Source organism: Patella vulgata, chromosome 6, assembly GCF_932274485.2.
Source record: "Patella vulgata chromosome 6, xgPatVulg1.2, whole genome shotgun sequence".
Classification (NCBI taxonomy): domain Eukaryota; kingdom Metazoa; phylum Mollusca; class Gastropoda; family Patellidae; genus Patella; species Patella vulgata.
The window spans coordinates 6027097-6155512 of record NC_065884.2 but is presented as its reverse complement, the minus strand read 5'-3'; the positions used below and the strand labels follow the sequence as shown (position 1 = coordinate 6155512).

Genomic DNA, 128416 nt, shown 5'->3' with positions numbered 1-128416 from the left:
TACGTCCACATAAAAATGTGGGCGTATAGAAACAATACATAGTGCATTTGATGTCACAATTTTAACTTATTCCAAACTGTACATATAACCTGAATAAAGTTTGATGCACTCAAAACATTAAGCTACGAAATAGTAATACTTGCCTGGATTTAGTCCAGTGGAACATTCGGCACATTTTGGCAAAGTGAAAGTCATAACAGTCACCACGGTAATCATCCACAAAACGTCCATTTGATGAATCATAAACTCACAACCAATCGCTAGTGAAGAATATACAATGTTTGCTGTGTCTTTTTAAAACAAACGGACGACAAAAAACAGTTTTTATGTGAGGAAAATGTATATGTCTGTTTATGATCCATTGTAAAGTAAGCTCTGGAATAAATATCGACTTGTAAATAAAACGACAATTAAATATTAATATTATGATAATAATTCAACTGAATAAAGAAACAGACAAATTATTAACGATATGTTATTGTTAATCGTGAAATGAACTTGAAAAGGCGTCATCTCGACCATAACACGTGGTGCCCCCTCAAATACATTGTTACACAATAGAAGAAGAATATCTAAAGGATATCATGCCATCTTTGACACGTGGTGTGATTAATTAAACATTTTATCGCATCAGCTGTCACTTATGACAATATAGTTGATTCTGTTTGTTTACGCAAATTCTAATGTAAATATTCTATCGTGATAAAAACTGTGTTCCGCTTGCTAATTTGATTAACCAATTGAGTTCACTCCGTTTCTGGGGTTTTACGTCTTCCACCAAGGGTGATATCGCAGATATATATTAAACGTAGTCACGGGAGACTGTTATAATATTATTCATAGCACATGTCATATACACCGCGGAGAAAGACTATACCCGAAAAAAAAACCCAGTAAAGAAGAGAAGGACGAGAAATTTGGAAGGAGGAGAAATATCTCAGGCGTCTTCATCTCGTGTGTGACGGTATCATAACCGTTATGAGAGTTTGTATTATATGTGATTTACATAACTTGCGTGTGTGACGGTATCATAAACGTTATAAGAGTTTGTATTATATGTGATTTACATAACTTGCGTGTGTGACGGTATCATAACCGTTATAAGAGTTTATATTATATGTGATTTAAATACCTTGCGTGTGTGACGGTATCATAACCGTTAGAAAAGTTTGTATTATATGTGATTTACATAACTTGCGTGTGTGACGGTATCATAACCGTTATAAGAGTTTATATTATATGTGATTTAAATACCTTGCGTGTGTGACGGTATCATAACCGTTATAAGAGTTTATATTATATGTGATTTAAATACCTTGCGTGTGTGACGGTATCATAACCGTTATAAGAGTTTATATTATATGTGATTTAAATACCTTGCGTGTGTGATGGTATCATAACCGTTATAAGAGTTTATATTATATGTGATTTAAATACCTTGCGTGTGTGATGGTATCATAACCGTTATAAGAGTTTATATTGCATGTGATTTAAATACCTTGCGTGTGTGACGGTATCATAACCGTTATAAGAGTTTATATTATATGTGATTTAAATACCTTGCGTGTGTGACGGTATCATAACCGTTATAAGAGTTTATATTATATGTGATTTAAATACCTTGCGTGTGTGACGGTATCATAACCGTTATAAGAGTTTATATTATATGTGATTTAAATACCTTGCGTGTGTGATGGTATCATAACCGTTATAAGAGTTTATATTGTATGTGATTTACATACCTTGCGTGTGTGATGGTATCATAAACGTTATACGAATTTGTATTATATGTGATTTACATACCTTGCGTGTGGGATGGTATCATAAACGTTATAAGAATTTGTATTATATGTGAATTACATACCTTGCGTGTGTGATGGTATCATAAACGTTATAAGAATTTGTATTATATGTGATTTACATAAATTGCGTGTGCGTAAAACATCCTTAAATTACTTACAACGTGTGCAAAAATTGGCTTTTAAATTAATTAATGATAAACGACTACCGAAAAATTCAACCTTATCTACTTATGAAACCCTAGCTAAATCACTAAATATTTTAACCATTTAAAATCGGTTCACCTTCAATAAATACATCTTACTTTTCAAATTAGTTCATGAAAAATGCCCAAACTACTTAACTAATATTCTCGTTTTTAAAAATACACATTATACCAATATTAATCGTCGATTTAATATTCCTCAACCTAATAAATCAATATATAAAAATAGTTTGAAATACATTGGACCTTGTCTCTGGAATAATCTACCTACCTCACTTAAAAACACAACTGTACTATCAGACTTTAAAGCGATTTTTACAGATTTTAAAGATTTACCTACTTCACTTCCGGTGTATTTTGACTTGTTAGTGTTACCATGGTACGGTCCATTGTATTACTCTATAATGTTGATAGATGACTCCTATTGACAAAAATTTTTAAATAAGGCAAAATTAAAAAAGTTGAATTTTTTCCTCGTTTTCAGTATAAGGCGGGGGGTGGGGGGGGCGGAAATTTTTGTTGACATATCTGGCTTAATCTACCCATTTCTATTTAATATATTGTGAACAAAGCAATTCCGATGGATCAGATCTGAATTGATCAATATGGCGTTGATGACGTCACCAAAATATGGCCATGCCGCCTCCACGACATTAAATTTCTCTTGGTTGTTATACAATTATTGTGGAAAAAGCACGCGAGGTCCAGTTCTCAACCCCCACTTTCTGTTAGAATCAATCAATCCAGCCCGCAGGGCCTTTATACGCCATATAGGGTGCTAGTAGCAGGGGAACATAAACATATTTTCCCACCGGGTGTGCGCCATCAAAAAATCGGCCCATTCAGCACTAGAAAATCAAATATTACCCCCATTTAGGTCGAAAACAAGTTAATAAGTATAGCATTATATAATATTTAAATGACTCGGTTGAATATAGATTTGAAGGCCTCGTATGGGTTTTATTGGATGTGGAGGAAAAACGGCAAGCGCCCAGTCTCAGGTTTGTGCGTGTGTGTGCGTGTGTGTGGGGGGAGGGGGGCATCCCTCCCAAACAAAAAACCCTCAACCACCTGATGTGCGACCCTGGCTATGAGGGTAATTGTGGCAGGACGACGGTATTACGATCTACTCCTATTTCGAATTCCAAATGTCACGGTTTGTTTTTATGTGCCTACCAATGCGTATTCCTACACAGGACCTAGTTTTTTGGTTCCGTTCGAACAACTAGTCGTCGTCCAAAGAATTGTACTCTGTGTAAAAACTCTATTTCTTTAATATGTGTTGCCTTACGCCTTATGCAAGTTATCATTAGAGACTTTTAGCAAGCATAAATTCCTGGTCCGTAGCCCGTATCCGTATCGATTTTGCGTGTGACATCATCAATGTGTGTGTATTTCCCATACGTGATACGGCACGCGGATACGACAGCACATATCGAACAGCTTTCATATGGAAGAGGTCCGTAAAACATCGTCGTCTTTTTATCGTCTTTAATTCCTTTAAGAAGCTGAAACGTTGTGGGGGGTTGGATGGCCGAATGGTTAGCACGTGCGTGCTGTATTATACGACCTGTCATTGAGTCAACTGGCGTGGTTTCGAATCCCCGGTTGTACGTGACAAGGAGTAGGGGTGCCTGTCCAATCTCGTGGGTTTTCTCCGGGTCCTCCGGTTTCCTCCCACTGCTAAAGACCCCTACGCGCAAGCGAATTATTGAAATAAAATTAAACCATATGTTAGTCCCGAAATGACCTAGTTTGAGTCGAGTGGACGTTAAACCCTATTTCTCTCTCTCTCTCTCTCTCTCTGAAACGTTGTGCCATAGCGTATTTATGAATCTATGTGTATCCTAGAACACGAAGGTGTATATTTGATGTGGTTTTAACCATGATAAAGACTGGAATTTAATCATTATTTTTTTATGAGCTTTTCTCCCAATTTTCATATTTTTACTGTCTGACTGTCTGCATGCTGGTTGATCTACGTGCTAAATTTGGGGAGGTGGGACCTTGCAAATCTGCAAATGATGTGATTCTATGGCAAAGGGGTATAAACTTTCTGAAATGATACATTAGTGAAACCAAAAACTTCTGTCGAATCGAAGTCGAAGTTTTTAAATAAAATTCCATATTAAATTTGTTTTAATAGCTCAATGACTGTCGACAGTAATTTGTAGGCTAGACATTCGACTAGTACTGGTGGTGATCTTGGTAGATAACTGGCATCATGCTGTAATAAAACTATCTCAGCTCAGCTACTCATACGTACGTGGCGCGAAAATCTGCCACAACTCTAAAACTACAATATATAACGCAATGTATCACGTATGATACGGATACTTCGTACGAGATACCTATTGGGAAGATTTTGCTTGCCAAAAGACTCTATTGTATGCGTTTTCGGTCGTCATAGAAACGTCGGTCTTATGCCAAGGACAAGGTAATGGGACTGTTTTCATGTAATCGGCGAAAATGCATACGTGGCCACATTAGCCGGACGTCAGCATATTTAAAAGAAATAGAATTTGGAAAACAGGCCCACAGATATGTGTAGGCTTAATTCTAAGGATATTTATTCATGACAAACGCTTGAATAAAACAACAAAAACCATGTAATGTTTTATTATTCATTTATGTCGGTCAAACATGCTAACTGTCAGAAATTTCGTCACAGGGTCCCGCATGTTTAACTCTTACTGTAATTCCAGACCTGTAAAAGATTTAAAAACAATGTCTATGATTTTTACATAATGATACGTCATTTCGGAACTAACATGGTGCAATTTATTTCAGTAATTCGCTTGCGCGTAGGGTTCTTGAGCAATGGGGGGTAATTTTGGGGATCCTAAGGAAACCAACGAGGTTGCGTAGGCGACCCTAATCCTTGTCACGTACATGCTTGGGATCGAAACCACACCACTTGGCTCATTTACAGATCTTATATGTGATAAAGCACACGTATTTGATCCCTGGCCATTGTCCGTGATCTTTACATTATCATTTTGGGAGCAACATATAGTATAATTTGGTTTCAATAATTAGCAGTGAGAGCTAATCGAGGGACCCGAAAGGGAAATCTACAAGGTTGCGCAGACGATCGTTCTCCGTATCACGTACAAGCTTAGGAACGAAATATCACCACTTGATTGAATGACAGACATTATGATTTAAAGGACACGAATTAGAACCCCTCCCCCACCTTACTACCCCCCCCCACCGCCCCCTCGTACACAATGAGATGTGTTGTTCATGAGTTCAGTGCATGGATTATTCTGGAACTAATCTGGCTATATGGTTTATGTTAAACTGACCTGCACTGGTTATTCAAGAATTGGGAATATTCTTGAAAAATGGTCACTTTCAAGCTGAGGTGTGAAATGAAATGAAATGAAATGAAATAGGGTTTAACGTCCTACTGTTCCGCTCCGAACTAAGCTAATGAAGACGAGCATACGCCATATAGTGTGCTATGAGGGACAATTAGTCCGGGCACCGGCGCAATGGCTTACTCTTACTTGGAATATCGAATTCCAACTGCCAAGGGATCTTTTATGTGCACGCCAATGTGTACGACTAGACAGCTGTCCTTGTCAGGCCCTTCGTCCTGCATCACTGACAAGGGGGAACTCGCCGGAAAATATGGATGAACTTTCTCGGCCAATGTAGGGATCGAACACGCGACCTCCAGGCTAGCTAGTCGGCGTCTTACCCACTTAGCTACCGTGACACCAAACAGAGGTGTGATGTAGGTGATCAAATCTGACCCCTCATGTATTAAAGGGACAATAACACTCTTGCTGGCTTGACAGCTCCAGAAAATAAAAAAATAACCTTATTCTAAGTACTAGATGTTTTAGTGTCTTACCTGTTGTGTACATTATCCATTAAATCCTATTTTACTTGTCCACAGGGTTCAAAAATATGTTTAAATTCAAGTCACATTTGGAAACGTTTACGTCAGGCTTTTCAAATCATTTAGTTGAATTTTTCCAATTTTTTAAATTAGGTGTGTTAAGATGAAATTTGTATCGTCAATTAATTGGAATATTGTAAAATAGTACAATTTGTTGACCAGAATAAAGATTGGGACATATTATTCAGTTACAACAAGAGTGGTATTGAGCCTTTAAAATTAAATTTGACAAATACTGTGATTCTGTGTTTAAGTTACTGGTTCGCTAATCTTGAGGTCTCGGGTTCGTTTCCGGGTTGTTCTCTGTGTCAGTGGGTGCAGAGTTCGGGGGGAGAGGGCGGAGGGGGGGGGGGCTGGCAGGAAACAACGTCTATTCTTTTGGGTAGAACTATAAAACCTGATGCCTATTTCACGAAATCTTAACTAAGATCAAATCCAAATTTTAGTAATTTGATTGGATAATATTAGATTGATTTTAGCGCTTAGCCAATCAAAATTGAAGTATCTACTAAAATTTGGATTGTATCTTTAGCTAAGATTTCGAGCAACAGGGCTCAGGTCCCGTGTATACGTTGGCGCGTGCGTAAAAGAACCTTGGCAGGTTGGAATTTGATATAAGACAGAGAGAGAGAGAGATAGGGTTTAACGTCCACTCGACACAAACCAGGTCATTTCGCGACTAACATATGGTTCAATTTTATTTCAATTATTCGCTTGCGCGGAGGAGTCTTTAGCAGTGGGAGGAAACCAAAGGATCCGGAGAAAACCCACGACGTTGGACAGGTGACCCTATACCTTGTCACGTACAACCGGGGAATCGAAACCAGGCCAGTTGACTCAATGACAGGCTTATGATACACCGCACACGTGCTAACCATTCGGTCATCCAGTCCCTCGAATTCGATATAAGAGTAGACTGTATTGCCGTTGTACAGGCAAAATTTCCCGCAGAGTACATTGTACGTCGTATATCCTTCTACGTTATCCGTGCGATAGCGTAGGACGCTAAACCCCATTTAAATTCTAATGTTATGCTACATAGACTTATTTGACCTTAAATCTGACCATCTCGATTAGAACTATATATAAATGTTACGTACACGCATGCCCGCGCCGCCATATGGCATCTGTTGTCATAGGTAACGCCGTCATCTCCACATATTGGGGAATACAACGTTATGCAACTAAATAAACATCGCCCAGGGGCTACAGTTGCACACCAACACCCTGAAAATATACATTCAATAATATCTTTCACTTCTTTTGTCTGATGCAAATTTTGACGCATTTATACACAGCGAATGTTGAAATATAGCCCAATCTGATTAAAACACAGATCCTATTTCGTTTCGTTTTTTATAGTTCAAAATTTCGTTGTACTTGTCTTTACTACCCGGAAAAGTTATTATATTACGTTATTACGTTTTGGTTGAAGTACGGGATAAGCCAATGAAACCTGTTACGGCGACTTCTTGGTGTAAAACACTAAAAACGTCAACGCTGATTGATTAATCAATGTCTGACGCCATATGTCAACAGCCGCTCATTTGACCGAAGACACGACCTTCGAGTACAACTTGTCAGATCTTCATATAGTGTAGGCCATCGAAAGTATAAAGAAAAACGGAACAAAATATAGATCTGTATTTTAATTTAAATATAATTTAAATATAGCCGCCGATTCTGTGTTCCATTGTCGTGCAACGGTAAGTCACAAATAAAACTAAAATAAGAAATGAAATGGGGTTTTACGTCCTACTGTGCTGCGGCCTATTGTTAAATCAAATACCATGTGCAAGGGAACTTTTACGTGCATGTCAATGTGTAAACGGGACCTCGGTTTGTCGTCCCATCCGAACGACGAGACAGCAGCTGTCCCCCTTCCTGCACCACTGAAATCCCATTGAATTGAACACCGGGATCGAACACGCAAACTTAGCCACCGTGGCCCGTCTTCATTAGCCCAGTTCGGAGCAGAACAGTAGGACGTTAAACCCCATTTCATTTCCAACTAAAATAAGTAAATGCTCCTTAGCAGATTGCCGGAAAATCGTTCGCACCACACGACATAACGCAACTAAGTTCTTAACGTTAGTTTAAGCTAAAAGGTCCATGGGTCGTAGCAACCTCCTACTGCCTATTATTAATAATTAATATAGATGCTGACGATTTATTTATTTGTTTATTTATTGTTGTTTCCTTCCTACTGTTTACTAAATTATGAAGACCCAGCATTACCATGTCAAACAGGAGCCGATATTTAGTGGGTTTAAGTTTGGCCTTTGCAAATAAAACGTTCAAATGTAATGACTATAGCTCGTCTTGAAACTTTTCCCTAAGCTGTTTGTTCAGAAATAGGGCGGTTGGGTGGCCGAATGGTTAACGCATGCGCGTGAAACCACAAGGTCTGTCATTGAGTCAAGTCGCTTGTCCAACCTCGTGGGTTTTCTCCGGGTCCTCCGGTTTCCTCCCACTGTTAATTATTGAAACAAAATTAACCATATGTTAGTCCCTAAACGACCAAGTGTGTGTAGAGTGGACGTTAAACCCCCTCTCTCTTATCTAACGTCTAATTAATTCAACCAATTATAAGATAAACGACTAATTAATTCAACCAATCATAAGATACACGTTTAATTAATTCAACCAATCATAAGATACACGTTTAATTAGTTCAACCAATTATAAGATAACGTCTAATTAATTCAACCAATTATAAGATAGACGACTAATTAATTCAACCAATCATAAGATACATGTTTAATTAGTTAAACCAATTATAAGATAACGTCTAATTAATTCAATCAATTATAAGATAAACGTCTAATTAATTCAACCAATTATAAGATAACGTCTAATAAATTCAACCAATAATAAGATAACGTCTAATTTATTCAATCAATTATAAGATAACGTCTAATTAATTCAACCAATTATAAGATAACGTCTAATTAATTCAACCAATTATAAGATAACGTCTAATTAATTCAGCCAATTATAAGATAACGTCTAATTAATTCAACCAATTATAAGATAACGTCTAATTAATTCAATCAATTATAAGATAATGTCTAATTAATTCAATCAATTATAAGATAACGTCTAATTAGTTCAACCAATTATAAGATAATGTCTAATTAGTTCAACCAATTATAAGATAACGTCTAATTAGTTCAACCAATTATAAGATAATGTCTAATTAGTTCAACCAATTATAAGATAACGTCTAATTAATTCAACCAATTATAAGATAACGTCTAATTAATTCAGCGAATTATAAGATAAACTTCTAATTAGTTCAACCAATTATAAGATAACGTCTAATTAGTTCAACCAATTATAAGATAATGTCTAATTAGTTCAACCAATTATAAGATAACGTCTAATTAATTCAACCAATTATATGATAAATATGTAGTATACCTGCAGTTAAAACTAACAGCAACAAACAAGTCTTCATGTTACGTCTTAAGACAGGTGATATAGTTGAGTGGAGTGGACAAGATGGCAAACTTGTACAGATCGTTTGGGTTTTGCTGTGTTTTTAAAGAGTTACATGAAAATGGTTGACAGATTAATTACCTATTATCACTATTACAACCGACATTTATATCTATCAGTAATCTATGGGCCATTCGACAATGGCGATAAACTTGTTTATCTGTGGAATAACAAAATAAAAGTTACATCATCCGCTTGATAATGTAAACATGTGTACGCCGGCGGTTATAATTAAAAAATACTTGGTTTTTTTTAAAAACTAAAAGGTCATATAAAGATTTGACACATTAATTATCTATTATTCTTAAAATTGCGTAATTAGAACGGATAAAAACCGACATTGGTATAATCGATACGTCATTAAAGTGGTTTCCGCTGCTTGATAACGGTTGGGTGGGGGTGGGGTGGTCACGGTGTCTAAGTGGTGTAATACTATTTGATGATTTATGCGAAATTGTATTAGACGAATATAACTGCATCATAGGACATGAGTTATAATTTGATAAATACATATGTTTTATTTATATTCTCCATTGTCAGTATATTAGCTATGGTATGGGTTTATTTAAAACGCAAATTAAATTGTTTATGAAATATTGTGAAAATAACAGGAACGGGGGTCCGTGCTGATATGATACATGAATTGAACTATAGGTTAATAAATACATTTGTCATGGTCAGAAATGAAAAAAGTTTGGCAATGAGTCCCTGTTGGTATGCAAGGCATGAAGTACGTAATCGGAAAGTTACCATTTCATATTTGGCATGAGTGATCAATCGCATGATTAATTACATCACAATTAGCCAATGGAATAATTAATGGCTGTGAATCTGAGAGTATATAATTTATAGAATGTGCGCTCTAGGGTAGACAGGCATGTAGTTGTCGTGGAGAGAAGATGTAGGAATTTCCATCAGCAGACTCGCCGATTCTGCGTGAGAGCGGGTTAGAAAGAATTACTTTATTATGCTTGTAACTTTGTAACCTATATTTAGCATTGCTTAATATAAAATATATTCGATTTGGTTGCAAAGCCTCAGGATCGAGTATCCTAGAAGAATTTGTCTAGAAGGAAACGTGTATAAACCAGAATTCTGGAGGAAAAAATTGGTGGAAAAAGAAATCTGGTGGACAAATTGGTGGAAATATTCTCAATTGGCTAAATGCATTTTCCGATAAATTGAACATGTTTAAATTTGTTTCACAGGCCAAATCCTACTCATTGAAATTTAAATTATTAAATAAGGGTTTTAACTTTAAGCATAGGAAATAGGATAGATAATCAAGCGTAACATGTAGGTTAATATACTATTCAAAAAAAGTAGGGGATATTTGATTTTTAAGTGTTATTAAAGTCACCTAATGAAACTGACGAAGAAACAAATGACAAAATGAAATGAAGTTCACATTCATCGATTTATTCCAAATGATCGTTAGACTAAGTAAGGCACATACTGACCATTATAAGGGTAAAATGATACCCGGGGTCAAACAGCAAAGTTACCACAGCATCACAACCAAGTCAGTAACGGGTAAATCCTCCTCTGTTTGCCAAACAAGCATTGATCCGACGTGGCATACTCCTAATGAGACGTCTAAGGTCATTTTGGTCCAGATTGTCCCATTCCTGTTGCAACGCAGCAGCAAGTTCTTGGACATTGGCAGGACGTTGTTGACGTTGACGTAACCTCTGTCCAAGCATGTCCCAGACATGCTCGATGGGGGAGAGGTCGGGACTCAGTGCTGCCCAAGGTAATGTGGTGATGTTCTGTTGTTGGAGGTAACCTGTAACGATCCTGGCCCTGTGACATCTTGCGTTGTCATCCTGGAAGATGAAACGGCGGCCATGACGTCGTGCGAACGGCACAACATGGACTGCCAAGATGTTGTCCCGGTAGTACTGGCCTGTAACACGCCCTGCAACAACATGTAAAGCCGTTCTTCCAACAACAGTGATGCCTCCCCACACCATAACAGAACCACCCCCAAATCGATCATGTCTGATGACGTTAACGTCTTGGAAGCGCTCGTTTCGACGACGCCACACCCTCCTACGTCTGTCCAAAAAATCAACAGTGAACCTTGACTCATCTGAAAACATCACATTGCTCCAGCGTCGATTATCCCAGTGTTGACGATCACTACACCAACGACGTCTTGCCTGAATGTGATGATCTCTCAAACAAGGGATCACGCGAGGACGTCGGGCGCGAAGGTGACCCCTATGCAGTCGATTCCGAATCGTCTGGCCACTCACTCTCACACCAGTGTCTGTTTGAAGACGAGCGCTGATCTGATTTGCTGTGATGACACGATTTCTCAAGGCCAAGGTACGGATAAATCGATCCTGGGCTTGAGTTGTCGCCCTTGGTCGACCTGAGCATGGTCTGTCCTGTACAGATTGTGTATCACGGTATCTGGACCATAGCCTGCTTATGACAGACTGAGAAACATTCATCGTCCGCGCCACAACCGCCTGTGTTGTGCCGATCTGTAGCATGCCAAGGGCACGTAACCTTTCATTTTGGGTAAGCCGACGCATATCAAAATTTGTTTTCTGGTCACTAAAACAATTAAACTGATGTTTCCACCCTGGAATTCAATGCCACAATGACTGTAACATTCAAAGTCAGAGTCGTGCAAATCTTGGGTTGGACCCCCATGATGATCCCAAGCATCACCTGCATTCCATGCGGTAGCTATTGGTGCGTTTGGGCGTCACATGTAACTGGAAATGTTTCTTCTGTTAGGTTCTATAGTGACTTTTTTCGTAGTCATTTCCATATTTTAGTATTATGCCCCCAAAATCAAATATCCCCTACTTTTTTTGAATAGTATATATTATTTAGGAATGTCAAACTGGAGTTATCTTAATTTAAAGTGAGCCTATAGAGAGTACGTTATTAAATTTTAGGTATCTCAGGAATAACAATAATGCAGAATAGGGAATAAAATACAGAATTAACGCTGTCTCCGAGTTAACAAGAACTGCAGAGCTAAACTGTAAAATTTGTGGGTGATTCCTCAAAATGTTTTAGTTGGCGTTCTGCTGGCTCGTTAAAATTCGTGTTTGTGTCATCCATTTAGCTAAGGGGAAATCCACAAGGTTGCGCAGACGATCCTACTCCGTGTCACGTCCAAGCTTAGGAACGATATCTCACCACTTGTTTCAATGACCAGTGACAGACTTTATGATTTAAAGCACACGAATTAGAACCCTCGAACGTAGGACGTTAAACCCCATTTCATTTCTAATGGTATGCTACATAGACTTATTTGATCCCAAATTTGAACACCTCGTTTCAATCTGATTAAAATACAGATCTACATTACGTTTCGTATTTTTATACTTGGTGTATTTTCTTCTTCTTATCGATCTCGGTTAATTAAGATGTTTGTCTTACCAGGAATAACGATGCAACATAGCTGCTTACATATGGTACAATGCATAATAGAATAAAGTCATTCTCATAAACCTCATCCAGCCAGACTCGCTGGGTGAGTCTACTGATGGAAACTGCTACATCATATGATCGAGGAACTCAGATGGTAATCTCTACGGAATCTAAAGAAAATATACCTTAAAAGTTTGCCATGATCTCTTTTATAGGACCCATAGACATCGAGCACAGACTAGGCTATTCATGACCCTGAACCTGTGCAAATACTGATATGATTGGTTACTTAAGCCAAATGATTCAATTACTAAATTTCCAATCACGTGTAATCTGGTGATATGTTGTTGACACATAGAACCAGTTTTGTTTTGGTTCTATAACTTTTTTTATATATAACAATATGTCATTCATTCGCTGATTTTGATTTAAGTACATATATGTGAATCTAATAATTTGCCAAAGATATACATTATTCAATGCTACTAATTTAAAAAGCAAAAATTCTAGCAAAAGTCTTACGTTCGTCCTTTTCTTTAAGATTTTTTGCGAGTACGAAGGGTGGCTTCTCCCAGAAGATTTCGAAAACTAGAAGCTTGAAAATGCCATTTCCATCGATGTGAAACAAGAATCTGGTGCGTCCCCCTTATTGTATATATGCTTGCTCGATTCTCCTTTATTGTATGGTGACTTATTGTATGCCAGGTTGATTTTCGCTCATGTCGTCATAATATTCCGGTTCGATGGATTTCGAGAAATATTTTTGTAGAAAGGTTATTGAAGAAATGTTTTTGGAGAAGTGTTTTGTAAGATGTGTATTTGGAGATTTGTATTTAGAAATTTGTTATTTCATATTTGTTTTTCGTTGTATTTCTCTGATGAAATGTAAATGTAGGCTAATTTTTGATTTTCTAAAATAAATTTTATCTTTATATACTCTTCAAAAAACAAAAAAAGTGGGAGATATTGAAATGCAAATACCTATGCAGGTTGTGATATGATAAATTGTCATGGACACTTGACATGCTTTGAGAGTATGTTCACAGATGAAGAACTTATAATCGCCCAACATATTTCATATTTGTTTTTCGTTGTATTTCTCTGATGAAATGTAAATGTAGGCTAATTTTTGATTTTCTAAAATAAATTTTATCTTTATATACTCTTCAAAAAACAAAAAAAAGTGGGAGATATTGAAATGCAAATACCTATGCAGGTTGTGATATGATAAATTGTCATGGACACTTGACATGCTTTGAGAGTATGTTCACAGATGAAGAACTTATAATCGCCCAACAGAACCACTGAGCTGCATGTGCGACACGCAATAGCGCCATACACGTGGGTGGGGTTGATTGTCATATTTGACACTTTAAGGAAGGGTTGATGAAAACTGGCGCTTGCTGGTTTATCCTGTAGCTACCCATTATTGCTTTTCTATCGGTTCTTGCATAAGATTTATGATTTAGCGTATCTTTGGTTTAGTGGGTTATGTTTAATTTAATCGAGAGACGTGTTCGTCGACGTCAACGTCAACCGACAACACTGCATGCCACGACGAATTGCTGAATGTATGAGGATTGGTGGAGCAATTACTCATTATTAAGACAGAAATAAAAAACGTTCATTTTGACTTTTGACAGTGTATCTCTTTGCGAGTAAAAAGGGGCCGTCAGATAAGCAGCCCATATGAGAGAGAGAGAGAGAGAGAAATGGTGTTTAACGTCCACACGACACAAACTAGGTCATTTCGGGACTATCAAATGGGTCAATTTTATTTCCATAATTCGCTTGCGCGTAGGGGTCTTTAGTAGTGGAAGGAAACCGGAGGACCCGGAGAAAACCCACGAGGTTGGACAGGCGACCCTACTCCTTGTCACGTACATCCGGGAATCGAAACCCCGCCAGTTGACTCAATGACAGACCTATAATACAGCGCGCGCGTGCTAACCATTCGGCCATTCACCCCCCCCCCCCCCAGCCCATATGAACTGTTTATGTTCATGTTATTAACATACACTGTTTACCTCTAATAAAAACAGCAGTGCATTTCCGCAGTTTTGTATTGTTTCTGAATATCCCCTACTTTTTAAGAAGAGTATATTAAAATACAATTAAAATTCATTTTACAAATCCGATATGACAAATGTCCGATTTGTAAAACAACTATTGATTGTAAGACACAAATGTTAATTTTAGTGTACAAATGTTAATTTTAGTGTACAAATGTTAATTTTAGTGTACAAATGAAGAAATAAGATTTAAGGACTATAAAATAAGAAATAAGGACCAAGAACAATGAATAAAGAGCTGTTTGGTCTTCCATAGGACTGTCTATAGAATGTCATTAATCATCTTGAATTAATCGTCTGGTAATCCAAGTCATTTCCGCTGATCTTATGTATTTATTTATTTGGGACAATACTGGCAATAGCGCCACATGCGGGGGATATCCCGGTGGTGACATCATGGAAAGCTACTCTTAGAACAGGAAGTCAATCAAATCTGGGACTTATTACCTCCCCTGACTCTCAAATGATTTGAAAAGCCTAACGTAAAGCTTTTCAAATGTGACTTGGATTTAAAAATATTTTCGAACCCTCTGGACAAGTAAAATAGAATTTAATGGATAATTTATACAACAGGTGGGACACGAACACATCAAAGATCAATGTATTGACACTATTAATTGGAAACCAATTAACCTGGGCCATAGATAAACAATAATGTGTGTGTGTTGGCGGGGAGGGGGGAGTATGAGTGAACAAGAGTGATCGCTGATGCAATGGAAACTGTAAATATATTAATTCAATAAACTGACAGTCATGAAAGATAAAACCTATCATTAGACTATAAAACTGGACAAGAGGAACCGTAAAAATATTATTTAAATAAACAGAAAATCTAGAAATGTGAAATATATTATCAGACTATAAACTGGATAAGTTCTGAAAATCAAGATATGTAAAATGTATTATTAGACTGTAAAACTGGATAAGAATTGAAATAGGGCAAAAGTATTGGAATCAATTTATAAGTTGGGTCATAAGCCCTTGATCAAGAGTGATCGCTGTTACAGTATTGGGTCTTTATATCAAGTTCTGGTTGACAAGACTAGTTTAACATCTGATAATATCTTTATTCTCTGCTTCTTCTAACATATTATATACAAAACTTAAGACTCCGTAATTAACTTGTGTTGAGAGAGCCATGTCCTAGCTCGGCTAGGCACGAGTGTGCCAACTCCCAACTAACTTACATTACATGACCGTTGTCCGGTCTTAACTCCAGACCTGCGTCGCCTGTCCTGGCCGGACCTGTCTGTCGATTCGTTTGTTAATCTGGGTTTATAAACCCTTCCAAACAAAGGATCTTATTAGGCATCTGGCTAATGTATCATGTATCATATCAGGTTTAACATTCGATACATGCTAATCAGACAATGAACGTTTAAATAATGAAACATGACAGCAAGTTAAGGTTTACATAATCGTTACATAATCACATAGACCAAGAACTCCAGGGATGTCGATAGCGAACAGGTGTCAAGTTGGCAGGAAGCGTCTATAACATCAGATAATCTGTGATTATGTAACATTGCTGATGCAAGAGAAACCGCCCAAAACACTCTATCAGAATTATTATAAGTCGAAGGTCTTGTGATGTGGTACCAAACAGGTATATAGAGAAGTCTGAGAAGAAATTTTGAAATAATTTTTTTTTTCTATTTTCAATATCTTGTGGAACTCTTATGGTGAAAAACATCACAGACCAAAATATTTTATCAAAATTATTCTAAGTCGAATATCTTGTGTAATGTATTTAATTTTCCAAGTCCAATACCTTGTGGAACTCTTATGGTGAAAAAATCCACATAAATCGTGCTATAAATAACCTTCAACGCGTCTAGAATTCTGCTGCCCTTCTCTTAACAAAACCCAGAAAAAAACGAAACATAACTTCGATATTGAAACATCGTCATTTGCTTCCAGTTAGGGAACGAATAAAATTCAAAATCCTACTCATAACCTTCACAGCCTTAAACGGCAAAGCACCAGAATACATAAAAGATCTTTTCATTATCCCTTTCCGGCTAATAGGTCACCGTTCATTTGCACACCCGTCCCTTGATGAATTCACTACCCTTGAGAGTTGGGCTTGCCAAGACTGTTGAAAGTTTCAAATTTCAGTTTTTAACTCATCTTTTCAACCAGGCATATGTCAGCAGTGAATGAATTTGACCAAACCTGAAAAGCGCAATAGAAACTGTCATAAAGTATTTTGCGCTATATCAATTAATAACGCCATTCTCACACAATTAGAGTCCAAGTTGTCGAGCTCTAAAGTCTTTCCCAATTAGATTGCTTTTCACTCTGCTTAACCAGAAACGAAAATGCTCATTATCGAACTTAGTCAAGGTATTGATGTAATGAATCTATACACCATGTTTCATCACAAATTGCGAATCGCTGCTTAGTGTAGTACCATGGATCTTTTGTCATACCGGGAGAGCGGAACACGCCAAACCGGTCGCCACATCCTACGTATGAACCATGTATCTTTTGTTACTACATATCATAGTAGTCTAGAATTTGTCTCTGGTTGTCTTTGCTTCCCCTTCACGTTGTGTATTTACTTCTTACTGTTTCTCAGTTAGTTAAGACGTTCGTCTTCTCAGTAGTTAAAACGTTTGGCTTACCATGAATAACAATGCAACAGTTCGTTTTTATATTTTATATATCTTAGCCGGATACATAGATACAAGCATAGTATAGAGACATTACTAAATTCTCAAACCATAGCCAGTCAGGCTCGCTGGGGCGAGCCTACTGATAGAAATCGCTACATCTTTTCCCTTCAAGAATCTGTCTGCTGCCTGACGAATTCTCACAAATATGATAGTTTTGTAGCTTTGGGTTTTGGACCTTCAATTATCTAATTGGTCAAATATGATGTAAATAATTAGAGAGATTGGTTAATTAAGCCAAATGACGTTGAAACCCACCGTTGTAGGTTAGTGAAAACCATAAAATCTCTGTTATCAACCTAGAATTGAATGTTTACCACATTATGACTCTTTTCTATGCAACAATCTGTCACTCATTCGCTAATTTGATTTTAAGTACAAATATGTCAATCTAATAATTTGCCAAAGATATTAAATAATTCAATGCTACTAATTTAAAGAGCAATTTTTTTTACAAAAGTCTTACATTATTGATTAGCCTACGCAGAAAAGGCTCATCATCGAACTTAGTCAAGGCATCCACCTAATAAACACCTACACCAACGAACAGGCAGGCGGACGGACGGCATACCAATTCAATAGTCCAATGCTTTCTTGGAAAACAGAAAGGGATAATTTGAAGGATCATGATGGAGGTTCTACGCCCTTCATTCTACCTCCCTGGCTGAAGGGGGGGGGGGGTCGCCACCCGAGCTGTGAATTTATGAGACCAAGTTTTTCTAGACCAGTTTTTGCTTAGATTCCGAATCTGGGTGGCGATCAGGCGTTTGAGGGGGCGTTTTCAAGATATCGGCGGTCCAATGTCTACAATTGGGGGAAAATGTGATTATGTTGACATACACATGTAAATGATGATCATTTTATATATTAATAAAACATAAAAACTTCTAGGACTGTCCATCTCTAAATAAGTGTTTATGATGCCCCTGGACAACTGTTTTGATTTGTGGCAAAGTGGGATGGGTGGTTGCAGGTGTACGTGTGTTTAAGTTGGAGGGGGGGGGGTAAATTGGCGGGAAATGAGTTCACGTCGATTTAAATGATGATTTTCTTAGAGCTTGATAAAAACATTACTTTTTAATTCTAAATAATGGCCGCTTTATACAAATGAGTATTTAGGGGAATACTAACCCGAACCCTAACCCTAACCCTTTTAAGAGAAGTAAAAACTAAATTAGACCCAAGTTCAGTCTTTTAAAAAGGGTTAGGGTTAGGGTTCGGGTTAGTTATCCCAAAAATTCTCATTTATATAAAGCGGCTATTTTGGACTCCGGAAGCACCCGAACCTCGATAAACTACTAGAAGGTTTTATTTGTACCGTGCGGTTAGGACGGCCAGCCCTCGATAAACTACTAGAAGTTTTTATTACTCAACAAATACCTTCTCGAAGTATGTAATAAAATCTAATCGGGTGACGAAATATAGATTTGTATTTTACAAATACAAATATTGTATTATTACAGTACTTTTCAAGAGATCTGGGAATGTAAAAAAAAACCACAGTAAACAAAAGAAATGAAATGAAATGAAATGGGGTTTAACGTCCTACTGTTCTGCTCCTATACTGGGCTAATGAAGACAGGCATACGCCATACAGTGTGCTATGAGGGAAATTTTGCCCGGGCAGCGGCACTATCGCTTACTCTTATATTGAATTCCAACTGCAAAGGGATCTTTTACGTGCATTCGAATGTATACACGGGACCTGTGCTTTTCGTCTCCTCCGAAGTACTAGACAGCTGTCCTTGTCAGGCCCTCCGTTCTGCACCACTGACAAGGGGGCAGGGATCGAACACCCGACGTCCAGGCTAGTGAGCTGTCCTTGTCAGGCCCTCCGTTCTGCACCACTGACAAGGGGACAGGGATCGAACACCCGACGTCCAGGCTAGTGAGCCACATATTTAGATGTTAGTTTATTCATATATTCTTCATCAGCAGATTCAAAATCAAAGTTCATAATAAAAGCGGAATGAATATCTTTTTTATGGCTGATCAACAGCTCGCATATATCCTTTGGATTTGCTTCAGATACCCATTCGCATAGTAAATCTTTATTCCAGCTTTGTATCGCAAGGTCATCTTGTTTGATCATCGGTTTTGCAGTCTGTCTGACAGTCTCCATATTATTGCAACATAATTGTTGCGTTGAATGTGCAGCAAAAGACTACCCAGGTAAGATCGCAATAAAGAAAGAAACAAGTCGTCTTTCGACGTACATGGTACAAACAATTATTTCGATTCCAGCAATTACGTCATCAGAAACATCATTTGTCTGTCCCAGCTCTTTAAAAATTGTTAGAAAGTTGGAATTATCTTGTAAAAGAAAGACAGATAGTCATTACCACTGAAAGCATGCAAGCCGATATATTCCTCGACACTTTCAATACTAATCTTGATTAGATCACAAAATATATCAGGATTAGTACTGAAAGTGTCGAGAATATCCTAGAACTGACAACAAACCACGAGGACACCAAAATAGCTTACCTACTCCTCTTCTCATTGCAAATTAATGGAGGCGCTGAAACAAATTGTATTTTGCGTTCTTTCTCGGGCGAAAGCGACATCCCAATCGTTCTTCCGCAAACGATGATCCAAAAATACGCATTTTGATCTATAATGAGAGAGAGAGAGGGGGGGGGTTAACGTCCACTAGACACAGACTAGGTCATTTCGGGACTAACATATGTGTTATGTTCAAAATCGGTAAATGAGAGTCTGGATGTTCGAGTGTGTTTGAGTGGAAGCGCGTGTTGCTAGGTGATTGACTATTATAGGATTTGAAAGCAGACGCAAGGTGACCGGTGAGCCAAGCCCTTGTGTGTGTGTGTGTAATGGGGGTTTTGATGTCGTTTTTCACGATGAAATTGATGTTGACACTCAACTTTCCTTTGTTATAACGGTGAATTGTGAACTCAATATATATTCTGTGTGAATGAATATGTATGGTGAATCTTTTATAAGGTGAATTTAGACTTTTTACTTGGTCATTTGTGTGATGTGATCAAACCGTGAACTGTACTTTTCTCTGTACTTTTTCCTGTTTTGTATGACATTTATTTAGTTTATAATATACTATAGTTGGAAAATAATATTGGTTTGTTATCGATGTCGAATCACCAGTGATACAGCAAAACTACGCCCTTAACACGACCCACGGCTCACCAGTACTATAATATGGTTTAATTTTATTTCGCTTCCGCGTATGTTCTTTAGCAGTGGGGGGAAACCGGAGGACCCGGAGAAAACCCACGAGGTTGGATGATCGATAATAAGACGGGCAAAGGTAGAAAATATCGCGGAAGGCGACTTACATCAGTAGATGACGCTAGAAGAAAGATTTTCTGAGTGAAAAAATAACAAGGCTTGAATGAAGATTTACAATGTGAATTGGTATCTAAAGCATATCCAAAGGATATATGCGAGTTGTTGATCAGCCGTAAAGAAGATATTTATCTCGCTCATATAATGAACTTTGATTTTGAATCATCTGGTGAAGACTAAGAATAAACTAATATCTAAACATGTCTCGTGTTTACTGTGTTTTTGATTTACATTTCCAGATCTCTTGAAAAGTACCATTATAATTTAATATTTTGAATGACAAAATAGGTACTGAACGAAAAAGCTAACGAGAAACTACTTTTAAGGTCAATTTTGAACCAAATAATTTCTGTCCACAAAAATACATGTTGCCCCCACCCCAATTTACCGTCCCCGCCCCCTTCCACACTGGCACACCTGCAACCACCCACTCCACCTCCCCACAAATCAAAACAGTTGTCCAGGGACATCATAAACACTTATTTAGAGTTGGACAGTCCTAGCAATTTATGTTTTATTTATGTATAACATGATCATCATTTATGTCAACATAATCACATTTCCTGCCAATTGTAGACATTGGACCCCCATATCTCCAAAAATGCCCCCTCAAACGCCTGATCCCCATCCAGATTCGGAATCTATGCAAAAAACTGGTCTAGAAAAACTTGGTCTCATAAATTCACAGCCTGGGTGGCGATTCTCTCCCTTCAGCCACCGGACTATTATAGAAATTATGGTGGATCTAATTTTGGTTTCAAATTGAATCATGATGAGATTAAATTTTATGGGCTGTACTAAATAGGACAAAATACCGAAACATTCCGAAATAAATCCGAAAAGTATCGACAAAAACACTGGAACACACCGAAAAAAACATTTTTGATATCAATTACAGAAAAAATTCGAAATACCTTAAATACAGAAATGTCACTAAATACCGAAAATCAACACTAATTACCGAATAAAAACATAGACCACACATATGAATTGTTAGGTGGGTCATGAGTCAGGCTCGGCCATGCATAAATAATCCCCCTTCACCTTGTATTTGGTTCCATGTAGATCCTTTTGTATAGCTTGACATAAAATCAAACCAAATATAAAAGCCCCTAATGTTAAGAACACACAAGCAAAAAATATCAAAAACTTGATACGATTCGAGTTCGGTTTGAATTTTGGAACTGCATCTTGTTGATCCAACATCGATTTCATCAAACACATACCTTAAAATATAAATAAAAATAAAATTTTATTTTAATATTTTGACGAATATCATTTTAGTGTTGAAAAAAACAAAGATCTTGGTTCCTTTCGATATTCGCACGTATCGGATTGTATCTTCCTGAATTATGGCCCTTGAATGTACAAAACATCGCGTTTTTAGCTTGTGGTCCCTCTAGAGGTCGCAATTATTATTTGATTTAAAAAAACGTTCGAATATATCACCGTTAAACCGTCGTATTTTCCTGGGTTATGGCTCCTGATTGTTCGAAAAATCCCACTTTTAGCATGCGGATTCTCTAGAGGTCACAATTTTTTGTTCCGATTTTAAAAACCGTTTAAATATAATCACCATTGCACCATAATGAAGGTTGAATTCGAATTTCGGGAAAATCGAAATGAAATTGCCGGACAAAATGCCGAACTGTGTATGCAAATTGTGTAAAAGTATGCTACGAAGGTTGTGGACCCTCTAGAGGTCACAATTTTTATCCGATTTTAATGTGGGCGTATCCTGCCTGGCAGCCGCTGGTTAAAATAAAAATAGGCCTTTTTAAATAGCGCGAGATTATCTGATACCCAGAATATATTTTTATACTCGCATGCTCACTTTATGTCAAACTCACTGACCTGGAAATAAAAAGATTAATAAGGCAGAAAGGGCTCCAAGAAACTGAATGACTACTCCTATATTTGGTATAAACATTGCCAAAACCACGGTGATCGTAAACCATATTAACGTTACAACAATCCGCATCTTTCTTTCGCGTTGTTCAATAACCTCTGGTGTTAATCCTAAAGCGATGTTCCACACGGAATCAAAAGCAGCTCTGAAAAAATGGAACATTTATTAAAGAGTTGAAATGAGATGAAAGCGGTATAACATCCCACAGCATAATAATATCTGATATGTCGTATAAGTTTAAATTTACCTGCCACAAAATAATAATATCTGACATGTTGTATATGTTTAAACTCCCACAAAATAATAATACCGGATAAGTTGTTTGTATATCTTTAAACTCACCTCCCGCAAAATAATAATATTCGATATGTTGTACATGATTTTACTGCTATTAATACTACGGCTATAACTATTGTGACATCGGGATCAAAGGATAATATAATATCGCTAGTTATTCCGTGTCCGAACTGCAAATATCCTAGAACACCTGTCACGGTATAAAATACTACACACAGTACCATCGCTACAGACACGGTTTTAGAAAACTCTTTTAAATTTCTTTTTTCCATACATGAATATATAGGAATAATGCTCACGTGGCACTGAAATTTAAACAAAATGTTCTTAAATTTATTTTTATCCATTCAGGAATAAATAAAACTAACGTTCGCGTGGTACTGCAATTCAAACAAACATAAAATATTAGGTTCTACTTCTTAATTTCTCATCAAAATACAAGTTAAAGAACATCTTATCTTTTTAATTCATAATAACACATAAAGTCTGTCAATGAGTCAACTGGCGTGGTTTCGATTCCCCGGTTGTACGTGACAAGGAGTAGGGTCGCCTGTCCAACCTCGTGGGTTTTCTCCGGGTCCCCCGGTTTCCTTCCACTACTAAAGACCCCTACGCGCAAGCGAATTATGGAAATAAAATTGACCCATATGATAGTCCCGAAATGACCTAGTTTGTGTCGAGTGGACGTTAAACCCCATTCCTCTCTCTCTCTCTCATAATAACACAACTTAATGGATTTAATACTTCTGAGTTTATCAAGCATTGATCAACAATTAATCATCCATTTACATTCATGACCAAAATAAATTATAACAATCAAAATATCAAAATTAAGTCCGAGATAATAACAACACTCTCTTTCCTATGACCGCGATTTTTAGCAAATTTTATAAAAATCGCTTGTTTGGTGCTGTTGAACGATTTGATTCGCAATCCATTAGGTATTAAATTATTGTTGTCCCGACCCCTTAGTAAAAATGTTAAATTGTTGTTCGTCTTGTATAGTTTATTATTGTTTCTCTACCACAAACCTTCACCTCAGAGCCAACAGAGAATCGTACCGACTTATTTATAGAGGGAACCAAATATAGAGAGAGTCGGGACAACTTATATATAGAGGGTTCCAAATATAGACAGAGTCGGGCCAACGTGTATACCGAGAGTCGGACCAACGTGTATACCGAGAGTAGTACCAACGAGAGTCAGACCAACTTATATATAGAGAGTCGGACCAACTTATATATAAGTTAGTCCGTCTATTCCAATTGCGATGTGTTCTTTAACATACACACCAACGTGTACACAGGACTTTAGTTGTTTGCCCCATAAGACGACCAGTTATTTTTCTGTGCCAGGACCCTCACCCCGAACAACCGACAAGAAGATACCATTCTGGAAAATCAGTGTAACTCTCTCGGAACCGAACCCAGGACATCCTAGTTAAAATAGGTAGAAAACAGGGAGTTATTTGCTTGAACCAACCTGATAAGCAAAACATATCTCTGGAATTACTAGAAATATATCCATCCAAGAGTTTGGTCTGAAAATAAATAATATACAAATCATTAAATTGTTTAGATTGCATTTTAGTAATCGGAATGGAAAAGAGAGAGAGAGAGAGAGAGAGAGAGAGAGAGAGAGAGAGAGATGGGGTTTAATTTCCACTCGACACACACTGCGTCATTTCGGGACTGACATTTGGTTCAATTTTATTCCAATGATTCGCTTGCGCGTAGGGGTCTTTATCAATGGAAGGCTGTCGGAGGACCCGGGAAGCCAAAAGGTTGGACAGGCGACTCTACTCCTTGTGACGTACAAGCGGAGAATCGAAACCACACCACTTGACTCAATGACAGACCTTATGATCCGCACACATTAATCATTTGACAACCCAACCGGCGAAATAGAAATACACAGGACAAGAGTCTATCGAATACACTGAATATTGTCCTTGGTTTATCACTTGTATCTTGTATAAAATATTTTACTTTGTTTTAACATAACTTGGTTTATCACTTGCATCTTGTATAAAATATCTTACTTTGTTTTAACATAAGCCGGTTTATCACTTGGATCTTGTGAAAAATATTTGACAGCCACTATAACCATTAAATATAAAATACCAGCCACGTCCACAAAACTGAAAGAAATATAGGACGACTATTTAAAACAAAGGTGAATTGAATATTTAGCAACATTCAGCATCCTCTCCACATAACATATAGAATATACATAGAGTATGGATATAAATAGAATATAAATAGAATATAAATATAAATAGAATATAAATAGAATAGAAATAGAATAGAATATAAATATAAAAAGAATATACATATAAAAAGAATATAAATGGAATATAAAGCATATAAATAGAATATAATATAAATGGAATATATAAAAAGAATATAAATAGAATGTAAATAAAATATGAATATAAATAGAATATATATAGAATATAAATAGAATATGGATATAAATAGAATAGAATATAAATGGAATATAAATAGAATGAATATAATAAAAATGGAATATAAAGCATATAAATGGAATATATATATATAGAAAATAAATGAAATATAAATAGAATATACATAGAAAATAAATGAAATATAAATAGAATATGATTAGCAAAAAAATGAATATAAATGTAGATTCTGATATTTTTTATTCCCGTCACGGCCAATCTATGGTTGTTGTAATTAAAAAGCTATGGCCGTTTTGCCCAAAATTTTAAGACATTTTGTCTATCGACAACTATAAGTTTAGCTAAAAATGTTTTGTTGAGCAATTTGTTAATCAATGTTAAAGAAACGTAATGTAAGAGTTAAATCTACCTATTGCAGATCTTTTTTCCTGTTATATAAATTAGTATTTAGACATTTATTCCCATGACAAGCCCATAATCATCCCTCTATGTCATTGGATGGCTTGGATAATAAATAGATTAGAACATGCTCGCCATTTAATAATTTAACAATAAAATAGATAACCAAGACTTTGTTTATTATGATAGCAATCAAAACTATTTGTCAAAACACTTGCTCAGAAATTTTTTATATTATAGCAAGTACGACCAGCTTTTTTTTTTATCTAAATCTTAATTAATCAATCTAAATCCATTTAAAAATTAGATATAAAAAACATAAAAAAATAATTACCTGGCATATGTTAAGGAATCAATCCTTTTAGAAAAACAGAGTGGTAAGATAAATAAGAGTGAAGTCACCACTATGGTAAAACGTCTATACATATAAACTGGTTTGTCATGACAATACGTTTCTTTACTTACAAACAAAAAAACTGAAATGAAAAGATCAACTACAGCTTACATCTTCGGGTTGTTGGCCGAATGGTTCAAAACTTGTGAGTTATAATTTAAAGTCATATGGGTATAGGTCTTTCAGTTCAGCTGGTCCTAGATTATGGAACGAACTTCCACAACAGATCAAGAATCAACAAACTTTTAATCAATTTAAATCCGTACTAAAGACTTTCCTGTTTCGACAGTTTTACCAGAAGAGCCATTACTAAAAGCGTTTTGAGCATGTGTCAACATGGAGAAGACGCTATATAAAATAAATGAAATGAAATGAAATGGAGTTTAACGTCCTACTGTTCTGCTCCTAACCTGGGCTAATGAAGACGGGCATACGCCATACAGTGTGCTATGAGGGAAATTTTGCCCGGACAGCGGCACTACGGCCTACTCTTATATCGAATTCCAACTGCCAAGGGATCTTCTACGTGCACGCCAATGTGTACACGGGACCTCGGTTTTTCGTCCCATCCGAACGACTAGACAGCTTTCCTTTTCAGCCCCTCCGTCCTGCATCAACGCTATATAAAAACCCATTATTATTATATTTTAATGTCTGTCATTGTGTCAAGTGGCGTTGTTGCAATTCCACTATTGTACCTGACATGGGGTAATGTCGTTTGTCCTATTTCGGGGATTTCCTCCAACAGCTAAAAACCCCTACGCGTAATGACCTAATTTGTGTTGGGTGGCTGTTATAAACACCATTCCTCTCTCTTGTAAAATGAAAATTTAAAATGAAATCAAATCAAAGTTATTTTGCAATTTGAGTATTAGGACATATGAACACAAATGGTGGAAATAGATTTGATTTAATGTGTCCACCACCGATTAAATATAAATTCAAATAGATATGGAATATGGACAACAGATTTTATTAGTTTGTGACGATGACATGTTATCTAAAAAAACCAACACAATTTATATGGAAAAGAATCACTGGTTTATACACATATAGCACGACGTTTAATTTGTACTTGATAACATAACATTAAGAGAATGCTTGTCGAAACGTCGTGCTATATGTGTATACACCAGTGATTCTTTTCCATATAAATTGTTCCGGCGTGGTTCCCCCTTGTCAGTGATGCAGGACGGAGGGCCTGACAAGGACAGCTGTCTAGTCCTTCGGATGAGACGAAACACCGAGGTCCCGTGTATACATTGGAATGCACGTAAAAGATTCCTTGGCAGTTGGAATTCGATTTAAGAGTAGGCGATAGTGCCGCTGCCCGGGCAAAATGTCCCCGTCAGTCTAATAACTACATTAAGAAATTGATTGACATAGTGAAATTAAGGTAACCGTATTAGAATCCGTGTAAAATCATTGCCGAAGAAACTCGTCAAAAAATATTGGATCAAATAAATACTAAAGATAGTGTTAGATGTGGAGTCGGGGCAGAACAGTAGCACGTTAAACCCCATTTCAGTTCATTTCATTTTGTTATATGTGGAACAAGTCACCACTCCAGTTGGAAAATATTAATTTAGTCCTATTAAATAATGGTGACCCAACATATATCGGTTCTGGCAACAAACTGGGCGAATCCCATCATGACCTTACCCTTACGTAGGGGGTTGGATGGCCGAATGATTAGCACGTGCGCGCTGTATTATAAGGCTTGTCATTGAGTCAACTGGCGTGGTTTCGAATCCCCCGTTGTACGTGACAAGGAGTAGGGTTGCCTGTCCAACCTCGTGGGTTTTCTCCGGGTTCTCCGGTTTCCTTCCACTGCTAATGACCAAGTGAATTATTGAAATAAAATTAAACCATATGTTAGTCCCGAAATGACCTACTCTGTGTCGAGTGGACGTTAAACCCCATCTCTCTCTCTCTCTCTCGCTCTCTCTCTCTCTCTCTCTCCCTCTCTCCCTTACGTTTCCCAGTATAGCTTTAAATTGTAAGTGGCAAGTCATGAATAATACACTGGACAGTGATCATCTAATAGTCATAACTTAAATAAACTCCATCGTAAATAAAGAACAAGTCACGCGCAAACAAGCAAATTGGACTCATACACGATAAAGATATCATACATGAGGATGCCTGAGCAGTGGATTCACATTAAAAATGTTCTTTCTTTTTGTTTTTTGATATTGGCGAATATCGAAAAACGAGTTCGTTTTATCGATATTCAAACTTGAATCTTAAAATAGCACATTTAATGGATGCATATCTGCAGAATATCTCCAAAACATATTTGATTAAATAAGTATTCTAAAACGAATTAAAGATATCATAAATGGGGATGTATGAGCAGTGGATTCATATATAAAAAGCTCTGATTAAACACAGATTCTATTTCGTTTCGTTTTTATAGTTCAAAATTTCGTTTTACTTGTCTTTACTACACCAGGATCTAGAAGAGTTGTTATCATTGATGTGTTCTAAATGGTGTGAGCGATAAGCCAATGAAACAGTATGTTACGGAGAGCTTTAGGCGTGTTTTAAACGGAACTGTGGGTAATCCACTAGTAACATCAATGCTGGTTGGTTAATCGAATGTCTGACGTCATAGCGTCAAAAGTCGCTCGCATAACCTATGACGTGACCTGTCGCAACAACCGGTCAGATCTTCATGCAGTGTAGGCCATCGAAAGTATAAAAAAACGAAACGAAATATAGATCTGTATTTTAATCAGATTGAATCAAATGTGTTTTTGAGACATTCTGTAGATGTATATCAATCAAATCTGCTTTTTTGAGATTCAAGTTTGAATATCAAAAAACGAGTAGCTCGTTTTTCGACATTCGCCAATATCAAAAAACAAGGAACAAGAGGATTTTTTATGTGAATCCACTGCTAAGGCATCCTCATTTATGATAACTTTAGTTCGTTTTAGAAAACTGATTTAATCAAATGTGTTTTGGAAACATTCTGTAGATATTCATCCAGCAGATCTGCTTTTTTGAGATTCAAGTCTGAATATCGAAAAACGAGTAGCTCGTTGTTTTTCGTTATTTGCCAATACTGTTTTCAATATTCACCAATATCGAAAAACGAAAATCGAGCTAACTTCACACTGTCTGAGATTAGACAGCTTCTAGGCGTGACCTTTGATCGCTAAATGGCTTTGATACCACTCATTGAAAATGTTGTTAACAGCGAATTAAAGTTAGTTGCGCAAAATAGAGAACTACACTACTGGTCACGAAAAAATAACTGGTTGTGTAGACCAGGTTGGTGGCTAAAATAAAATTAATTTAGGGAACTACCTATTTTGTTACAACTGGGAGAATCTCTTGTTGTAGGACAGTATGGCGGATCAGTTTTCTGAATGATTTCATATTATAAATATTAAAAAATACAAAAGAAACACAGGCCTACACAACCATTTATTAATATAACTGGTTGTGTAGACCAGACTGGCGGCTAAGCCACTTGGGAGCTTTAAGGCTATCACAATAAATTAACATTAATGTATAGTACTACATATCTTGTTACAGCAGGGGAAAGAACTCTAGTTGTAGGACAGTGTGGCGGGCCAGGTTGCTGAATGATTTTATATAATAATATATTAGGGAAATTAATGTAGGGAACTATACATGTATCTAGTTACTCAGGAAGTAACTATTGTTGTAGGAGAGTATAGTCGATCTTCTAATGAATGATTTGATATAATTATATTACGGGAAAAAAGACGAAAGCAATGAAATGAAGGGGGTTTAACGTCCTACTGTTCTGCTCCGACTGGCCTAAAAAAGACGGAATGACAAAAGAAACATGAACTTCCACAACCATTTTATTAATATTGAAAGAGCATATAAATCTATTTAATTTGTGTTCTAAAGTTTGATGTCATGTATTATTCTTATAGATGTTTAAATTGTTCTATTTTGTTTAGTTGCTGGCTAAGGTAACATTTATCTGGGAAGAGTCAACCAATACTTCAATGAACTACTGCCGATATTTGATTTTATACGTTGAACTAGGGAACTGTTTTAAAGGACTTGAAATTTTTAACTATATATCATACGAACAGGTATTAATTTGTGGGGGTTTTTTTACTGCAAGAACTTAGCTTTTTCAAATAAAGCAGGCGCATTCTTATTCCCCACGAGGTTTTGTCTAACCGCACTGTTGGCACCAAAAATCAGTCAGCTAGAACTCCTGTTTTAACTTCTTGTGGAGTTAACCCGTCCTTTCTTCTAACATGCGAATTTTAACACCGTGTTTTAAAGTGACATTTTGATATACATTATGCTTATACCCATTTGCTTTTTTTTAAAATTATTACTCCTTCATATGTAAATAACTGAATTAAATCAACCTGTCCATAATATCATATTATATTGTATTGGACGTTAAATTTATAATAAACAACAATAAGTTGTTACTGTACTTGCTTGAAAACACTCTTCAAAACTTCGGCCAAATAATTTACTAATTGATCTTCCATAATTATGTTTTATGTGTAGGATAGAGCACGAGACTGGGGTTTTGCTGGGGACAGAAAGACCTGAGAAAAAGGAAAACCAAGGCCGCAAGTGTTTTTTTTTTAAGTCTTTCTTCCACAGCATAACCAAAGTCGAGGACTTTATCTTGCTTACAAACCGTCTATGTTTACATGTACGTAAAATGAGAATATCTCAGAATTCCAGTAAGAAAAACCTTACATCATGTTTTCTTATGGAAAAAAAATACCCTAGAAGAATAACCCGACACAGGTTTAAAGAAAAACTTTCCGAAAAATAACCCCAAATTCCTCTCTATATATTCAGACCGCAAGTTATTCCAGGCAGGGAATATACCCCAAAGATCAGAGAGATTTACTGTTATAGGTTTATAAAGTTTATTAGAAACATTCTTGATAATTATCTTATAAACACACTTTGTGTGGAAACTTTTTAAAACTTGCAGGGAAGGAGTTATCGATATTGAACATGTTATATAACGGGACATGACAAGTTCTATTTATTTTTCAGATAGAATCTTAGCTGTGAATAATGTAATATTTACAATAACTTACATTCCTCCCATAGGTCACCAATAATAATTAGAAAGGTTATACACGCCCCAAAACAATACCAAAAAAGACAAATGGCCGCCCCTGTCTGAGCCTTCTTTCCACAAACTGATAAAACTACATCTTGATACGTTGTCGCTTGTTTTAAATCAGAACAGTAGACCAATATCATGATGGCCGCCACGATGAACACAAGCAATATCTGGAAAAAAATATAGAAATGATTTTAATGTCTTGTCAACAAAATACTTCAGTCATTTTGGTTCAAACCCCCGGGGGGTATGGGGGGGATGACCGAATGGTTAGCACATGCGCGCTGTATCACACGACCTGTCATTGAGTCAACTGGCGTGGTTTCGAATCCCCGGTTGTACGTGACAAGGAGTAGGGTTGCCTGTCCAACCTCGTGGGTTTTCTCCGGGTCCTCCGGTTTCCACCCACTGCTAAAGACCCCTACGCGCAAGCGAATTATTGAAATAAAATTAAACCATATGTTAGTCCCGAAATGGCCTAGTTTATGTCGAGTGGACGTTAAACACCATCTCTCTCTCTCTCTCAAACCAGCGGTTGGGGTGGTCTATAGTGTCGCGCTTCAAGCTCAATCTGGCCGGTCACCTCTGATTTGCGGTTTCGATCCCTGGTGTGATTCTATTTGGCTTGGAGATGGGGGGGGGGGGGGGGCTTCTCAACCCCGTGGGTTTACCCCAGGTACTCCGGTTTCATCCCACAGGAAATACGCAGCTGATGGGTTAACGTCTGCTTCAAGTAGAAACTTGCTTCTGTATACGGGCAGATAATTTGAATTCGTGAATACTCTCTGAACGGCCAAGGGGTTAGTGGAGTAGACCGGAGGGAAGCGAGGATGTTTGAATGTTAAAGGCAACAACCACGCTTCCAGCCTGATTATAACCAGCTGGAAAATTGTATCAGAAGAAGAAGAAATATGCTCTTGTCGTTCTCAATCCTTCGGAGCAAGATATTTTTATTTTATTTTAACAGCTATGAACTTACTGATTGTATGCTTATAGCAACCAACACACCTCCAGCCTGATCATACGCGGCTGGAAAATAGATCAATCCAGGACCAAGAGCTTCATTTACCATCAAAAACGACGAACTGAACCATGATGAACCTAAATGTGTGCGAAGTTTCAAATTGTAAATAATAGACAATGGTGGATAACTATCAAACTTAACACCAACTGAATCACAGAAAACATTTGACAGCAAAACAAATAAAATTTGCGTCCTTAGAAAGCAAGATTGAGAAAACCTTATACATTTCTACACCAAGCAGAAATGACGATCTATGTTGCCTTGAACATTAGTAATTGATTGAATGCTAAAATTAATTGAATCATGCCCAAATACATTTGTGATTAAAGATACATTAAAGATACATTTGTTATGCAAGATACATTAAAGATACATTTGTTATGCAAGATACATTAAAGATACATTTATTATGCAAGATACATTAAAGATACATTTGTTATGCAAGATACATTAAAGATACATTTGTGATTAAAGATACATTAAAGATACATTTGTGATTAAAGATACATTAAAGATACATTTGTTATGCAAGATACATTAAAGATACATTTGTTATGCAAGATACATTAAAGATACATTTGTTATGCAAGATGCATTAAAGATACATTTGTTATGCAAGATACATTAAAGATACATTTGTGATTAAAGATACATTAAAGATACATTTGTTATGCAAGATACATTAAAGATACATTTGTTATGCAAGATACATTAAATTAGGGAATTAGGGAAAGACTTGGCCATTCTGCCCACTGTCTAATTTTTGATTTTCAAGTATTATTGCCATGACGACAGTGATGATGATGATGATGATGGTGATACTTCTTCACGTTTCAGCCAATTCCTTCATTCGCTAAAAACAGAGAGAGAAATGTGGTTTAACGCCCACTCGCCACTAGGTCATTTCGGGACTAACACATGGTTCAATTTTATTTCAATAATTCGCTTGCGCGTAGGGGTCTTTAGCAGTGGGAGGAAACCGGAGGACCCGGAGAAAACCCACGAGGTTGTACAGGCGACCCTACTCCTTGTCAAGTACAACCGGGGAATCGAAACCCCGCCTGTTGACTCAATGACAGACCGTATGATACAGCGCAGCGCGCACGTGCTAACCATTCGGCCATCCAACCCCCCTCTCTAAAAACAATAAGGAAATTAATTGTCATGTGTTTGGTACTATAATATGAATTGTATTATTCTGAAGGAAAACGTGTTTGGTAGTATTACAAGAGCCATCAGTAGAAAGCACGTTCACTGTTCTTTTCAAATATATAAATAATTTTCTGGCACAATTATATTTACTTGCCTTGAAAAGTGAAAAGGTGGGGGGGATATGAAATAAAAATGCGGGGATTAATCCAAAATTCCTTCTGTCTATACTGAAAAGTAAAGTTAATCCTCTCTTGAAATGTATTTTTTATATTTTCGGCGGAATGCATATATACTTTTTAAAATTAAAATTGATACAAGTTTGGTAGCCTTTACTGGCTGAATTAAAGAGAGTGGTGGGGTGGGGCGAGTGTTTAATGTCAAAATACGTGTCTTAATACGAAATCCCAGTTATTGTGTCATACATTACCGGAAAGTAGGTTTCTATGGCTCTTTAAATCTGCTTATCATTTTCTTGCACATTCACGATTACATACTTTAGAAGAGATAAAAGCATTTTTATTTTGAGCAAAGAAATGGGTTACTAAAAATAGACTACTTTCAATTCATTTTATTTATCGAAGGCTCGAATTAGCCCATACCGAGCACGTGATTACACTCAAGTCATGGTCATCCAGCGAATTTGGTAGTGAGGGCCAGATTGATTCGCAGTTAGTGAAGGGTAAGTATTCTTAGTGAAGGATGAGATAGTGAGGGCTGACTTGATCTCGGCTATGGACAGCACTCTATTATACATGGCCGCTTCACCATTGATAAATAAAGTCGACAACCCGACAAACCGACATCACGACATTACGACATCACGACATTACGACATCACGACATTTTTATGCGACATTACGACATGTTTACGCGACAATACGACATTCCTAATGTCGTGGTGTCGGGTGAAAATGTCCTAGTGTCGGGTTAAAAATGTCGTGATGCCGTGTTGTCGTGGTGTCGGGTTATAAGGCGACAACCCGACAACCCGACATCACGACATGATACCAATCAGCCAACATATTATTCACAATTGCCTTAGTGGAGCTAATTGATAAATCAAATGATTAGATTTTCATTGTCATTTTAGCAGGAAACGGTTTCATTAAAAACCGAACAAGGGAAAAATACAGAAGATATGGTAGAAGTCGGGACAAAATACAAACCCAGATTTAAGTGGACGCAAGCCATCCTGTTTCTACAGAAAGAAATTACAAAGATTTTTCTGATACCATGGCAACTACATTCAGAAACTGATAGAAATGGATAAAACAGGCTTCTGTCAGAATAAATCATATTTGGTAAGAATTTGGATAGCCAAGAAAGTTCAATACAAGCTGCTAGGCAAAAGAAATTAAAATGAAACAATGCATTTATGAGAGGAGTAAGATTGTAGTCTTTGCTTGTAAGAGAACAAAAATAAATATGATGTTGCCGTGTGTATATTTTTACAGTAGATATAGCAGTTTAAAAATGATGGACAATAATTTTACTTTTCAAATAGATTTTAATAGATTTTAAAAGGTTATATTCAAATTGTGGAAAAAAATAGAGACTCAATATGTGGCAAAATAATTTGTTTATTTAAACATTCTGAACCATAGAGAGTATGTTTATTGCCTACGTTATTTATTTTTCAGGTTAGAAAATTCTTTGAAGAGTATTGATGTATGATAGCAACAACAAGAGAATCCAACCATACATTTTGGATATTAACCCATCTAATAATTTTATAATTCTGAAAAAGAATGCAGTGATTGTGAAAACTAATAAGTTATCTGTTGCATTTGAGGTGTTATTTAATTATATTTTTTTTTTTGTTTTTAATGTTAAGTACTCTTCCCAAACACAATTATATTTTAATTCGCTCCAGAAATTTGTGTAAAATATAGAATGTAAAGTGACCTATCAAAATCACTTAGAATTTGATCGGAAATCATAAAGTATTATATAGGCACTATCTAGAAACCAAATCTAGATCGAATATACAAAAACTTACAAAATAAACTTCAGGTACATTAAGGAGATTTTTCCTTGTTTATAATATGAAATATGGTTTTACATCCTACTTTTCTATGTTATGAAGGTAATTCTGCCCTGGCAGCATTGCTACAACTTACTCTTTTATTAAATATTTCAACTGTCATTCCATCCGAGCGACTATACATTGCCTCTTGGCATGTACTACACCACTGACACACCCGATTAGATTTTATTACATACTTCGAGAAGGTATTTGTTGAGTAATAAAACCTTTTAGTAGTTTATCGAGGGCTGGCCGTCCTTACCGCACGGTACAAATATTATCACCACTAGAAGCAACAAATTCCAGAACAAGCCAGACCTCATACCAAAATGGCCGCTTTATACAAATGAGTATTTAGGGGAATACTAACCCGAACCCTAACCCTAACCCTTTTAAGAGAAGTAAAAACTAAATTAGACCCAAGTTCAGTCTTTTAAAAAGGGTAAGGGTTCGGGTTAGTTATCCCCAAAATTCTCATTTATATAAAGCGGCCATTTTGGACTCCCGAACCTCGATAAACTACTAGAAGGTTTTATTTGTACCGTGCGGTAAGGACGGCCAGCCCTCGATAAACTACTAGAAGGTTTTATTACTCAACAAATACCTTCTCGAAGTACGTAATAAAATCTAATCGGGTGACTGACATGGGGTAACTATGCTGGAAAATCCAGATGCGCTTTCCGGGCCAACACCGGGATCAAAGAACGCCTAATACTCACTGAACCACCGTGGCCCCCTCTTGCGTATGACTTGTATATAAATATGTCTCTTATATTTCATTTATTTGAAGTTTTTCAGTTACTGAAAGTATTTCAGTTTAATGCATAATTAATGTATTTAGTGCTTGGTTTGGTTGTTATTATATTTAGATATTTTTTTATTGTATACCACAATTTTATTAGTATTGCATTTACTTTGTTTTTATTAATCTTCGAAATGTCTCTTTAGTATATGTCTCTTATATTTTATTTTTTTGAAGCTTTTCAGTTATTGAAAGTATTTCAGTTTAGTGTGTAATTAATGTCGTTTGTGCTTGGATTGGCTGTTATTAAATTTTTTATTGTATATCACAATTTTATTAGTATTGGATTTACCCTTCGAAATGTCTGTTTAGTATTGATTTTGCATTTATTTAATTTTTCATATCATTTAATGAATAAATAATATTTTAACAAATACACTTACTGTCATGTCATTTATCAAACATTACAGTTAAAACAGAACAAAAGGAGGGGACTGCGTGGGAAAAGATAGTATACCACAATTTTATTAGTATTGGATTTACCCTTCGAAATGTCTGTTTAGTATTGATTTGGCATTAATTAATTTTTCATATCATTTAATGAATAAATAATATTTTAACAAATACATTTATCAAACATTACAGTAAAAACCGAACAAAAGGAGGAGGCGGCATGGTAAAGGTTGCTATACTAGATATAAATTGGTTATAAACAAGTTTGTGTGAAATAACACAAGTTTCAGAAATTCTAACACAAGTTTCAGAAATTCCAACACAAGTTTCAGAAATTCCAACACAAATTTCAAAACAAGTTTGTGTTGTTTGATAAATTTTAACACAAGTTCTGTGTTTTTTGATAAATTTTAACACAAGTTTTGTGTTGTTTCAACATTTAACACAACTTTGTGTTGTTTCAACACAAGTTTGTGCTGTTAAATAGAGACGCCTAGCATGTGTAGAGGTCATCCTTAGGGCATGAGAAATAAGTGTGGAAAGCTTTCAGTGGGCTGCAGGCAACACACAAAAAGAAAATGGGCGTGGCTCTGCACCTGGGGGTTGTGCATGCACTACAAACAATAGGCATGCACCAAAAGCAATAGGGACGTATAGTAGATCGAGGCATTTGTCATCTAAGCTTAAAGTTGAAAAGTAAATGATAACAAAGAAAATTCCGAGTTGTTAAATTCCGTGTTTTCGTTTTTACACTATGTAAAAAACGAAAAGTCGGATTCCTTGGAATATATTTTTTTTTTTTCGATTTTTCCGGGTTTTTGGAAAAACATTGAGTCAAACCCTAAAACTCTAAACTGTTAAAACTGGAAAAAAAAATCCGATATTTCCGAGTTTTTGAAGACTTCCGAGTTTTTCAACAAAATGTGATAAAACTACACTGAACATGTCTCGTGCGTCCAAACTCAATATTTCTAAGCAAATAAACGGCAAAACAAATGGACATCGTACCCAAATACCGCATACAATGGAAAATCGACTTTGTTTGAAGCAGGACGAAATGCACAGTGTATACTTTCTTTTGGACATTAGTATACTTGATAGTACTAAAACATGGTCGAGATTGCAAGTAACATTGAAAACAAGAGCAAATAAAAAAACAATACATAGTACAGTTGTATCTCCAAATAAATGCAGTGCATTTGATGTCACATTTTTAATTTATTCCAAACAGAAAATATAATCTGAAAAAGTTGAATACACTCAAAACATTTAGCTAGGAAATAATAATACTTGCCTAGATTGTGTCCAGTGGAGCATCCGGCACATCTGGACAAAGTGAAAGCCATAACAACGGTCAAGCTAATCAACCACATAACGCCCATTTTGATAATCATAAACTTACAGTCAATCGCTTGTGGAGAATATGTTTTGAGTGAGAGTGATGAAACTGAGAGTATCGATTGATTCTAGAACATTGGCTGCTAAACGAGCAACTATTAGTATTACACAAATAAAATGAAATGAAATGGGGTTTAACGCCCTACTGTTCTGCTCCGTACTGGGCTAATGAAGACAAAAAAAAACGAGAATCAGATAATACTTTATTATCCCAGAGGAAATTTGTTTTACATGAAAGGCAACACATCTACAGATATAAATAATAAATTATTAAGTTATAATAAATGATGTCGGCCCTAATTTTCATAAAGTTATAAAATTAAATATATCATCTCAAACAGAGTAGCCTACATACAACAGATTGTAGAATATTGCATTTATTTCAATTAAAGACTTAGGCCCATATTTGCGAATGGTTAGCGCGTGCGCGCTGTATCACAAGATCTATCACAAGATCAACTGGCATGGTTTCGATTCCCCGGTTGTACGTGACAAGGAGTAGGGTCGCCTGTCGAACCTCGTGTTTTTCTTTCTGGATACTCCGGTTTCTCCCCACTGCTAAAGACCCCGACGCGTAAGCGAATTATAGAAATAAAATTAAACAATGTGTTAGTCCCGAAATAACCTAATTTGAGTCTAGTGGACGTTCAACCCCCCCCCCCCCTCTCTCTCTCTCTCTTTCTCTCTCTCTCTCTTTGAAGAAAGAGGCCAGTTACAGGAAGTAGATTACTAAAACGTGACATTTGGAACCGTGTTTCCCAATCTGGGGTTCAAAGGGATCAGTAGGGTGTAAGCAGGGAGAAGAAGACATCCAAGTAAATTAGAGTATGAAATTTTGTAAAAAAAATTAGTATTGGGACAGTGAATTTCAGTAGTTGTTATCCGTCACATTTCCCAGAAGCTACCTAGTTGAGTTTACAACGGGGAGGTGCGGTTGTGTAATTATCTTCACTACAATAGAAATTTCTCTCGGATTAACATCCGAATTTATCATTATTTGTCAATTTTGTATAAACTTGCAATATTTCTATTTAAGGGGAAGATTCCAGATCCTTAGAGAGTCTCAGAAACAAAAGTGTACGTATGAAATTGAAGGGCCAAAATAGAGAAGAATGGTCTATTTACCTTGTCTCAAAATTTCAATCGAAATATTGGTCAAAACCGCTTAGCCGGATACGTAAGCCTTTTAAGGGTTCGATTCAATTTTTTTCGTTGGGTGACCTGATAATCTATTACCGTTCCTTTAGAGATATATAGAGTGCATGACCCACGTGCTGTACTTGATAACGAAAGGTACATTTCACCTACACGTTATTTATATACTCTTCAAAAAAAAGTAGTGGATATTGAAATGCAAATACCTATACAGGTTGTGATATGATAAATAGTCATGGACACTTGATCGAGATAAAGACTTGGCTACTTTAAGACATATCTATGAAACCGGATCTGTGCTGTAACTACCTGTTTTATTTCCGTCACTGTAAGTTTTAAAAGCCCATTTTTCAGATCCTCCTTACTTTTCCAAAAAAAACCCCACCCCGACAATTTCTGTTGTTAGACACTTTTTGTTCCTAATCTCATGTTTCCTCCTGTTCTATTCATTCTTTTTCGCCAAAAGAACCGCCAGCTTTCAGTTCCTACCAAATTTTTGAGACCAGAATCGCGCCGACGCGGCGAAAAAAAACACTCCGAATTCTCTTAGATTTCACGGTGAAATTTTGCTTAATTCCGCGGCGATTTTTCTCTAAGATTCGCCGTGTTTCTCTAGGAATTCGCCGTGTTTCTCTAGGAATTCACCGTGTTTCTCTAGGAATTCACCGTGTTTTCTCTAGGAATTCACCGTGTTTCTCTAGGAATTCACCGTGTTTCGGTAAAAGTACATCGTGCTTTGCCGTGCTTCCCGCAAGGAATTTGCGAGCCTACCTTAAGCTAGGGTCGAACTAATATTGTCTATAATACATTTGTAAATTGAAGGGGTTGTAATATAGTAATGCTCCCGGGAATATGTTTAAAGTACAGGCCGATTTGAATAACAAATGAGTTAGGTAATCTCGGGGAGACATTTACCGGCATTCTGTATAGGTTAGGATTTTTTTCCCCAACGCACTGTATACATGTACATACATAACGCCGGCGAAAATGTATGCCAAAATAAACAACTTACAATTTTTTAAACGTATCATTACATCTTCGTCTATAACTTAGATGTAACCCACCAATTATTGGCTGCTATCAAATCCAAACTTTAAATTATATATTTGTACGATGAGATTTTACACACTACTTCATAACCCGCAGCTTCAGTTAAACTAAATCAACGCCCCATAAAGCACAGCGCCATAAATCACTTCCGCAATGCGTTAGTCACGTGGTCAGAAACGCGCGAAAACCTGAGCTGTTGGGTTCGACACGGGGACTATATTCTTAGCAAATCTTGACTGTCACCGGTATATGATAACAATGTATTATGACGTATTAAAACAATTCACCATGAAGCACATCAAAGACAATCAGTTAAAACAACGATAACTGAGTAGTGATTAATTCGTATTATCTGTACTCATCCGTGTTAATAGCTGCAATAATTCTTAATCACGGCTACAATTGATACTCTATTCGGGGCTTTGAGCAAGTAAAATTAGGTTTAATTACAAAATGATGACAGTTTGCGTGGAAATAAGTAATTATGTTACAGTTATTCTGTATTTTCTAGCAAAACGGAAGACATCAGTAGTGGACTACTCGAACCAATAATAAAGAGTTGTTTTAATAAATTGATAATTGTGTTTTAATATGTATCTGTTTTCTTTGAATTAATAAAGTGTTATGTATTACCCGTGGTATTTTGTCACAATGAAGCAAAACCAAGATGTTAGGGAGCCAGACTTTGTTTGTATATAGAAGAGCTTGAATCTGATGATTACATTGTATTAACCACCTGAATGGGTCAAATTTAAACAATGACATGGCTTCCTGTAGATTTGTCGAAAGCCTTTGTCTCTTAGCTTGGTGGTTGAGAAGTATTATCGTTTGTTTTATATAAAATTAATTGGAGTAAATAGAATCAAAGAACTTTTGCCGATACCTTGTACGTATAAATGGCAGGTTATAGTCGAATGGTTTATTTCGAGATTATTCAATACGACAGGTTATCATTAATTCAATACGGCATCATGTGGAGAAATCAAACCAAGGAGTACTCGCATTATCTGGTTAAGTTTGACGACGGTGGCTTACTGATTGTTCCCAGAAGTAGGATATTAGAAGAGGGTAGGATTGCGGAGAATGGGAAGTACAAGGTGCAATATAACAAACCCGAAGATGTGTCTGACGCTGTTATTATAAAGACTGGAGACTACTTGACATTGTCAAGGCTAAAGAGGGAGATGGGACAAAAGAAGAAAGATGAGCATCAAAAGAACCCCAGTACAATCCCGACACCAAAGCGTACCTTAACGACGAGTCGCTTACCCCAACCGAAAAGAAAGGTAAATAGTTTTCACAAAAACAACATAACAAAAATATACAACAATTTAATAATTTTATTGCAATCGTTTTCTGACTTTAGGGTCGTTTAGGAGTTTTTGATTAAAATGATTACTGTCCTTCCCGAATGAACGTTCGGACCCAAAAAGTCTTTTAGGCATATCAGCCGTGGCTTTCCCACCCACCACCACAACAACCGGAACAACCTTGTACATGTGATCAATAAAGCGATTACATATGTCACGCGTAAGCACGTTGTACCAAAAGTCTTGGCAGTAATTACAGAGTTCTTCTTTTGTGGTGGGGTTCTTTTTCGATACGTAGCGCTTCAGCATATTCCACACCATTTCGATTGGATTTAAGTCTGGGCTTTCGGGGGGGGGGGGGTGCACCACCAGTTAATGTTATTGTCCTCCATAAATGTTTTTGCAAGTCGGGATGTGTGCTTTGGATCATTATCCTGTTGGAAGCGATGTCCATCGTGAAATCTCTTATTTATGAATGGTAGTAAAGTTTTTTTTAAAATTTCCTCTGTATAGAAAACACTGTCCATAATACCATCAAATATAAGAAGTTGGCTTTTTCCTTTACGACTAATACCCCCCCACAAGTGAACTTTGTATGGGTGTTTTGGGCGACACTGTTGTGGTGCTCTCTGATCTTTTTGTCTATATGCAACTGTTTTGTTATCGTGTAGTTGTATTGAGCATTCGTCTGTAAATATCACATTATCAAACTGGTCATTGGTCTCTAATAAATGTCTACAGAATTCAACCCTTTTTTCTTTATTCTGGTCTCTGATTAGTTGACAATATCGTGGTTTCGTTGATGTATAACCGGCAAAATCAATGGCGCGTCTGACTGTACTAATCGAGGTGTCTGTGCCGTGTGCTGAAAGTGTTTTCTGGATATCCCTGGCAGACTGTGCTGGGTTCTGTTGAAATTCGTTATCAATAAATACTATGTCATCGGAACACAAGTTGTTAAAATGGTGGGTTTTTTCAGTCAATACGCACTTGTTGTCAAATCGTCCTTCAATATATGCGGTTACCGTATATTTTACACCGGACAAAGACACATTCACATTAGATTGGTTAAGGTATCTATGTATAGCAGAACACTTCCAGTCTTTCTTGTGGAGTTCAACAATTTTTAATTTATCCAAGTGTGGTATACGAGTAGCAGGCATTTTTATGAATTGAGCTACTGGTTTCTTGGGTTTTATGGAGGAATCGACTACGACAATACACATGAACAGATATGCAAAAAATATACATGCGCACACGTGTCATCATATTTATATATTCAAATGGTTTCAGTCTAATTAACAAGTGACATGTCAATGTGCCGTGTCTATTCCATGGTGTGACAAATTAAGAAATGGCTGAGGTCAGACACAAAGTTACTGCTAAGTGTTAGAGTTCTTATCAGTAAATTAATTAACCCAAGTCTCTTAATTTCATGTTCAGCTTAGAAAACAAGCGAGTACTTTGGAAAATATTTTAAAATTAAAACTCGCAGCCATTTTCCATAATAGCAATGTAGTACAGATTTATATAGTGCATCTGAGACAAGCAGTTCAAACTTATTTGTCTTTTTTTTCATCTGATGTCATTATTAAATATTAAAAGTCCAATTCTTTAACCCTCAAAATATTGAAGTGTTGTTGAATGAATAAAAATAAATATATTTTATTCTCTTGTCTTTTCAGAAAATGGCATCAGTTATCCGTCGAACGACGCTAGAAAGTTTCAGTTCCAATGACCCACGTGATCTGTCAATTTCTAATGTATCCTCGAGCTCCTATTCAACTAGCTCAACACCAGAATCAGTCTTCCAGGCATCATCAAGAATACCAGTGCCCGTACGTGTAACAGTACCCCGAGATGTCGAATCGCCCTCTACGTCTGAAGAACAGTCCCTCCTGCAAGCCCTGCCAGATTTACAAGATTGTGAAATTACATGTAGGCAGCTTTTTAGGACACCTAATAGGAACAGGCAGAAAACACTCTCAGCAGTAGAAAGGTACATGAAGACAATGAATAAAAAGCAGCATGAACTACAACTAGAAGTCAAGGGACTGCGACAAGAATTAAAGGATATGAATAATCTTGTTTTGTTGATACTACAGAGACTCCCCCCTCATGGCGAGGGACAAGATCAGCAGATACCACCAGTACCTAGTCCCCAGCCCGCCACACAGACGCTGCCAACGCCTGAAACTGACACATCAAAATTTGGTGATATCCCACCGGAATTTCGTATTTCTGCTGAAGATCTGAACGCCATGCACCTCCATGCTTTTAATGCCGGCCATTTCGCAACTAAAATAGTACAAAGACTTTTTCCGGAACTGACCGGACCCGACAACTTACGGCAGAAATATTCGTATTTCGGTGGGGGTAGATGCAATAAGCTAGAACTCGATACACGACGGAAATCATTCGTCGTAAGATATGTTTTACATCATTATCCTCAAGTGCAAGAAAAACATGCCTGGCAAGAGCGCGTGGTCGTAAAGATTAACGAATTTCTAAGACGAAAATGAATTTTATGTGTGTATAGACAAAATAATTTTTAAATAGAAAAAAACAAACATTTTATGTGTGTGTGTAGACAAAATATTTTTTAAAAAGAAGAAAAAAAAGGTGTTTGCGATGGATTTGAATACATTGTTTACCAAGTGTCAAGACTTTATGTGAGTAAATACATGTACTAACTGCAATAAAAAATGAATTCACTTTTAGTGCATGTATGATTATTAAATTTTGACTGTAAAATATTATGATTTGTATACATTGTGCATATGTATTACATGTACATGTTTAACCTAATTTCGATTTTCAATAAAAATCATGTCAATGGAACCAAAAGAATATATTGTATGATTATTTAATTTTGACTGTAAAATATTATGATTTGTATACGTTGTACATTTGTATTACATGATTAACTTACTTTCGATTTTCAATAAAAATCATGACAATGGAACCAAAAGAATAAAATGCTACCCAAAACATCTCTTTAATTGTCGGTTATGGATTTATTATGCAATATCGATGCAGGTTCAATCACGAAACTTGCGCTTACACCGTCTAGTATAGCTTTTGAGCTGCTGATATGTATATGCAGTAGAAAATCGGGAAGTTGAACGTACGAAGGAATGGAATCATTCAGAAGTGTACTCAAAATAAGTAAATTATAACGGGGTGATGACGAGAATTAACACACGTGTGGCCATTGTATAAATATATGCCATGTACGCGTCTGTGTGAAATGGCTTTATTTAATATCCGCTTCTACCGAAATGAAATGAGGGGCACCCAGTAGATGTATATTGTCACAGTACCCCTTCCCACCCATATTGTTTTAATGCGTCATAATACATTGTTATTATGTACCGGTGACAGTCAAGATTTGCTAAGAATATAGTCCCCGTGTCGAACCCAACATCTCATGTTTTCGCGCGTTTCAGACCACGTGACTAACGGTTAACCACATTGCGGAAGTGATTTATGGCGTTGTGCTTTATGGATTTAGTTTAACTAAAGCTGCGAGTAATGAAGTAGTGTGTAAAATCTCATCGTATATAATTCAAAGTTTGGATTTGGTAGCAGCCAATAAGATGAAATGATACGTTGTAAGTTATTCATTGTTTACATACGCCGTACACGGTGGCACCACGTTATACATGTACAGTGTGTTAGAAATAAAAAAATACGACCGTAGCTGCCTCGCCAACGGTTAACATATCTTGTATTCAACTTAAATAAATTACATTTTCCGTCAACATGCTTACATCGGGATGATATCGGCACTCAAGCGATTCACCGTGTTCCACCGCGAAACACTATAATTCACCGTGAAACACCCTATTTCGCGGTGATTTGGCAAGCTGCCGTTTCGCTAGCGATTCTCCGAGATTCCACCGTGAAATAGAGTGTTTTTCCACGGTGTTCGGTGTTTCTAGTCTCAAACTCCAGACACGTAGTGCTATATCTAGAAGGCTGGGGCCTATTTCACGAAATTTTAACTAAGATAAAATTCAAATTTTAGTTATTTGATTGGATAATATTAGATTGATTTTAGCACTTAACCAATCAAAATTGAAGTATCTACTAAAATTGGGATTTTATCTTTAGTTAAGATTTCGAGAAACAGGGCCCTGATTTTTAGTTATCGCTTGAGCATCCATTGAGGTCATATTAGGTTTATCAGGTAAGAGATTTTTAGGCGATTCGTCAGATTTATTCATCTGATATAAAATGAATGCATCGTTGCCGAAAGTAATTAATCTATCGAGAAGTCTGCACGCGGTTACCTGCAATTTGTTGTGAGGCATGGCAGACCTCTATAGCGAGGTCATTCTGAACATCAGAGACAGGTTACCTAAAAAAAGCCAGCTACCATTTAATTTCCGTACGTTAGTTACGTACGTAGCCAGGTGTCTGGTTCAAAATGCGATCTGGAGTAGAAAGTAGAAAATCACCATGCTGCATTTTATTCAATAATTTTAGATGTGCGTAGGGGTCTTTACGCAGTGGAAGGAAAACGGGGAAAACTTGCATACTTCAAAATTATTAACAAATAGCTTAAAAGAATTCCCTGTCTGCCAGAATTTTCGGTTTTTAATATATTTTATCTGACTGACATAGACACAGACAAATGAAAGTATTAGCTTACCCAATCTGATTAAAATACAGATCTATATTTCGTTTCATTTTTTTATATTTTCGATGGCCTACACTACATGAACCAAGTGTAGTATAGACAAGTAAAACGAAATTTTGAACTATAAAAACGAAACGAAATAGGATCTGTATTTTAATCAGATTGTAGCTTACCTATTGTAGAAACAATAAACATGCCATTATGACAAGTAGCATCATTTATTTGGCATTTAAAATTCGCTTTAAAATCTTTCCAGCTTGGTTCCCCCTCGTCAGTGATGCAGAACGGCGGGTCTGACAAGGAGAGCTGTCTAGTCGGTCGGATGGGACAAATGAAATGAAATGAAATGGTGTTTAACGTCCTACTGTTCTGCTCCGAACTGGGCTAATGAAGACGGACATATGCCATACAGTGTGCTATGAGGGAAATTTTACCCGGACAGCGGCACTACGGCCTACTCTTATATCGAATTCCAACTGTCAAGGGATCTTTTACGTGCACGCCATTGTGTACACGGGACCTCTGTTTTTTGTCCCATCCGAACGACTAGACAGCTTTCCTTGTCAGCCCCTCCGTCCTGCATCACTGACAAGGGAGAACCATGCCGGAAAATTCGGATGGGACGAAAGACCGAGATCCCGTGTACACATTGTAAGAGTAGTTTGCGTATATGGCATTGTTTTTTTTGAACACGCATTAGATTCTTTGGAGAGCAGGTGGCTAGTTGGTTAAGACGCTGGCTCGCTAGCCTGGAGGTCGGGTGTTCGATCCCTGCATTGGCCGAGAAAGTTCATCTGGATTTTCCGACGTGGTTTCCCCTTGTCAGTGGTGCAGAACGGAGGGCCTGACAATGACAGCTGTCTAGTCCTTCGGATGAGACGAAAAACCGAGGTCCCGTGTATACATTCGAATGCACGTAAAAGATCCCTTTGCAGTTGGAATTCAATATAAGAGTAGGCGATAGTGCAAAATTTCCCTCATAGCACACTGTATGGCGTATGCCCGTCTTCATTAGCCCAGTATAGGAGCAGAACAGTAGGACGTTAAACCCCATTTCATTTCATTTCATTTCAGATACCGTTAAGTTTGAAGAGACACCATCTGGATTCAGTAGACCCTGTTGATTCGCAGGAGAGCCATGATGTTGGGGATCAGTCAGTAAACTCGCATACGCCATACAGGTTGCTATAAGGGAACATGTTGCCCTGGTAGCGCCGCCACGACCTACTCTCATGTCGAAGGTTTTTTTTTAGGTGCATGCAAATGTGTACACGAGCCTTTCCCGAGAATTGTGATCTGTGTACAAACTCGATGACTTTAGTATGTGCTGGTTAACATCTAAGGATATGTATTCCTAACAAACGCTTGAATAAAACAACAAAATAGAACACACATATATAATTTCTTTGTTTTATTCACGTCAGTCAAACATTCTAACTGTCGTCACACGGTCCGGTGTGTTGAACCGCTATTGTAATTCCATTGCTGTAAAATATGTAAAAACCATGTCTATGATCTTTGAATAATTATTGGTCATTTTGGGACTAGCGAAAGAGAGAGAAATGTAAATTTTTTATACAAATATCGAAATACGACAACAAATGGAGAATTAATGAATGTGAATTAAGAACTAAGAATTGAATATTCAGTGTTCTTAATTCTTAGTTCTTGAAAGAACTAAGAAAAGAACTAAGAATTAAGAACACTGAATATTCAAGAATTAAGAACACTGAATATTCAAGAATTAAGAAAAATCCTGAAAACTTGCCACTTTCATTTGGGTGAAAAAAGAAAATTAAAAGGCGAGAGGTGGAGAGGTAATCAAAATTGACCCTTTGTTTAAAGTTAAATTTGGCATACTGCTACGTCATACTGGGTCTGTTGTCATAGGTGACACCGTTGGAGTACTTTGTCGTATTTGGCCCCGGGAGCCTCTGTGACTCGGTATTTAAGGCGCTGGCTCGCTAACTTTGAGGTCTCGGGTACGTTTCCGGGCTGTTCCCCTGTGTCGGTCGTGCAGAACGGAGGGCCTGACAGGAACCAACGTCTAGTCTTTGGAAGTGTGCGTACAATAACCCTTGACAATTGGCATAAGAGTAGGTCGTATTGCCGTTGTCCGGGCAAAATTTCCCGCATAGCCCACATTATGACGTAATCGTCATTAATCCGGGCCCGAGCGATAAAAAAAAGAGAGAGAAATAGGTCTTAACGTCCACTCGACACAATCTAGGTCATTTGAACACATGGTTCAATTTTATTTCAATAATTCGCTTGCGCGTAGGGGTTCGTTAGCTGTGGGACGAAACCAGAGGACCCGGAGAAAACCCACGAGGTTGGACAGGCGACCCTACTCCTTGTCACTCACAACCGGGGAATCGAAACCACGCTAGTTGACTCAATGACCGACCGTATGATACAGCGCGCGCGTGCTAACCATTCGGCCATCCAGCCCCCACCCCCACCCCAGCTATAAAAGAAATGAAATGAAATGGGGTTTAACGTCCTGCTGTTCTGCTCCTATACTGGGCTAATGAAGACGGGCATACGCCACACAGTGTGCTATGAGGGAAATTTTGCCCGGGCAGCGGCACTATCGCCTACTCTTATATCGAATTCCAACTGCCAAGGGATCTTTTACGTGCATTCCAATGTATACACGGGACCTCGGTTTTTCGTCTCATCCGAATCCCAGCTATAAAGTAGGACGTTAACCCAATGTCATTTCTAATGGTATTTTGTAAGGACCACCTCGAATAGAAATATTTATAAAAGTTCAATTTGACATACATGCATGCCTGAAACCTCATGTTGCATCTGTTGTCATAGGTAACACCATTATCTCCACATACTGGAGAATAGATCAGCGTGCAAGCAAATAAACATTGCTCCGGGATGTCTAATGGGACCGAACAACACCCTGAAAATATACATCCAAAAATATCTTTCATATGTAGCCTACAACCAAACAATTCTCAAAACAAAGGGTGTTATTAGGGTAAGAAATATAAGAAAAGATTATACGCCTTGACCGGAAGTCATCTAGATCGCGTCAATCTGATTAAAACACAGATCCTATTTCGTTTCGTTTTTTATAGTTCAAAATTTCGTTTTACTTGTCTTTACTACATGTAGTGTGGGCCATCGAAAGTATAAAAAACGAACCGAAATATAAATCTGTATGTTTATTAGATTGAGATCGTGTTCGCTTTGACTTCTAGGTCTACCGTTTGCTGATTTGTGTATTATGTTATAGGTCCGCCATTATTGTACTAGCAAAAAAAGGAGTGAATGAGCAAGTTATCAAACCAAACGGCATACTCCTCGCGGCGTTTCGTTTGATTATACCTAATCAAACTTAACACTGCTGTAAAGGAAGCAAATGACTGGTCAATAGTCCGATTAACAGCCAATAGCTAACGGCGTAACAATATCATTACGTTTTAAACAGAGCTCCAAATTGGACCAAATATGTTTACATAACGTTACGTCATGACTCACGATTTTATTGTGCCCAATTAACCAGTACATAGCAGAATATTGCAGAAAAACTAATTGCATGACAAACGAGGCTATCAAAACGAATACAATGTAAACAATACTGTTTGGAGACGAACAATACTTTCACCGTTTTTAATACCTTAAATCACTGTCCAAAGTTTTAGGGAAAACCCCTGATTAAACGAAGGGCTGTCATGTTGCTGTACTTGAAATAGATTTGATAGAACGGGAAGAATAGACACACTCCCTTAAAAACTCAAGTATCAGAAGTCAATCCAGCAATGGACAGAGGGGGATTTCTCGGGCCATTGCTTCAAAAAACCAAACAGGAACCTAATCATACCGGGACATAGATATACGTGGGTTTAAGTATGTCTTATATCGAAATAAAATGTTTTAATGTAAAGACCATAGCTTATTTACGTTGTCTCGTGCTTTTTAGCTAAGCTGTTTTGGCAATAATAAGTCAAAAATAAAAGAACTTCCTCTTTTGGAGTCGAATTGGCTCAGTGAGTAAGACGTTGGATCCAGGTGTTTGTCGAGAAAGTTCATAGGGATTTTCCGGCGTGGTTCCCTCTTGTCAGTGGGGCATTCATGTTTTTGGACAAATAAATTACATGATAAACCCTAATGCCACATCGAAGCAGGCTGGGGGCCACGGTGGCTAAGTAGGTATGACGCTGGATCGCTAGCCTGGCTGGAGGTCGGGTGTTCGATCCCAGCACTGGCCAAGAAAGTTTATCGGGATTTTCCGACGTGGTTTCCCCTTGTCAGTGATGCAGGATGGGGGGCCTGACAGGGACAGATGTCTAGTCGTTCGGATGTGAGGAAAAACCGAGGTCCCGTGTACACATTGGCGTGCACGTAAATGATCCCTTGACAGTTAGAAATCGAGTAGGCCATACATAGTGCCGCTGCCCGGGCAAAATTTCCCTCATAGCACACTGTATGGCGTATGCCCGTCTTCATTAGCCCAGTTAGGAGCAGAACAGTAGGGCGTTAAACCGCGTTTCATTTCATTTCATTTTCGTATCCAGATCTAACAACAATATATGCAGATTTAATTAATGGTCAGTGTGGGATCCATGTGCCCTCCACCCTGTAAAAAATAAATCAGTTATTATTAAATTACATTCATTACTGTAGTATAGTGAGATTGTTGTTGATGAAACTGAATGTTATATTTAGGGCTCAGATGTGCCAGAAATCACCATTGCCCCGCCCTATTATCTCGGCCCTCAACCAAATACCCTGCGCCCGCCAATTCTAATCATATTGGATAAAGTCAGCAACCAAATAAATGTCTAATTAATTAATTAGCGTTCAGATAAATGTCTAATTAATAATACCAACAGTAAGATAAATGGTTAATTAAAGATACGTTATGGGAGATTAGATAAAGAGCTGGCAGTTTTCACTATAATAGAGTTAAAAACTAGCTGAAAATTTCAATCAAATTGATTCACTATGAACCGAGATTTTAGCGATTGAATTTTCGACCTAGTCTCGATCATCATTACTAAAGTCGGTACTATAAAAACATAGTCTCGATTATTTATTTCTTGATTTAATCATGAATGAACGTAGAGCAGCAGATGGGATCCTAATCCAGTAAATATAGCAGGCTAGCGATGACATCTAGAGTTGGTTATGGTCTGGATATGTTAATTAATGTCTAATTAATAATTTAGATAACATTTCAGGCCTGAAGAAAGACCTGAAACAGGCAGATTTATCTCTTGCATAATGTATCTTTATTGATACCAATGGTAAGATAAATGTCTACTGTCTGAACCTTCCTATTTTATAAACGGATTTCTTCGATTATGAACAAACTATTTAACTTTTTTTTTCACTGCAACACGTGGTTGTCAAACTCTCTGTCAAAATTAAACACCCCCACAACAGCTTCATTGATTTCGCCCAACACGTGACGAAAGGCATGTTTTATTTCACTTTGTAGAAAATTTAAGTAAACACGTCAAATTTTTCAAGAGACAACGTTTTTATTTGTTGGGATATTTAATTGTGCAATGGATTTTATATAACCGGAGTTGATTTCAAACACACTGGTAAGTTTATAATAACCAAAGTTAAATAGTTTGTTCATAATCGAAGAAATTTGTTTATAAAATAGGAAGGTTCAGACAGTAATTAATTCAACCAACAATCAGATAAATGTCTAACTAATTAATTAATTCAACTATAATCAAATAAATGTCTAGTATACCTGCGATCACAAGCAACAGCAACAAACAAGTCTTCATATTTTGTCACAAGACACGTAATAGGATTGAGACCGAATCAGCTAGATGTAAACTTGTCCAGATCGTTTGGGTTTTGCTGTGTTTTTAAAGAGTTACATGAAAATGTTTGACAGATTAATTACCTATTATCACTATTATAACCGACATTTATATCTATCAGTAATCTATGGGCCATTCGACATTGGCGATAAACTTGTTTATCTGTGGAATAATTAAATAAAAATAAAAGTTATACCATCCGCTCGATAATGTCAACATGTGTGGACCGGTTTTAAATACAAATTACGTGGGTTTTTTTTGGGTTTTTTTATTTTCACTAAAAGGTCATATAAAGATTTGACACATTAATTATTTATTATTCTTAAAATTGCGTAATTAGAACGGATGAAAATAGACATTGGTATAATCGAGACGTCATTAAAGTGCTTCCATCGATTATACTTCTCACAAATAATCTAAACTGACACGATCAACCCTGTACTCTCAAGTACGACTCTGTTACAGTGTCACGGTCTCCTGGGATCTTTACTACCCTCCTCCCCAAGGCCCCCACACCCCATAATAATTTGCATTAGTTCAAAACATTGGCTCGATATGCTGACACCCCCCGCCCTCAACCTACTCAATCGATCAATATGAATTTCGTTCCGACAGGCGTCTGTACTATCTACAGTATTGTTTATACAAGGAAACATTCCGTCTACGATGATGGTACTCATAGAGACGTTTCACACTGATCCGCTAGGCCGCGACAATCACTGATAAAGGATGACATCGACGCGACTTAATGAGCAACAAATATTAACTTTTTTCATCCGACAAATTAAATTCTAAAACATTTTTTTTATGTATTAGAAAAATATCAGTGTGATATTTTGCCACTTAGACGCCTTAAATGAGAAATGACGTCATCGTGTACATCAAATAAGATAATAAAAAAGACCCAAAAGCCTATATAAGTACACAATTAAAAAAATATACCTAAAGGCATACAAGACAATTAAATAAAAAGACCCAAAAGCAAAACAAAAATAAAATAAAACAAAAAATAAATAAATAAAAAGACCCCAAAAAAATAACTTAGTGACCTTAAAAAGTCTACAGAAATTAGATAAAACGATCCATAAACCAAATAAATATAAAGAATAAAAAAAACATAATAAAACAAAATTAAATAAAAAAAAAGACCCAAAAGCAAAAAAAAAAAAAAAAATAATAATAGATAAATAAAAAGACCCCAAAGCATAAAAAAAATAATTTAGTGACCTAAAAAAGTCTGCAGAAATTAAATAAAAAGATCCATAAATCAAATATAAAGAATAAAAAAAAAAACATAATAAAACAAAATTAAATAAAAAAAAAGACCCTAAGCATAAAAACAAAATTAATTAAATGAACCAAAAGGCCGAGTACAAAATCAAATAAAATGGGTTCGATCTGATATTGACCCGGAAAGTTCCTCGTATTTTCCAGAATAGAGAGCCTGGAAAGGGACAGTGTCTAGTTTAGTCGACAGGACAAAAACCCGTGGTCTCATAGACACGTTTCCGTCCACACACTTTACAGTAGGAATTCTGTGAAGAGTAGGCGGAAACGCCGATGCCCGGGAAAATATCCCTCACATCATACTCCATGGCGTATCTCCGTGGCATATTATCCCGGTTGGCACAGCGAGAGAGAGAGAGAGAGGGAGAGAGAGAGATGAGGTTTAATGTCCACTCGACACAAATTAGGTCATTTCGGGATTAACATATGGTTCAATTTTATTTCAATAGTTCTCTTGCGCGTAGGGGTCTTTAGCAGAGGGAGTTAACTGGAGAACCCGGAGAAAACCCACGAGGTTGGACAGGGGACCCTACTCCTTTTCACGTACAACCGGGGATTCGAAACCACGCCAGTTGACTCAATGACAGGCCTTATGATGCAGCACGCACGTGCTAACCATTCAGCCATCCACCCCCCACCCCACTTGGTAAGAGGAAGTAGGTCGTTAAACCCTATTTCATTTCATTTATTACGGAGAATAGATGATCGGTATAGGCAACTTTAATCAATTGATTAATGAATGTGTCAATCGGTAGGCAATAAACTAACAGGTTGTTTCGGTTTTTTTGTTTTTATATTTAATGAACTGACACATTAAGTATCCTCATATTATCTATAAAATGTCATTACCCAATATTATCTTCATATTATCCATAACATTATATGACGTCAATGTTTGGGGTTTTGTTTCTTTTTTAATTTAAAGGTCGAAAAAAGATTTGGCACCTTTTAATTGCCTATTATTCTCATATAATCGAAAACATTTCATTAACAAATATGGTCATGGGGTGGCTGTGGAAATTACTCCATTTCCACTAATTATTAGGAAATGACCTGTAATTTGACACATATCGTTCGCTCGAATACACGGCGACTTTACTTTCAGCTCACCCATTTAACCTATTTCAAAACAAATATTTAGTTTTCATTTACTCTCCTGGTGTTCGACTCTCTCTCTCTCTCTCTCTCTCTCGTCTCATATTTCTGATTTTGACGTGTTACTCAAGCCACATAATATCTAGAATATATAAGATCGATTTAAATGTAATAGATGCCCGGTGACTGTTAAGGTCATTCCATTCATAGAGCAAAAAATAACATTACACGTAAAGCCAATCTGATTAAAACACAGGTCCTATTTCGTTTTTTTGTTTTTTTTTAATAGTTCAAAATTTTGTTTTACTTGTCTTTACTACACTGGGATCTGGAAGAGTTGTTACCAAAGACGTGTTCTGGATGATGTGAGGGATTAGCCAATGAGACGGTCTGTTACGGCGAGCTTTTGGTGTGAAGTGCACGGAACTGTGGGTAATCCACTACAAAAACATCAATGCTGATTGGTTAATCAAATGTCTGACGCCATAGGCCAAAAGCCGCTCGTATGACCTCTGACGCGACCTTTCAGTACATTTGTGCAGATCTTCATGTAGTGTAGGCCATCGAAAGTATAAAAAAAAGAAACGAAATATCTAGATATAATCCTTATAAGACATATAGAGGTAGATTTCACAAATTAAAAACACTTGCGACGTTTCGATACACATGCAGATATCGTTATCAAGCAAATAATGATATTTAAGAAAAATATGGTGCAATATATAGATAACTATTGGAAACCATATAACAGATTAATCATTAATTACAAATAATTAACGAGATGAAAGAAGTAATATATTGATAAACAAAGCTGTACAACAAAGCTATAGATGATATCAACAGAAATTTGGAAGCATGGTATAAAAAAGATCTATTAAATATAACTGCTAAAGACATTTTTAACCAAATGGTATTAGCTAAATACGGAAAAGCAAAATCAATGACTAAATGGGAGGAAGAACTAAATATACACCAATTTGAAGAAAATGATATAAAAATGATATTCAAATTAGCTCACCATGTAAATATTAACTCTAAATTACAGAACTTCCAATATAAGTACATCCATAGAATAATTTATACAAATAAATTACTGTAAATTAAGACTGACGGAATCAACTCTGTGTTCTTTCTGTCTTTCAGATATTGAAACTGTAAATCATTTGTTTATACACTGTAGTTACATGCAACGAATATGGAACGAAATGTATGAAATTCTTACAAAAGCAAATATAAACGTAAATATAACACAAAAGGAATTTCACCTTGGTTGCCTAGATAAATCAGTTTTTGACAATATTAACAAATGGACTTTTGTAAATCAAATAATATTTTTAACTAAGTATTACATATATAAATCAAAAATAGAAGCAAATATTCCTACCCGCGAAAGATACAGAGCATTTTTACAAAGTAAAAAATTCTTAGAACTGGAAATTTTTAAAACTAATAAGAAGATACTTAATACATGTAAATGAACATTTTTACCGCATACCCAAACAAAAAACAGAAATAAACAAAAATTATTGTTATTAAATTATATGAACAACACGGTAGCTAAACGTACTTAAGTCCTTTCAACTTTCGACTTTCATTTCGTGGAAAGGATCTGTACTTTAATCTACCGCTTAACAGCTTAAAATTTTCCCTTAAAATGTACAAAAAAGGTCGCTAATAATGTCAAGACTCTGGCCTCCTTAAGGGGAGATAACACATCTTGGGGGAAAACCAAGCTAAATATAATTACACATAATAAAACAGTACCCTTTGAGACTGATAGAAGTAACGTATTCCCTGCACACAATAGGTCGCTAATAATGTCAAAACTCTGGCCTCCTTAAGGGGAGATAACACATCTTGGGGGGAAAACCAAGCTAAATATAATTACACATAATAAAACAGTACCCTTTGAGACTAATAGAAGTAACGTATTCCCTGCACACAATACTAAAGATAAACATCTACTGGCAATAATAAACGAATGTTAAATAAATGATTTTGAAATTGTATAATATAATTATATGTAGAGATAATGTAATGATAAACCCTATAATGTATTAATACTGTATGATGTACCTGTTATTTGTTATGTAATAAGTTTTGAAAAAAAAAAAAGAAAAAAAAAGATAAACAATTACAACGGATTAACAAAATGAAAGACTGTAATATACTGATAACAATTAGAAACGAGATGGATTTAGCAGATCAAACTAATTATTATAAGAGATTAACGAGATGAGAGATATAGATACACGTAGAGTAAGTTGGGGGTGGAGGTATTTGGTGGTCTGCATCCCTATTACCGATGTGAGAGTTATCTTCCCACACACAAGTAGGGGCGCTCTTCTAAGATTCCACAACAAACCAAAACATTTTTGTTGTCTGCACAAAAATTAGAGTCCACAATGCTGAAAGCAAAGATTTTAATGTTAGGGCCATGTCAGGTTGGTATTTTTATTTTATCTGTGAAAGTGTTGATAATATGGCATTCATGTTTGATGTGACTCACATTTTTGTGTCTCAATATTTCATTGTTGTTCAACTTGTTGAAGATTTTGTCTTACAGTTACTTATTAAGAGTCATAATTACTGACTTACTCTAACTCATTAGTGGTTTTAATCTTAAACCCCTAACCCTGAATTTATAGGCTTTAATCTTAAATACCTGACCCAAACTCTAACCCTAATCCAAAAATGTAAAAGTGATGGAAATAGAAAAGGAAGTCGGATCAAACATGATCGCCGATACCTATGGGCTATTATTTCTAAATAAAATATGCTTTGCAGTGCAGTTTGCCCATATAATATGGAATCACAGGGTTTCCTTTTCACCGTTCATAGTATCCGACCACCACCTCCCCTTTTAGATATTCAAATTCTAAAATAAATTTACTAAATTTAGGCTACATGACATAGAAATTGAAAAGAATAGCCAACAGTAGTACAACTACAAACCCTACAAGTAAACCTAGATGCTAACCCATTCACGTATGTAATTGAACATCTCAGTGAGAAAATAAAACTTCGCCAGAGCCAGTATGTGAAACACAACACACTGGTTAAAACAGGCACCTTTCTGTCAAATAGCTTTTTCTCTGAGATTGCAGGCTAAAAATAGACAAATAATGTCAGCAAAACAAAGGCGAAATTTAGGTAACCAAGGGCGAAAGAATTTAAAATTTTAGTCATATTTTGCTTGTCCTACCCTGTACCTTTAAAAACTAAAACAGACTAATAAGATTACAATTTTTTTTACCTGGTTAGCTAAATTTCTTATCTTCTTCAAAACTCTGGGTCCTCCGGTTTCCTCCCACTGCTAAAGACCCCTACACGCAAGCAAATTATTGAAATAAAAATGAACCATGTGTTAGTCCCAAAATGACCTAGTTTGTGTTGAGTGGCCGTTAAACCCTCTCTCTCTATTTCTCTTTTTCTCTCGCTCTTATGGGTTGGTTTATTTTTAGACAATGTTTAAATAATGTTTGATATTTAATATTACAGAGTGGTAAGACCGTGTTAAGTAATTTTTTAAGTGATTCTACTGATTCTGCTGGTGGCGATTATCAACCAACGCAGGGTGTCAGGTACATTGTATATTTATTTTTATGAGGGACAGTAATAGTTGACATTTTTTCAAATTTACACGATTTGACCATTTAGGTGGAGCCGCGCTGGCTTAGTGAGTGGATTTTCCGTCGTGGTTCCCCCTTGTCAGTGTTGCACAACATCTAGTTGTTTGGATGGGACGAAAAACCGAGGTCCTGTCTACACAAAGGCGTGCATGTAAAATTTCCCTCATGGCATACATGGATGTCCATCTTCATTAGCCAGTCAGAGCAGAACTGTAGGACGTTACACCCCATTTCATTTCCTATACTTCCGTATGATTATAGTCATATTATTGAAGAATAGTCATATCCTGGATAGCGAGACTTGTGTAGAGAATTATATTATAACAGAAGTAGTACAGGGCACAATTGTTAGATAAAAACAAATAAGATTCTGTACCATCAATGTTATAGTTAGGCCTGATTCAGTCAACTTTTATGCATGTGTTGATTACCATGTTTAAAAATTGAATGATGATAAAGGCCTTCTTATACACTCCTAACTTATAATGCCCCTGCAATGAATGAACAGATGAAATGGAAGGGTACACATCCTTTAAATACCGTACAAATGTTCAGCCGTTTTGATAAGGTGGGCAAGATATGATAAAGTCTGCGAAAAATTTATGGCAGACTTCGTTCACCATTTCAGTTATCCCATCTTCATTAGCCCATTCAGAGCAGAAAAGTAGAATATTAAAGGAGCTAAATCACTATTCTTTGGCACCTAGAAATGGACACAAATGGGTCGCAACACATATAATAATAAATGGTAATATGAATGTATATATATACTGCTTTGCATTCAATCGCCTAGTCTTTTTCTGTGTGGGGGGTTGGATGGCTGAATGGTTAGCGTGCGCGCGCTGTATCATAAAGTCTGTCATTGAGTCGACTGGCGTGGTTTCGAATCCCTGGTTGTACGTGACAAGGAGTAGGGTCGCCTGTCCAACCTTGTGGGTTTTCTCCGGATCCTCCGGTTTCCTCCCACTGCTAAAGACCCCTATGCGCAAGCGAATTATTGAAATAAAATTAAACCATATTTTAGTCCCGAAATGAACTAGTTTGTGTCGAGTGGACGTTAAATCCCATTTCTCTCTCTCTCTTTCTGTGTCTGACACAAAGTACAAAATGTCCGGTACTAGATCATTACTGCCTGACATTTTATAAGGTACATGTGTACAACTGCAAGTACTATCTATAGTCCTCATTAATTTATTTATGTTTAATTTTTTTTTTGTGTAGAATTTTAGAATTCGAAGTTCCATCATCTGATGTGAAGTCGCGGACAAGTGTTGAAGTTGAATTGTGGGATGTTAGCGGTGATAAAAAGTAAGAATACAAATTATTATAGACAAACATTTAAAGATACATTATGTAAGATTTAGATAAAGAGCTGACAGTTCTCGCTATAATAGTTCAAAATAGATAATGAAAAAGGAGTACATGTATATTGAAAAATTCATTCAAATTACTTTATTCTGATTAATGTGTTTGAAGTTTTGACAAGAACAGCATAATCTCGATTTTCATTGCTACCATTGTTATGATAAACTATTGAATAGCAGCAGTGTTTCAATCCATTAAAAATCACAACCATAGGATGGTCTAGAGAGTTGATTGTGGAGCCAGAAAAAAGACCTGCAATAAGAAGATTTAGCTCTTACATAATGCATCTTTAATTATTGGTATGTGCGACGTGTTAATTTGTTAATTAAATATCTGTTGCCATCGTTATTTGTTAATTAAATATCTGTTGCCATCGTTTATTTGGTAATTAAATATCTGTTGCCATCGTTTATTTGGTAATTAATCTATTGCCATCCTTATTTGTTAACTAAATATCTGTTGCCATGGTTATTTGTTAATTAAATATCTGTTGCCATCGTTATTTGTTAATTAAATATCTGTTGCCATCGTTATTTGTAAATTAAATATCTGTTGCCATCGTTATTTGTTAATTAAATATCTGTTGCCATCATTATTTGCTAATTAAATATCTGTTGCCATCGTTCTTTGTTAATTAAATATTTGTTGCCATCGTTATTTGTTAATTAAATATCTGTTGCCATCGTTATTTGTTAATTAAATATCTGTTACCATCATTATTTGTTAATTAAATATGTGTTGCCATGGTTATTTGTTAATTAAATATCTGTTATCATGGTTATTTGCTAATTAAATATCTGTTACCATCGTTATTTGTTAATTAAATATGTGTTGCCATGGTTATTTGTTAATTAAATATCTGTTGCCATTGTTATTTGTTAATTAAGTATCTGGTGCCATGGTTATTTGTTAATTAAATATCTGTTATTTGAAGTCTGTGATTGTTGTTTTTCAGGTTTGAGACATGTTGGCCAGCAATAGCTCGAGATGTTAATGGTATAGTATTTGTATATAATCCAGATCAGTCCAATCATGATAAAGAATTAGAATATTTGTAAGTTGAATATTCAAATCTTTATTTAAAGAAAATAAGGTGTTACTCAGTCGAGTTTCTCCCTTAAAGTTGTATTATATAAGAGCTAAATCTAACAATTGCATTTCTTTTTTCTGACTTCAAATGTTGTTTGAATTATTAGATTTTTCACATAAACAACAGTGTAACAATCTGATTAAAACACAGATCCTATTTCGTTTTGTTTTTTTATAGTTCAAAATTTCGTTTTACTTGTCTTTACTACACTAGGATCTGGAAGAGTTGTTATCACTAAGGTGTTCTGGATGATGTGAGGGTTTAGGCATTGAAACAGTCTGTTTCAGCAAGCTTTTGACATGTGGTGCACGGAACTGTGCGTATTCCACTACGGCACTAGAAACATTAATGCTGATTGGTTAATCAAATGTCTGACATCATAGGGTCAAAAGCCACTTGTATGACCTCTGACACGACCTATCACTAAAAAAACTGGTCAGATCTTCATGTAGTGTAGACCATCGTAAGTATAAAAAAAAAAAAACGAAATATAGATCTGTATTTTAATTAGATTGACAGTGTAAATTCTCCAGATATTGTCGAATTGCTGATGGCAAGTGACTGGAATAAATGAAATTGGGCTTAAAGTCATACATTTCTACACTGACTTTGTCTTACAGTGGGGCATTTTGCGCGGACAGTGGCACTGCTCTTATTTCAAATTCAATCTTGTCAAGGGTTCTTTTACGTACACAGGACACCAATACTGTGTACCATAGGACCTCGGTTAATCCCTCCCGTCCAAACAACACGAAACTGTCTCCTTGCCAAGCGCTATGTCCTGCACCACTGACAAGGGAAACCACATCGACCGGATTAACGTTTATGATTTCGTTTGAAAAAGCAATTTTTCAAATAATGTAGTTGTCTCCCCGTATAGGTTAAATTATTTCTCATCATCGGGTATAAGACAGGAACAGTGTATCTGTTTCTCGAATACGAAACCTACAACAGCCGAACGAATTAAAAAACGTACTCGTAAGTATTACACGGCATGATGATTGTGTCTATTACATGTTGTTTGATCACCCAGTCACTGTAGCATGATTTGTTGTAAGTTATTTATGGAACCTTTTTTAATAATAACTAATAACAATTTTATTTTCCACCACTGTTTGATTAATGGTTATGTTTGGGGTGGGGTGGGGAATGGAGGGAGGGGGGGAATTCAGAATAATGTTTTGTTAGCACTACTTAGAATGTTGTATATATGAACACACACACACACACACAGAGAGAGAGAAAGAGAGAGAGAGACTGACAGACAGAGAGACAGAGGGAGGGAGAGGGAGATATTTTTAGAGTTTACTGTCCACTCAACACAAAGTAGGTCACTTCGAGACTAACATATGGTTCAATTTAATAGCAGTGGGAGGAAACCAAACAAGCCGGGGAATCGAAACCACACCACTTGACTCAACAACAGACCTTGTGATCTAACACACATGCATTAAACCATTCGACCACCCAACATAAGTTCTTGTATCCATTGGTTACAGCTTATTGAGTGAGTGACTCTATTTTCCGACTGGTTGTTGGATTTTCAAGTATTCTGTGATCAAATCTGGAATGTCCGACACAAGTCTGGAAATACAGCACCTGTTATACAATGTCTAACCCAAGTCTGGAAATACGGCACCTGTCACACAATGTCCAACACAAGTCTGGAAATACGGCACCTGTCAGACACAAGCTCTGGTTTCAGTCAGACACAATTCCTCTGTTTCCTTTACATTTTCCTCTCCAACCTCGTGGGTTTTCTCCGGGTCCTCCGGTTTCCTCCCACTGCTAAAGACCCGTATGCGCAAGCAAATTAATGAAATAAAATTAAACCATATGTTAGTCTCGAAATGACCTAGTTTGTGTCGAGTGGACGTTAAACCCAAGTTCTCTCTCTCTCACATTTACCTCGACACAGATTTGTCTTTCATCAGATTTTATAATTATATTTCTAATACATGTCTAGAATCAAGTTCAAAATAAGTGCCTAAAATTTTGTCAGATATGTTTAAAGGCATTGGGGGTGGCGGCGAATGGTTAACACATGTCATTGAGTCAAGTGGCGTGACAAGGAGCAAGGAGGGGGGTTGCCTTCCAGCCTCGTTGGTGGGGATTCTTTGGGTCCTCTGGTTTCCTCCCACTGCTAAAGACCCCTAGGTGCAAACGATTTACTGAAATAAAGTTGAACCATATGTTATTCCTGAATATACCAAGTTGTGTCTAGTTGATGTTAAACTCTCTCTCTCTCTCTCTCTATTTTTTATTAGAATGGATAATAAAAAAAATCATTCACAGCAAAATTTCGAATTCTGACTGTCAAGGGTTCTTTTCTGTGCATGTCGATATGTGTACACAGGAACTCGCTTTTTGTCCCATCCGAATGACTATACATTATGCCGTGCAAGACCCACCATCCTGCACAAAGGGGAACCAATCCAGAATACCCAGATGTACTTTCTTGTTCAACACCGGGAACGAACACGGGACCTCCAGGGTAGCGAGCTAGCATCCTACCCACTGAGCCACCACAGCTCCCCGCCTCTTTAAAACAATTTTTCATTTCACCATGGTTTCACATTCTTAATTTTATTTTTAACATGTTACTGTTTTATGTTGTATTATCACGTGTAAGCTGATACCGTGTAAGCTGATACCGTTGACTAATGACCTTTTAGTAATGACAATTTTTGTCATTAAATCATATAATTGATCAGTATTCTAATCTAATGTTTAGTATGTATAGAAAGTAGTTAGAAATTATACAGTTGTCATTAATTAGCAAGTGTGTAAATAGCTGTAAAAAATGTGACTATTAATAACCCCCATCACTATTGAATAGACAAACCTAACCAATATTGTTGTATATCATTCAATAGTCACAGTTTTAACACCTTAGTGACAAAACACCTACTTAATGACTACTGCCTGATTACTAACAATTTTAACTAATACACATACTGATGACTTTGATCTATTAGTGTCGTATATTTTCATTTATAACAGTTACTTGTTTCTTAGTCAACGATATCAACGTTACAGTGTATTTTGTTGCATGTTTTAAAGTGACCCAGACAATGGTTATTAAAGAAAAGGAAAATTTTTCAAATTCATGGATCAAGATTTTGTATTTCTCAGACAATTTCATGACCAAAATATACTCATTAATTATTTAAAGTTTATTCAAGAAAAAAAAATCAAAATATGAACAGTAGATAATCTCCAGGGAGGGATTTGGTTGGTTTAAAAAGAGGCCCATCATAAGTTTTTACCAAACCCTTATTTTGGAGGGGGGTTGGATGGCCGAATGGTTAGCACGCGCGCGCTGTATCATACGGTCTGTCATTGAGCCAACTGGCGTGGTTTCGATTCCCCAGTTGTACGTGACAAGGAGTAGGGTCGCCTGTCCAACCTCGTGGGTTTTCTCTGGGTCCTCTGGTTTCCTCCCACTGCTAAAGACCCCTACGCGCAAGCGAAGTATTGAAAAAAATTAAACCATATGTTAGTCCCGAAATGACCAAGTTTGTGTCGAGTGGACATTTAACCCTATCTAGTCGTCTAAAGTGTCGCGCTTCGAACTCTGGCTGACCAGTCACCTCTGGCTCGAGGTCTTGGTTTCTATCCCTGGTGTGAGTATATGTGGCTTGCAGATAGGTGCGCCTTCTCAATCTCGTGGGTTTACTCCGGGTACTCCGGTTTCCTCCAACAGACAACATCCCTGCACATGCACTAAGCATAGTAAAATAAGACAACTTGTCTGCGATATCACCCTTGGTGGAAGCGGTTGTAAAACACTAATAGTGGAAGAAGAATAACAAAGCTACCATAACAGATTGTCAGGCGAAATTACAATAGCTTGGCAAAAACATCAAGATTCTGGTGAGCCAAGTGGATATGTCATGTTCATCAAACTTCTGGATCCCTCCTTGTTATTTTAATCCATATGGAATTACTCTCAGAGCAAAAGAGAGGGGGAGGTTTAACATCTTTTCAACACAAACTAGGTCATTTCGGGACTAACAAATGGTTCAATTTTATTTCAATAATAAACTTGCATCTAGGGGACTTTAGTAGTGGGAGGAAACCAGAGGACCTGGAGAAAACCCACAAGGTTGGACAGGCAAACAGGGGGAAATCGAAACCACATGCGCTAACCATTCGGCCATCCAACCCCCTCTCAGTGCACAAAAGCTAAATTAACAAATTTGCATGTACATTTAATTGTCTGTACAGTGTCACTGTATTTTATTTAACTGAATGTTGTGTTGGATGTTTGCACGTTGTTTCATGTTGTTTTTAGATTTACTTATTTCGCGGAACAAGGAGCATTGAAAGAGAATCAGTGTATTGTATTTTCTCATGTTAAACCTCGATCTACTGGAGATATACAATCAGAATTACGTAAGTTTTACACAATCTTTGTCTTGTCAGTGGTAGAATGGATTCCGATAAATGTTTTATTTACTGACATATAAAACATTACAATCCTAGCATGAATCAAGCAATGGATCCAGAAGTGAGCAATGCAGAATTGGGTTTCTATTTATCAAGGACTGGCAGAGAAAGGGGATTTTGTGAGTCAAAAGAAACCCAACAAAACCAATCCCACCCACTTATCTTATAAGATACATTGGTTTTATGCATGGTTAACTCATTAACGTAGTAACTAGTTTTCCATATATAGACATCCCCTAACTTCCTGAGTCACTTAAATAGTCATCGAGTGCTAGCATGATATATTATTGAATCAACGTATTGTGATTCACCTCAGGATTGACATATTGAAATCGGTGAATCAATTATTCACGATTCTTTTTTTTATGTTTTTGTCACTTGTAATTATCCACGTCACCCACTAGTAATTATCCACGTCACCCACTTGTAATTATCCATGTCACAAACTTGTAATTATCCACGTCACACACTTGTCATTATCCACGTCTTTTCACAAACACCCTTAAATTGTTTGATCCTTTTTTTGATTGCAAGTTTCTTTCCATGTTTTAGTGGCTCTAATAAAAATATCAATTATTCATTTATCCTGTGGATTTCTTGGTAAATATTGACAGGGTTATGAATCGTTATATGAATCGTACCATGGCACCTGTATCGGAATACGTATTGTATCACAACTGCAGTCGCAATAACCAGCACTATACATAACTTGGGTGGTTTGAGGCGGTCTAAGAAACAGTAGTTTCAGGCATTTTCAGACTGTACAATCACAGGTATGACTGTCCCAAACCAGGTTGATAGCTGTGCGACCCCCAAGAACTGGTATACAATACAGAGATTTGTTCACAGCGCTCTGGTGGTTTGCAGCGGTGTCTGTCCAGATATTTTATTAACACATGTTCTTCTGCCTAACACAAACAGGGTAATTAAAGTCGTTACAAAAACGAAAACATTTGTCACTTCAACATTTGCTTCCAGACAATTTTAAACTTGCACATGGTCAATTAGATCTCAGCAATGGTCTATTTTTAAACAGGGACAAATGTTTTCAGCTTTTAACAAGAAATTGCTTTTTAAAGGAACAAAACATTTCAATCCCTGTTTGTGCAAGGTATTGGAATTATATTTTTGTTGAATGTTAAAGAAAAAGGTAACGTAATAATTTCATAAGAAATAGATGATGTTGATGATAAATAATTCTATTTATATACTATCAGCTGATGAGGAAACAGGTGATTACTGGATGTTGTCTTCTCTTTAATGCACATCCATTTCACATTCTTGAACCAGGAACTCATTGTAATACATTTGATAATCTTTGGTTGTGGTGACACTCTTTTAAAACGGGGGGTTGGATGGCCGAATGGCTAGAACGTGCGCACTGTATCATAAAGCCTGTCATTGAGTCAACTGACGTGGTTTCGAATCCCCGGTTGTACGTGACAAGGAGTAGGTTCGCCTGTCCAACCTCGTGGATTTTCTCCAGGTCCTCCGGTTTCCTCCCACTGCTAAAGACGCCTACGCGCAAGCGAATTATTGAAAAAAATTAAACCATATGTTAGTCCCGAAATGACCTAGTTTGTGTCGTGTGGACGTTAAACCACATTTTTTTCTCTCTCTTTTCCAAAACAGACCCCAATACCCTGCAAATTCAAGTAGAATCGAAATGAAATTGGCCATGTTTGTTCTTTGAATTCTGCATCATCAAAGGAAAAAATAAGTTGGGCGGCAAAGCTTTTTAAAAAAAAAAAGCCTGGGCCACTGCCACTTTGCGTACGATCGAACTTGGCATATTTGTACTTTGGACAATTGCGCATCGATTAATGGACCTCGATTTTTAATATGTTACTATTTGAGATACATGTAGCTGCGAAGGCGTGATGTTTGGTTCCTGGTTCATGTAGTACTATAATAATTGATCACCACATGAACTTAAAGAAATCACACACTTTGGAATTATTCTCTTAATACCATAGAACAAACCCTTTTCTTTGCTTTTCTCGTAATCCTGTAGAACAAATCATATCGTTCGCTTTTATCTTAATCCTGTAGAACAAATCATATCGTTCGCTTTTATCTTAATCCTGTAGAACAAATCATATCCTTCCTTTTTGAAACCCCATCCTTTCTTTTTCTTTTATTCCCATAGAACAAAACCCTATTCTTTGCTTTTTTCTTAATCGCATAGACCAAACCATATTTTTTTCTTTTTCTAAAGTCCATTCATATAGTTGGTTTTGTTCTTCGCTTTCCATCCCAAAATTTATCTCTTTAGCACTTTGCTAAAATTTTTAAAAAACAACATCGTCAATCCGTCATTAGGTTGTCGACACTCTAGAGGTCACAATTTTCATCTGAATTTAATGAAAATTAAAATGTATATTGTTTATATCCAAAGATACTGGTGGTTCCTTTTGATATTAACGCATGTCGGACTGTAACATCTTGGATTTTGACCGCTTATTGTATGCTTTTTTAGCTTGTTCTGTGTCCATCTCTTGCAATGTGGGCGTATCTCGCTGCAACCGCTTGTTTAACTAATATTCCTTTTATAGATTCGACTTTCATACTATTGTAGTTTGCAAGGGATTCAACATCTCTCGAATAAAGATCTGAAGCATGTGGCTTTGAACATACATTGTGTAAGAGCTAAATCTGCCTATTGCGGGTCTTTTATTAGGCCTGAAATGTTATCCAAATTATTAATAAGACATTTATTAACTTATCCAGACCCCATAATCAACTTTCGGTGTCATCGCTAGCCAGCGATAATTACTGGATTTGAATCAGATCTGCTGCTCAATGCTCATTGATGATTAAATCAAAAAATGGATATTCAAGACTATGTTTTTTTATGTACCGACTTTAGTAATGATGAGGCCTAAAATTTAATCGCTAAATTCCAGGTTCACAGTAGATCAATTTGACTGAAATTTTTCAGCAAATTCCCTTTACATTATCTAGTTTTTAACTATTATAGTGAGAACTGCCAGCTCTTTAGCAAATCTTCCATAATGTATCTTTAATATAGATATTTTATTTTTACAGCAAGTAGTTTTAGCAGGATAACGACAGTACAGACAAATTTAGATGAAGATGGTGAGGCTGTTCGTGACGCATTTAATAAATTCCTGGCAACTCTGGTCACAGCTCTCTCTGATAAACGGGAGGAGGAAGAACTAAGCATCATTAATCAAAGATAGGCATAGGAGAAATAAAATAAATTATTGTTAGTTTCTGATGTAAATTTATGTTTTATATTTGAAGATTTGAAGAGTCCAGAGGAAGAACGATCTAAGTCACATTTTTGTCTTTTCGCATAAAAGGCAAAACAGATTTTTGGACGAGAATGCTTGACGCGAACAGAACAACGAGTGGGTTTAATTACAACTTCAAAATGATGTTTAATACGAATCATAATTACCAGTACAACAACTGACTTTCACTTTTCAGCCAAATTAAGATCAAATAAAGGGTACGATGGACTTGTATTTGTCCGGGAGGCCATTTCACAAGGACCTTGGTTCGATGTGACTCTGATCGTTTTTACCTGAAATTGATTTGTTCCACAGAAAGCTTATACAATTTGCTACCAGATGGCGCCATTAACTGGGATACGTTGAAAAAGTGACTTAGATCGTTCTTCCCCAGAGCTCTTCATTTATGAGATGTGAAAGCTGTGGTCGTATATTGTCCTCACCTCTGTCTGATCGCTGCCCGTTTATCCGTTCCATTCCGTTCGTCGTCCACATGGCTTTAGGGGCAAAACGAAAAGATAGGTGAATAGATGAAATAAAATAACTGATTGTTAGGTTTTGATGTAATGTGATGTATTATATTTATTAATGAAATGCTGTATTGTCGTCACCTGTACATACGCTACCTGCTTCACTGTACAATCTGATTAAAATACACATCTATATTTTGTTTCGTTTTTGTATACTTTCGACGGCCTACACCACATGAAGATTTGACCAGTTGTACTGGGAGGTTGCGCCAGGAGATACGAGTGGCTTTTGACCCTATGACGTCAGATATAAGTTTCTAGGTGTTTACCCACAGTTCCGTGCATAAAAAGGCCAAGAACAGACCGTTTCATTGGCTAATTCCTCACATCAGAAGGCCTGTTATATAACAACTCTTCCAGATCCTAGTTTTGTGAAGACAAGTAAAACGAAATATTGAACTATAAAAAAAGAAACGAAATAGGACCCGTGTTTTAATCAGATTGGACTAGTTCGTCATGCACTATTGCTCCAGAGGCTAAATTTATTTACTTATATGCAAATCACATTTTATTGAATGTCCGTCCATTATTTTTGACTTTGTAATTGTTTGTATTGATATCAGTTTAACATAATGAACTCATTTGACAAAAGTATACAATACATAGACAATATCACCCAGTTCATATACTGTACTGCATGTATAGTAGACAATATCATCCAGTTGTAATCCGTCCTGACATTATTGTGTCACATTGTTAATTATCATTTTATATAATTAAAATATTCCATGTATATATATTTATATGCTTTTATCTCATTTATACTGGGGCCACGGTGGGTAAGGCGCTGGTTCGCTAGCCTGGAGGTCGGGTGTTTGATCCCTGCATTGGCCGAGAAAGTTCATCAGGATTTTCCGACATGGTTTCCCCATGTCCGTGGTGCCGGACAGGGACCTGACAAGGACACCTGTCCAGTCGTTCGGATGGCAGGAATTGCCATGCATGTAAAAGATCCCTATGCCCGTCTTCATTAGCCTAGAAGGAGCAGAACAGTGGGACGTTAATTAGATATCATTCCATTTTATTTCTATAAGTGCAACAGATAATTGTATAATATCAGGCAAATCTTTCAAATGTGGATACAAATAACAAAACCGGACAGGGGCGGCGACTTAATAACGCGGGCGTATGAAAATCTCGTCAATCTGATTAAAACAGGGGGGGGGGGTGGATGGCTGAATGGTTAGCGTGCCTGTCAAACCTCGTGGGTTTTCTCCGGGTCCTCCGGTTTCCTCCCACTGCTAAAGACCCCTACGCGCAAGCGAATTATTGAAATAAAATTAAACCATATGTTAGTCCCGAAATGACCTAGTTTGTGTCGAGCGGACGTGAAACCCTATTTCTCTCTCTCTCTCTGATTAAAACACAGATCCTATTTCTTTTCGTAATTAAAGAGTTGTTATCATTAACGTTTTCTGGATGGTGTTAGGTATTAGCCAATGAAACGGTCTGTTACGGCGAGCTTTAGGCGTGTTTTGCATGGAACTGTGGGTAATCCATTAGAAACATCAATGCTGATTGGTTAATCAAATGTCTGACATCATAGGGTCAAAAGCCGCTGGTATGACCTCTGACGCGACCTATCACTGCAATGGTCAGATCTTCATGTAATGTCGGCCATCGAAAGTATAAAAAAGCAAAACGAAATATATATCTGTATTTTAATCTGATTGCTCAATCGATCCAGCGGGTTCAATTCTAGGAAGAAATCAAAAGTCGAAAATTGACGCCATCTTGGAAAATGACGGCCATTTCAAAAGGTCAAGTGGCAGTCTCGGCTCCCAGAGATGCCAAATTGTTGAGAAACTGGGGGAGGAGCTTAGGAACTGAAATTGGACTGATTAATGGCCGAGAGAGAGAGATAAATGGGGTTTACCATCCACTCGACACAGACTTGGTCTTTTCGGGACTAACATATGGTGCAATTTTATTTCAATAATTCGCTTGCGCGCAGGGGTCTTTAACAGTGGGAGGACCGAGAGAAAACCCACGAGGTTGGACAGGCGACCCTACTCCTTGTCACGTACAACCGAGGATTCGAAACCCTGCCAGTTGACTCAATGACAGACCGTATGATACAGCGCACGTGCCACCCCTCCCCGCACACACATATAAATATTGGTTTTTGGGGGCCCGGACGGGATCTTGTTCCTCATGAAAAATCATGAGTCACTGGGGTGGGGTGAGTCAAGTGGGACCATGCATACAACCCATACCCCTCATCACCCCACTGTGCTCCCATGCCCCATCACCCCCCTGTGCTCCAATGCCCCCCATCACCTCAATGTGCTCTCATGTCCCCATCACCTCACTGTGCTCCCATGTCCCCATCACCTCACTGTGCTGCCATGCCCCCATCACCTTACTGTGCTCCCATGCCCCATCACCCCACTGTGCTCCCATGCCCCATCACCTCACTGTGCTCCCATGCCCCATCACCCCACTGTGCTCCCATGCCCCCATCACCTCACTGTGCTCCCATGCCCCATCACCTCACTGTGCTCCCGTGCCCCATCACCCCACTGTGCTCCCATGTCCCCATCACCCCAATGTGCTCCCATGTCCCCATCACTTCACTGTGCTCCCATGCCCCCATCACCCCACTGTGCTCCCATCTCTAGTAAAACAAGCCAACAGAGAGGCTGATGTCCCCCGCCGAAATCCCCAACTAAATAGATGACACATATTAATTAATCGCACATCTATTTTTTTCAAAAGTATCGAGCAATCAAACTGATTATCAACTAAAGCCTACACTAAGTTTCATCACTCTCTATCAGATAGAATCAAAGTTATCTTGTCCCAAAGCATCGACCAAGGAAATTGCTTATCTCTGCTTAGCTTTAGCTCGATAGGTTAATCATTGAACTCAGTCGAGATGAGCATCTACATAAAGTTTAAACATTCTACCTCAATTAGAAGGAGAGTTATGTTCGACAGTCTTGACCAATCAAAATGATTATTGCTCCTTAGCCTAAGCAGACAATTCTCATCATCGAACTTAGTCAAGGTATTGATGTAATGAAACTATACACCAAGTTTCTTCACTCTCACTTAATTAGAACTAAAGTTATCGTGTCCCAAAGCATCAACCAATCAAATTGCCTATCTCTACTTACCATAAGCAGAAAATGCTCATCTTCGCACTCTATCAAGGCATTGACCTCATAAACTCCTACACCAAGTTTGAACATTGAACTCAATTAGAAGGAGAGTTATTGTGTTCCAAAGCCTCGGCCAATCAAATTGCTTATCGCTCTTCTTACCCCGAGCAGAAAATGCTCAATATCGAACTTAGTCAAGGTATTGATGTAATGAAACTATACACCAAGTTTCATCACTCTCACTTAATTGGAACTAAAGTTATCGTGTCCCAAAGCATCAGCCAATCAAATTGCTTATCTCTGCTTACCCTAAGCAGAAAATGCTCATCTTCGAACTCCATCAATGCATTGACCTAATAAACACCTACACCAAGTTTGAACATTCTAGGTCAACTAGAAGGAGAGTTATTGTGTCCCAAAAAAGTGTGACGGACAGACAGACGGACGGACGGACGGACGGACAGACAGACGGACGAACCCATTTTAATAGTCCCCTGCTTTCTTCGAAAGGCGGGGGACAACAAAAATGTACCGTGGCTGCCATATTCCTGAAGCCCGAGAAATCCCTCTTTGGCCGATTACATCAAATCAAACGAAATGTTGCGAGGAGTAAGTGGGACTTGGCCTCACAGAACTCTCCACCATTAGCAGCCTTTCTCGCGACCTGTGGTATGTCACTAACCGGGCAGTACCCCATTTCAAAATCTGCTCCCCCACCTCATCTCCACACACCAGCTTAAGGAATTTGTGACGTGGTTTTACAGGAAAGAGAGAGAAATCCAATCGATTGATACAAACTAGGTCATTTCGGGACTAACATATGATTCAATTTTATGTCAATAATTTGCTTGCGCGTAGGGTTTTTTAGTAGTTGGAGGAAACCAAAGGACCCGGAGAAAACCCAGGCAACCCTACTCCTTGTCACCTACAAACTGGGAATCGAAACCATGCCAGTTGACTCAATAACAGACCTCATGATGCAACAGGAACACATTCAGGACGGATATGATTATGTTAAATGTTACAATAGCTGTACAGATCTGATTACGTCATTATAAACAATAGCCGTGGAGACATTGGCCAATAAACAAAGTTATAATTAACACCAGCACATGTATCCGCATACCAATGGTGAAGAGTTTCCCGGTAATACAATTTCACACTGATCACGATTCCATGCCCTCGGAGTAGGCCTATTAATAAAGGGAGTGGAAACTTTGATTAGAATTTGGATGTCGCGTTCTCCTCACAGAGAGAGAGAGAGAGAGAGGGGGGTTCTAGGCAAACTCGACACAAACTAGGTCATTTCGGGACTAACATGGATTAATTTGTATTTCAATAATTCGCTTCCGCGTAAGGGTCTTTAGTATGGCGGTATATTATATTCAAAATTCTAACATCCTATCGTCTAATTTCTAAATTCTATTCATGTAATTTTTAACTTCTATGTTTATGTTATTTCTAAATTAAGACAATATATAATCCAACTTCTTCATTTGTTCAGTGTAAATTTTAATTCTATTTCATCTTATTTCTATTATTATGACGAAAAATGTCTACTTTATTGTCACTTTACATGTTAATCATGAACGTCGAACAAATTTAGAATTTTGATACTTCTACGTAGCAACCATCATTATGACGTCGTTTGATGTCGCCACCGTGGGCTCAATTTGGCCATTGAGCGCCTGGTCTGGACCATTATATGTTGATACAAACGAGTCCTCTTCGTCAGGTTGAATAGTTTCGTGTAGTGTTAGAATTGAAAACAACATCGAACGTGATATGGTTTGCAGATACTATTTCAAATAATATTATAAGCTACAGCATTGTTCATTCATTTTTTTAAGACAAGTGCAGGATTTGGAGAATTTTATTTAATTTTTTTTACAGTTAAGCCAATTAATATTTATATACTGTTGGTCTATATTCTTTTACTGTTCTAAAAAAAATGTCTCTTTATACCGTCCGAACGACTAGTCATTGTGCGTTCCAGGCCCCCGTCCTGTATCCAGGGGGGGGGGGGGGGGTCATCCCCCCCCCATATATCTGGTCTGCCCTCTGTTTGCCCCCCCCCCACCCCAATAATTTTAGAAAATAAAAAAAAGTATTTGTGATACGTTTCGGTAATCAATACCTTCTACGGTGAATAAATCCCACAACCCCACTCAGTCATAAACTTGCATGTTGTAGAGCATTTCCAGCAGTCTATTTTTAAAATTTTCTGGCGGAGGACTCCCTACTTTGACGCTCGTGAGTGGGCTTCGTCGTGGTTCGCAAGTCCGTTCGTTTGACACTTTACCTCATTGATCAGTGCCTGAAATACTGCAAGGCTGCATTTCCGGCAACCTGTTTTTCAAAATTTTCTGGGGGAGGCCCCCTACCCCTAGTTGAAGCTCGTGCCTTGCCCCCTTAACCTTGGACTTTGCCCCAGCTCTTCCCCTCCAATCATCGACGGCTGGCGCCGCCACTGCCTGTATCAATAACAAGGAAGGGAGAACCATGCCAGAAGATATCGGTTATATCATAGAAATATATGGGTTATATAACATCGTCAGCTAGTAGGCCTATACACACGGGCAAAACTAATCTTTATAATATTTCTGACATTAGTTCCGTTCCTGTGATGAACTGGGGGCGTGGTGACCGCTAATATGGTATGAGGAACAAATTAGGCCTATCTCTTTCGCAGGGGTTGGGTAGAAAATAGGTCTATCTATGTAGTTAGGGTGGGGTGAAAATTGGGCCTATTTATGTCGTTAAATTATGTTCTTTAAATTATATTTCATCAATGTATTAACTATGTTTACACGCCCTCAGGGCTGAGAATGTTCAAACGGGTAAAGATTTCTGTTCGGTTAACATGTCAAAGTGTCCCAAATGCGTTCTTGTTTCTGGTGATCTGAGTCTCATTCTGATCTCACGGTGTTCACATGGTAACCGGTCAGAAGATCTTTTCTGCACCAGAATTTCAACATTTTTCTCGGTGAGAGAGAGAGAGAGAGAGAGAGAGAGAGAGAGAGAGAAATGGGGTTTAACGTCCACTCGACACAATTTTCTCGGTGAAGGATTACGACTGAGAGAACACCACTTACCCTGCCTCTCGGACGTTCAGGTACCAATCGTTGTTTCTAAGAACATCATTACTGTAAGAGAACACCCCCTATCCTGTCTCTCGGTCGTTAATGTACCAATTGTTTCTAAGAACATTCTCAACAAGGATGAAACTTTATTTGGCTGTGAATCGTTCATAACATCCCGCCCTTTCCATGGAAATCCTGTTTGGTGTTTTTCTCGTATGGCGGGAAACGTGGGTCAAACAATAGATAGACAGATAGCTGGGTATATAAAGACATACAGTTCCGCATATAGATATTCAGTTCATTTACAGATTGAATTAATAAATAACCAACGATGGATACAAGATTAATTCTCTTATTGGTTGTTATAGGTACGTACATCATTTAATATATATTGAACTCCTTCAATTTGGAGTCAGGGCTGTCTAGTCGTTCGGATGGGACGAAAAATCGAGGTCCCGTGTACACATTGGCGTGCACGTAAAAGATCCCTTAACAGTTGGAATTCGATATAAGAGTAGGCCGTAGCGCCGCTGCCCGGGCAAAATTTCCCTCATAGCACACTGTATGACGTATGCCCGTCTTCATTAGCCCAGTTTAGGGCCGAACAGTAGGACGTTAAACCCCATTTCATTTCATTTCAATTTGGAGTCGCGGTGGTTCAGTGTGTGAGGGAATTAAATGAAATGGGGTTTAACGTCCTACTCTTCTGCTCCGTTGGGCTAATGAAGTCCGACTTACGCCATAAAGTGTGCTTTGAAGGATATTTTGCCCTGATAGCGACGCTACGGCTTACTCTTATATTGAATTCCAACTGCCAAGGGACCTTTTACGTTCACACCAATGTTTACATGGGGCCTCGGTTTTTCGACCCATCCGAACGACTACACATTGTCCTTGCCAGACCCTCTGTCCTGCTCCTCTGACAAGGGGAGGCGGGGAGAGAGGTAGGGGATCCGGAAAGTTAGCGTGTAAAGAATTCCCGGTGTAAGATGATGAGTCCGACAAGGAATCGCGTTTAGTCGTTCAGATCGGACGGCAAAGCGAGACCCCCTACACACATGTTTTAAAACGAAGCCTTGAGAGAGGGAGAGAGAGAGGGGGGGGGGGGGGTAACGTCCACTCGACACAAACCCGGTCATTTCGGGAATAATATGTGGTTGAATTTTATTTTAATAATGCGCTTGCATGTAGGGGTTTTTAGTAGTGGGAGGAAACCGGGGGATCCGGAGAAAACCCACGAGGATGGACAGACGACCATACTCCTTGTCACGTACAACTGGGGAATCGAAACTACGCCAGTTGAATCAATGGCAAACCTTATGATACAACGCGTACGCGCTAACCATTTGGCCATCCAACCCCCCACGAAGCCTTGAAAGTTTACATTTGAATTAAGAGTAGGCTGTAGCGCAGGTATCAAGGCCCACTGCATGGCGTATGTCCGTCTTCAATATTCCACTTGGTGCATGACAAGGACAGCTGTCTAGTCATTCGGATGAGACGAAAAACCGAGGTCCCGTGTACACATTGGCGTGGACGTAAAAGATCCCCTGACAGTTGGAATTCGATATAAGAGTAGGCCGTAGTGCCGCTGTCCGGGCAAAATTTCCCTCATAGCACACTGTATGGCGTATACCCGTCTTCATTAGCCCAGTTCGGAGCAGAACAGTAGGACGTTAAACCCTATTTCATTTCATTTCCACTTGGTGCACCCCATAGCAATTCATGTTTAATTTCTGAGACTAACATATTGTTATGTCGTATCCGTTTATTAGGGTATTCGAGTGTGTTCTGTATCTGGGGCCTGTTTCACAAAATTTTAACTAAGATAAAATCCAAATTTTAGTAATTTGATTGGATAATATTACATTGATTTTAGTGCTTAGCCAATCAAAATTGAAGTATCTATACTAAAATTTGGATTTTATCTTTAGTTAAAATTTCGTGAAACGGGCCCCTGTTTATTAGAGTGTGTTTTGTATCTAGTGAAATTTTGTATCTGTTTCTTTAGTTTTAGAATTTTGCTAGAAATTTACACCATACATATAACAAACCAATAAATAATTGGAATTTGTTCGAATAACAAGTGAGTGTATGAATGATGAGTGAGTGTATGAATGACAAGTGAGTGTCTGAAGGGTTTTTGAGAGAGAGAAACTAGGTCATTTCGGGACTAATATATGGTTCAACGTTATTTCAATAATGAATAGGCGCAGGGGCCTTTAGGAGTGAGAGGAAACCGGAAAAGTTGGACAGGCGACCCTATTCCTCGTCACTTGCAAGCGGATCGTCACTTGACTCAATGACAAACCTTACAATCTCAAGCGCACGCGTCAAACCTCTTCCGCCCCACCCCCTATTCCACCCCGCCCCCTATTCCGCCCCCACCCCCTAACACACACACACGTCCCTGAATGTTCTTTGAGTTTATTGTTCTGACTGCAGTAGAATTCGCAAGCTAAAAGGTATTTTACATGGAACAAAAAAAGGAACCTTGGAAGTTATATATTATATAAAATAATATTTATTTCCGCGACAGTTGGAATCCGAAAAAAATTAAATGTTCTTAATTTTTAGGCTGTAGCACCCTTTTTGTTCTCTTACAGGGTTAAATGTTTCTGATGCAACATGGGCCAGGATGTCAAGCAGAAATAGATATTATCGTCCACTGTCAGACAGCAGACCAACATCGCTAAACAGTAGACCGACATCGTCAAACAGTAGACCTAATTTAATACATGGTACATCACTTGTGTCACATCGTAGACCTGCTTCATCACATACACCTACTTTATCACATCGTAGACCAATTTCGTCACATCGTAGACGAATCTTCATTACCAGGAAGCGGGTTTATGTGAATAAAATATGTAAGTCTAAGAGAGTACAGAAATGTGTTACTGCCAACGCCGAGTTTATACCATTAGTTTACGGTCGCGGTAAATATACATTTGTTAGACCTGCTAACAAAAACATTCCTTCCCGACATTTTTTAAATAAACTGAAGAAATTGTGTATTCGATGTCCTTACCTCTGCTATTCAGTCATGGTAAACAAGACTACTACACAAACAACGCTGCCTACTACGACAACAGCCCCAACAACGACAACATTGCGTACTACGTCAACAGAACCAACCACAACAACATTGCGTACTACAACAACAGAACCAACAACAACACTGCGTACTACGTCAACAGAACCAACCACAACAACATTGCGTACTACAACAACAGAACCAACAACAACACTGCGTACTACGTCAACAGAACCAACAACGACAACACTGCGTACTACGTCAACAGAACCAACGACAACACTGCGTACAACGCCAACTACAACAGAGCCATTCATGCCAATAGTTCCAGACGCTCAGTGATGTCATTTGTAATTTTGTTTAGGCTATATATAGCCTGTATGTTTGTTTGTTTTATTCATAAATAATTTTTGTTGCCATTTTTAGAACCCGTTACGTTGACATGGTAACCCTACGATAACAACATGAACAATTTATAATAAAAACATCATTTCTTATACAATGTAGTGATAAATAAACCCACTGGGTCATAATCCTGGACTGTATTTTTTTTTTTTTTTTTTAGTTACAGAACCGTCTTCAATCTGATTAAAATAATACAGATCTATATTTCGTTTCGTTTTTTTTATACTTTCGATGACCTACACCACATGAAGATCTGACCGATTGTAGTGATAGGTCGCGTCAGACGTCATACAAGCGGCTTTTGGCCCTATGACGTCAGACATTGATTAATCAACCAGCGTTGACGTTTCTAGTGGTTTACCCACTGCTCCATGCAGAGCACGCTAAGAACTCGCCGTAACAGACCGCTTCATTGGCTTTTCCCTCACATTAACCAGACCGCGGCTTATATAACAACTCTTCCAGATCCTAGTGTAGTGAAGACAAATAAAACGAAATTTTGTACTATAAAACACGAAACGAAATAGGATCTGTGTTTTAATGAGATTGACATTACTTTTCTGGAAAAAAACTTGGTCTCATAAATTCTCTTATTGGGTGGGGTGTGGCGGTGCACCTTTAGGCAAATTATAAGGCACTATATATTGTCGGTCAAAAGGAAATTGAAATTGCGTGGGGTTTGGGGTACCTTTATACAAAATATAAGATAAAATTTATTCTCGGTCATTTGTCATTGATAGTTCCGGGAGCAAATTTTACACCATCCTCTGTACCTACGCTACAGATTAAATCCAGATAGTATTGACACGTAGAAATGTGTTCTTAATTGGAACCTGATTTCTTGCAGAATAGAATGCGATACCAAAGATGACATTATAGCCCACATGTTACCAGCTGTTCTAGTGACGTGTATTTGTTCCGGGTTCATAGGGTTATTATGACGTCAGGGGTGGTATCGGACTTGGCCAGCATGTGTATAAGGTTATATAAATATAAAACATTTTAAAGGGGCTTTTGTTTTATTATTTTATCAAATAATAGAAAATTTTAGCTGTGTGTTAAACGTAGTGTGGTGACGAAATATCGAGGCCCCGGGTACACATTGGCTTGCACGTAAAAGATCCCCGGTTAGCTGAAATTCGATATAAGAGTAGTCCCTATGCCCGTCCTTATTAGCCCAGACGGAACAGAACACTCAGTGAGAAAGACACTGGCTCATTAAACTTGTTATCCAGGCCATGTCTAAATATTAAGGCCAGCAGCAGATTGTGCGTCAGGGTTTGGGTTAGGGCTAGCGCAGGCCCTGTTTATATCCAGGGACCATTAGTGAAATCTGCAGTTGGACTTGATATTTAGACCTAACCCATAAGTCATGCAATGAGTTATGGGACCCATTTTGTCCGGACAGTTGTTTTACGTTCACACCACGTCGGGGCCGGGTGATGCACATTAAACCCCATTTCATTTGATTTCTTTTCTCTGGTATTTCACCCTTCCAATTTATATTTGTGCCAGGAATCGTACCAGCCTAATTCATTTACAACGAGAGAGAGAGAGAGAGAGAGAGGGAGGGAGAGAAAGAAATGGGGTTTAACGTCCACTCGACACAAACTAGGTCATTTCGGGACCAACATATGGTTCAATTTTATTTCAAAAATTCGCTTGCGCACAGGGGTCTTTAACAGTGGAACGAAACCGGGGGACCCAGAGAAAACCCACAGAGTTGGACAGGCGATCTTACTCCTTGTCACGTATAACCGGGGAATCGAAACCACGCCAGCTGGCTCAATGACAGATCTTGAGATACAGGGCGCACACGCTATCCATTCGACCCCCACCCCATCCACATCCCCACCCTTTTCATTGACAACTAATAGAGTAATATGTGCCAATAATCGTGGGCAGCACATTACTGAAATTTAAAAGTTTAAAAAGAGGTTGATGTTTGTTTAATATTTACAGTCAGACGGAATGGCGCTTGTATTATTTGTATTATTACTGTGGTACTCTGTTATGTCGAATCTAGTTGCTTGGTAATTGTTAAAGGGGGTGTATCAACAAAAATGAATGAAATGAAATGTGGTTTAACGTCCAACTGTTCTGCTCCGATTGGGCCAATAAAGACCGGTGTATCTAAAAGTCGCATGTCCAACCTCGTGGGTTTTTTCCGGGTCCTTCGGTTTTCTCTCACTGCTAAAGACCCTACGCGCAAGCGAATTAATGCAATAAAATTGAACCATATGTTAGTTTCGAAATGACCTAGTTTGTGTCAAGGAGACGTTAAAACCCATTTCTCTCTCTTTCTCTCTCTGAATCTAAAAAGTAATACATATGTGGGTGGGGTAGGTGTGGGGGTATGAAAGGCGCGTGACGTAATGTAAAATGCCCTATATCCGTCAGCGCCATCTTTGAATGGGTTCACACAACACAACACAAATCAAATCATACCGAGACTAAGATATGGTGAAATTGTATTTCAATAATTCTATTATGACAGGACGATTTACTACCCAATACTAACACTATACTGTTAACAACCCTTTTTGTAGGATTCCGAGAATTAACCCATTAATTGAAGTATTCTGTCGGTTATCTATCAATCTGATTAAAACACTGATCCTATTTCGTTTCGTTTTTTATAGTTCAAAATTTCATTTTACTTGTCTTTACTACTCTAGGATCTGGAAGAGTTGTTATTTCCCCTGCGTTCTGGATAACGTGAGGGATTAGTCAATGAAACCATCTGTTACGGCGACTTCTTGGCGTGCGATGCACGTAACTGTGGGTAAACCACTAGAAACGTCAATGCTGATTGATTAATCAATGTCTGACGTTATAGGGTCAAAAGCCGTTCGTACGACGTCTGACGCGACCTTTTACTGCAACCGGTCAGTGTACGACATCGAAAGTATAAACAAAAAACGAAATGAAATATAGATTTGTATTTTAATCCGATTGGTTATCTATCTATACTCTTCAAAAAAAGTAGGAGATATTCATCAACCCTTGTTTGGATATTCATCAACCCTTGCTTGGAAGTGTCAAATTTGATAATGAACCCCTCTCACGTGTATGGCGCTATTGCGTGTCGCATGTGCAGCTCAGTGGTTCTGTTGGAGCGATATCTTCTTCATACTCTCAAAGCATGTCAAGTGTGCATGACTATTTATCATATCACAACCTGCAGAGGTATTTGCATTTCAATATCACCTACTATTTTTGAAGAGTATATATAAATAAAATCAAAGATGTCGTTGTGTATGTACATGTATGTTCGCCCATCAGGCTTCGTGGCCGCGATCCATCCCCACATACGTGGTATTAAATTAATCAGCATGGCCCTCGTGAATGTTTTGGGCCATGATTCTGTTCAATTTGGGACACGGGCGAAGGCGGGTATCCTACCTAATGCACAATAATAGGGTAGCATGTGAGAGTTTAACGTCCGTCGGAGGAAACCCACGATTTTGCATAGGTGACCCTTCTTCATGTCACGTACAAGTAGGGAATCAAAACCACAGCACTTGACTCAATGACAGGCGACCCTACTCCTTGACCCTAATCAAAACCACACCACTCGACTCAATAACAGACCGTATGATCTAACGCGCACACATTAACCCATTCGTCATCACCCACCCCCCAGTATTGGATCAATCGGCCTGTCCCAACTATTCTAATAAATCTAAAACACAATATACCATGATTTGATAGCGTGTTTCTTTAAACGTCCACGTGTTTGTTATCAGCAATATAATGTAGATCATACTAATGATGTAGGAGTAGGTGACCTTTACAATGTCTTTTGTAAAAACAAAACAAATTCAACACTCTTCAAAATACAAACTAGAAAATACTAGTACCACATACAAATGAAATGAAATGGGTTTAACGTCCTACTGTTCTGCTCCGACTGGGCTAATATGTTATACTGCGGTCTATTTTGATATAAAGACCAACAGTCATTACAAGTTATATTACGTTATAAAGACTAGCCATCATTACAAGTTATATTACAGTATATTTTAATATAAAGACCAACCATTATTAAAAGTTATATTATAAAGACCAACCATCATTACAAGTTATATTACCGTATATTTTAATATAAAGACCAACCATTATTACAAGTTATATTATAAAGACCAACCATCATTACAAGTTATATTACGATATATTATAATATGTTTGTATTCATTCTGTAAAATGGGGATCTGTCGGTGGCACACTAACCAAGTGGTCCATTCTGCACACAGACATATATCTACTTCGAGTATAGATCTCTGCCCTAAATGGCCGCCATATCCAAACATTAGTATACTATTTTGTTACGTGGTTCTACTCAGTTCATATCTGCCATAAACACCAAGACTAAATAAACTTAAATTAAATTGAAGCGGAATAAATATTTCTAAAAATTATCCAAGTCAACTTAGAGTTTTGGACTAAAATCGTCGATTTAGGACTTAAAATGTCGGTCAAATAGCTTAGTGTCTGTTCTCAAACGGAGCTAACTGTAGACAGAGAGTCTAAGTTTAGTATGCAGGAGGTCCCGGGAGTAGTCTAGTGGTTGGCTGAGCAAGTTCCCCTTCTCAAGGGAGGAGCTGGTAAGGAAGGGTGTCTAGTCGATAGAATGGGACGAGAAGAAAGCCGGAAACATCGTGTCACATTTTGGTCAAGAGAAATGAAATGAAATGAAATGGGGTTTAACGTCCTACTGTTCTGCTCCTAAACTGGGCTAATGAAGACGGGCATACGCCATACAGTGTGCTATGAGGGAAATTTTGCCCGGACAGCGGCGATACGGCCTACTCTTATATCGAATTCCAACTGCCAAGGGATCTTGTATCGAAACTTTGGCCGGTACTCCTGGTGTGGAGATGGGCCATTCGGGTTTTCTCCTAAACGACTAAGCCCATATCTATCAATCTTTCGGGCGTTACACAGGCGTTAGCCCTGACAAATCTTCTCGGCTCTCACCGTGTTTCGATTTCATTGGCTTAACCGAATCGAGGCCATGGTGGCTCGATGAGAAAGGCGTTGGCTCGCTAGCCCGGAGGTCCTATGTTCGATCTCTGCCTTAGCCGAGAAAGTTCAGCGGGATTTTCCGGCGTGGTTGCACATTCTCAGGACATAGGGCCTGGCACAGGACAACGTGTAGTCGGTCGAAAAACCGAGCTCCCGTGGACATATTTGGGTGCACGTTAAAGATCCCTTGGAAGTTGGAATTTGATGTAAGAGTAGGTCGTAGTGCCGCTGTCCTGGCAAAATTTCCCTCACGCTGTATGACGCATGCCCGTCTTCATTAGCACAGTTCGGAGCAGAACAATAGGACATTAAACCCTATTTTATTTCATTTCATTTCATTTCCGAACCTTCGACGTGGAAAACGGTCTTGATGTATCTCCCTGTCCTGGTCTGGCATTAAAAAGTCTTTGAAGAGTAGAACTTGTTTTTACCATAACGTGAAACACCATGTGTATACAATTATTATAATATTATTATTATTGTAAGACGGGATTGGCTTCAAGGACATTTTATCACGGAATGACATTCTCCCGCCCTTCGAATAAAACTTTACAAGTTGACATCACCAAGGCGGAATAAGTTGCATATAAAAGTAGAAAGATAACATTGTGGTTTGTCCGAGTTATGGTTTGTCAAGATGAGGAATAAAACTTAGCTCGAGTTAAGAGATAGGAAGATATTCATCGGCCTAAATAAGGATGGATTTAGGTTTTGTTACTTTAATTTTATTCGGAATCTTATTGAACGGTAAGCATTTAAATATTTATTCTGTTCCTCGTTAGTCTTGTCTATCTCCGAGAGAGAGAGAGAGAGAGAGAGGGGAGAGAGAGGGGCACAAACTAGTGTATTGATATTATAACGGGGAGATCGGAGTGACGTACAAATCTTGGATAGAAAACCAGACGATTGCATGTGATTGGACATCAAAATCTCTGGTATTTGAACAGTTGTTAATCTCTCGCAGAGTAGAATTAAAAAATTGGTACACAAATGGTTCATTACTGTTCGGTATTTTTGCTTTTGCTATCTTCATTAGATGAGTCGATTCACCTTACACTACAAAATCATTGAGCAATCTCATTTCGGGATTAACACATTGCAGTTGCCATTTCAAAACTTCGCTTGCGCGTGGTACGCGTGTAGGTGTGTGGTGTGTGTGTGTGGGGGGGGGGGAGAGGCATACTTTATGATATATAGCACACATGTTAAACCATTCGATATTACCCACCCGCACTGTTTGCATGATCCAGCTCTAAACTGGCCATTACAGGTCCGGGACCTACAGCGTAGTGAATCCATTCACTTGATCTGCTATTCCGTTTCTTGAAATCTTCATAACGCATATATCGTAGCAATGATTTCTGTCTTAAAATTATATTTTAACCAGTTCTATCACATATTGTCCTTTAATCTAAGAAATGAAATAAAATGAAAAATGAAATGGGGTTTAACGTCCTACTGTTTTGCTCCGAACTGGGCTAATGAAGACGGGCATACGCCATACAGTGTGCTATGAGGGAAATTTTTCCCGGAAAGTGGCACTACGGCTAACTCTTATATCGAATCCCAACTGTCAAGGGATCTTTTACGTGCACGCCAATGTGTACACGGGACCTCGGTTTTTTGTCCCATCCGAACGACTAGACAGCTGTCCTTGTCAGGCCCTCCGTCCTGCATCACTGACAAGAGGGAACCACGCCGAAAAATCTGGATGAACTTTTTTGGCCAATTCAGGGATCGAACATCTGACCTCCAGGCTAGCGAGCCAACGTCTTACCCACTTAGCCACCGTGCCCCCCTTTAGTAATTTAACTGATTATTACTGAGAGGGTGGGTTGGATGGCTGAATGGTTAGCGTGCGCGCGCTGTATCATAAAGTCTGTCATTGAGTCGACTGGCGTGGTTTCGAATCCCCGGTTGTACGTGACAAGGAGTAGGGTCGCTTGTCCAACCTCGTGGGTTTTCTCCGGGTCGTCCGGTTTCCTCCCACTGCTAAAAACCCCTATGCGCAAGCGAATTATTGAAATAAAATTAAACCATATGTTAGTCCCGAAATGACCTAGTTGTGTCGAGTGGACGTTAAACCCCATTTCTTTCTATCTCTCTATTACTGAGAGACTCGTCGACAAGAATTCTCTAGTCATAGCAAGCTATTATATTCTACATCCTGGTTAATATCGGGTGTGGTATGGAACGTGAGAGGCCATTTCAGGACTAACATATGATTCAATATTATTTCAATGATTCGATTGTGCATAGGTTTTTGTAGCAATGGGGGGGGGGGAATCGGGGAACCCGGCGACAAACCATGAGGTTGGACAGGCGACCCTTCTCCTTGTCACGTACAAGTGGGAGAATGGAAACCACGACACTTGACTCATTGGCAGAGCTTATGATTTCACGCGCCCATTTTATTTCTTTATTTCACCACTAGACACCCCCAACCCCCAGGGATGGGACGTAAATACGAAGTTTCGTGTATGCATTGGTAGCGCATTTAAAAATAAATTGGCAGTGGGACTTCTAACAACAGCAGGCGCCATATTGGCAAAATTCTCCCTGGCATGATTCACGTATCCATAGAAATAAAAATGTTATGATTCGCCACAAAATCTATAGAATAAAATATTTTCCTATAGTTTTCTATAGAATATCATATAAAAATATATGATTACTATGGTGGCTAATTGGTATCATGTCGTGATGTTGTGGTGTCGCCCTTCGTAAGGCGACAACCTGACAACCCAACGTCGCGATATTTTAACCCGACACCACGACACCCCCATAACCCGCCATCACGACATTTTAAGCCGACAATACGACATTTTCGCCCGACACCACGACGTGATGACGAGTTTATCCTGGTGTCGGTTTATCGGCCATATTCCTCTCAATACTATGATTATGTACACTGATTCTGGTGTTGATCAAGAAAGTTCCCATGGATTTTGCAGAGTGGTTTCTCCATATCGGTAGTGCAGGACAAAGGGACTGGCAAAAACAGTGTCTAGTTGTGTAGCTGGGACAAAAATCAAGCTCCTGTGTACACATTGGCAAGCACATAATAGAATCCTTCACAGTTTAATTTCGATGAAGAAATGCCATGGTTTATTGAAAATTTCCGATAGCATTCTGCTTAGCGTATGTATATCTTCAATAGCCCGAATGTCGAGTTGTCGGGTTGTTGTGGTGTCGAGTTAACATGTCGTGATGTCGGGTTGTCGGGTTGTTGCCTTTTTAATCTCGTGGTGTCGGGTAAAAATGTCGTATTGTCGGGTTAGAATGTCGTGATGTCGTGGTGTCGGGTTAAAATGTCGTGATGTCGGGTTGTCTGGTTGTCACCATATGAATGACGACACTACGACATCACGACATGATACCAATCAGCCGCCATAGATTACACAACTGACTTGAGAATACCACCAAATCTATAAAAAAAACTTGTTTTTACCACCAATTATATAGTAGCACTAATAATGAATCTATAGGTTAATTTTATTTTCTATAGTGACTTACAGTAATCTATAGAATCCTATACGAAATGACGGGGGGGGGGATGTATGGCCGAGTGGTTAGTACGTGCGCGCTGTATCATACGGTCTGTCATTGAGTCAATTGGCGGGGTTTTGATTCCCCGGTTGTACGTGACAAGGAGTGGGGTCGCATGTTCAACCTCGTGGGTTTTCTCCGGGTCGTCGGGTTTCCTCCCACTGTTAAAGACCCCTACGCGCAAGCGAATTATTGAAATAAAACTTAACCATGTGTTAGTGCCGAAATGACCTAGTTTGTGTCGAGTGGACGTTACACCCCATTTCTCTCTCTCTCTCTCTCTATAAGAAATTACACTTAGAAAAAAACCTCAACTACCGCCCTATACAAAACTGCAGTAAATTATTTCGATTCTAATTTCATGTGAAATAAAACTACAGATTAGTTTGTTTTCTTGTAGTATTCTACAGCCTTCTATATAATAGAATCCGAAAAAGTTCTATAGGGGCCAATATTTCATAAGGTGTGTGTGTGGGGGGGGGGGGCTGGCTCACTAACGACGAGATCTCGGGTTTAATCCAGGTGTGAACCGAGACAGTTCTCCGGGATTTGTCAGCATGGATTCACCTTGTCAGTGGTGCAGGACGGAGATTCACCTTGTCAGTGGTGCAGGACGGAGATTCACCTTGTCAGTGATGCAGGACGGAGTTTCACCTTGTCAGTGATACAGGACGGAGATTCACCTTGTCAGTGGTGCAGGACGGAGATTCATCTTGTCAGTGATACAGGACGGAGATTCACCTTGTCAGTGATACAGGACGGAGATTCACCTTGTCAGTGATACAGGACGGAGATTCACCTTGTCAGTGGTGCAGGACGGAGATTCACCTTGTCAGTGGTGCAGAACGGAGGGCCTAGCAACAAACAGTGTCTAGACGTTCGCATGGACGAAAAACTTGGGCCCTGTATACAAATTGGCGTGCACGTAATAGAACCCTTGACAGTTGGAATACGAAAACAAAATAGGCCGTAGCGCCGCTGTCCGGGTATATCGCCCATCGTAGCAGATTGTATGGGCCATACCTGTCTTCATTAGCTAAGTCGGTGCAGAACAATAGGAAGGACGTTAAACCCCATTTCATTTCTTTTCTTACTAAATATATTTATACTATGGTTTTCTTCTTTTTTCTTTGTAGATGTGTGTGGTCTATCAGTTCCCGAAGGTCATCAGCAGGAACATCGACGCCGGACATATGGTTTAAAACATGACATACAACCTGATCCGACTACGTCACCATCTCCTGAACATCGTCCATTTAAAACTGATATATTATCAACCAATCAACACGCAGAGTCACCTTATATCCATGCCGTGGCTGATCAAAATATACCGACTATTTTATATAATAATTCTTCCATGGATTCCGCCACGAAACATAAACATCGACGGACATCTATTAAAAATTCAAGACGCAGGCAACGTAGATTACGTAGAAAATCTCGACGCCGACGCAAAACTTCTAAGAAATTACGACGTTCCAAAAATTCTAAAAATAGATCACGTCGACGTGATCGCTCTGGAAATACAGATAAGAAATCACGGCGTCGTAACCGCTCCAAGTCAAAACGTCGACGTAAATCACGAAAGACTAAACGAAAATCAAAAAATAAAGTTTCTAAAAACGAAACAGAAACATCCGAAACGCAAACGAATTCTACTCTTAGACCCGAAACAAATTCCACAGTATTAGACTTTAAACATTCGACTTTGCCTTCCAACACAGGCAACAGAACAAACTCCAAAACTATAGCAGAAATATTAAAACAGTATAGAAGACTCAGATCTCGCCGTTTATCTAGACTACGTCAGAATAACATTAAATCACCAGAAGCAGGAACCCAGGAATCAACTGACGAACATAAAATGAATATTAATAGTCTACAGCGAGATTCCCCAAACCACGTGCCCAGATCATATGTGACGTCACGGCCTTACATGTTATACAGACGACCGATAAAACCGCGTGAACCAGGTCACATCGATCCCAAATCACAAATCCAGAACAGCAGATCTTTACAAATGTCCCGAAGCGTCCCATCTAAATCCAGTCTCTCCGATCTCATGGCACGATTTAAGAAATATGTCCCTTCGGGTTCAATTAGTCAAGGCAGTGACGGAAAGTACCGAATACGCTACAATTACAACCGACCATCTGGCGGACGAAGATGGTCATATCGTCCCAGGGTCCCCCGATACAGACCATACTACCCAGTTCCCCGACCAACACCGCGACCATTGTCTCGTTACGTTTACACAAGTTACAGAGGAAGAAGACAATACGTACCTCGCGCTATCCATACCTTTGTATATAAATACGCCCCTTTTATACCGTTAGTTTATGGTCGGAGCAGGTACGTGTATATTCAACCCTACAACCGCCCCAAACCATCGCAACCTATTTTAAACAATTTGAAGAAATGCTGTTCTAGATATAATACGTTATGTGATGAGGCTATGGTAAGTCTGAGACCGACTAAATCTCCTCCCGGACAGGCTTCCAACACACCAGTTGAAACACCAAAACCTTTTACAACACCACAACCAACAACCACTCCAACCCCTACTACGACATCAACACCTGCAACAACAACAACTGTAACTCCTACAACAACAACGGCCACGACCACTACTACCCTAGTCACAACAACAACTCCCACACCAAAGCCTACACAACCACCAAGAGATCCCGTGACGGATAAACTTGTAACTGAGAATTTCGTATCCTTCGTTTACAGGTACGCTGTGTTTATACCACTGGTCTATCGTAGAAAGAGATATGTATTCATTAAACCTGAAAATCGACCGGTTCCTCCCCGAAATATTTTACGTTCTCTAAGAAGATGTTGTTTCGCATATCGACCAGTCTGCGACAAAGCGATGGCGAACATAACGTCACAGGAAGCTACATCTACCAGGGCACCGTACACACTACCAGAGCAGAAGGCAAACGTCACAGATGTAACTAAAATTGAAGAAATTCGACCAAATACATTTACAGGTACACCTACTAGAGAAAACGAATCAGAACCATTTACGAAGCCACAAAACTCACCGATAACAACAAACCCAAATTTTTCACCAGAGGAGTCAACAGTGTTGCCAGTGAAGTCAACATATTCATCTGTGACAACATCAATATTAGACGATTCAGCAACGACATCAATTACAACTGCAACTGCAGCAACGCCAGTTACATCATCAGAGGAGCCAGCAACTGACTCATTAGTGGAACCAGTTACAACTGCTGCGGAAACGCTGGCAACAACAGCACTAGATGAATCATCAGAGGAACCCTTGACACTATCAACTTTAGCTGATTCATCCACGGAACCACTGATACCAACGACATTAGCTGATTCATCAGCGGAACATGTTACGACAACAGCAGTTGCAGTTGCTTCTTCGGAAGAACCAATGGCCACCTCAGCCGAGTCCTCAGTGGAACCAATTACGACAGACACAGAACAACCCAGGGTAACAACAGCGTTTGATGAATCATCAGAGGAACCCGACACACTCACAACATTAACTGATTCATCCAAGGAACCCGTGTCGCCAACCGAATTACCCGATTCATCCGAGGAACCGGTGACGACAGTCGCAGTTGCAGTTACTTCATCCGAGGAACCAGTGAAGACATCCACATTAGATGATTCGGTCGATGAACTAGTGGTACCAACTACACTAACTGGTACAGAATCACCATCAGCTGATTCATCCGGGGAACCTGCAACAACGGTAGCAGTAGATAATGCTTCAGAGCAACCAGTGACATTGGCTGATTCATCAGGCGTATCAGTGACAACTGCACCATTAAATGATTGGTCGGTAGAACTAGTGACAGCTCCATCGGTAACAACAGAAGCATTAGAAACCATCACCGCACACGTTACTTCACCAGAGCAACTAGTAACTTCAGCTGCATCTTTGAACTCAAGTGATACAAATAAACCTGTATCAACATCGCAGCGACCAGTGTTTATTTTACCCGATGATATAGATGGTTCAGGGGAAATAGAAGAAAGACTATTCATACCTCGAGTTTCGCGGCAACCAGATACTGGCAATAAACCGTCTGCCACTGCACCATAACATGTCAAGCATCTCAGTTAAAGGTTGACTTTCGGACATGAAATGTTCTCACAAATCTGAGGGGTGGAGAATGTTCACCTGGAATAACAAAAACTGCTAAGAAGTGGTAGTAGGATATGAAATGTGTGTCCATGTAAGCCGAACTAAATAGACGTCTTAGTGTTTTTATTAATTTATATAAAACAATCTGTCAAACCTTCACATCACCCACAAACACAACGCTTGAAAAGACTATACAGGTCACAATTCTATGGAATACAATTACTGCTTATTACTGAGGGACGTTTCGACTAGGCTTCTCTAGTCATTATCAAGCAATGATAAAATATGAATATATGACAGGACAATACTAAGTTAATGCTGACCAACCAGAGATACCCCTTAATTACATGTACCTTATAAGCAGTAATTGTATTCCATAGAATTGTGACCTGTATAGTCCAGCTCAGTTACTAAATGCCATTGGAACAATTTGAAAAGACTAATTGGATGACTTTCAACAAACACGTGTGTTTACAAAAAGTGACCTTATAGAGAGCTAAAAGTGGGTGTTATTCAAGTATATTACCGGAGTTTAAACTTTTTGAATTTATAAATTAGTATGCATTTTATCTAGCTAGTATTATGATTTAAAATTCATTAATGTTCGCAGATTATTCTGGCTGGCATTGACTCATTGATGGTTTCAGACCTAAAAAGAAGAAAGGCATGTACTTTTCAACCAGTCAAAGTTTTGAAACCTTTTATAATAATTATCTATGTTTGCATTTCATCATTATTTACCGGTGTGTGTACATTTTCGTGTAGATTTTTTTTTTAATTCATTTTTTTAAATCGTTGGATTCATTTATTTTTGTATTATCAAAAGCTGATTAAAGTGAAAATCCTGCAAACTGGTCTCATTGGTATTATAATATATCATAATCATGTTAATGCGCAATTTATTTGATAAAATCTTACATTGATGAAGCACGTGATCGTCAGATCAAAGTACAGCAAAATTTTACAATTTCTTATTTTCATATATTGTACGTTAAAGTGACGGATGCTTTTTTAAAACAAAATTAAAAGAAATGAAATGAAATGAAATGGGGTTTAAGGTTTTACTGTTCTGCTCTGAACTGGGCTAATGAAGAGGGACGTTTGCCCGGGCAGCGGCACTATCGCCTACTCTTATATCGAATTCTTACTGCCAGGGGATCTTTTAGGTGCATTCTAATATATACACGGGAATGCGGTTTTTCGTCTCATCCGAAGGACTAGACAGCTGTCCTTGTCAGGCCCTCCGTCCTGCATCACTGACAAGCGGGAACCACACCGGAAAGCTAAGGTTAGATTTTAAGTCAACTCTAAAGTTTTAGCTAATATTGGGATATAAACTAATGTTTCAATTTAAGCTAATGTTGGGGGTTCAAGGTAAACGCTTATGTTGGGATTTAAGCTATAATGCTGGGGTTTATGCTAATGTGGGGGATTTAGGCTTATGCTGGGGTTTAAGCTAATATTGGAAATGAATCTAATGCTGGAGGTGGCGTTAAAGCTTGCATTGGAATCATGTTACAGTTTTAAGCATGTTCGATTCTAAGCTTATGATTTGCTTTATTTGTATAATTTGCTGAAATTGCGGCATTACACCCAAATCCTACGATAATGTGTTTACTTGTAGACATCGTTCTTTTTGCCCCATCAGAACAACTAGATACTATTTTCTTGTCAGTCCTGCATGGATATTCTAGTGGCAAGCATACAACAACCTCCGCCCAGAATTACAGTTTCGTTAGGCATGTGTTACTTTAAACGATTTGTTTTCAAGTGCAGACGACTATTTCCCGCCCTTTTCCTGACGCTTCACGAGCTAACAGGAAAGCCGGATGACATCATCAAGGTCATCAATAGTTTTATATAATTCATTGTTAGTATTAAATATATCAGTATCTGGGAACGTGGTTGATATGGACACGACGGTATAGTATTTTAGCGTTTTAAACTCTCGCTAAAATCCGACAAGATGGCATCCTCTATTACTATTTTACTATTGGTGGCCATTCTGGTAGTGATAGGTGAGTACATTTATTTTCCGAACGACTAGACAGCTGTTGTTGTCAGAACCTCCGTCCTGTATCACTGACAAGGGGAAACCACGCCAGAAAATCCCGATAAAGTTTTTCGGTCAATATAGGTATCGAACACGCGAAGCCAGCGTCTTACCCACTTAGCCACGGTGACTCCTACATAGAAAAATAGAAATGAAATGGATGAAAAGGGGGTTAACACCCTACGTTTTTACACTGACTGCGTTAACGAAAGAATTAACGTTCACTCGACACAAACAAGGCCATTTCGGGATTAACATATGGTTTAATTTTACTTCAATAATTCGCTTGTGCGTAGGGGTCTTTAGCTGTGGGAGGAGTCGGAGGACCAGGAGAAAATCCACGAGGTTGAACAGGCGATCCTACTTCTTGTCATATTCAAGTAGATATTCGAAATCACGCCAATTGGCTCAATGACAACCCTTGTGATTTCACGCGCAGACGGAAAACCACTATAGACCCCTCCCCCACCCACCCAGTGTAAGAATGGCGGGTTAAAAAGGGTAGGGGAGTGAGGAATGGGGTTTAACTACCACTCAAAATATCCTAGGTCATTTCGGGACTAACATATGGTTTAATTTTATTTCAATAATTCGCTTGCGTGTAGGGGTTTTTAGCAGTGGGAGGAAACCGGATGACCCGGAGAAAACCCACGAGGTTGGACAGGCCACCTTACTCCTTGCCACATTCAACAATTGACTCAATAACATACCTTGTGATTTCACGCGCACACGGTAAACCACTATACCCCCCCCCCCCCACACACACACACACCCACACACACCCACCCACACCCATATAAGAATGGCGGGTTAAAAAGGGTAGAAGAGCGAGGAATGTGGTTTAACGTCAACTCGACACATACTAGGTCATTTCGGGACTAACATATGGTTTAATTTTATTTCAATTATCTTCTTGCGCGTAGGGTTTTTTATCAATGGGGAGGGGAGGGGGCGGAGAAAACCCACGAGGTTGGACAGACGACCCTACTCCTTGTCACTTATAACCGGGGAATCGAAACCACGCCAGTTGACTAAATGACAGACAGACTTTATGATACAGCGTGCACACCGTAACCATTAAGCCATTCAATCCCCCTTAAATATTTTATAATGGTGGAGGAAGAACAGATACTTCAAATATTACATCTGTTATAGGACTATGGCACGTGAGACGACAATAAACACTTCCCTCTTTCAGAAACCCAGAAGTAATTGAGAAAGCGATAACAATTGTGCCAAAGTTATCGTTTCCCAAGCCGTGTCAAAGGTCGTTCAGTTGACCGACTGATTAAAAGAGTGATCTCCCCTGAACTGTTCACGAACGTCTCAACGAGATTGTAACGGGATTCATTCCACATGTGGGCCTGTGAATTGAGATCCCGTAAAATGCGCCCACACGGTGAAGATATTAAGTTATTAATAAACAATAAGTCGCAAGTTTTAATGGGGTTTTTCTCTGTTTCTCAATTAGACAATTGTACACCGAGACTGTGCGGTGTGGGGGTATATATTAAGGGTTCATATGGTTGATCTATTTGATAAGTTTAGTCACGAGATATGAACAGGGCTAGCGCTAATCCCAACCCTAACCCTGGACCTAGCTCTAATGGTTTCCCTAACCCTAGCCAATCTCGCTAACAATCACGTCCCCTAACCATGATGAAATAGTTAGCGCCACTTTACGGGCAAAAAGTCCTCATACTAATTGTAGTGTCTAATGAATATGTATGTATTCCATATAAGGTTACTTATTAATGACATGAATATGTATGTATTCCATATAAGGTTACTTATTAATCACATGATCACCATGTCAATTATTGTACCCCTCTATTGTTAATTAGAGTTGCGTGTATGGAATTAATCAAATCTGGTTGATTAGATTCATGTGTGTATTTTAATCTGAGTTAAATCCAATGCAATCCTTGAGATATATGGGCGGGGGGGGGGGGGGCGAATGGTTAGTGCGTGCGCGCTGTATCATAAGATCTGTCATTTAGTCAACTGGCGTGGTTTCAGTTCACCGGTTGTATGTGACAAGGAGTATATAGGGTCGCCTGTCCAAGTTCTCCCTTGTCAGTGATGCTCCGTTTTCCATTTGTCCTGTTCGGAGCAGAACAGTAGATCGTTAAACCCCGTGTCATTTTCATTTTATTTCTTATCTTGATTGTTTTATATATTTCAGATGTGGACACATCTGGTGCCAAGAGATTTAAATATACAGATTCGTCACTGAAAGAAGGGCGAGTGGTAGACGTGAAGATACCGGATCCAGATTTTCATTCGTCTGACCAAGTAACCCCAGATGAAAAACTCACTAGATTGAGGCGCCATATATTTGGGGGTAATTGGAGACGTGGACATCGACAGAAAGCAACACCTTACGGTAGGACGCGCAAACGACTTGTCCATTCCCGTCGAATACCAGGTAGTGACGGCAAAGAAAAGAGCTTTTCCTGGTTCCATCGATGGCCAGGTAGTGACGGCAAAGACAAGAGATTTTCCTGGTACCATCACTGGACGTCTGGGGATGGTAATACTCACCGTCGATTTTCCATCCATACTAATATCTTCAACCGCGACAGACAACCTGTTAAACCGACTCATGAAACGACTTCACTTAAACCTGATCACGTCAGACACCCCGATAAACCCGCTTATCAAAGATGGCCGCATAAACCTGATGCTGACAGAGAGCAAGATAAACCAGGTCACAGCAGCCAACTTCATAAGCCATGGTCTATTTTTAAACCAATACGCCATCGATATCCCCCTCCTAGACCATCACGCGACTGGTCATCTTGGTGGACACGTCCAACTAATCCCCTGTCCCATTTCATTCAGTCTGCAATAAATGCTTTTGGTGGGAGAAAATCGTGGTATCAGACCACTAAAGAGTTTGTCTATGAGTACGCGCCATTTATACCACTTGTCTACAAACAAGATAAATACACCTTTGTTAAACCCATCGGCAGACCAATGCCACAAGTATATGTCTTGCATAAGTTGAGAATTAGCTGTATCAAATACCCTTCACTATGTGACGAAGCCATGAAAAACATAACAAAAAACGATCAGGAGCCAGAAAAACCATCCGAAAAACCGGGACAATGGCCGGAAATCATAGGGAAACCTCAACGACCAACTGAAAAACCAATGAAAATACCCGAAGACCCGGCTACCACTGTCCAAATTACAGATGCTGGTATGACAACAACGTTACTGAGTAGTACAGCAGATTATACAACGACGACAATGACATTGGGTACTACGTCAAATTATCCATTGACGACAACCACATCGGGTACTACGTCAAATTATCCAATGACGACAACGACATTGGCTACTACGTCAAAACCAGTGCCCACAGAGAAAGAAGTGTTTTTACCACCTGAGGGATCTGGTGAAGTTGGTCCAGAACTTTTTATTCCTCCTGAAGTAGCTGCAGAATAAACTTTTAATATAACTTTTGATAATATGTTATATACCTGGCTTTTTATGCTAATTGTAATAAGCTAACACAGGTTGGCCCTACGCGTTGCCATGGTAAAGCGTCCATGTATATCTGCTTACATTTTGCGGGGATTTTGTTTTTATTTTTTATTTCCAAGTCTGTCGAGCGAAATTGTATTAGAACACAATGTAAATACATTTAATAAACTTTGACTAAATTTATAATGGGCTTTATTAATTGATCATATTTTGTTAATATTTGAAGAGCCCCGGGGAAGAACGATCTAAGTCACTTTTTCAAGAACCCCCAGTTAATGGCGCCATCTGGTAGCAAATTGTATAATCTTTCTGTGGAAAAATCAATTTCAGGTAAAAACGAACCAAGTCACATCGAAACAAGGCCCTTATAAAATGGCTTCCCGGAAAAATACGTCCATCGTACCCTTTATTTGACCTTAATTTTGCTGAAAAGTGGAAGTCAGTTGTTGTACTGGTAATTATGATTCGTATTAAACATCATTTTAAAGTTGTAATTAAACCCACTCGTTGTTCTATTCGCGTCAAGCATTCTCGTCCAAAAGTCTGTTTTGCCTTTTATGCGAAAAAACAAAAATGTGACTTAGATCGTCCTTTCCCTGGATCTGAGATTTGAGATCTGTGAATATTTATGGGAATCACGGTGACTGAGTGAGTAAAGCCAAAGGGCTAGGTAACTAGGAGGTACCGTGTTCGATCTCTGTGTTGGCTGAGAAAAGGCCTTAAGAATATTTTCAGAGTGATTTCCCCTTCTCTATGGTGTAGGGTCGAGGGCTTGGGAGCTACCTAGTCATGCACATACAGGAACCCTTGGCAGGTGTCCGGGCAAATTTCACTCATATCACATCATTGCATGGTGTGTGTCGGTTTGCGTTAGCTTGGTTGTCCCCAACCCTACTCCAAAAAGAAAACTGAAACTGGCCAATATTAAAACCGAGCTAGGTGCCGAATCCATCGAGATCCCTCTATATTGAACCCTCTTGAGACAGGACCCCGGAGTCTTGTCAGTCAACAGTGCTGTTTTACCATGTCGCAAATGACCAGATGGTTCTAATACAATTGAGTTGTTTTCTGTCAGATTGTTGGAAGGCCAAGAATGATCATCGAGACTTTCCGGCGTGGTCTCTCCTTGCCAGTGGTTTTAGGGCCGTGAGTCTGACATGGCACAACGTCTAGTCGTTCGTATGGGACCACAAAACGAGTAACACATTGGCGTGTACGTAATAAAACATTTGACAGTTGTAATGTCCATCTTCAATAGCCCGGATGTAGTAGAATGGGGGGGGGGGGGGTCACAGTAGCTGAGTAAACACGATTTTTCCCACTAGCCAGGTGATCCAATGTTCGATTCCGATATTGGCTGAGAAAGTGCATCAGGGGTTTTTATTGCGGTTCCCTTGCCAGTTAGGACGTGTGGCGGGGACGGGGTGGGGCTGACATAGGACAACGTATAGTCTTTCGAATAGGACGAAAAACCTAGGTCCCGTACAATTGCCTTACACGTAAAGAACACTTGACTGTTGGTATTGCCGCAAGGAAACGAATCGGCGGGTTGAATGCACGCCGACCAAATAAATAGGTATTAGATCTACATATTGTGTATATTTGGTTAATTTAGTGCGATTGTCGAATAACAACAAATAAATACAAGGTTATCAATTCTTCTGTTACTAGGATCTTAATAAATCAAGCTCCATTGCACCTACTTCTTAACGGGTCCTCTCACGGTCATGTTGAATTTCGGTCACCTACAGTTAGCCATCACCGGTAATATTCAAGCTATAACTATCGCATGATATGATAGGGATGATCGAGACTAAACACCTGACAACCTAATGTTGGTAGGGTTTAACGTATACTCCACACAACCCAGGTCATTTCGGAACTAACATATGATTCAATTTTATTTCAATAATTCTCTTGCATGTAGGGGTCTTTAGCAGTGGGAGAAAACCGTAGGACCCGGAGAAAAAACACGAAGTTGAACAAGCGACCCTACTCCTTGTCACGTACAAGCGGAGAATCGAAAACACGCCATATGACTCAATGAAAGACCTTAGAACGCGCACGCGTTATCCATTCGGCCATCCACCTCCACTTTAATTGATAAATACTGGTTATTAATCTTCGGATCTTTTAAACCAGTAAATGAAATGATATAAAATGGGGTTTAACGTCCTACTGTTCTGCTCCTAAATGAGCTAATGAAGACGGGCATACGCCATAAAGTGTGCTATGAGGGAAATTTTGCCGGGACAGCGGCACTATCGCCTACTCTTATATCGAATTCCAACTGCCAAGGGATCTTTTACGTGCATTCCAATGTATACACGGGACCTCGGTTTTTCGTCTCATCCGAAAGACTAGACAGCTGTCCTTGTCAGGCCCTCCGTCCTGCATCAGACACTGACAAGGGGGAACCACGCCGGAAAATCTGGATGAACTTTAAACCAGTAAAGATTTTATTATGTACTGTTATACTAAATGAGGGCAATATACATATATGGGCATCCATTACAGGCATTGACGTGTACGTGAAAGATCCTTGACAGTTGGACTTCGATGTAAGAATAGGCCGTCGTCTGGGCAAACATTCCCTCATGTATGGTATAAACTTATCTATTTCATTTCATTTCAATCTCAGGCGGGCAGAAACACACAAGTTGCTAGGATTACATAAATGACATCATTTCACACCCAAACACGGTGGTGTAAAAAGAGAGAGAAATGGGGTGTAACATCCACTCGACACAAACTATTTCATTGCGGCATTAACACGGGATTAATACATGGTTCAAATCTTTATTTCAATAATGCCACGGTCCGGGCGAAATCTCCCTCATGACATGCTGTATATGTCCGCCTACAATAGCCCAGTCGGTGCAAAACAGTAGGACGTAAAACTCTCTTTCATTTCGTAGTTGGGGATCACGTGGCTAAGTGGTTAAGACGCTGGCTCGCTAGCCTGGAGGTCGGGTGTTCGATCCCTGCATTGGCCGTGGTTCCCCCTTGTCAGTGATGCAGGACGGAGGGCCTGACAAGAACAGCTGTCTAGTCCTCCGGATGAGACGAAAAACCGAGGTCCCGTGTATACATTGGAATGCACGTAAAAGATCCCTTGGCAGTTGGAATTCGATATAAGAGTAGGCGATAGTGCCGCTGCCCGGGCAAAATTTCCCTCATAGTACACTGTATGGCGTATGCCCGTCTTCATTAGCCCAGTATAGGAGCAGAACAGTAAGACGTTAAAACCCCATTTCATTTTCATTTCGTAGTTACCCATTGACTTGCGATATGCAATCTGAGACGATCACACGTAGTGAGTATCCAAGAGAGAACGGGTATGTCAAACGTTGCATCAAACGGTATGACACAACTAGTTGAGTTATATCCACATTGAAATGAAGATTTTTATTCCACTAGTATTAATAGCTGGTTAGTTACATTTCTTTTATTCATAATAGACCTAAAACCATGAGACGGGTTAAGAATTTTTCGATAGGGGTTTTATTGTTAGTTCGTTTTTTACTGGTTTTTTTTTTTGATGTTGGGTATTTGTGTGATTTTTTGTGTTTTTAGTTATTGTTGGTGGGCTTTTGTTTTATTTGATTTTGTTTGCGATTTGTTTTGTAGGGATTGGTAAAATTCAGACTTCTCGCTGTTGTGTTTCTTTGTTATGTGTTTTAATTTGTAGAGATAGAAAAAGTAAAATTAATATATATTCTCCCAGGATCCATATGAAATGAAATGGGATTTAACGTTCTGGTGTTCTGCTCCTTGAAAGCTTGTGGATGCGATACAAGCTTCTATATGAATGTTTGTTGGGACGCTAAACCCTATTTCATTACATTTCATATTTTATAGTTGCTATTTGCCAAGTCTTGCAAGCTGTCGCGCCACCGATAGAAGATGACAATGCTGGAACTCAACTGCAAAACACTCAACAAAAGAAAGAAGTTGATATAAATCAGGATGTAGGGATAAAGTCGGACAAGACAAGTGCCCATTTTCTTAGGATTAATGAAAGTAACTTAAGGGTTCTTCATAAAAGAAGTCCAGGAAGAAGTCGGGAGAGATACGGTCACAGATATGGTGCAGGAAGAAGTCGAGAGAGATACGGTTACAGATATGGTGCAGGAAGAAGTCGAGAGAGATACGGTTATAGATATGGTGCAGGAAGAAGTCGAGGTTCACATGGTAGAGGTCGCCATCATGGTGGACGGTATAGGACGAATACCAGAGATTACTATCCTAGTGGACGATCCTATGGAGGGAGATCACGTGGTGGACGTTCTCGTTCTAGAGAGAGATACGATTGGTCAAGCGATGCTAATTACTATCATAGAGATGGGTTATTAGAAGATAGTGTCATCGACAGCAATGGCGGAATAAATCGTACCTGCACGTGCCCTTTTCGACCTCAGCGCAATGTTGAAAAGAGTATGTATATTCAATATAATTAATTTCATTAACCAGGAACCGGGATTAACGTCATCGTCACCATCTTGGAATTGTGACGTCATATCAAAAATTGAATTGACAGAGTCTTGTGCTTTTTTCGTAGAGCGTCGCCACCAACAAAATGAGTAGCGCATGGGGACCAGATCCTCGTCTAAAATTCGGTCGAGTACACAGCCGAGCTGATGCACATTTTTCTCCCAAAATCACACTTGACCATAGAACAGAAAATAATTCCAACTGTCAAGGGATCTTTTTACATGTACGCCAATCTGTACACGGGAACTCGGTTTCGGTTTTTAAGTCTCGAGAAGTAAACAGTGCTAGGACTAACCCTAACCCTGGACCAAGCCTAGTCCTTACCCTAACCCTAACGCACAAACCACGTATGACATCATATGTAGGGCCGTCTGCGATCTAGCGTTCTCCCAAAATGAATTCAAAGTTGTTACCTAGTTTAACATTATTTTTTTTTTTTTTAAAATACATTTGTATGAAAGAGAATGGACCTAGTAGTGATCCTTGGTAACATCGTACTTTTACGTAAAACGGTGATCAATTATAGTTTGTCTTTTCTTTTTTTAAGTTAACGAGGCTGATAGCGATAGTGATGAAGACGACGATGATAGTGATGAAGACGATGATGATAGCGATGAATATCATAGCGCATGGGAGAGAGTTTTCTCCACGCACCCATGCTGTCAACAGAACTGAGTCATTGAAATGAAATGAAATAGGGTTTAACTCCTACTGTTCTGCTCTGACTGGGCTAATAAAGACAGGCTACGCCATACAGTGTGTTATTGGGGACATATTGCCCGGACAGCGGCGCTACAGCCTACTCTTATATCGAATTCCAACTGCCAAGGGATCTTTTACGTGCACGCCAATGTGTACACGGGACCTCAATTTTCCATCCCATCCGAACGACTAGACAGCTGTCCTTGTCCTGCATCACTGACAAGGGGGAACCACGCCGGAAAATCAGGATGAACTTTCTCGGCCAATGCAGAGATTGAACCCGCGATCTCCAGGCGAGCGAGCCAGCGTCTTACCCACTTAGCCATCGTGGCTCCCCATTGAAACATAATAAAGATAATGTCGACACACTTCATAGTATAAAAGTAATTTTGAAATTGTATTTCCTAGTTTTGAAAGTTTAGATAATTAAATTCCTGTATACCTAGCTGCATGTTTAGAAACCATGACAAATGGAATTCGAAATAAGACTAGGCCGTAGTGCCGTTGTCCGGACTAAATTACCCCCATATTACACTGCGCATGGCGTATGCCCATCTTCATTATCCCGGTTTGTGCAGACAAGTAGGACGTTAAACCCTATTTTACTTCATTCATTTGTCGGTCCCAGTTTTATATAATTATTTATTAAATAAGATTGATTTTTTTCCTTATTGAGACAATTTAGAATAAATTCAACATTTTCAAGTTTTTGTTTAATAAAATTTTCTTTTCAGTTTGTTTGGGGTTTTTTTTGTTTTTTTTGGGTTTGTTTGTTTTTGTTTTTTTTTGGCGGGGGGGGGGGGTGTATATAATTGCCTGGGGCACAGCATAATCTGGTAGCGGTCCTAACTGGGATATGTTTAAAGTCCATGGCCGCGATGGTTTTCTTGTTCTGTTGTGTTAACGTGACTAGTTGTAGGGTGAAACAGAGTCACATAGAAAGGGGCGAGTTTCCATGGTTACACGTTCTCACTCATTCCTATTGATATATTAATACCATACTAAACTACGCTGTCTGTCTACCACTTGCACGAGAGAGAGAGAGAGAGGGGGGAGAGGGGCAGTGGTGATAGAGAGAGAGAGAGGGGGGAGAGAGGGACAGTGGGGAGAGAGAGAGAGGGGGGAGAGGGGCAGTGGTGATAGAGAGAGAGAGAGAGAGAAAGAGAGAGAGGGGGAGAGAGGGACAGTGGTGAGAGAGAGAGAGAGAGAGAAAGAGAGAGGGGGGAGAGAGGGAGAGTGGGGGGGGAGAGAGAGAGAGATGAGAGAGACAGCTAGAGAGAGTACGTTTAATGTCCACTTGCCACAAACTATGTCATTTCGGGACTAACATAAATTATGGTTCAATTCTATTTCATTACGCTCGCGCGTATTTAACAGAGGGAAGGAAACCGGAGGACTCGGAGAATTAAAAGCCGAAAAGTTGGACAGGCGACCCTATTCCTTTTCACGTACAAGTTAAACGGGGAATCGAAACCACGCCAGTCGACGCAATGACAGACCTAACCCTCTAAGCGTTAATCATTCGGTCACCCATTCCCCCACCCCTCCTGCATTTGAGAACATACAATAAACCAGTTGACCCTCATTTTAAATCCTTAAATCGATAATTCTAGTCAAAATGGATATTTCGAGAATTTTAAGAAGTATATATATATATTGTGCTTTCATTTAATAAAAGGGGATCGTGGCCGAATGGTTAGCACGCGCGCGCTGTATCAAACGGTCTGTCGACCATTGAGTCAACTAGCGGGGTTTCGATTCCCCGGTTGTACGTGACAAGGAGTAGGGTCGCCTGTCCAACCTCGTGGGTTTTCTCCGGGTCCCCCGGTTTCCTCCCACTGATAAAGACCGATACGCGCAAGCGAATGATTGAAATAAAATTGAACCATGTGTTAGTCCCGAAATGACCTAGTTTGTGTCGAGTGGACGTTAAACCCCATTTCTCTCTCTCATTCAATAAAATTGAAAAGGTTTAATTAGTATTTATGTGTATAACAGAACCGGAGTACGTAGGACCGCATTACAAAATACTAAGGACGGCTGTCTAGTCCTTCGGATGAGACGAAAAACCGAGGTCCCGTGTAAACATTGGAATGCACGTAAAAGATCCCTTGGCAGTTGGAATTCGATATAAGAGTAGGCGATAGTGCCGCTGCCCAGACAAACTTTCCCTCATAGCACACTGTATGGCGTATGCCCGTCTTCATTAGCCGAGTATAGGAACAGAACAGTAGGACGTTAAACCCCATTTCATTTCATTTCATTTCTTTAGTGGAAGTAGAGTAGATAGTTATCTGTGTGTAGAGTGTATTTTAATACCATGTAAACCAAGTCAGGCGGTACGTAGAGCTCGGTGGTTATAATACACAGAATATAGGCACTGAGTCTGCTCAACGTGACAGATGTATTATATATCATAGTAGACTCGATCATCAACACATAATATCTATAACATCCATAACGTCTGGTTGAAAGAGTGTATAACTGGTTCAAGACTTTGGTCAGTTGTAAGAAATAGAACGCCATTAATAGAATTCTAGTGAAAATGGCGACTTTAAGCTTTCTTCTGTGTGCTGTTGTGGGTAAGTTTTCAATTTTAACAAGAATTAACTTGGAATATGAACATATTCAATCTATATATAACAACCGCAGAAATGTATATATGTTTGTAACCCACTGCCTGTACAAATATATGTCCACCATTGTATAATTGTAAACATAAGATTTAACTATTTTATATGTTTGGAGAGAAGTTATATAGGTCTTTGCCTGTTGTTCAATCCAGTTCAGGTTATTGAATAAAATATTGTTTAAACTATAACCGCAGACAACATTCCATAAAGATTAGCCAACATTTTAAGGGCTTGATAAGTTTTAAGTTTAAACGTAGATTTGTGACCCGCTGGCATCTCGTTTTGTTTCGCATCCTTAACAAAATAGATGATGATATGGGACGGCGTCAATAAATAATTGAGGCTTTTTATTTTTTATAAGTCCACTTGGAAATGTGCATGGTCTTATATTGCCGTCGCCTCCATCCGTCGTTTACACTTTCTTGTGAACACTCCACAGACTACATCTATAATCTAGCTGATTGTTTTGAAATTGATATATGTTGTTGTTTACATTACTGAGATGAAGTATCCTATTTAATATCAATAATTTCCGTTATTTCTTCTGGAGTTATGGCCCTTGTTTCACTTTATTGCACCTTGTGTGACAAAAATTATCATTCGATTTGTGTGAAATTTATATGCATTATTTTAAATTAGTAAAACCATGGACGGTATATGGTAAAACGAAGAATCCTATTGAATTTCAGCAATTTCCGTTAATTATGTCTAGAGTTATGGCCCTTGTTTTACTTTGTCGAACCCTATGAATGTTCTAACGGTAAAAATTATCATTCGATTTGTATGAAATTTATATGCATTATCCAAATCAGTGAAACATAGACGTCCATTGCATTTCATTAAATTCAATTAATTACGTTTAGAGTTATGGCCCTTGTTTCACTTTGTTTAATCTTGTGGGTGCTCTAACGATATAGTTTATCATATTATGCATTATTTAAATTAGTGAAACAAAGACGCCCATTGCATTTCATTAAAGTCCATTAATTAATATGTCTAGAGTTATGGGCCTTGTTTCACTTTGTTGAACCTTGTGAATGCCCTAATGACAATTTAGTAAACATCCTATCTGTATGAAATTTATATGCGTTATTTAAATTAATGAAACGAAGAGGCGTGTTGAATTTCAGTATTTCCCGTTAATTACGTCTAGAGTTATGGCCCTTGTTTCATTTTGCTGATATTGACATACACATAAAAGAACAGCTGGAATTCGAAATAAGAGTAGGTCGTAGCGGCGCTGTACTGGCAAACTTTCACTCATTGCACACGCAGGATGACGAATCTCCGTCTTCATTAGCTCCGTCTGTCCAGAAAAATTAAAAAAATGAAATGGAATGGGGTTTAATGTCCTACTGTTCTACTCCTATACGGGGCTGGACATACGACATACAGTGTGCTATGAGATGAATTTTGCCCGGGCAGCGGCACTATGGCCTACTCTTATATCAAATTCCAACTGCCCTTGTCCGTCGGTGCAGAAAAGTAGAATGTTAAAGAACAAATTAAGTAAATAGTGAGGTTGTCCACTGTTGTTGTTTTTATTGTTTTTTATTAAAGATTTAACGTCCAATACAATGAATATGATATTATGGACAGGTTGATTTAATTAAATTATTTACACTTGAAAATTGTTAAAAACACAAAATAAAAAGGTCCTCGGATACCAAAAGTTTTTTAAAGCACACTTATACATGGGAATATTCAGATCTTTTTATGGTTTTTCAGTTTTAGCCGTTGTGCAGGCCGCTGTTATCAGACAACCCGACTCCAATTACCATCGATATAACGTCAACGCCAATCCTTCATCACGTGGTCATCTTAGCCGTCGTTATGGACAACCGGAAGCTGGCGATAGATTATTGTTAGATTTGAACGGAGGTGATCAGTTCCAAGGCAACAGACAGCAGTACAAAACACATTTGGCTAATTTGTTGAGGAATCATTTATCAGGTTTGTTACAGTAGAAGAAGGTCTTTAAAGCGGAAATTGCTTGTGGACGCTCTAGAGGCTAAAGTTAATATCTGATTGACTTTAAATTTATACACAGTGTTCAAGGTCTTGAGACGAAGAAGCCTATTGATTTTCAGCGATTTCCGATAATTACTGCCAGAGTTATGGTCCTTGATCACTTTGAAAAATCTTGTGGACGCTCTAGAGACCAAAGTTAATATCCAATTGACCTTACATTTATACACAGTGTTTGAGGTCATGAGACGAAGAAGCCTATTGATTTTCAACGATTTCCGATAATTACTGCCAGAGTTATGGCCCTTGATCACTTCAAAAAATCTTGTGGACGCTCTCAAGGCCAAAGTTAATATCCAATTGACTTTAAATTTATACACAGTGTTTAAGGTCATGCTACGAAGAATCCTATTGATTTTCAACGATTTCCGATAATTACTGCCAGAGTTATGGCCCTTGATCTCTTCAAAAAATCTTGTGGATGCTCTAGAGGCTAAAGTTAACATCCGATTGACATTAAATTTATACACAGTGTTTAAGGCCATAATATGATGAAGCCTATTGGTTTTCAGCAATTTCTGATAATTACTGCCAGAGTTATTGCCCTTGATCACTTCAAAAAATCTTGTGGATGCTCTAGAAGCGAAAGTTAATATTCGATTGACTTTAAATTTATACACAGTGTTTAAGGTCATGAGACGAAGAAGCCTATTGATTTTCAGCGATTTCTAATATTTGCTGCCAGAATTATGGACCTTGATCACTTTGAAAAATCTTGTGGACGCTCTAGAGGCCAAAGTTAATATCCGATTGACTTTCAATTTATACACAGTATTTAAGGTCATGAGACGAAGAAGCCTATTGATTTTCAGCGATTTCCGATAATTACAGCCAGAGTTATGGCCCTTGATCACTTCAAAAAATCCTGTGGATGCTCTAGAGGCTAAAGTTAATATCCAATTGAGTTTCAATTTATACACAGTGTTTGAGGTCATGAGACGTAGATTCCTATTGATTTTGAACGATATCCGATAATTACTGCCAAAGTTATGGCCCTTGATCACTTATGGCCCTTGATCACTGTGATGCTCTAAAGGCTAAAGTTATTATCCGATTGACTTCAGATTGATACACAGAGTTTAAGATCTTGAGACGAACAAGTATATTCATTTTCAATGAATTTTTATGACTTGAACAGTTAAATCCATGATATTAAAAGCTTTGCATACAAAACGTTAGCATGGGGCAGAACTTTATAAAAACCAAACAAATTCTAATAGTTTTCTGATAATTACTTCGTGAGTTGTTGCTCTTAATCAGATTTTAGTGTATTATAAATGTTTCATTACCGAAAAAAGTAAAACCCTTGTTGACTGCCCGTACGATTTAGTTGCTGTGGGCGTATGTTTCGTTGCCTGGCAACCCATCTTTTATTTTGTCTTTTGTGAATCAGCCATTGCTAATTATTTCTGCATTGTCTTGTAAGATATAGGTTTTTTTTGTTCATTACAAATGGCGCCGGAATCCATAGAATACACGACTCGTGTACTAATTATAAAATGCTCATTGCGACTTCTAAAATATAGGATATTAGGATCCCATATTTTTACAACATCAATATTGGTGGCAATAGACCAATACTGAATTCTAATTCGTGTTTTTAATTTCAAATAGTATGGAAAATAGAGGCTTAGCTACCTTAGAGGCCAAAGGAAAGACCTACAATCAGGGCCGTATGTAGGATTTTAAAAGTGGGGGTGCAGCAATGTGGTGGGGCGCCATAGCCTCCACGTATGTGATATAAGAAAGTTTCGATCACGGCAAACAAACCCATTGGCGTGTGGGCGCCCTTAAAACCGATCGACTGATCAGTGCCTTAAAGCGGAAATTGCAAATTTTCTAAGAAAGTCAAAACGTTATTATTTCTATGTCTTTTGCTCAATAGGTTGTCAACTCACAATTATACGATCATAGGTGTCATTCTCACACTTAAAACTCGTTTACGCCGGAAATAATAACACAATTACCTCCCAATTACCTCCCTTGTTTTCTATTCTCCACCATGGAGTAGCGATATTCAAACGTTTGAAAATAAAGAGTAAAATGATATTTTTGCCAATTTCTCAGCTGGCAATAGTGAATTATAGGATAAATAGGATTATTCTTTAACAAGGTAGGACTGTTTATGGATACCATCTATTTTCAGGCTTTATTTTAATAAATTTTAAAAATATAACTTAAAAAATTGCAATTTCCGCTTTAAGAGCATTACTGTGTGATCATAATCAAGTGTATTATTTTATAATTCAAAGATTGTCAAATAATTTTTTGGTTTTTTTTTTGGATGGGATGGGTGCCCAATTTCTCGGGGCGCCTTGTTTTTCTGGGGGTGCAATGTACCCCCTGCACCCCCGCTAAATACGGCCCTGCCTACAATAGGGGAATTAGCTCTTACCTAATGCACCTTTACATGTTTTTGTATTTCCAGCTACAAGAGGGCGTTATCAACATACTATACGTCATACTATGGACGAGTTCGGCGGAGCTTTATAATTATATAAAAAAAAACTTAATGTGTTTTCAACGAAATGAAGAATTGTAATTCTTTATGAATATGAAACGTTGTTTTGTGTCTTTATAAAGGGAGTAAAAACACTCATATGTGTCCTTGTTTTTAGTTTTTTAGTAAATTACTTTTTATAGCGAGGAGCGAGAGAGAGGGGTTGGGTTGGGTTTACAGTCCACTCGACACAAACATATTATGGTACAATTTTATTTCAATACGTCGCTTGGGCGTAGAGGTCTTCAGCAGTGGGAGGGAACCGGAGGAGCGGAGAAAACCCAAGAGGTTGGACAGGCGAACCTACACCTTGTCACGTACAACCGGGAAATCGAAACCACAACAATGACAGGCCTTATGATAATTTGGCCATCACATACCCCCCCCCCTCACCCCGTGAAACTGGGGGAGAGAGAGAGAGAGAGAGAGAGAGAAATGGGGTTTAACGTCCACTCGACACAAACTAGGTCATTTCCGCACTAACATATGGTTTAATTTTATTTACATAATTCGCTTGCGCGTAGGGGTCTTTAGCAGTGGGAGGAAACCGGAGGCCCCGGAGAAAACCCACGAGTTTGGACAGGCGACCCTACTCCTTGTCACGTACAACCGGGGATTCGATACAGCGCGCGCGCACGCTAACCATTTAGCCATCTAACCCCCCATGAAACTGGGGAGATTGGCTTTTATTGAGCTGTTACGGAACTAAACATACCTAGCAAATTACAGGGCCTGACCAGATTCCCTTCACGTGATTTAATATATTATGCGTTGTTTGTTTATATTCTGTGTATATTGTGTGTTTGGGTTTTCGAGGTAAAAACAACTCATGAATTGGAAAAAATCAGAAGCTTTGGGACAATATTTCTGCTCATTTAGCTAAATACATGTATAGGATTATAATGGAGTGAGTTAAACAAAACGGCGTCATTTTCACTCCCACTTCCCATCCCCCACAGCCCCACACCCCTGTGGATACGCGCCTGAGTGCTTGTGTGTAGTACGTCCCCGGGAGTTTTTTACGTGGGTTCTCCTTTGCCAGGGTCTAAGGGTGCTGGACGGGGGCCCTGGCAAGCCAAAACAAAGCGCCTTGTAGTTCATATGAGACGAAAAACCGAGGTCGCATTACACATTGCCTTGCACGTAAAAGATCCCTTAGCAGTTGGAATTTCGGAGCAGAACAGTAGGACGTTAAACCACTCTTCCATTTCATTTCATTTATTGTGGTGTCTGTATATTGTATCTTGTCCGTAATGTTGTGTTGTGTATTTGCTTGTGGTGTGGTCCCCCTGTACTTACTATTAAAAGTTATTGATGAGAAAATCCCCATTCACATTCTAACTATAATTATAATATATAGTATACAAGTAGATCTCTGAACGTTACTGTAATACCACCGTTACCAAGCTATACAACAATTCAAGCTCCATTTAACACTTCGCTCCAGGCATTGACCGAGAAAATTCATCGGGAGTCTTCGGCGTGGTTTCCCCTTGTCAGTGGTACATGACAGAAAGCCTGACAAGGAACAGTGTCTAGTCGTTCGGATGGGACGAAAACTGGGGTATTGTGTACTCGTTGGACGTGCACCTAAAAGAATCACTGACCGTATGTACATCAAACCACACTGTATGGGACATGTCCGTCTTCATTGGTGCAGAAAATTAGGACGTTATACCCCATTGTATTTTAATATCGCATCTCACTCTATCAAAGTTGCTAGCCTGGAGGTCGGGTGTTCGATCCCTGCATTGGCCGAGAAAGTTCATCCAGATTTTTCGGCGTGGTTCCCCCTTGTCAGTGATGCAGGACGGAGGGCCTGACAAGGACAGCTGTCTAGTCCTTCGGGTGAGACGAAAAACCGAGGTCCCGTGTATACATTGGAATGCACGTAAAAGATCCCTCGGCAGTTGGAATTCGATATAAGAGTAGGCGATAGTGCCGCTGCCCGGGCAAAATTTCCCTCATAGCACACTGTATGGCGTATGCCCGTCTTCATTAGCCCAGCATAGGAGCAGAACAGTAGGACGTTAAACCCCATGCCATTTCATTTCATGTCTATCAAAGTTTCTCGGTATCCACGCCTACTTTCACAGATAGGTAATCTACAGACTTCACTTCTTCCTGATTACACATTAACAATCGGCATTCCTCGATAACTTCCGGTAATTTCCGACAAGTTGAATTCGAGCATCATGCGAGATAGTCATCGCATAGACAGACTCCTAGCCAAAGCTTGAAATGTTCATTATTTGCAAAAATATGCTGGGTTGAAATTTCATCGATCTTCTTGTAAAAAGGCTGTCGCTATTTCGCCGTGAGCGAACAGAAGTGATATGCGTGTTTTAAATCCAATTGAATTCACGTCGGGGGGGGGGGGGGGTATCTAGCGATGGGGGGGGGGGGGCTTGCGCGGTGGATGGCCGAATGGTTAGCACGTACGGGCTGTATCATAAGGACCGTCATTGAGTCAACTGGCGTGATATCGATTCTCCGGTTGTACGTGACAAGGAGTAGGGTCGGCTGTCCAACCGCGTGGGTTTTTCTCCGACTGCAAAAGAAAGACCCTACGCCCAAGCGAATTATTGAAATAAAATTGAACCATGCGTTAGTCCCGAAATGGCCTAGCTTGTGTCGGGTGGACGTTAAACCCATCTCTCTCTCTCTCTCTCTCTCTCTCTCTCTCTCTCTCTCGCCTTTGATTATTAAATATTACGTCAACCATTAAGCACCAATTTGTGAGCACTGCTATTCAAATTCAACTTTGAACTTTCGGCTTACAATCATACAAAAGATGACAATCAAGGTACAATACAACGTGTAAAAAAAAATTATATAATCTATATCACTCTGGGGTTACCCTTGAAATGTTAATCGTACCAACATACTGTAAGTTTCATGTCATCTTACCCTCTCTATCCACAGTGTATTACGTCATTCAGATGAAGACGTCTCGTCCTTTATATGGTCATAGGACAACAAAACCTGGTAAATCAGTCTGATTATTGTAATTATAGAGTTCATCAGGGTAATAGTACTTGAGATAAAAGGAAAACTATTATTATTATTAACAGAAGGAATTGTGCTTGACAACGATGTCGTGCATGATTGTTTTCCCATAAAAAGCTGTTTCTGTTCATTCTTAAAGTAGCTAAATCTCTAACTCAATATCATCCATTGTCTTCGACATTGAAAACACGAATTATTTGTTAATTTAAATCAACATTGATGTTGTGATCTCACCAGGAAAAGATGGGTTTCTGATATCCAATATATAAGACAAAATAAACATTTTACCATTACGAGCACGCCAATGTATACACGGGTCCGACAGCTGTGCTTGTCAGCCCTCCGTTCTGCACCACCGACAAGGGGGAACGACGCCGGAAAATCCTGTTGAACTTTCTCGGCCAATGCAGGGATCGAACACGAGATCTCCAGGCTAGCGAGCCAGCGTCTTACCCACTTAGCCACCGTGGCTCCCAATTTCCCTTATAGCACACTGTATGGTCATGTATGCCCGTCTTCATTATCCCAGTCGAAACAGTAGAACGTTTACCCTCATTTCATACGTCCATGCTTGGATTATATGGGCGTATAACCTTATTGATATTAATTACACTGAATGTTGGTAGTAAAAATGATGAGAAACAGAGAATCTCCTATCTGTCTTGCTTTACATCTGCCATTTTTGGGGTTTTGTTTTGGTTTTTTTTTTACTTTATCGGCAAGTGTTGATATATTCTTAAATCAAAAGGGACGAGTAAGATGAAATTTATCTACTGTAGAATGTGTTATTGGGTGATAAATGTGAATAAAAAAAGTCTATTTGATAACAGGGGGTTGGATGGTTAGCACGTGCGCGGTGTATCATAAGGCCTGTCATTGAGTCAACTGGCGTGGTTTCGAATCCCCGATTGTACGTGACAAGGAGTATGGTAGCCTGTCCAATCTCGTGGGTTTTCTCCGAGTCCTCCGGTTTCCTCCCACTGCTAAAGATCCCTACACGCAAGCGAATTATTGAAATAAAATTCATCAATATGTTAGTCCCGAAATGACCTAGTTGTGTCGAGTGGACATTAAACCCCATTTTTTTCTCTGTCTCTCTCTATCTCTCTCTCTTTGATAAAAACGAACACAAGTAGTGAGTATCTGAGTTTAGATAGATATATATAATTATGTTAATATGTTAAACCACAGATACATGGTCAGCTGTGTAGAAACTCAACAAAGATGAAGATTCGACTTTTCCTAGTTTTAATAGCGGGTAAACTATTTTGTTTTTTGTTTTGTTTTTGTTGTTAAATACGTTCTTAAGAATGACGTATGGCGTATGATTTCATGCAAACTAATCTGCACTGTGGACATCGGCACTTGCAACTGGAGACAAGTTGTCGGATGTTGGGAGCAACTGGGAGCTCCGAAGAGGATACAATTCGTGTTGATGTATGCGCGTTGAATTGGGCAACCAACCAGTGGCTGCCAGTTGCCTCCAGAATGCGTAGATCGACTGCAACCGATAAGTTGCCTTACTTCCAGTCCCTGGACTGTTCATGGTATGGTGATCAAAGATTACACCGAGGCGACTTCAATATCTATGTAGCGTTGAGGCCCTCAACAAGTCATTTTTTTCTATATTAGTAAAGTTCTGTATTTTCCAGTTGTCGTCTTCCAAGTTCTGGAAGCTGCTGAAGCACCAGCAGAAGATGACACACAGTTGAAGACGAGAGATGAAACTTTAATGGATGCCACCAACAATGTCGCAGATACACCGCGCAACCTCGACGATATGAAAATATTGAAAGTAGCAGGACGTCTTCACAAACGAAGTCCTAAGAAAAGTCGAAGCCGTGAGCGATACGGTGGTCGATACGAAGATAGATATAGTGGAAGAAATGATGATCGATATGGTGATGCTTACGTTGACTTGTACAGACGTTTAAGTGGAACGGATCGTTATGGATATAGAACACAGGGAAGTTACTATCAAGGTGGTCGTTCACGTGGTGGTGGACGCTCCAGAGGTAGGGGTGGACGTTCTAGGGGTAGAGGTGGTCGTTCTAGGGGCAGAGGTGGTCGTTCCAGAGGCAGGGGTGGTCGTTCAAGAGAGAGGTTTGATTGGACAAGTGACGATGGTTATTATCGTCGTCAAGGATATGGTTATGGTACAAATGGCGGACATATCATTGCTGTTGGCGTTCGACCAGGACAGAGTGGTCACTATGGTAACTACGGTACAGGCACTTCCAACTGCGCCTGTCCCTTCAACGTGGATGATTTAAGTCAAGAACAGTGTAAGTTGTCTAACCAGGTTTCGGCAATGGCGGACAACTCTTTGATTGTATGCCATTATAGTCTCAAATTATTATAATGCATATGTGAGAAGGGACGACATTTTAGATACGTCAAAAGAGACAACATAAAAAAAATAAGTAGGGGCGCGTACAACAAAGATAACAGTGATGCCCTCTATTTTTGATATGACGTTACAATTCCAATACGCTTGGTTCCTGCCTGGTCCATATTAATCTCGTAGTTGTTAATAATAGGCCTATATCCAAAATAACCTTAGACACACGTCAGCAGCCCCCCCCCCCCCCGTTAAATATTTGTCGACCATAAAAACAATAGATATACATTGTCCGTCAATTTTACAGCACCCCTGAGAACACTTCCCACCCCCCTCGTTGCTCTGAGCTAGTTACGGCCCTGTACATCAGTATCGGAAATTAAGCACTGACCTAAGGTTTGTGCAGGGGCGCCAGAATATGTCCAATGTTTTCCAAATAAGTGTCCATTAAATTAAAAATCGTCCTGGAGACAAGCAGCATCAACCCCAACTTGGCCCTATACGCTGATAGACACATCCCATGTGAATTTCGTTTCGACGGGCGGGTCGTTACACCAGAGTTTGTTAGACGCCTTGAAAACCACTGACCTACTTTAAAGAGGAGCGTGGTAGTCGCTTCTCCAATAGAATGTCCCGTGGTAGTCGCTTCTCCAATAGAATGTCCCGGGTTCAAGTCAGGGAGTAGGCCGAGGACAAACATCGGGAGTTTTCAAGTTCAGCATTCAGTTGCCGGGAGGCGCACGCGGGGCTGACAAGGCAAGTTTGTCTAGTCTTCAGAATAGGACGAAAACCCGAGGTCACCTTCGCGTACACATTGGGGTACACGTAATAGCTTACCTATTGTAGAAACAATAAACATACCATTTTGACAGGTAGCATTATTTGGCAATTAAAATTCGCTTTAAAATCTTTCCGGCGTGCCCCCCCCCCCCCTTGTCAGTGATGCATTACGGAGGGCCTGACAAGGACAGCTGTCTAGTCGTTCGGATGGTACGAAAACCCGAGATCCCGTGTACACATTGGGGTACACGTAATAGAATCCTTGACAGTTGGAATGCGATATAAGAGTATGCCATAGCGCCACTGTCCGGGCAAAATGTTCCCCATAGCACACTGTATGGCGTATGCCTGTCTTCATTAGCCCGGTAGGAGCGGACGAATAGGACTTTAAACCCCATTTCATTTCTGGGTTTAACGTCCTATTCGTCCGCTCCAACCGGGCTGATGTAGACGGAAATAGAAGTGTGCTATGAGGGGAATTGTGTCCAGGCAGCACCATTCCATTCTCCCCAGTTTAATTACAGGTAAAATAATGTAGGCCTACTTAATTTAGTTTCCCATTATTCACAATATATATGTTTTTGTTTTCCATGATTCAGATGGTAATAATAACGATGATAATGGTGATGATGAGTATCAGAGGCAGTGGCAGAGAGCGTTCTCATCTCATCCATGTTGTAGACAGAGATGGCAAGTCTACTGGTCAAATCATCATAGTAAATAAAGTATAATCCCTAGTAAATAAAATCTAGTTTTATTTGTATAAAAGTCTAATTTATAGTTAATAAAAATCTAGTGTTTTTTTGTATAAAAGTCTTATTCATAGTTAATAAATTCTAGTTTTTTTGTATAAAAGTCTAATTAATAGTTAATAAAATCTAGTTTTTTTGTATAAAAGTCTAATTCATAGTTAATAAAATCTAGTCTTTTTTGTATAAAATTGATTTAGTATACATCAATAAAATAATACTAATCACCCTAGTAAATCGAGTCTATTTTTTCTGTATAAAACTGATGAAGTATATATAACATTATTAGTCAATACTATTAATTACCATAGTAAATAAAGTCTTGTTGTTTTTTATGAAATTATTACAGTATTGCTAAGCATCTAATAAATAAAGTCTAGTTGTTTTGTATAAAATTGATTTAGTATTTATTATTACAATACTGCTAGGTGTATTTATTATAAAATAGTTCAATGATAAAATTGATTTTCTGTACATGTTTAAAATAGAGTATGTCTTTGGACTACGGAAGCGTATAGGGGTCATGCAAAATTTTGTAGAAGACCTCGAGATCCTGCGATCCTGTGATACTTTCTCGAGATCTCATTTTAATGTTCTCGAAATCCCCTAATAATTTTCTCGAGAATCTCCCATCCTGTGTTAACGATCTCGAGAATTCGAGGTAATGTTCGCGGGATCTTGCCATCCTGTGTAAATTTTCTCGAGATCTCGGGTATTTTTATGTGTACACGTAGTTTTAACGTTTTCTCAGCGCACCACAACCTGTCGTTTTGGAGTATACCCCCCCCCCCCCCCACACACACACATACACACTTTCCCGCAAACCTAAATAGCACGATAGAGCCTACAGTTTAGTGTAAAGCATTGTGGCCATGAGAGGACGGTCCCTGTCGCTTCTAGCTTCTAGCGCACCTTATCGTTCTGGAGTTATCCCCCTTATCCGAAAAACTTGTTAACACAATAGAGGCTACAGTTTTTAACTGATTTTGTTTTTAAAATGTGGTGGGAAGCACTAGGACCTTTCGACTTTCAGTACTCCGTAAACTTTGTCCGTATTTCTTTCAAATATGTGACGATGAGAGGACGAACCCTATCGATATTCAGCATTCGGTGACCTTCTGTTCCTTGATATACCCCTCTCCCCGCCCGCTCCCTGAAAGCCTTGTTCACGCCATAGAGGCTTCACTTTTACAATTTTGTGTGAAGCTTTGGGGTCATGAACTTTATTGATAATCAATGGTTAGCGACCTTCCGTTCCGGAGTTATACTCTCCATTCTTTGAAAACCTTGTTTTTAACGGATTTTCGAAATTCAGTGTTCCGCGACAAGGATGACCCCTGTTAATTTTCAGCAATATAAGGTTTTTTGTCCCAGAGATGTAACAAGCACGTGAACACGATAGAGATAAGATTTCTTGAAGAATGCTAGATCCTTATTCAATGTATTAAACAACCAAATTTTGCATTCGAATAATCTGCTGTTGAGGCATAGATGCTGCGTGGGCGTATTTCCACACTTTGCGTGGCTATCGTTCAAATTTATTTTGAATTATTAGAGTCATAAGCAAAGAAACCCTATTTATTTTCGGCGGAAAAATGAACCTTATTGAATTGCCTCGATCCCTTTTGAACGCGTTAGAGCCCAGAGTTTTTCAAGATTTTTGATTTAAAATCTGCTTAGAAGCATTTCTGCCACAAGTCAATAAACTCTGTGTCTAGCTTTATTCTAAAACAAAATATGGACTGAAAACCATGCAAAAAATGATATATTCTATTAAACGTCGCCTAAAAATTAAATTGAAATAATTTAACAAGCATGTCTGTAATTCAAATTTGGGTCATAAGACGATGAAACCTATCGATTTTAATCATATTTCAAATTTAGTGTAAATCATGGGTACCCCATCGATTGTCCGTTTCTTCTCTCATTAGTTAGCAGTTTTCCTTTGTAACAAATGTTAGAGTATTTTTTTTAGGCGAAGTATTGGGCCATCAGTTGCATGACTGCGTGAAGACACTGTCATATAAGGTTTCATATTAACTCGGGATCTCGAGAAAATTTACACAGGATGTCAATATCTCGAGAATATTAACTCGAATTCTCGAGAAAATTTACATAGGATGTCAATATCTCAGGAAAATTATCAGGGGATTTCGAGAAAATTAAATAAAGATCTCGAGAAAATTACCAGGTGATCACGGGATTTCGAGAAAGTATCACAGGATCGCAGGATCTCGACACCTTCAACAAAATTTTGCATGACCCCTTTACGCTTCCGTAATGGACCAATCTTTAGAAGTATTACTAATGTATTTATAAATATAAATGAGTGAGAATTAGTAAAAATAATTATTATTTGGGGTGTATTTAATGTCTTTAAAAACGGGACGTGGTCTGTTTTATCATAAAAAAAAAATAAAAAAATAAGAATAAACTTTTGATATTGATATCAATATCAAAGAGATGTGATTTTGATTTTTACCAAACGGTAGTGTGGGGGGTGGGGGAGTCTTGGGACAATTATGATAAATCTGTTTGTGTCGATGGTGTATTGTGTGTGTGTGTGTGTGGGGGGGGCTTATCTGGGCCCTAATATAACATTCAATTCCATTAGCTACACCCCCCTAACCAACATTTACTAAGTGAATTTGTTATTGTGTTATTTTCGGAGAGACAGGGCACCCAGCCTGGACCCGCGACTGATTATATAGTTAACTACACGTTATGCAAGAGCTAAATCTGCCTATTGCAGGTCTTTCTTAAAGTTGCAATTTCATATTTTTAAGTTATATTTTTAAAATTTATCAAAATAAATCCTTAAAATAGATGGTATCTATAAACACCCGATGTCGTCACTAGCCTGTGATATTTACTGGATTCGTGATTAAATCAAGAAATAGATAATCGAGACTATGTATTTTATCGCACCGACTTTAGTAAGGATGATCGAGGCTAGGCCCAAAATTCAGTCGCTAAATTCTCGGTTCAGGGTGGATATTTTCATTATCTAGTTTTCAACTATTATAGTGAGAACTGCCAGCCTTTTACCTAATCTCCCTAATGTATCTTAAGTTTAGATGGGGAATTGGGTCCCCGTAGAGCTTGAAATTACCACTTCCCATTGATAAATGTTACATCATCAAGCAGCAGTGTTAACACGACGCCCCACAGCGTAATTATAGTGTTAGACCATGGTTAGACAAACATCTATTCTTGAAAGTGAAAAGGTGAAGCGTGCCATTTGCCTAGAAACAGAATAGGATCAGAGTCAAATTATCTGTTATAACTGCCAATTTAGTTTTATCAGATGTTATATGAGGTTTTATTCAACGAAAAGAAACAAAGCGGTTACATTGAGCTTAAAAACCTTTGCTACAAAAGTTGCGTATTTTATCAAGAATTTTCAGTTATGTAGGACCGGTGAAATAGACTTCTAGTTATGTATCTCCTTGTAGTTCACAAGTGTATTAAGTGAGAGAGAGAGAGAGAGAGAGAGAGAGAGAGAGAGAGAGAGTAATTGTCAACTGTGAAAATGTGGTCCGTATCCATTTAGGGTGTTCCATCTTTTTGAGTTACCTCCCTTAAATAATTCTTCTCGATTGAAATTTAAAGATAAAATCCGTAAATATGAACACAGTCTCTTTTATCCAGACTCACAACTGCCATAAGTTACAGCGATCGGCAATCCCCGATAAAATATCGGCATATTTGAATTTACATACAATCATCATGCAGACACAAAAAAGGTCCAATTAATCCAGAAAGTCAAAAAAATATTTATCATTAAAATATAGGACCGACTAATCGTCGCGTGGAAAAGTTCTATTATTAAAGGGACAGTATGGATAAAAAGATGATGTCCAGGTCTCGCTATAAAAATCGATAATGAAAATTTCAGTCAAATTGCTTCACTTTGAACCTAATGCGAGTCACGCACCAAGTTCTTCGGATGAGCGGTTAAGAGATATTAGCCAAGAGGTAATCTTCCCTTGCTCAAAATATGAATAAATAATATATATGAAACAAAATAAAATCTTTGGCCGTTTTTAATTTTGCAAAATATTTTTTTTTTGAGGGGGGGGGGGGTGTATAAGAAGTAAAAATTGTGCCGAGAAAAGAACCTATAATCATTATTTGCACAAACGGCCCACCATTTAAATAATAATGAGAAACTACAGGCCTGGACTAAACGAGACTACACTGGCGGTTGTTCCAAATCTACGAGTTCGCAATAAAAACATCAACAACAGTGCCCAGAGACAGAATGCGAGTCAGTAAAATTATAAACGCCATGTTTCAGACAGTATGAGTGGGTTTAAAGGTGATTAAGATTCAGTTCACAAAATGAGAAGTATCATTATTCTTTTACAAAAACAAATCGCCATTCAAAAACGAGAGCCGTTCAATTTTGACCCTGCCTCTAGTCTTACTACTAACAACTTCGTTCTTGTTTGTCTTGTTTGTCAGTTGACATCGGCTTAAATTTTAAAATAATCAGTCGGCAAGCAAGCTGGTTTGAGTGGAATTATTTTTATAATTTTATAGATTTTGCCTGATGGTCTGATCATTTGACATTTTTTTTTTTATCTTGCATAGATTAGATAGTGTCGACACTAGGGATGGGGCCAGGGCTGTACATTAACTGTAATTAACAGAAAATAGATTGGGTGGGGAAGAGATAATCGGTTATTGCCAGGTTGATAAAAACCTGAGGTCGTAATTTATATAAAGGCAACGAGGGAGTGTGTGTGTCTTGCAGCGCTCCCATCAATGGTAAATCTTAGTTAAAATTGGAGCCATTGCCAATTGTCTGAGGGACATATGAATAATAAAATATGATCGAACTCCCATCTATGTCTAGGGAAGGCATACATGTAGGCTACTGATATGGAATACCTCAATTTTTCATGATTATATGTGACTTTTATCTTCATTTTATAAGAAATTTTGGCAAAGTGGTAAGACTAAGAGTAGGCTAATAGTAATAGTCCAAGAAATTAGTTTGAATAGGGCCAAATTATAAACCCTAGTTGGCAGTGAACATGAAGCGTCTAGGCGTATCAATGTCGTCAACAACATAATTGTTTGGTTATGCGTGGTTCCTATTTGTTATTGAATAATGCCCGCTGGGCTGACATGTAACAACTGCCTCATCGTTACAGTGTGTTATGAGGGAAATATTGCCCGGACAGCGGTGCTATGACCTACTGTTTTATCAATTTACAACTGCCAAGGGATCTTTAATATGTACGCCAATGTGTACAGAGGACCTCAGTTTTACATCCCATCTATGTAACTATACCTTGTCATGTGCCAGGCCCCTCCGTCCTGCACCACTGACAAAAGAGAAACCACACCGGGAAATCCTGATGACCTTTCTCGGCAAACGCAGGGATTCAAACAAGGGGAGTCACTGCCTCACCCAATGATCCACCGTGGCTACTGCATGTATGTAGGACATTGCATTATATAACTTAAGCAAATAATATATTTATTTATTTTAATCCATTACAGAAAAATCAAATCTTAACGATGAAGCTGACGAAGATGAAAATGGTTCAGCGCTATCCACAAATCATTTACCCTCGATACACGATTTTGTTTTTCTAAAGCCGATAAGTCGCGGAGCTTTTGGTAAAGTTTATCTTGGATGTAAAAAGAATGTACCCGAGAAGATCTACGCCATAAAAACTATGAAAAAATGTGATTTACTGAAAAAAAACCTGATTAAACAAGTTACAACTGAGCGAGATGCCCTGGCCTGCGCCCAAAGTCCTTTTGTTGTCGATTTATTCTATTCCTTACAATCTGAGCAGAATATCTACCTTATAATGGAGTATATGATTGGAGGAGATGTGAAGAGTTTGTTGACCATATATGGTTATTTTGATGAAGACATGGCTAAAAGGTATATCGCGGAAGTAACATTAGCGTTAGAGTATCTTAATAATCTTGGTATAGTGCATCGCGATTTAAAACCAGACAATATGTTGATATCATGTCAAGGTCATATTAAACTGACTGATTTTGGGCTTTCGAAAATAAATATCGACGTTGTTCCCACATTAAATAATCTGAAACAATCGGGAGTTAACTATCACCGAACACCGGGACAGATCATGTCGCTGAAGTCATCGTTAGCGTTTACTGTCACGGCCAGCATGAGGAAGAGAAGTCGTCCATCTGTCTCCAGTCCGGTCGTCGTTAAATCGAAACGCAGTTGTCAGTCACCTGTAGCAGAAGCACTATTTAACTCTCCATTGTTGAAGACAAAAAAGGCAATGTCACCTTTTGCCGTTCAAACAAGCAGAAGTAATTCGCCCATTGTGAATATGACTCCGCCCATTCAAAGTTTAACTCCTACGTTGGAAGATTCCCTGAACTGGACGACAGACAGTGACGCCAGTTATATGACGGCTCATAATTTCTCAGTTTGCAATCCGAATACATCAGGAACAGGACCCAACTTACATCAGTCGTCGGGCCCAAAAGAAACAAAAACAACAGATTCCCATTGCGACAAAGACAAAGTAAATGATTCTCAAAATGTTGCGAAAGAGATTTTAGTTGGAAAGGAGCCGTCAGTGCTGAATTCATCCACAACAACACAGCAGACGGTAAAATCAACGACTCTTTCTTCCAGCCAAGATAGTTCCAAAGATGACACTCCGCAACTACGTCTTTCAAACGAATCGGTGTGGAATTCATACGCAGCTAGAAATTTACGGAGCATGAGGGAAGGTTCATATTCGGAAGATTCTGGTGAAGAAACCGGAAAAGTTCTCGACCTAGGTTCTCCATTGTTTCGACCAAAACCCGGAAAATACAACATTGGAAAATATCCGCCAAATCCTCTGGTGTCGGAGAGTTATGCAAGTTCGTCCGGTAAAAGCAGTTTATATGGATACCATTCCGATGACGAAATGGACATAAGCTCAAGCAAACTCTCAACTTCGAGAAGAAAACGGGGCTTCGATTGTTTAAATGAAAATAAATCGAAAGGAATCGGGAATATGAAAACGGGACTGACAAGTGATTTTTCTGTTTTTAACATAGTTTCTGATATACAGAATAATAAAAGACAAAGACTGGACCCGGATTATACATCGAATAAAAACGATTCTGAACTGTATGCAGCAGACATTTCGTGTGATATCTCGATGAACGATGGAATGGCGCGATGTCGCGAATGTAACAATACATCAAGCGAAGATCTGTCCGCGTTAGAAACATCGGCTGAAAGTTTTTTCAGTTCGCGATCGCGACATCAAAGCGAACTGAGTGTTCGGAGTTCGTTTGGTGGTAATTCTACCATGTTTCTCTCGCCGTTTAATGAAAGTCACGAGTTGTCGAACCATCCTTCGATACAAGTTCAAGCTAATTCCGATACAAAGACATACGATAGAATTCTGGATAATAGACTGAAACAGTGTCATTTCAAATCGGATTTGTTATTTAAATCTCCGCTACCGCAGCAGGTGAACGGAAAACAGAGGCATGCGTGTACTTGTCAGTCAGGAGGAGATAATCTCAAGGTACCGAATTCAGGTAATCCAGACGTTTCCATGATGACACCAGATAATTCCAGTAAAACACAATCGCAACCACGAACCCCTGCAAGTACGATTAAAACCCCTTTCAAAACTCCCTTTAAAAATCAACTTAAAACCCCGTTCCGAACTCCTAAAAGTGTTCGCAGGGGACCGCAGCAACAAGAAGAAGAAAGAATTCTGGGAACTCCCGATTATCTGGCCCCAGAAATACTGATGCAGAAACCTCATGGTTGCGGTGTTGATTGGTGGGCATTAGGCGTTTGTTTGTATGAATTCTTAACAGGTATACCGCCATTTAACGACCAGACGCCAGACTTAGTCTTTCAGAATATTTTAAACCGAGATATACCATGGCCAGTAGAGGAAGAATCATTAAGTGACGCAGCAAAGATGGCCATTGATGAACTATTAACTATTGATGCTAATAAGCGTCCACAAGCTAAAGAGGTGAAGGCCATGACCTTATTCGCTGATCTTGATTGGGATCAAATATTGGAAGCGGAACCTCCGTTTGTTCCGGAGCCTGACGATGAGTTAGATACAACATATTTTGATGCCAGAAATCGCGTTCAACAGCTAATTGTTTCGGCAGTAGATTTGTAATATTTACAAGATATCCAAAATATGTCTTATATCACATAGGCATACCATACAGATCCAGCTAAGACTAAGCTTGGACATACACAAGCCTGGACATAATGTAGGCCACCTGTCACATCAGTCACAAATTTGTGCTAGCTATTATCAGTGACAGGTGCCTTACAAGTATAGGCCTATTACCAGGTTTTGATAAATATTGAAAGTAGGATATTTTACTTATTTATTTTATCGTATAGCTAGTAGCTACACAAGAATATTACAAAATCAAATATCTGTAACTCATGAATGTGATAAATATTGTATAATCTAAGCTTCGATATTACTAAGTTATATACAATGTACAGTTCAGACGTTTATTTTTGAACCAGTTCAAAATCGCCGGAGTTTAAAAGACAGAGTCTTGTAGCATTCACACATACTACATGTATAAGCCAAACCAGTTTAACTATTCTGACCTCTTCGGTCAGAGGTTAGAGTTAACTATGCATGGGTACATGTATCTTCATATTCTTGATTCGGTTCTTGCATGCATTCGATAACACTACATTGGATTGCCATTTTCCAAGGATTGCAACTTACCGAGCTGGAGCCGGGATTTTTAAGCCAACCTGTTCAAACGGCCAAGATGAACCAGTTTAAAATAAAAAAGCCTTCTCGAAGTCAGGTCGCAAGCCAGGGTTTTTAAACTGGTTTATTTGCCCCACATTGTGTTCAGACGACAAAGTTAAACTGGTGTAACGATCCCCGTTTTTTTTTTTTTAACCAGTTCAAATTTTAAAGTGTCTGAACGGAATATAAGAAGATGTTACGCATCAACACAAGAATATAACTAAGGTCAGATATCGTGTGATAAATATCATATAATCTAAGCTTTGATCAAGCCTGGAAATAAGGCACCTGTCACAGACAATGCCAAGCACAGATTCAGGCTTTGTCAGACACAAAACCTCTGGTGCCTGCCTTTTTCTCCGGCACAGATTTGTCTTTTTTTATTGATATTATTAATACATGTCCGACACTAAGTTGAAAATGTCAGGTACTATTTCATTAGTGCCTGATATTTTGTCAGGAACATCTGAAATCGTTATTTCCAGACCTGGCTTTGATATACATATATATATATTAAGGTGGTATGTATTATATATTGTTATTGGAAATGGAATAGGTATATTTACGCATACGGTAGTCAAATTCTAAACATATCTTGTGATAAACATGCCCAGTTGATATACATGGTAATGGTTATTGGAAGAAAGATATTCTAACGCATAGCTACGCTAGAATATATTAATAAGTCAAATATCTATATGTGATAAATATTGTATAAATATATTTAATAGCATAATAATTTATATGGAAAGGGGACAATAGTAGTTCAGGCCAATCCAATCTTATTTTCTATTCTTTAGGAATTTTTTTATTCCAAAAGTAAAAATTTGGAGCTGAAAGCTTTGCAAAGAGCTACATGTGCCAAGTAAGCCTATTTTTTGTTTAGAAATAAAAAATTACCAAGAAATGGTATCTAACATTTTGATAGGTGTTCCGAATCCTGAAGAACTAATATTTGGTTTGGCCTAGGCTGTGATATATCAATGTACCATAAATATAATAACTTTATTTTGTCATGTGATAATATTCTATAGCATAGAAAAATGTACATGTATACTCAAATGTTAATCAAGAAATTAAAGACAAATTGTTCACATTTATTTCAAAAGTTAAAAATATTTGATTGTTTAAAGATACATTATGCAAGAGCAAAATCGGCCTATTGTAGGTCTTTCTTTAGGCCTGAAATGGTATAAAAACTATTAATTAGACATTAATTAACTTATCCAGACCATAATCAGCTCTCGATGTCAAGGTTTGCCTGCGATATTTGTTGGATTACAGTCCGATTTGCTGCAAAACTTTCCTTCGTGATTAACGATTAAATGGATAATCAAGACTATTAGTTTTGTCTTATTGACTTCAGTAATGATGATCGAGGCTAAGCGGAACTTTCATCCGCTTAGTTCTCGGTTCATAGTGGATCAATTTGACTGAAATTTTCAGCAAGTTGCCTTTACATTATGTAGTTTTTAACTATTATAGTGAGAACTGCCAACTCGTTATCTAATCTCCCATAATGCATGTTTAAGTGGCATTGTTGAATGAGCATAAGCTTGATAAAGGCGAGAGAATCATCGTCGAAACGTCGCTGAAATGAACCCTTTCAGTAACTTGTATTCCATATAATTGTGTCATGTGTTATTAAAAATATTGTACTGTTTTTTTAAAGATGTGAAATGAAATGAGGTTTTAGAAACGTCCTACTTTTCGGCACTGACTGGGCTAATGAAGATGGGCAGGCACCATGCAGTGTGCCATGGGGGAAATTTTGCCCAGACAGCATCGCTACTCATACATATCAAATTCCAACTGTCAAGGGTTCTTTTACGTGCACGCCAATGTGTACCGAGGATCTCGGTTTTTCCTCCCATCCAAACAACTACTGTATTAATGTAAAGATGGTTATTTTATGATTAAGAACTAGCAGGATGCCCGGCTTCGCTCGGGGGTCATAACTCCGAAACCGGAAGTGGTAGACTAACGCCACCTGGCCTATGTTACTCCCCGGTCCGAGCTACCCCTATTCCCCAAATTTCAGACTCGGGGCAGACCTAGTGTAGCCGCCAACCCCAGACAGACAGACAAACAGACGGACAAACGACAGTCACAAATATTAGTATAGATAGATAGATGTGATAGTTTTAGCCGATTAAAAAACCTCTCGTGAATGATGGGCTAAGTTGTAGGATAAAGATAACCTAAGGATTATTACTGTATCTGTCTAAGGTGGCTAAGACGCTGGCTCGCTAGCCTGGAGGTCGCATGTTTGATCCCTGCATTGGCCGAGAAAGTTCATTGGGATTTTCCGACGCGTTCCCTTGTCAGTGTTGCAGGACAGCTGTCTAGTCGATTGGATGGGACAAAAAAAACGAGTGTAGTGTATGCAATTGCGTACATGCACATGTAAAAGATCCCTTGGCAGATGGAATTTGATATATAAGAGTAGGCCATAGTGCCGCGGCCTGGTGCCTCATAGCACACTGTATGGAGTATGCCTGTCTTTATTAGTCCAGTCCGAGCAGAACAGTAGGATGTTAAACCCCATTTCATTTCATTTTTTTATCTAATTGGTCGTAAGTTAAGTTTGAAATGATTGATTTGAATAATGTTTGGAACATAATGGTAATTTGGTTAAATTATTAATAAATACTCTTGATTGTTTATCATCTTAGAGATGCATAAAACAAGAGATAAATCTGACAATTGTGGGTCATTTTAGACGTTTATTCACATGAGAAGCGTATATAATGAACTCTCTCGAGATGTAAATGGATTTGAACACCAGTGAAAAATTTAAGGATAAAATGAATAATCGAAACATACTCTCCATTGTCAAGTACTGTTACTGCAATAATAAAGAATCTACACTTCATCTTCAAATACTCATAACTTCGCTCAGGATATAGTAATTTCAATTTCGGCTCTTTATCAAAATCTTTCCTAATTCATCTTAAAGTAGCCAAGTCTCTAACTCAATATCATCCCAAGTCTTCGACATTGAAAACACAAATTATTTGTCAATTTAAATCAACATTGATGTTGTGATGTTACTGGGAAAAGATGGGCGTATGATATCCAATATTTAAGACAAAATAAACAGCGCCATTTGTAACAAGGGACTCGAAGAACAAGGCTAGACATATCCCACAAGTCTTGTCAAACTGACGACATATGCTTATCTGGAGATCATGCGCAATAAAAATTATATCGGTGTAGACTGGAATAGCCAGACACTAGAGACTGCCATTCGATTGAGGCGTATTTCTCCGAACATAACTAATTTGAAATTAGAGTAAAAACGGAAACGATTAAATGTAAATCAGTTTATATACATTCATATTACATTAAACATGCATTATGCAAGAGCTAAATCTGCCTGTCGCAGGTCTTTCTTTAGGCCTGAAATCTTGTCTAAATTATTAATTAGACATTAATTAACTTATCCAGACCATAATCAACTCTCGATGTCAAGGCTAGTCTTCGATATCGACTGGATTAGAATCCTATATGCTGCAAACGCTCATTGCTAATTAAATCAAAACATTGGATAATCGAGACTATGCTTTTTAACGTACTAACTTTAGTAATGATGAACGAGACTAGGCGGAAATGTACAAAGCTGATATCTCGGTTCATAGTGGACCAATTTGACTGAAA

At 38.5% G+C, this 128416-nt stretch overlaps 5 protein-coding genes and 5 long non-coding RNA genes across 13 annotated transcripts; 7 read left to right on the top strand and 3 right to left on the bottom strand.

The window, feature by feature from the left end:
* Positions 1-4615: 4615 nt before the first annotated feature.
* Positions 4616-9472, bottom strand: LOC126824996 (uncharacterized). Its single transcript, XR_008788651.1, has 3 exons — positions 9339-9472; positions 7016-7142; positions 4616-4712 (listed from the first exon to the last, which is right to left on the bottom strand). It is a non-coding gene; the product is annotated as an uncharacterized LOC126824996 (long non-coding RNA).
* Positions 9473-21885: 12413 nt separating this feature from the next.
* Positions 21886-35285, bottom strand: LOC126824203 (sodium-coupled neutral amino acid transporter 7-like). Its single transcript, XM_050553388.2, has 9 exons — positions 35279-35285; positions 32385-32506; positions 31377-31575; positions 26248-26389; positions 25131-25229; positions 24572-24629; positions 23135-23394; positions 22738-22937; positions 21886-22109 (listed from the first exon to the last, which is right to left on the bottom strand). Exons 1-9 carry the CDS (start codon positions 35283-35285, stop codon positions 21886-21888), a joined length of 1311 nt encoding a protein of 436 aa, XP_050409345.1.
* Positions 35286-41093: 5808 nt separating this feature from the next.
* On the top strand, positions 41094-45666 carry LOC130013263 (uncharacterized). The gene is made up of 2 exons (XM_056102076.1): positions 41094-41691; positions 43401-45666. The coding sequence occupies exons 1-2, from the start codon at positions 41302-41304 to the stop codon at positions 44235-44237; spliced, it is 1227 nt and encodes a 408-aa protein (XP_055958051.1). The 5' UTR covers positions 41094-41301; the 3' UTR covers positions 44238-45666.
* Positions 45667-47756: 2090 nt separating this feature from the next.
* Positions 47757-52248, bottom strand: LOC126824971 (uncharacterized). Its single transcript, XR_007681687.2, has 3 exons — positions 52089-52248; positions 49148-49277; positions 47757-47845 (listed from the first exon to the last, which is right to left on the bottom strand). It is a non-coding gene; the product is annotated as an uncharacterized LOC126824971 (long non-coding RNA).
* A 4615-nt stretch (positions 52249-56863) lies between these two features.
* On the top strand, positions 56864-69609 carry LOC126824944 (intraflagellar transport protein 22 homolog). Of its 4 annotated transcripts, none has more exons than XM_050554399.2 (7): positions 56864-56990; positions 58048-58130; positions 59400-59486; positions 60499-60597; positions 64931-65031; positions 66303-66317; positions 68134-69609. In XM_050554399.2, exons 1-7 carry the CDS (start codon positions 56952-56954, stop codon positions 68286-68288), a joined length of 579 nt encoding a protein of 192 aa, XP_050410356.2. In that variant the 5' UTR covers positions 56864-56951; the 3' UTR covers positions 68289-69609. The 4 variants fall into 4 exon arrangements, with proteins under 4 accessions (XP_050410356.2, XP_050410358.2, XP_050410359.2 ...); XM_050554401.2 differs by lacking the exon at positions 64931-65031 and adding an exon at positions 61514-61611 and having other exon boundaries at positions 56889-56990; XM_050554402.2 differs by lacking the exon at positions 66303-66317 and having other exon boundaries at positions 56889-56990.
* Positions 69610-75309: 5700 nt separating this feature from the next.
* LOC130013185 (uncharacterized) lies at positions 75310-78634 on the top strand. Its single transcript, XR_008788540.1, has 2 exons — positions 75310-75427; positions 77666-78634. It is a non-coding gene; the product is annotated as an uncharacterized LOC130013185 (long non-coding RNA).
* Positions 78635-93073: 14439 nt separating this feature from the next.
* Positions 93074-96944, top strand: LOC126824934 (uncharacterized). The gene is made up of 2 exons (XM_050554387.2): positions 93074-93231; positions 95452-96944. The coding sequence occupies exons 1-2, from the start codon at positions 93180-93182 to the stop codon at positions 96717-96719; spliced, it is 1320 nt and encodes a 439-aa protein (XP_050410344.2). The 5' UTR covers positions 93074-93179; the 3' UTR covers positions 96720-96944.
* A 3163-nt stretch (positions 96945-100107) lies between these two features.
* Positions 100108-102682, top strand: LOC126825014 (uncharacterized). Its single transcript, XR_007681755.2, has 3 exons — positions 100108-100190; positions 100620-101195; positions 101800-102682. It is a non-coding gene; the product is annotated as an uncharacterized LOC126825014 (long non-coding RNA).
* Positions 102683-104378: 1696 nt separating this feature from the next.
* LOC126824968 (uncharacterized) lies at positions 104379-109212 on the top strand. Its single transcript, XR_007681684.2, has 3 exons — positions 104379-104536; positions 106316-106540; positions 109044-109212. It is a non-coding gene; the product is annotated as an uncharacterized LOC126824968 (long non-coding RNA).
* A 10977-nt stretch (positions 109213-120189) lies between these two features.
* Positions 120190-127592, top strand: LOC126824917 (serine/threonine-protein kinase greatwall). The gene is made up of 2 exons (XM_050554364.2): positions 120190-120315; positions 121509-127592. The coding sequence occupies exons 1-2, from the start codon at positions 120300-120302 to the stop codon at positions 124148-124150; spliced, it is 2658 nt and encodes an 885-aa protein (XP_050410321.2). The 5' UTR covers positions 120190-120299; the 3' UTR covers positions 124151-127592.
* The last annotated feature ends 824 nt before the right edge of the window (positions 127593-128416 follow it).

Excerpts from the sequence above, each read along its gene's own strand:
- LOC126824944 (XM_050554399.2), top strand. The coding sequence starts at position 56,952 with ATGCTGAAAGCAAAGATTTTAATGTTAGGGCCATGTCAG. Across the intron at positions 58,131-59,399 it reads CAACCAACGCAGGGTGTCAG|AATTTTAGAATTCGAAGTTC; the intron begins GTACATTGTATA and ends TTTTTTGTGTAG. Across the intron at positions 60,598-64,930 it reads GATAAAGAATTAGAATATTT|ATTTACTTATTTCGCGGAAC; the intron begins GTAAGTTGAATA and ends TGTTGTTTTTAG.
- LOC130013263 (XM_056102076.1), top strand. The coding sequence starts at position 41,302 with ATGGCAGGTTATAGTCGAATGGTTTATTTCGAGATTATTCAATACGAC. Across the intron at positions 41,692-43,400 it reads TACCCCAACCGAAAAGAAAG|AAAATGGCATCAGTTATCCG; the intron begins GTAAATAGTTTT and ends TTGTCTTTTCAG.
- LOC126824203 (XM_050553388.2), bottom strand. Across the intron at positions 26,390-31,376 it reads TGGTGACCTATGGGAGGAAT|TTTTTTTGTTTGTAAGTAAA; the intron begins GTAAGTTATTGT and ends TTTTCATTTCAG. Across the intron at positions 24,630-25,130 it reads CCGGCTTATGTTAAAACAAA|ACCAAACTCTTGGATGGATA; the intron begins GTAAGATATTTT and ends ATTTATTTTCAG.
- LOC126824934 (XM_050554387.2), top strand. The coding sequence starts at position 93,180 with ATGGCATCCTCTATTACTATTTTACTATTGGTGGCCATTCTGGTAGTG. Across the intron at positions 93,232-95,451 it reads GGCCATTCTGGTAGTGATAG|ATGTGGACACATCTGGTGCC; the intron begins GTGAGTACATTT and ends TATATATTTCAG.